Source organism: Ochotona curzoniae, unplaced genomic scaffold (genome assembly GCF_017591425.1).
Source record: "Ochotona curzoniae isolate NIBS_2020 unplaced genomic scaffold, NIBS_Ocur_1.0 contig_523, whole genome shotgun sequence".
NCBI classification, from domain to species: Eukaryota; Metazoa; Chordata; class Mammalia; order Lagomorpha; family Ochotonidae; genus Ochotona; species Ochotona curzoniae.
The window spans coordinates 12,245,254-12,381,780 of NW_024466459.1; the positions used below are offsets into that span (position 1 = coordinate 12,245,254).

The 136,527-nt window shown below is 56.9% G+C and overlaps 7 protein-coding genes, 1 long non-coding RNA gene and 1 other non-coding gene across 18 annotated transcripts in view; 5 read left to right on the forward strand and 4 right to left on the reverse strand.

Annotated features, from left to right (window-relative positions):
- Positions 1-13,682: 13,682 nt before the first annotated feature.
- LOC121162398 (leucine-rich repeat-containing protein 37B-like) lies at positions 13,683-34,986 on the reverse strand. The gene is given in 14 exon segments (XM_040989383.1): positions 13,683-13,823; positions 14,161-14,398; positions 14,400-14,504; positions 15,710-15,806; positions 18,367-18,485; positions 24,948-25,022; positions 25,581-25,652; positions 26,749-26,829; positions 27,346-27,417; positions 29,750-29,817; positions 30,986-31,158; positions 33,313-33,504; positions 34,397-34,438; positions 34,551-34,986. Coding segments are annotated over 14 exon segments (1,902 nt in total). The 3' UTR covers positions 13,683-13,691.
- LOC121162685 lies at positions 32,838-33,028 on the forward strand. Its single transcript, XR_005884825.1, has one exon. It is a non-coding gene; the product is annotated as a U2 spliceosomal RNA (small nuclear RNA).
- A 12,505-nt stretch (positions 34,987-47,491) lies between the features above and the next one.
- On the forward strand, positions 47,492-63,192 carry LOC121162679. Its single transcript, XR_005884822.1, has 3 exons — positions 47,492-47,506; positions 49,837-49,853; positions 63,116-63,192. It is a non-coding gene; the product is annotated as an uncharacterized LOC121162679 (long non-coding RNA).
- HEXD (hexosaminidase D) lies at positions 52,141-62,836 on the forward strand. 3 transcript variants are annotated; one of them, XM_040989893.1, is made up of 12 exons: positions 52,142-52,379; positions 53,482-53,591; positions 54,252-54,339; positions 56,926-57,090; positions 58,187-58,370; positions 58,878-58,949; positions 59,685-59,880; positions 60,702-60,784; positions 61,397-61,475; positions 61,545-61,646; positions 61,780-61,869; positions 62,530-62,836. In XM_040989893.1, the coding sequence occupies exons 2-12, from the start codon at positions 53,539-53,541 to the stop codon at positions 62,792-62,794; spliced, it is 1,377 nt and encodes a 458-aa protein (XP_040845827.1). In that variant the 5' UTR covers positions 52,142-52,379; positions 53,482-53,538; the 3' UTR covers positions 62,795-62,836. The 3 variants fall into 3 exon arrangements, with proteins under 3 accessions (XP_040845828.1, XP_040845827.1, XP_040845826.1); XM_040989892.1 differs by having other exon boundaries at positions 52,143-52,663; XM_040989894.1 differs by lacking the exon at positions 56,926-57,090 and having other exon boundaries at positions 52,141-52,663.
- On the reverse strand, positions 63,160-65,809 carry LOC121162678 (cytochrome b-245 chaperone 1). Of its 2 annotated transcripts, none has more exons than XM_040989910.1 (7): positions 65,740-65,809; positions 65,112-65,224; positions 64,641-64,682; positions 64,496-64,569; positions 64,139-64,235; positions 63,663-63,807; positions 63,160-63,497 (listed from the first exon to the last, which is right to left on the reverse strand). In XM_040989910.1, exons 2-7 carry the CDS (start codon positions 65,194-65,196, stop codon positions 63,374-63,376), a joined length of 567 nt encoding a protein of 188 aa, XP_040845844.1. In that variant the 5' UTR covers positions 65,197-65,224; positions 65,740-65,809; the 3' UTR covers positions 63,160-63,373. The 2 variants fall into 2 exon arrangements, with proteins under 2 accessions (XP_040845844.1, XP_040845845.1); XM_040989911.1 differs by having other exon boundaries at positions 65,112-65,215; positions 65,740-65,806.
- A 2,171-nt stretch (positions 65,810-67,980) lies between these two features.
- NARF (nuclear prelamin A recognition factor) lies at positions 67,981-82,208 on the forward strand. 3 transcript variants are annotated; one of them, XM_040989896.1, is made up of 11 exons: positions 67,981-68,106; positions 68,331-68,411; positions 69,546-69,689; positions 71,195-71,327; positions 73,789-73,923; positions 76,866-76,984; positions 77,790-77,919; positions 79,843-79,906; positions 80,169-80,306; positions 80,396-80,553; positions 81,628-82,208. In XM_040989896.1, exons 1-11 carry the CDS (start codon positions 68,080-68,082, stop codon positions 81,867-81,869), a joined length of 1,371 nt encoding a protein of 456 aa, XP_040845830.1. In that variant the 5' UTR covers positions 67,981-68,079; the 3' UTR covers positions 81,870-82,208. The 3 variants fall into 3 exon arrangements, with proteins under 3 accessions (XP_040845830.1, XP_040845831.1, XP_040845832.1); XM_040989897.1 differs by having other exon boundaries at positions 71,198-71,327; XM_040989898.1 differs by lacking the exon at positions 69,546-69,689.
- A 7,583-nt stretch (positions 82,209-89,791) lies between these two features.
- Positions 89,792-109,626, forward strand: FOXK2 (forkhead box K2). 3 transcript variants are annotated; one of them, XM_040989889.1, is made up of 9 exons: positions 89,792-90,354; positions 98,985-99,179; positions 102,460-102,607; positions 103,202-103,348; positions 106,129-106,322; positions 106,601-106,776; positions 107,107-107,382; positions 107,507-107,716; positions 108,748-109,626. In XM_040989889.1, the coding sequence occupies exons 1-9, from the start codon at positions 89,948-89,950 to the stop codon at positions 108,930-108,932; spliced, it is 1,938 nt and encodes a 645-aa protein (XP_040845823.1). In that variant the 5' UTR covers positions 89,792-89,947; the 3' UTR covers positions 108,933-109,626. The 3 variants fall into 3 exon arrangements, with proteins under 3 accessions (XP_040845823.1, XP_040845824.1, XP_040845825.1); XM_040989890.1 differs by having other exon boundaries at positions 89,806-90,354; positions 108,751-109,626; XM_040989891.1 differs by lacking the exon at positions 107,507-107,716 and having other exon boundaries at positions 89,806-90,354; positions 108,751-109,626.
- Positions 109,627-114,218: 4,592 nt separating this feature from the next.
- On the reverse strand, positions 114,219-132,915 carry WDR45B (WD repeat domain 45B). 2 transcript variants are annotated; one of them, XM_040989899.1, is made up of 10 exons: positions 132,797-132,915; positions 128,467-128,541; positions 125,577-125,678; positions 120,959-121,046; positions 120,135-120,229; positions 118,031-118,221; positions 116,689-116,774; positions 115,705-115,806; positions 115,332-115,453; positions 114,219-115,225 (listed from the first exon to the last, which is right to left on the reverse strand). In XM_040989899.1, exons 1-10 carry the CDS (start codon positions 132,861-132,863, stop codon positions 115,119-115,121), a joined length of 1,035 nt encoding a protein of 344 aa, XP_040845833.1. In that variant the 5' UTR covers positions 132,864-132,915; the 3' UTR covers positions 114,219-115,118. The 2 variants fall into 2 exon arrangements, with proteins under 2 accessions (XP_040845833.1, XP_040845834.1); XM_040989900.1 differs by lacking the exon at positions 132,797-132,915 and adding an exon at positions 127,496-127,562 and having other exon boundaries at positions 128,467-128,531.
- A 3,367-nt stretch (positions 132,916-136,282) lies between these two features.
- RAB40B (RAB40B, member RAS oncogene family) overlaps positions 136,283-136,527 on the reverse strand; it is a 19,318-nt gene continuing 19,073 nt past the window's right edge. For both annotated transcript variants that reach the window (XM_040989907.1, XM_040989909.1), the window contains one exon: positions 136,283-136,527. This exon is cut by the window's right edge and continues 195 nt beyond it. In XM_040989907.1, coding sequence (XP_040845841.1) covers positions 136,457-136,527 — 71 coding nt within the window. In that variant the 3' untranslated portion in view covers positions 136,283-136,456.

The following is a 136,527-nucleotide window of genomic DNA, read 5'->3' on the forward strand; positions in this document are numbered from 1 at the left end:
GCCTACCCCCAGTTCCCATGACGGGGTTCCTCACCCAAGAAGCATGGAGCATGCCAGTGCAGGGGACTCAGTGTGCTCTGAGCAAGCCAATTCCAGTGCATTCGGCCACTGCCGGCAAAAATGTAGGCACAGGGTCCGGCACGATAGCCTAGTGATTAAATCCTTGACTTAATATATATATATCTTTGCTTTGCACTTGCCAAGATTGCACATGGGCGCCGGTTCTAATCCCGGCAGCTCCGCTTCCCATCCAGCTCCCTGCTTGTGGCCTGGGAAAGCAGTGGACGACGGCCCAAGACCTCGGGAGCAGGAGTCTTCGGATCAGCACAGCTCCGGCTGCTGCGGCCACCTGGGGAGTGATCCATCAATTTAAGACCTTTCTCTGTCTCTCCTCTCTGTAAATCTGACTTTCCAATAAAAATAATAAATTTCTTAAATTTTTATTGGAAAGTTAGAGAGTGGAGAGACAGAGAGGAAGGTCTTCTGTCCGATGATTGACTCCCCAAGTGACCACAGTGGACGGACCTGAACTGATTTGAAGCCAGGAGCCAGAAACTTCTTCCAGGTCTCCCATGTGAGTGTAGGGTCCCAAGCAGGGAGCTGGATGAGAAGCGGGGCTGCTTGGATTAGAACCGGTGCCCATATGGGATGCTGGTGCATTCAAGCTGAGGATTTTAGCTGCTAGGCTACCGTGCCAGGCCCCAAAATTAAGAAATCTTTTTAAAAAGTGACAACACTGACAGGAATGCCAACCCCAACAGTCATGCTCCAAAGAGCTGTGGGCAGAGGCCCTCCCTGCAAGGACGGGCAAGGGCAGCAGTCTGCTGAACCTCTCAGCCCACGCTCTCCTGTGACCTTCAGCTTCCACTGAGCAGGCCACCAGGCGGCACAGCCAGCAGGGCGCCTGGAAGCCGCCTGAGGGCTGGAGCAGCTGGGACTGAAGTGGAACACGTATGGCACCACAGGAGGGTGAGCTTGTTAAGCCTCCATGCTGACCACAAGCCCCAAATATAATCTTGAAGATTTAATTTTATTGGGTCCGGCTCCAGCTTTGACCTGGGGGGACGCACTCTGAGGGGCAGGTGCACCCCTCACCAGGTCCCCGCCTCCGTGTTGCGATACAACCAGGACAGTCCCCAGGACCCACAAGAGGCGACAGAAGCAACACACACACAGAGACGGCCTAGGGGAGGGTCCCTGCCGACGGGCACAGGACGCTGGCCCCCTGCCCACCCCTTCCTCCAACACACACGCCAAGCCCAGATTCAATTACCAGGTGGAGATTGTGTTCAAGGGAAATCAGAGATGGCGAGCGGCCGCTTTCAGCCGCCCCATAAGGACGCGCCCACGGACAGGGGACGGAGTCGGGGCCAGGCCACTCCAAGCTCTTGGCTGGGACTCCGGCTTCCAGGCCTTTCTGGCATTTTCCAGAACTGCCTCTCGGCTTTTCTAGCCCCCACCAGTCACCTTCCATGTAAGGTGGGGAAGCCAGGGACAGAACAGGGCCACCTGAGCAGGGGCTGCCCTCCTGGGCGAGGGCTGTGGCACAGGCAGCCCCTCAGGGTCACAACTAAGGGAGGCGGTGTTGCAGGAATTTTGACTCCGAGTATGGCAGCAACCTCAAATTCTTGTCTCGCAGGAAAGAAGAATTTTCATGCGGACACAGTTTAGTTTTAAAGCAAGATTTATTAGAAAAGTTGAGAAGAGAAGACTCCCGTCCTAGCGACGGGAGGGGGTTTGAGATAGAAAAGACCCTTACCTCCTGCCATAGTGGCAGGAGGAAAAGGACCTCAGTGCTCTGCCATAGTGGCAGGAAAATAAGAACCCTAGTCCTCTGCCATAGTGGCAGGAGAAGAATAAGCAAAAACCCTAGTCCTCTGCCATAGTGGCAGGGGGCAAAGAAGTAAAAACCCGTATTAATGGTGGGGAATGCACCTTTTAAAGGTTTCCCTCAAAGATGTTTCTCCATGAACAAAGAAAATTCCTGGTTTCCATGGTACCTGGCCTTGGGACAAAAGGCCACAGAGGTGCCAGACATAGGACATTCCAGGCCTTGGGCAGATGTGTATTACTTCTTCCTGCTCTCCTTTCAATGATAAAGAGATCGGCCTGAGACCCTCCCACAATGGCCGGAGGTAATGGCCGATACTTCTGGTGGGGAATTGATATGCTAATAGCACCCCTGTCCCTGGGAGAGTGAGTTCAAGACATGGTGGGGAAATTCTCTTTTACTCAGGGACCCAGAATACCCTAACTGCCTACTACCCACTCTAACTCCTCTCTCATTCCGCCCCCCAGAAGAAGTGACCCTAACTGCTGTTAGGGGACTGGGACGACGACCGCTCTGGCTGCTTCCTGCTGACATGGGACGAAGTTCAAAGGCAGCAGTTGGGTATTCCTCTGGGGGTCGGTCTAAGGGTCCCCAGTGGAACGTAGAAGTCATCAGAGACGCCTGGCAGAAGTCATCAGAGGTGCCTGGCAGGTTGTTTTGGCTCTGGATGTTCCTTCTTGTTGAAGTCTAGATGACAAAACAAAGACAATTATTATCTCTCCCAGCCTAGTACGTAATGGGATAGGTGGAAACATCAGTTTGAATACTTGAGATTTAGAACTTAGATGAGAAACATTTTGTCGAACATTGGACTTGAGCAGTGTTTAAGGCTATGAACTAGATTTATCAGTTTGAAATAATTCTTTTTAAGCTCAAGTTTTGAAACAATTAGACTCAACGAACATTATAGAACACATGAAGCTTTCTGAGCTACATGAAATTGCTATCTAAGTCCATTAGAAGGCACAGAACCAATGAAAGTTAACATGTGGCTTTAGGACTTGAACCCGTATAGGGCATGTAAACATTAAGTTTCCATGGAGTTACAATTTCGTCTAGCATTGATGATTCTGAATTAAGATTCAAACTTACTTGACTTTTGAAAATACTACAGTTGCTTTGTATACAAATGGTGGATTTTTAAAATAACAATTGTACTTTACCAGTTGCTGGAAACCCTAAGAGTGTCAGAAGACATTGAGCCTAGAACATAAAGCACAGCGCTGAAAACATTTCATTACAAGACTTATCTGGATCATAGCGTAGATGGCAAAAGATTTAACTAGTTGTGAGTTACAATGGCCTAGCAGTTTATAGCATTCTAGTAAGAATTCACAAAACTCCACACATTAGGGCAAAGGCAATGAACTAGTCCTGTAGTTGTAACAAGCCATACATTGACAGTTGGAGAACAGAAGAGTCTTAAATATATGAACAGAGAACTCCAATAATTTAGTAGATGAGGAAGACATGAACCCTGCCTCAGAATGGTGAGGGTGTTCTACCTAGTGATGTCTAGTACAAGCTGAAGAGCGATGGCAAACATGCCCTGTCAGGAGCCTGGTCAGCGATACAGGCTGACAGTTACAAGCTAACTTTTCCCTAGGAAAGCTTCTTTTCTGAGCTTCTAGATTAGTCTGTTCTGTCACCTAAGCTAATTTGGGGCTCCTGAGAGACCCTGATGGTCACTGTAAGAGAGGGAAGAAGCCCAAGCTAGCTAGGACAGAGAAGGCAGTGTCCAAATGGAAACTTACAGTTTTCCCGTCCACTGTGAGAACCACCCGGGGCTCCTGAGTGCTGTTCCAAGGTGTCACCAAAGTCCGTGGATGGCCTTGAGCCTGTGCAGGTTCCCAGGCTGCTTCCGTCCCATGTAGGAGATCCAATGGGAGATGACTGACCTGAAGTACTTGGCCTTCAAGGACAGTCAGATCTCCAATGACCTCCTTGTCAGTTGGGACATGGCCCTGGGTGGCCTTTCTGAAGAAGTGTCCGTTGCTTCTGCAATGAAGAGCACTTGGGAGGCCTCCGGGGGTCTCACTGTAACCAGGAGCACACACCTCTCTCGTCCTGCTTTGCCATGGGATCCCCTCCTGGTCTGAGGTAAAAGACCATGGTGACCCCTTTAAGAGGATATCAGAGAACTTTCAGGTCCCATTTGTCTAAAGTCCTATCCTAATGTCCTGGGCAGTTAAGAATCTGTTATCTATATCACCTATTCTTCTCTACATAGAATCTAGTGGAATATACTTAAAGTCATTCCTCAAGCAGTTTAAGAAGCTGGGGGATTTCTCTGTGGCTCTTAATCTCAGATTTGTTTAAATCAAAATAAAATTCAGCTTAGCAATTCTCATTTATGAACATTTGTCCATAGTCAATTGAAATAGACTACATAGCTTGCCACGTATACCAGATAACATACATTATAAAGCAAAACTTTTGTAACAGCTTTTGAAAACTCTCTTTAAGTGTTTTAAAGTTACCACATCTTGCTCTTAGTAACACTAGTTGAAGGTGCTTTTAGTTGGAACCTGTAGCTTACTGCTTAGCTTTAGTTCTATCTGCAATGGATGCAATAGTATCTGTTGGAACTAGAAGATGAAGCATTCATTGTCAGAATTATAATAACAAATATAAACATCTATTTACACAGCACACTGTGGAACCACCTGTAGGACTTATACACACATGTACTGTTTAGGCCTTGTTCATTAGGATAACAGCTATAAACAATAAAGCAATAAGATTATTAGACTTTAGTGATGTTTTCACATTTGTACCAATAGCAGTCTGTTATGTTAATATTTCATTATACTGGAACTAGCTAGCAGATTTAGTCAGCAATACAATGAAAATAACTTGAAGAGAACTTAAAAAAGTTGCTTTGGCAAAGAATCAGATTTCAATTCCATTGCACCAAAGATGAACATTAAGAAGATGTTGTACACAATATTCAATCATACCATACATCCTTTAAGAACTTGCTGTCTTCCTGTAAGACAAAATCTCACAAACGATGCTTTTTGCAAATTAAAACATAAATAATTGACAATGCAAGAATACAAATAATTCCACAATGTGATACAGCTGCACAATTAAAAGACAGTTTGACCATAAACATAACCACATGCATTAGTAACTTTTGGACCTTTATCAAGAATCTTTGTAATTATGCAAATATTCATTCACTTTAATAGAACATACAAGCTCACACGCAGAATCTGCTCCTCCTTATAGCAAGCACCACTCTAGGTGTAAACACTGTAGGCCAGATCTGATCAGAGCTGGGATGGCACTATTAAATCAGTAGATGGTTAAACTTCAAGACCAAGCATCAGCAAAAGCAGCAGAAAACATTGCAAAAACACTGAGAACTCATCGCTGAAGCCAGTTGCAATGACACAGAAAAACTTTGATTGAAACATGAACACAGCAGTAACAGTGAGATACACCATGAAGCAAAAGGCACATAGAATGAAATACTAGCAGTCAGGGTCAGAGGAAACTGCAAAGGGAAGGAATCTCTCAGGCTACAAAGAGTTAATGAATTTTAAGTTCTCCCTGGGGGTGCAGGAGTCTGGGGTCTGGCCCATTGTTAACTAGCAATATTCCCGTTGGTTCCCGAGATCAGTGACCAAGGAGAGACAAAATGAACTTCTACCTCCTGTTAGATCTCTAACAGTTAAGCCTAAAATGAAACAATTAAAGCTAAAAGACAGAACAGGGAAGGCTCAAGGTAAAAACCAGTTGTGTGCTCCACGTGGCGGTGGAGCCAGCACAGCACAGCAGCATAGTTATGCAAAGAGACCCATCCAGACTAACTCTCTCCACTCTAAAGCTCAAAACTGGCAGCTAAGGCTTGGGTGCAGAAAAAGATCAGGCCCTTTTCTTTATATTCTGGGGATCAAAGGAATCCTAATGCTTGAGGATAAACCCCCAGGGGGGTTGTGGTGGATGGCTTGCTTCCCATCTGAAGAGAGGATAAGAAAACAGAAGCGTCCCTCAGTTTCTATCTCTCCTGAGTTTAAGACGTCTCTTAAAACTCCTATTGCTAGCCCGTGGCGTCCAGGTGTACTCTGAAGACCACAGAAGTAGGGAGGGAGGTGGGAGTGAAGTCAGTACACTTGACTCACGTCGCTTGACCTCCCACGCCTTATGGGATGCGTCTCAGTTAGAACAGCATGTGCCAGGAGTGAAAAATCCGCTCCTGTTTCCTGCGCCATGCTAGACCTAGGCCTCTGCCTGGTGCAATACTCTGATGTCCTGGAGAACATATAAGTCAGAAGCAGCATGTGCCAAAAATATCCCCTGCACCCTGCTGCGTCTGGGACTTCTGCCGGACAAAATATGTTCTCCTTTTGAAATTCATTCTAACCTTGAGCGAACAAGCCTGACCTCAAACTTCAGCCTGATTCTATAAGCCTGTGTAACAATGTCCTTAACTAGAGCTGGAGGAATACCTGTGTTGATTCTGATTTTCTGCTCACATTAGCGACTACACTGGTTAAGAGCTGACCTGGAGGAACTGTCTCTGCTGACTGCCTTGTGAAGGAATTAGAGCACTTTTCTCCATATCTCCGTTGCTTGGATCTCATCTATAAGATGGCCTAGAAACTGCCTGCCTTTTCCTTTTCCCCATTACAGACCAGCTGATATTTAGCACATACTGACCAGTAAAAGAAAACCCAAAAACTGAATCCATAGAGAATGAGGGGACTTAGTGAGAAAAAGCTTTTGGAGAAGATATCAGAAAAGGTAACGGAGGACTCGTCAGTGCCTGAGGCTGTGAATTGAGGCACGCAGCCCAGGGCTCGTGGCCTCGCTGTGGTGACGGCTGAGTCCCCACAGAAGGAAGAGTGCAGATTTCAGCCCGACACCCTGACGGGCTGTCGGAGTCCGGGGTACAGTCCAGAAGCCTTTCGAAAAGCATCAGGGAGTGGCCCTGACCAGAATTTCTGAGGCGCCCTAGGACTTCTCCCAGTCTCACGCGACGGGCTTAGTCCGCGAAAGGAAACTGAGTTTGGACAAAACCGACATTCCTGGAGCCGAGGAGAGAGAAGAGAAAGGTAGAACCCCCACTTCCGTAGACTGAGCACCCAGGTGCCTTTCCCAGGAGAAGCGCTTCACGGTCCTCTGCTCACTGGAGGCCTAGGGTGAGGCTGACGGGCTTTCAGGGAACGCCAGAGAGTGCCCTGACCAGATCCCCTACTCGCCCAAGCCTTCTCCCACATCCTCCACGAGAGGCCAGTCTGCCAGAGCATTGTTTCACGGCGCCTTGCCCACTGGGCTTTTTGGGGACTGAGGTCAGCCGACGGGCTTTCAGGGAACGTCAGGGGGTGCCCTGACCAGATCCCCTACTCGTCCAGGCCTAACCCCAACGTCCTTCCTTTGGCGCCGATCCACAGAAGCGAGAGGAGCCGTTTCCCAGTGCCTTGCCCACCGGGCATTTCTGGGAACCAGGGTCAGCCGATGGGCTTTCGGAGAACACCAGAGAGTGCCCTGGTCAGATCCCCTATTTACCCAGGCTTTCCCTGTCGTTCTTGCGGCACTGATCTACGGGAAGTGGGAAGCAAGGAGAGATCAGAAAAGTGTCCCAGCTCCAGGGGATCAATTTAGCCAAACTCAGCAAGCCTCGCCCCTGAGTCTTAAGACCGGCAGCCGCGCTAGACGCATTTAACTGGCTGACAGGGACCCGGTGTTTCTTTTTCCGAGAGTTACTAATTGTGGAGAGCTAGTGTCTCCGAAAAACAGGAAAGAGAGTCCGCTTTGCTCACCGTCCGACGAGATGGATGTCTGGAGGCTGGCTGGAGATGAACTCAAGTCTCGCTGGTAGAATCCGAGTCACACGGCACCAAAAACTGTTGCAGGAATTTTGACTCCGAGTATGGCAGCAACCTCAAATTCTTGTCTCGCAGGAAAGAAGAATTTTCATGCGGACACAGTTTAGTTTTAAAGCAAGATTTATTAGAAAAGTTGAGAAGAGAAGACTCCCGTCCTAGCGACGGGAGGGGGTTTGAGATAGAAAAGACCCTTACCTCCTGCCATAGTGGCAGGAGGAAAAGGACCTCAGTGCTCTGCCATAGTGGCAGGAAAATAAGAACCCTAGTCCTCTGCCATAGTGGCAGGAGAAGAATAAGCAAAAACCCTAGTCCTCTGCCATAGTGGCAGGGGGCAAAGAAGTAAAAACCCGTATTAATGGTGGGGAATGCACCTTTTAAAGGTTTCCCTCAAAGATGTTTCTCCATGAACAAAGAAAATTCCTGGTTTCCATGGTACCTGGCCTTGGGACAAAAGGCCACAGAGGTGCCAGACCTAGGACATTCCAGGCCTTAGGCAGATGTGTATTACTTCTTCCTGCTCTCCTTTCAATGATAAAGAGATCGGCCTGAGACCCTCCCACAATGGCCGGAGGTAATGGCCGATACTTCTGGTGGGGAATTGATATGCTAATAGCACCCCTGTCCCTGGGAGAGTGAGTTCAAGACATGGTGGGGAAATTCTCTTTTACTCAGGGACCCAGAATACCCTAACTGCCTACTACCCACTCTAACTCCTCTCTCAGCGGCACACCGGGGACAGGAGCGAGCCAGCAGCTTGGAGACGTGGCGCTCCAGCACCAGGCCCTCCACTGGCAGCAGAAGTGTGGTTTGTGGGTCCAGGGAGGGGACTTTTCCCTCTCCCCACACGCCTCTGCCCTTCACTTAATTTGGCATGCAGGATTATGTGTTAATCTGAAGTTCAAATAGAACTTCCCTTTGCTAAGCCGGGTGAGACCCCCAGTAGTCCCCCCTCCCACACACCCCCATACCCTCTTCCCTGAGCAATCCACAGTCCCTGCGCCAGGAACACATGGGTTCCCAGCCCAGGCTTCCAATGGGGTGGTGCTGTGCTGGTGTTGAGCTCTGCCGGCCCACCAGGGACCCAGGCTCCACGCATGCACACCGGCCCGTTTCCTTCTCTGCCCACCCAAGATCCAAGCATGTTCAGTTTCCCTAGCCCGGTCCACCAGCATGCCACCCCAGCACGCTAACTAGGGTTCTTTGCCGGAGTCCAGCTCCAGCTGAGTTCGGAGCTCGAGAAGGGTGCGTGAAGTAGGCGTAGAAAGAAGAAAAAAGAGACGGACCACTACAGTTCCAACATCATTGTGGACTACACGAGAAAGCTGTCCGCTTTATTTATACAGAAGCAGTACACAGTCTTTTTTTAGGGCATTTTGACGTAGCTTCGGGGGGGGCACAATTTACAACAGCTTGAGAGGTGAGTGAGGGAGGACCCCACATTCTTTGCTCATCTCGGCTTGCCAGCCCCTACTTACTTCCCTCAAGTCTCGGTCCCATCCTTGGCGCTGCCTGTGACAACCAGACCCATACCTTGAATTACGCATGGGAAAAGGGCTGAGGCCTTGGTTTATGGGGATTGGGGTATTGGCACCAAAGGTCATTAGGTCTGTAGGCCCACACAGTTTGCTAACTAAGCAAGAGTTACAACGACGGAAAGAACTGCAATTAGCAACGAGCCATGTTTACTCCATTTAGGTTTCTGCTCTACAATGGGCAAGTAAATGTTTCCAAAGATAACTCTACAGATAGTTTCACCTTAAGACAGGACGTTATCCATTCTGATGTTGCAGCCAACATTTTCTCAGTAGATGACACGTCTTATTCAGTAATACATTCCTACTACAATTCTTATTCTATAACTTATCCATCACTTAATGAGAGAAATACATCAAAAGAGAAAAAATATAAAAATCTAAGACAAAAGTTTCAAACATTAAATCCCTCTACAACTGCAGGTTCTACAACCTCATAAATGATCAAACAATAATCAAAAGTATACATGATGTTAGTAAAGTCACCCTATTTCCTCTAGTTAAAAATCATGAAGGCAGCCAAAGCAACTACATTTACTATGTTCTAAAGAGTTGAGAGTTGCAAGGACAGGCTAACCTTTAAGGTCACAGTAGCTATATTTTTGCCATAGCAGGATAGCCTTTAGGGTCACAGTAATTATAACAGGATAACCTTTAGCGTCCCAGTAACAGGATAGCTTTTAGGGTCCCAGTAGCTATATTTTTTGGCATAGCAATTTCAACCCATACTCCCATCACTTCCATTAGTTTGTGAAACTCTTATCAGGCCATTTCCCAGAAAGCATGCTAACTGTTTGGGCCAGATTGCAGGGCAATGGGTAGGCACACAATAAGGTGTCTGGAAACAGCATGGGCTTAATTGTACTCCTGTGCGCAGTTAAAGGCCCACTCACCAAGACATTATCAGTAACATTAACTTTTAAGCTCATGTTGGTTGTAAAAGCCATCTCACAGGGGCAAACTATGCCTAATAGATTGCAAGATTCTTAGTGGAGTGGTTGAGTGTCCATGCAAACGGGGTGAGACTGCGTCAAGATAGTCAGAGAGAAATCTGCCGGGCCCTGCCAAACAGCTGGAAGCTCCCCCGGGCCCTGCCAAGCAGGGGAGCTGTTCTCTTCACACCTTCATGTCATTCACACCTACTGCACGGACCCCAGCAGCTCCTCCCTCCACGTTCTATACCCCGAGCCCCTGCCTGGGGTCAAGTACATGCAGAAATCCTCAGGCTCACTCTGTTTTTCTGGGCACGAGTCCCAGTTCCTGCATTCACCTGCTGCCACCACCCCCAGGCTCCCTGAAATCCCACACCCCGAGGCCCCCAGCCTACCAGTGCTGGCAGAAGCCAGGTGCTCTACCACAGGTAACTTCTACTTACTGCTAAAGCTTCCCTAAGGTGTGGCCATCCGCATGAATTTTCTCATCCTTTACAGGTTCGGCTCCTCTTTATAACCTACACTCTCGTTAAAATGAACACCCCCAGGGATGCAGTGGGAGCCGGCATGGGGAGAGTTGATGTCCTTGTGACTTACTGATGCGACACAACTGTCCAGGATGGACCTGGCCATGCTGGTGTTTAGTAAATAGCAGTGGTCCCTGTCTTTCCATCTGTGTGGCTACCAAGGTTACTGAGCTGGATGGCAGCCCTTTCTCCCTGCATCCTAGAGTGGAGGAGCAGAATGGTTAGGGAACCTGGGAGTCTGACAGCCCTGGGTTAAGTCCTCCCTTGTGGATGTGTGGCCTAGGGCGGGTCACCTCTGTTCCTTGGGCTCTGTTCCCTTCTCTATGAAATGATGTCTAAAGACCAAACAGAAAACTCTAGTCCATGGAGTCCTGGGATAGATACAAGACAGAAATGCCTGTTCCAGGGCCAGGCCCCAAGTAAGCAAATCAGAGATGGTGGTCCCCATAGCCACCCACTGCCACCACTGCTTAGTCTTGTGTTTCACACTCAGGAATGTTTGCTGGCTCACTGAAGTCAGCAGGCGAGAACAATGTGTTTTTCCTTCTCAGCAAGGAACGTTGTGAGGTAACTTGGGCCAGCATGCAGAGAAAGCCAGACCAGAGAACTTTCCCACTGACTTGTAAGGACAGGTGCCCCTTCCGACAGCATGAGACACATTCACATTTGAGGTTGTGGGCTTGGGGAAAAGGCAGGACAGGTCGCCACAGGGCACGAGGCTTCAACATCCAAATATCCAGGCAACCTGAAAGACCTCAGAGGGGTGTGTGGCAGGTCCTCTGTGGTAAAGGACTGGTTCTTGATAAGCCAGGGGAGAAGGCACTGGAATGCCTGGTATTTGACATGTTCATGTCCTAGAACCTGACTGCTGGGGGTGTGTGGTGGGACCCCTGTTCGTCCTGTGCCCATGGTGCCGCCAGGGGAGGATTCTCTCCCTCGGAGGCTTCTAGACACAGACCAGTCTTTCTTGCCTGTGGCCTTGTGATTTTTATAAAACTTAGACTTTTGTTTCTTATCATCTTGGCTGGGATGGCTTATGAATATCACACACACGAGTATTAGAAGGGAAGTGTTTTATAAATGGAGGCAGCCCCAGCAAAAGGGCTCACTCGGTGAGCACCTCCTCGAGGGCTTCACTTTCTCCTTCGGCAGTCGACTCAGCGGCCGCCCTCTCGCCCGGGCCTTCGCTCGTGCTGTGGGGAACAGAGCAGGCCACTTTTCCTCTCTGCCCGCCCCGTTTGTCCCGTTAGGTAACGTGGGGAAGGCAGTCTGTCATTCACCTTGCGCCTCTCACTAAAACGAAAATTGCTTCCTTGTCGGAAGTTTCATTATGTAACTTTTGAACCAATTGTTTCTGGCTCATTACCCGGCGGGGTTTGTGCTCAGCCCTCAGCCAGTGCAGCCACCTCACCAAGAAGCCCACCTAGGAAAATGCAGTAGGTTCAGCACCCCTAGGAATGGGGGGGGAGGGAATGCATATTTTGCCCCTCCTCCCGCCACTCCTTCCCTCCTACTGAGCCATGTGTGAGCCGTATGTGGGTATGGATAAACCATGGCTGGGCTGAAACATCCGACAGCAAGAACCAGCTTGGGTTGAAGGCCAGTCAGGAAAAGCCACAGTTCCTGCTATGACAGGAGGTGGACTGAGTAGGGTTGGCTCATGGACCCACTGGTAAGCGTGAAACCTGGCATTGGGAGAGGTTCTGATGGAGGAGCCTGGGCAACTCCTCTGGCAGGACACAGACCCGGCAGGTAAGCGCAAGAAATATGATAGGAAACAGCCCAGAACAGGCCATGGAAAGTTACCCACTGGCATACAATTGGCAGGGGTTGGGGAAGACCAGGCTGAATCTGTTCACATCATCCACTGGCAAATCCAAGCACCAGTGTGTGTCGAGCCAGGTTTGGTTGCAACAATGACTTAGTGCACAATATGGAATGCCAGGGTGAGGTTGCCCATACCGGAAGGGACCGCAGCACCCAACCAGCGTGAGAACAAGGAAAGAAATGGGCAGAGCTGGCAGGGGAATAAGGGAGGGTTCCTTTGCTGGACAGCTTCTCCCTCAGGAGAGCGTAGGCTGGGATGGGGGCAGACCAGATTAGGTAGGGCTACCACACTTGTGCGCCCCATGTGGACTAGATCAGGGAAAAGCCGGGCTGGGCTGATTATTCCTACTGGTGCAAACAAAATTAGAGTGGGCGAGGGTTGTTTGGGCTTAGCCACAGCATCAGCTGGAATCTGGGAGTGGGAGAGGCCTGGGAGGGAAATAGTGGGCTCATCCCTCTTGGGTTACCACTTCCATGGGAGAACATAAAACTAAGACAGCGGCTGGGGTAGAATGGGGTGTGGGACAGACTGGATTACTGCTACACATACTGGCAAACCAGGGTAGGGGGCGGGCCTGGTGGGGGTTAGTGTGGGTCGCTCCAACTAGGCTGCAGCTCCCACTGGTTTATGTGAGGGCCAAGTATGTGCTGGGCAGAATGAGGCTGGACTGCAACACCCATTGGTTCCAGTGGAAGTCGGGAGTGAAAACAGAACCAACCCAGCAATTACAACCACCAGCTGATTAGGGCGATGGACTGTGCCGGGCCCTGTACTTGCTAGCACATACAAGAAGTGTCTTTGGAGATCTTCCTAATCTAAATGCTGGACTCAGAACCCTAACGAAGAAAAGAGAGAAGACAGAACAGGTCAAAAAACCATCTCAGCTATGATGGACTATGTCAATCAGTGGATTTTTTCAAAGACCTCATAGTGCTTGGAGTGGCAAGATTGGCAGCGATTCATAACTGTTGCAATATCAAAACCACCTAAGCAAGAATCTCAGAACATGCCCTACATCCGGGACCTGGGGAGGGTGGGAAATTGGGTGGGCCTTCTCCCTTAATGCCCCCCCTTTAAACATGAAGGAAACAATAGGGAAAAAATAGTAGTCTTATCCACTTTCCTGTAGCCCTTGAACCTTCTTACCCTAACTATGTAAAGATTGTCAAAATAAATAAATAAAAAAGAAAAGAAAAAGGATGTTCTAGAAACTTAAGTGAATCGTTGTCCTTACCCCAACGAGACAGGCTCCCGTTATTAAGATCACCACTGCCACAGTGACAGATATTGCCATGATGAGTGTTTTGTTAAGGCTGTATCTTGGGACTTCTTTGAGCTAAAAGAGCAATGAAGAGAGTTCAAATAAAGAGAGCATGAACACTTAACTATTCCAGCCCGTATTCTTCCAGGTGAGTGGCTTGTAGGATCTTCAAGACCACATAAGATCCAATGTTACACGATCTGATTATCACACGGGTACTCTACAGTTCATCTAGCTTGTCAGGTCTGCTTCATTCTCTAAAGGAGCAAAGTGGGAAATTGCCACCTTGGCCGAAGTTACGTGCCCAATGCAAGATATGGACTGGGAGCCCCTGCTCTTCCTCCTTGGGGCTTTAATGACACTTCCTGAGCGACAGGAAAGGGCAGCTCTCTGGTCTCGTGGCCGTCCTCACCTCACTTGGCTCGATCATTCCTGCATCAGTCTGGCCTCCTGGGCTCTCGCTGATGTCGTCCTCTTCTTCCCAGCGGTCTGTGTCCCATTCTGCCTTGGCCGTCACTTGTTGCCGCTCACTGAGGAGCTTCATGAGGAAGCTCGTTCTGGAGATGAGCTTGGCACAGGACAGCTGCACCTGGGGGTCCGCACAGTCCATCTGCAGAGTCCTGATAACTACTAAAATGAAGTTTCTTAACATTATTGGGGATGAGGGACCAAAGCTGCTGGTTCAGTTGCCTTTCCAATTGGTCCCCCGGGGATGACTGCAAGGGGTAAGTAATGCCTGTGGGCATGGAGGGGATGGATGCCCCTGCCCATGTTAGGGTTCCCCCATTACATTTGCTCAGTGACCACTACTGAGTTGGGGGCAATCTCGGGGGAACCAGCGGCCAATGGATGCCCCTGGACTGCGCTGGCAGGGGGAGATTCTTCTGGCACAGCCATGCTGTCTTTCAAAGTGTTTCCTAAGTCATTTCCTGCAGCAAGGCTGGCTTCAAGAATGTCTTCTGGAGGAGGAACTGGAAGAGCCATCGCTTCTGGAGAAGGAAAATCCTGAGAACTCGGGTCTCCAGAAGAGGGAGAAGGCTCTCGGGCAGGGGAATCAATGAGACTCTGTAGGGCAAGGAACGCAGGCCTCTTTACAGAGTTCCATGTGTGGATGGAATTCTTCCTTCTCAACTTCAGTCTCCGTTTGGCTTTGGGGGTTTTGAACACTGGAGCAAGATCAATGTTATTGAAATGGCAATCTGTGTTTGGTTCTGCTGTCTCTGCCTTTTTTGCTCACATTTTTGCTATAAATATGTCAATTAGCCTTTTCTCTGGCTCAGGGAGAGACTTTGCACGGGCCGCAGCAGATGGCCTGCCCGCGATGTACTTCTTCAGGAAAGAGGGAGGCTCTCTGTGAGTGGGGGCCCTGGGTAGAAGGAGTTGGCCCCCAGGTGCCAGGGCCTCTGGGCCACATGAAGCTCCTGCGCTCCCCAGCCGGCCTTGCACGGTGCCCTCCACCAGGGGGCGCGCGTTCTCTCTCCTCCCGATTGTCTCCCGCTGCTGCCTTTTCCTCAGGCCCTTTGGCCCCCGGCTGATGTGCTGTGATCCGGTACTTTCTAACTTCCTTAGGAAGAATAGTCGTTTTGCTTTCAGATCTAACGGAGGCTGCATCAGCACGACAGCTTTTTTGGTGTTTTTAACCTCATCATCCCTTTTTTGTTCAATTGCAGAGTGTATCAAATTTTCCAGAAAGTGGATCTTTCTCATTTTACGTTGGTTAGGTTTTAAGGAGAAGTCTTTTGGATTGTTTTTCAAGTGATCCACAGATCTATCTTCTTCTTGTGGACTGGAAAAGAGCAATTTAATGAAGGGTAGTAACACTGACGCTACGTCTTCTAGATCGCTGGCTGAGAAATAACGCAGCATGTAATTTAGTGAACTGATAACAACACCTTTTGCATTCAAGTCTAGCTGCTCATTCATAGAGTCTATCAAGCTTATGTTTCTCTGAATTGTCCATGTCTGAATCAATAACTAATTCCGTGCTACTGTTCCTCTTCCGGGCCTGCAGTATCTTCAGGAATTCCGCTTTGGGATTCCCCGTCGTTGGTTCTGGTTCTGTCAGAAAGGACGAGAATGCTTTCGTTACCAGGAAACTGAGTGTCAGTGTACAGACATACATCCCCAGCAGTTTAGGCTCGGAGTCACCAAGATTTGGTTGCCACATAGGAAGAAAAATTAACCCAAGCTTAAGTCTATGAAATGGCAGCAACAGAAAGGAAGGAAAAAGTGATTTTTAAAAAGAGTGTCATCAGAAGAGTCCTGAGTATGAAAAAGCAGTCACTGTTTAGGGTTGTTCCTTGTCTCCCCAGTGGCCAACTGCCCAGCACCCAGTCCGAGCCCACGGCTGGGAGACGGTCTCCATGCAGCTGGCCCCTGTGGAAGGGCCTGCCTCAGACACATCCTGCACCGTCCTGCCTCAGACACCAGGGGGCACAAGGCTTCCTCTGGCTCCCTCTCCAGCGACCTTGCCTTCTTGCTGCTGTCAACAGGTGACCATGGCCAGACACATTCACACGAGGGGAGTGAAGGCACAGATGCTAAAACAGGGGCCTACTCCTCCTCTGGATGTGTCCTTTTCCACCGAGGCAACAGTTACTTGGTCCCTGCTCAATGTTTCCTAGCCCTTACCACAGAAGGTTCCTCATACAGAAAACTACCACATCCACCCTGGTTCTTTAAATATGGCCAGGGGTCTGGGATGTAGGTGGAGTGGTCTGTGGGTTGCTAGGTGGTACGTATGCACAGATTGTTCTGTGAGCTCTCTGCGGTGGTAGCAGTGTCTGGGCAAATGTTGCTCAATGCTTTAAAATGTAAAAGGGAAAGAGGCTGGAGCCCTGGTGTGGTAGCCTAGTGGCTAAATTCCTCAGCCAGTATGCGCCAGGATCCCGTATGGGCACCAGCTCGTATCCCAGGTATTCCACTTCTCATTTAGCTCCCTGCTTGTTGCCTGGGAATGTAGTCAAGGATAGCCCAAACCCTTGGGACCCTGTACCCAGGTGGGAGACTAGAAGAAACTCATGGCTCCTGGCTTCAGATCAACTCAGTTCTGGCCATGGCTTCCACTTGGGGAGCAATCCAGTGGATAGAAGTTTTTCTCTCTTTCTCCCTTTCTCATTGTAAATCTGAGTTTCCAATAAAAATAAATCTTTTTTTTTTAAAAGATTTTATTTTTATTATTTTTTTTATTGGAAAGGCGGATATACAAAGAGGAGAGACAGAGAGGAAGATCTTCCATCCGATGATTCACTCCCCAAGTGAGCTCAACGGCCGATGCTATGCCGGTCCGAAGCCAGGAGCCTCTTCCGGGTCTCCCACGCGGGTGCAGGGTCCCAAAGCTTTGGGCCGTCCTCGACTGCTTTCCCAGGCCACAGGCAGGGAGCTGGAAGGGAAGCGGGGCTGCCGGGATTAGAACCGGCGCCCATATGGGATCCTGGGCATGCAAGGCGAGGACCTTAACCACTTGCGCCACCGCGCCGGGCCCAATAAATCTTTTTTTTTTTAAAAAAAAGGAAAGAAGCTGCTTTTGTAGATGCCTGTTTTTGCTTTCATTTCTAGTATTTCCAGCTTGACTTGGGGAAGCCTTCAAGCTTCCAAGTGCAGGAAGGTCAAGTGTGCTGTTGTGTGGCGGGGCTTCTCTCCCAGACCCTGCTGTGAAACCGAGAGGAGGAGGTGAGCGTCATGAGAAAGACGGAACATGAGTGCGTGCAGAGTCCACGGCGGACAGAAGACCGGGTGTCTGGCTTCGCCCCTTCATGCCTCCGTCTTGTTCCTGCTCTCTGAGTCCATTAAACTGTTTGTTCTGCGCCCTCTTGGAGAGAAGGGGTTAATAGGTGGAAAAGACAAACAACACTGTTTGTCATCCAGTAGTGTGCTAAGTCCTGGACCCTGACAGAGATGTGCATCCAAGCTCTGGGGAGAATGGACCCTGACAGAGATGTGGAACAGAGCAGTCCTGTCTGGAATCCCAACACTAGTGGGACTTCAGGTTAGTCGGTGGAGTTTAGTTACTTGGCGGGACTTCACATACCCGGAAAACCACAGCAAAGTCCCTGGGTGACTGCCCGATGAGAAGCCTGAGCCTCGGAGCAGGTTCAGCATTGGCTGTCTACTGGTGGATGGCATTCCGCTCCATCAGAGGAGCCAGGCAGCCACGCCTGTCTCGGACCACAAACTCCCAGGCTCAGAATCAAGTAGTGGCACTTGTGTTCTTTTCCACAATTGCAAAACAAAGCCAACAACAATGTTGTACACCTGTTCTCCAGGGCAGAGGCACCGGAGGCCTGCTGTGTATAAAAGCAGGCTACACACTGTGGTGCAGTGCACAAATGAGTGCTCATGGAGGCAAAGCACCAAGCTGAGGGCACAGTGCACCGTGTGGCCCTCAGCGCTAATTCCTTCCCTTCCATTTCTTTCCTGCGATTCTTTATGCACAAGGAACAGTCAGAGCATCAAATTTCCTGTCAGTCACTGGGGGCCGGATGTTCATTGAGAGAGTAGTTCAGAAACTGAGAGTTTTAATCTGAATGAATGAACTAAAATAGTTACATAATAACTTTAAGCATTTATCCCTAATTTACAAATAAGAAATTAAAATCACCAGGCATCTCAGACTCACCACAAGATCGAGTGTTTGTCAGACATTCATTGCGACAGTGCAGTTTGACTGTCTTGCAGACAGCCTCAATGTCCTTTTTAAATTGGCAGAGGCAGCAGGCCATGGGGTTCGGTAAGATCCTGTTAAAAGGAAACACAGAAAATTCAGCTAATAATTAAGGGATTACCTGAGTAGGTCAAGAGGCAGGCCAAGGCTGTGAAAAAGGTAATCTTGAGATGTGGCATCAGGCTATGTGGCTGGGAACCTGATGACCAAGTGCTGCTCTTAAATGTTGCAAATATGGGAAGGATGCAGAGGTGCCCAACAGAAAGGTAAGCAAGGCAGGGGGTGTGGTGTGCTCGGGATAAAGGTGACAGGGGCTGGAAGCGAGTGCCACTGGTCAGTACTGTCACTCAGGAGTATCTCCTCCCAGCTCACAAGTCTCACTCTGGGATAATGTCAGACTTGTGAGAAGGAGTCAGAGCCCCCAGCCTTGGGAGTGCCTTTCTCATCTGCTGTTCGAAGGATCTAATATTAGAAATTACTCTAGCTGCAGAAAAGACTGACTCTAGCAAGAAAGATACAGAGTAAAAGGATCTCTCAGTCAATGCTGGGGTTTACAGTTTGCCAGGGGTGGGCATTTGGCCTAATGGTGAATATGTTGCTTAGCAACCCACATTCCATGCACCTGGGTTTGAATCCTGTCTCCCCTTCCTCCAGTGAACACCCTGGGAGGTGTCAGGTAAAGCGTAATAAATACTCAGAAGTAGAATAGCTGGAACATATGGTAGGTCTTAAAGTTCTTTATGACACTCTGAAACTAATTTGATTAAAAGCTTTTCTTGAGATGTATTTTAAAAAATTATTTGAAAGGTAGAGAGAAAAACAGACAGAAATGTTCCATGAGCTGGTTCACTCCAAATATCTACCTCAGTCAGGGCTGGCCAGGCTGACGTCGGGAGCCCAGAACTCAACTTGGGTCTCCCCCATAGGAGGCAAGAACCCAAGAACTTGGGCCATCAGCTATTGCCTCCCCGGGTGCACATTAGCAGGAAGCCAGAGTTGGAAATGAATCCGGCACTTGAATCCAATCACTTTGATGCGAGTATGCGTGTCCTGGTGGTGGCTTACTGCTGCTCTCGTAACAGCTTCATTTGGGATAGCCAAAAATGGAAAGAACCCAAGTGTCCGGCTGCAGATGAGTGGATAAATGATACTGAGTTCACATAAGGAGATGTTGTTCCACTAGAAAAAGAAATGAGTTATTTCAACAGACAACAGTGGAGTCTTAATCATATTACATAAATAAAGATGATGAGAAAGAGTGCATAGTGTATAAGTCCATTCATATAAAATTATAGAAAATGCATATGATAGTAACAGAAAGATGCTGAGACTTACACAGGCACCGGGGAGAGCAAGAGTGATGGAACAGAAGGATTCCAGAGATACAAGGACCTGTTGATGTGGTAGACATCCGGAGTTGGGTGATGACTTCATTGTATATACATATATCTATACCTTTTTATGGTCTCAGTTATGCTTTCATCTCTGGCATTATTGTGAAACTGTCTGAAGGAAGAAGGAAGGGAAGGCGGGAAGAAGAGAATAAGGAAGGGAAGAAGACAGGCTACTCCAAATCCATGAGACAGGTATACGGGCAACCATTATATTCTGTCAAGTTTGAATTTGTAAAAATATTTACTTGAGTGTGTGGAGAGACAGGGACAGAATTAAGCAGAGGAGAGAGCAGAATTCAAGGAAAAGATGTCCGAAGCTCCCTGGAGTCGGAGAAACCGAGGCAACTTTCACACAGGCAAGAGAGAACCTGGAAGAACTCTCAGGATGGCAACCTGCCGCTTGAGCTTGTGGAGACGGATACCAGGATACCATCCGGGACAGGCAAGGACTCAGTAAAAACCTGGTGAGTCATGAACCGACGCAGGGAAGACACCAGCAGGAGCCTTAGCCTGCCCATAAGAGACAGAGGGAGTCAGGAGGACTCTCAGAGCAGGACACTGGTGGGATTAAAAAAATGGCCCAACGAGGAAGCTATAGGCACAGATATGAGCAGCCTCTCCCAGAGGAGGGAACGGCATTGGGGAAAGGCTAGTTGAAGTGAAGGGTGCAGGTCGGAGACACAGTCGGCAAGGCCTGAGACCACCCCCACCCAAGGTTTCTCAGACTTGGGCCACCCAGAGGGATGCCAGAATCCCCCAACACAGAGATGTGGGAGCCCCCAGGGTCAGAGGTTTCTCTCAGTGACCCAGCAGTGTAAGAGCAGACTCCAAAAGTGCATGAGGGTAGGTCAGTGCCAATACCCAGCAGACCGCAGGAGAACCCAGCGGTGCAGGTACAAATTCCAGGGCAAACCAAAGCCACATAACCCCGAGCCGGCGCTTGCCCATTGGAGATGAGGGAAGGCGTGGTGCACCCCAGAGTGTGGAGATCCCAGCCACTGATTGCACACTGTGTAGCAGAGGCCGGGTCATTTCCACTCTGGGCAACTGCACAGCGGGCAGAGGCTGTGAAGGCGCTTGGCAGCAGGGGCTTGCACACAGAACTGGAATTTGCAGGCTTTCTGTTGCAAAGCTCCACACCCTGCTTGAAGCTGGGAAACGCAAATGAGGAGAGTGAAAGCACTGGTCGCCCACAAGGTGGCAGCAGCTGACAAACATCCTAGTTACCTGGCTGCCTGAGAGGCCTCACAACCCACAGGACAGCTGACAGATACGGTGCTCCCAGAAACCCCCAAAGCACACCAGAGCTAAAATCTCAAAATGACAAGAAAGCACAAAACAGTGGGAAGAAGTACCAGAAAAACTATTCAAATGAAAGAGTCAGCACTCCCCCCAAAAATAACCTGTCTCAGAGTTGCAAGACAAAGACATTGAGGAACTACCTGAAAAGGAACATTAAAAAATGAACATGAAACTCTTCATAGACAATGAGAAGTGTGGGGAAGAGCTCAAAGAGTTCTCACAGAAATTAAACGGGTCCAAAATGAAATTTCAGAACTGAAAAATATGGCAGCAAACTTGACAACAGATTCAGTGCTGCAGAGGAAAGAATTTCAGAACAGAAGGTAACCAAAATGAGAATACACAACAGAGAAGAAAATGAAAACCTGGGAATAAACTTAACAAAGGATGTGGAAGATCTCCGTGAGGAAAACTACAAAACGTTAAGAGACTTCAAAACAGTGGAGAAAAATATGTTCCTGGATGGGCAAAGTCAACATCATCAAAATGTCCACACTCCCAAAAGCAAAATATGCATTCAACACAATTCCAATCAAAATACCAATAACATTCTTCACAGAGCTGGAAAAGATGATACAAAGGTTCATTTGGAAACACAAAAAAAACACGAATAGCCCGAACCATCCTGAAGAATAAGAGCCTAGCGGGAGGGATCACATCCCAGATCTTTGGACATTATTATAGGGTGGTAGTTATCAAAACAGCCTGGTACTGGCACAGAAACAGAGTGGTAGTTCAATGGAGCAGAATAGAAAATCCAGAAGGGAAGCCACACATGCACAACTATCTAATCTTCAACAAGAAACCAGAAAACAGGGCCCGGCGTGGTGGCGCAAGTGGTAAAGGTCCTCACCTTGCACGCCCGGGATCCCATATGGGCGCCGGTTCTATCCCGGCAGCCCCGCTTCCCTTCCAGCTCCTTGCTTGTGGCTCGGGAAAGCAGTCGAGGACGGCCCAAAGCTTTGGGAACCTGCACCCGCGTGAGAGACCTGGAAGAGGCTCCTGGCTTCGGATCGGCATAGTATCGGCCCGTTGAGCTCACTTGGGGAGTGAATCATTGGACGGAAGATCTTCCTCTCTGTCTCTCCTCTCTGTATATCCGCCTTTCCAATGAAAAAATAATAAAAATAAATTGTAAAAAAAAAAAAAAAAGAAACCAGAAAACAATCTGGGAAAAAGGCAGGTCTCTTCAATAGATGCTGTTGGGACAACTGGGAATACTCTGCAAGACCCACACCTTTCACCACACACGAAGATCAAACCTAAATGGATAAAATCTAAATCTACACCCAGAAACCATCAAACTTTTGGAAGAAAAAGTTGGAAATACTCTACAAGATATAGGTGTATGTACTGACTTCCTAGAAAAATCATCAAAAGCAAAGGAAGCCAAGACCAAAATAAACAAATGGGACCTACATTAAGCTAAGATGCTTCTGCACAGCAAAGGAAACAGTCAACAAAGTAAAACGGCAACCAACAGAGTGGGAGAAGATCTCTGCACGTTACACAGCAGACAAAGGGCTACTTTCCTGAATATACAAAGAACTCCAGAACAATAATGCAAACCAACCAGTCAAGAAACGGGCAGGGGGAAATGGGCAGACCTTTACAAAGGAACAAATTCAAATGGCTAACAGACACATGAAGAAATGCTCAAGCTCTCTGGCAATAGGGGAAATTCCAATTAAAAACAACACTGAGGTTCCACTTAACACCGGAAAGAATTGCCCGCATGCAGAAAACTACCAACACCACCTGCTGGCAAGGTTGCGGAGAAAAAGGAACCCTACTTCCACTGCTGGTGGGAATGCAGGCTGGTGCAGCCACTGTGGAAGTCAGTATGGAGAACACTCAGGCAATTAAAAATCCACCTACCATATGACCCAGCAATACCACTACTACTAGGAATATATCCAAAAGACTTGTTACATGAGAAAGCAACACACACGCCAATGTTCACTGCAGCACAAGCTACTATTGCAAGAACATGGAAACAACCTAAACGCCCACTAACAGTGGACTGGATAAAAAACTGTGGTTCATCTACACTATGCAGTACTACTTGGGTATTAAAAAAATGAAATAAAATATTTTGTGGACAAATGGGCCAAACTAGAGACCATTATGCTAAGGGAAATGAGTCAATCCCAAAAGGTCAGGTATCATATATTTGCTCTAATATAGTATGATGTCAAATCTAGGGATATTATATGTGAATCTTACTCTATGTCACTTCATACTTACCTGTACCTTGTGTAATAGGATCTTCACTCAATCTTAGCCAAAAGGTGGAGAAGCGATTGTGTAATAAGATCTTGTGATGTAATCCATTAATCAAACATCCATAAGAGACTGATTATTTATAATTAAAAAAATACAGTGGTAAAATATTTACTTGACAAGTAGAGTGTTAGAGACAGACACACACATACCACAGGAGAGAGAGAGGAAGAGAGTTAATCTTCCATCCTCCGATGGGGCTGGGCCAGGCTGAAGCCAGGAGCCAGGAGCTCCATCTGAGTCTCCTACCCCCGGCTCTTTAGTCTTCTTCTGTTGCCTTCCCAATCACATTAGTAGAAAACTGGGTTAGAGCAGAGAAGCCAGGATTCAAACCAGCACTCCTAAGCTGCTGTGCCACAACCCTGGGCCCCCATGTAGGTATGAATTTTCTCACAACAAAATCTTGCAGCGAAAGATAGCCAAGCTGATTGTCTTATGAGTTAAGGCTTCCTGCAGGCAGTTTCAGGGAGAGAACAGCAGTCTCTAACTGCTGTGCCACACTGCCCACTCACTATAAAATAAATTGGAATGGAAACACACAGATTGCAACCAGAAGAGGAGCAATCACAACTCCCATAACCTGCTGGTGACAATGCAAATAGCACTGTCACTTTAGGAAACAGTTGAACAGTTTCTTAAGGAGGAAAAAATGCAGTTATAGTAGTTGCTGCAGCAATCCTAGCCTTGTGTTTATCCCCTAAGAAGGGAAAACATGTTTACACAAAGGTCTGCCTAGGAGTGCTTTTAGCAGCTTTATTCATTATTGCAAAAATTGAGAAAGTCCAGATATGCAAACTGATGAGTGACTGAAACAAACTGGCCTATTCACACAACTGGGACATTGCTCAGCAACAGCACTGCTGGAGCCAACGGCAGGGCAAAGCGTGATCTCACACAGATTGTGCTCAAACAAGCCCAACACTAAAGCCTACTACATACACTGCATGACTTACAAGACGCTGATGAGGGCCTATCACAACGGCTCAATTGCCTGATTCACCTCCTCCAAGCACCAGTTGCTCTAAGGCAGCCATCTCATGTCCTGGCGGCTCCACTTCCCATCCACCTCCCTGTTACAGCCTGAGAAGACAGCAGAGGATGGCACAAAGTCTTGGGATCCTGCACCCACATGGGAGACTCAGAAGAAGCTCCTGGCTCTTGTCTTCAGATCGGCTCAGTTCTGATCATTGCAGCCACTTCAGGAGTGAACCATTGAATAGATTTTTGTCTCTCCCTCTCTGTATATCTGCTATTAAATAAAAATAAATCTTTCTAACATAAAAAAAAAAACCAACTCAGCAATGTTGAAAAGGCAAAAGCAACAGGTGTCTGGGTTGGAAAGGGTTGACTGCAAAGGGTCCAGAGGGCCCATTTTGGCATGTCAGAGGCAATCTAGTAGGAATTTAGTGATGATTTTATAACGACACAATGATGAAATTTATCACACTGCATACTTAAAAGTTTTATTATGTGCAAATTGTCCCTGAATAAGTCTGATGTAAGAAAGCAATTAAATCTTCAAAATGACAAAAGCATAAGCCTAAGAGAACAACTTACAGTTTTTCCAGTTTGAGAGTCTTCATGAGGATGCTCTCAACCGTGCTGATTGACACCTGTGTTCTTCCGAGGTCTCTGAGAAAGCCCAACAGTCATGATGTGAACCCCGAGAGAAAGATGATTTCAAGGAGCAAAATCGAATAAAATTGAAATGAAACAAAAAACTAAGATACTTTAAAAAGTAAAAAGAGTTAAGAGCATGCAGTTGCATTAACTTTTGGCTACTCTATAAAACAAGACAGCTTAAGGGTTTGTCAGGGCAGATCCTTCCAGGAAGTTCTCATTGAAGAAATTCAAGTACTCTGCACTGTCAAGTCAGTGACCTTGGCACTGAAGGACAGAACCTGCACCGTTTGGTTTGTTGCCATTATCTTCCTTTTCATTTGCCTATTTCACCCCTTGGTTACTTGATATCTTTTCACCTGCTTTGTGTTTCTACATGTGTCTGAATATGCTCAACAACACTGTCTGCTGGGGCTCTTACACATTGTACATCTTTCCTTAATCCAGGAGCCCAGCTCAACTTAAAACTGCAACTTTTAGCCTCAATGCAAAATACTTAAATTTTGATCAAAGTAAAAACAAGGAGTATAAGTCACCCCATGATTCATGAGGTTTATTTTTCATACTTACAGATATTTTAATGCTGGCAAATTAAAAAGATAGGGATCTTCGACAGTTGTCAATGGATTCTGATCAAGATTTCTGACGATGGGATAAAAATTATACACTTCTTCTCTATGTACAAACATGTGCAAAAGTTTATATACATATACATATATATATGACAGAGAATTTGTAAATTAAAAAAAAAACAACAATTTTATGGGTCTGCCCAGTGGCCTGGTAACTGAAGTCCTTGGCTTGATCATGCTGGGATCCCATACGGACACTGGTTCTAATCCTGGCAGCCCCGCTTCCCATCCGGCTCCATGCTTGTGGCCTGAGAGGGCAGTGAAGGATGGCCCAAGGCTTGGGACCCTGCACCACATGAATGGAGGGAGGGAGGAGGCCATACAGCCAGGATCTGCAACAACTGTTGGTCCACTCACTCCCAGCACATCTTAAACCCCTCCCTCGAATGCAAATAGAACTGTGGAATCATGAGCCACAGGTCAGGCTTGGAAGAAAATCTCCATCTCGAATCTCAATTCCCCAGGCCGTGGACCATCACAGAATTGTTAAGCAGGGAGGGAATAAAACTGCAACATTTCATTCAAATGTGCCCAGGATGTAACGAAATCAGGCTAGAGCAGAGCTTTCCTGTTACTTTCCACAGCTTAAAATAAACACCGCCTTTGCTACTTCAAAAGTTCCCTTGCCCACAGATGGTTTACAACTTCACTTGTCAAAACACACCACGAGCTGGGTGACTGTGTTGGATCTTCAGTTGTTCTTTCTGCTTTATCATTTAGAAGAAAGTGACCCTGAGAAAGCACCAGCACCTCGGCTCCCCAGACTGAGCAGCAATCCCAGTTAAATCCCGGCTGGAATCTCAAGGAGCACTGGGAATCCGAGCAGCACTGTGGGGACTCTGGCAGCAGTGCTAACTGGATAGTATTTGCTTGCTATGCTCTCTTGCCCAAGGCCAAGATCAGCACTAGGAAAAGCAGAGCACGTCAGCTGTCACACAAAGTCCTGAGCCTCAATGCACCTTGGTGTCCTCATTTGAAAAAAAAAAAGAGTGGAACTTAAGCCGTACTTTGCAGAGTTTGTTCATGACTTACACTCAGCTAAAGATAACTATATACATTTTACATATACACAGCTCTTTAATATATTTATCTTGTATTTCACTTACACGACATGCAAAAAATGCATTCCATGCCATGCCTGAAATGTGCCAAAACTCACTTCTGTGAGTAAATTGCAACCAAGATTTCTGTGAAAAGACACAAATTAAGAAGAAAGTTACTCTTTTAGAACCTTCACCTTTCAGCAGTGATCCTAATTTGTACAGATGAAACATCGCCTCCACACACTCAAGGCTTCCCAGTTGGAAGACTCTGGCTTCTGACTTCACACTTTCACATTTACACAGGCGGTGCATTAGGTACACCAAACCACACGCGACAAATACTTGTGCTCAGCGATTTTCATTTCCTCTCCCCAAAACAAGGCTTCACAACTTGAGCACCTTAGACGTTTGGGCTGGGTGATTCTTCATTGTGGAGGTCTGTGCTGCACATGGCAGTTGTTCTAGAACAACTCACGGCAGGTGCTTTCGCAGCACCCTGACTTTGGCCCAAAATATCTCTGGAGACTAGAAAGATTTGCTACATAATTCTAGCTAACTTTCTACAAGTAGAATTATAATGATATTGCAAAATATAATTGACTACCAAGGGGGGTTACGATTAAGACTTACTGTAATTCCAAAGATGACATTATAACTTACATAGACATCAAAAAGGGGAATGATTCAAATGTACGTCTTTCAATAAACTGTATTTTATTACAAGATAAATCCCTAGGAAAAGAAAAAAAATGTCTATTAGATCTCATGAGTAGGAATGAACAGAATTTGTATTTCTTAATGTTGAATATGCAGTTTTTGTCTAAACTTTGGGCATCTGTTTGAACATTCCAGAGCTCCTAATCAGACTTATAACCTCTCCTAACAGTCTCACTGTCTGGGTTTTTATAAATAAAATATGCAGCATGGCTATAGCTCTTGATAAGACTCTGAAGGGAAAATTTCCTGGCAGCAAGAGATACGATCAGATGACCTTTGGTAGTCTCATCAAATTCAAGATAATGAGATCAAAGTTTGCATCTCTATTTGTAATTTCTAATATTCAGACGAATATTCTACTTTTATACCTTCCTGGTGTGGTTCTCTTTTTGGAACTAGTTCAGTTCCAGAATAAATCAGAGAACCTTTCAAATCATTTGAAGGGAAGTTACTCCTCAGATGAATTCATCATTTTGAATCAATTCAGAATTATATTATCCTTAGTAGGAATTCTTTTCTGATTTCACGTCATCTTGACATTGCATAAAAGCAGATTTGTTTCAGTTGCACAGTGGCAGCAGAACAGAAAACAACATGGAACTGGATTCTTGTTGGAAAACACTCACTTGTGACCAGTTACATGGATCCCAGCTTGCCTCACTTTTCACCCGCATGGCTGCCAACTGCCCGCTGTGGCTGTCTCCATCTCTAGTCTCTCTTCTGGAACTCTCCAGAAGTGGTTCTCAAACACTGGCTTCAACTAGGCACTGAAGATGCAAATTCTCGGCCCGGATCTAGAACTCAATCAGGAACTCGGCAGGGCTGGGGTGGTAGAGACAGAACCTAGTTCTGCAAGCCCCTGGGTGACGTGGATGCAGGCTCGGCTTTGCTTCAGAGCGCTGCCAGGAACACGTAGCTCTCCTGGCTGGTGACTTTTGCATGACAGTCAAAGCCCTGGAGGCTTTCCTCCGTGGACTCCACAGGTACTCACGGCATTCCTCAGACACTCTCCTGTGTTTTGCCCTTCTCTCACTTTCCTTCTGCGGTCTGAGGGTATCGCCCCACACTGTCCTCCCAATGATGCCCAGTGGCTCTACACAGTGTCCTTCCAATGATGCCCTGTTTAACCAATATCACTCTCGCGACAGCCCCCTGATCCAACTTGGAGTCTCTTTTCCCTGTTCTGTTCTCCAGAAACAATGTGCACATCATGTCTGTGCCCTTTTCTTTTCCACATTGTTACCCTTGCCTCTCCCCTTCCTTCAAAGCATAAACACCTTGAAAGCACGGACTTGGCCTTGCTCATGCGCACTGCTTACCATGTTTCCACCTGGCTCATGGAAACAAAGCACACTCAGATACTTAGGAAATAAAGGAATAGCTAAGGAGTGAGTGAACGGAAGGAGGAACTAGTTTTTTTTTCTTTTAATTTTTTTTTTTCTAAATCACTAGTGTTTAAGGAATGTGGTTGCATTACTCCACTGACCCTCTGCAGTGTGTTGTCATCGACCTGTTTGTTGGATCATGTTTGATTTCTGTGCGTGTTTCCCCTGCAAGCGATCTTGCAGCTCCTAGGAGGGTAGGAAGCCTGCCTTACACATTTTAGAGCCTCAAACTAGACTAAGTGCTTAGCATTCTCTTTCAGTTATGAAAAATGATGGCATTTTAAAAAAGGATGACAATATAGATGCCGACAGAGAATAACTAGCTTGCAAAGGACTTCCCACTAAAGGCAAGGAAGGGCCTGTTGTACTGGACAGTTATTATCTCTTCTGTTTTTCTCCAGATCAGGTCTATAAGGTTTGGGAGTCCAGAAGAAAAAGATGGAAGCAATTGTCCCCTTCAGGCCTAGAGAGCTTGGTCATTCAAAGGATTATTGTTAGTGTCAGATAAGGCTGTTTCTACCCACTGTCCTTCAGCTGTATAAATTGGAAAGAAGAATCTATTTCCTAAGAGTAGCAATAATCGGCCTAATAAAGATGCATGGCATTCGGAGCCCATTGTGGTATAGTAGGTAAAACAGCCCTGCCATGCCAACATCCCAGTTGGGCCCTGGTTTGAGTTCACTGCTCCACTTTCCATCTACATTCCTGCTCTGTGCCTGGAAAGGCAGTGGAAGATGGCCAAATCCTTGGCATTCCTCCCCCTGGCCAACCCCTCCAAATACCCAGCTATTACGCTTGAAGAATTCAAAATGAATAGTATGGATTCAATGCATGAGACCCTATACATACTTACAGAATTGTTATTTTAATACTAGAAGAAACTTCAGAGATTATTGAAACACCTTATTCATTTGATAGAAAACAACTAAAATCTCAGAAATAAATGTGCTTAACTAACTTACAAGTGCTGCAGGGATAGCAGGCCTTCAAATGAATCCTTATGTAATTCAAATAATTTTCGCTGAGAATCCTGGATCAAAATGAAGAATAACAACAAATTTTATTCAGGAATAACTCTGTTATTTCCTCAGGAACCCTCAGTAGGGTGTCACTTAAATGCAAGTTAGACCTCTCTCCCTTTCTCTGTAACTCTGGGTTTCAAGTAAAACAATTACATCTTTTTTTTAAAAAAAAAAAAAAAAAAAGGCCCACATATTGCACTAGTTTTCCTGTATCTAAATTATGTACAGAAAAATATAAGGTCTGGAGCAATGTACATCACAGTCACAGCAGCTTACTTCAGGGATGGAATGTTACACTACAAGAAGATTTTTACTGTATCAGTTTTTAGTCTCTTAAGAACATAATCATGGAGCCCAGCATGAAAGCTCAATGGTTAAATCCTCACCTTGTAAGAGCTGGGATCCAATGTGGGCACCAGTGCACGTCCCGGCTGCTCCACTTTCCATCCAACTCCCTACCTGAGGGCCTGGAAGAGCAGTAGAAGATGGCCTAAAGCCTTAGGACCCTGAACCCATAAGAGAGAGCCAGAAGAGGCTCTTGGCTCCTGGCTTTGAAACCCCTGTAGCTGAATTCAAGGTTGTTCATTTAATATCTTTCATTGCTTTGTAAGTCAGTTCTTTGCAGCCAAACTGTCTACTAACCCTTGCTGATTCCAATGGTCACGGGTAACAGGTCAGGCAGTCAGGATGCTGGCATCCCATACATATGGATACCGGTTTGATTACCAGCTTCTCCATTTCCTGTCCAGCTCCCCACTAATGTGCCTGGGAATACAGTGGAAAATGGCTCAAGTGCTTGGGCCCCTGAACCCACACAGGAGACCCAGGAGAAGCTCTTGCTCCTTACCTTTGGCCTGGCTCAGCCCCAGCCATTGTGGCAATATGAGGAGTAAAGCAGCAGAAGTAAGATCACTTTTTCTAGACCTCTCTTCTTGCTGTAATTCTGCCTTTCCAGTAAATCTAATTTTTTTTTTAAGAGAAGGAGAAGGAAAGGTGACAAGAAAAATGTCACAATAGGAAGTCAGGAAATACAGGTTGAGTCAGGAAGAAGGCCCAGCAAGGTATTGAGCAAAAGGTTACTGTGACAGACAAGATCTAGAGAACTCTGAGGAAGGGTAGTTCTTACAAGATGGTGAAGGTGTCATCGTGGGCACTGAAGGATCCTGGCACAGGCACTTGGTGGAGCTTCTGCTGCAGCTGACTGGCACATGACAGCGTCTCCTTTTTGCAGGTACAGAGCTCGCAGATGTCCGTGCTGTTGGGGGTGCTTTCTTTTGGCTCAATGAAAGTCGTTAGCCGGGTAGCATATTCAGCAGCATTGACTTCAGGATATGAAGCTTGAAATTGCCCTGGAGGTGGAGCTGTAGTCTTCAGGATTTTAGAAGGGTCAACTTCTGGAGCAGGGACTGGAGCTTTGATACACTCCAACTCTGAAGGCTGACTCGTGACTCGGGAATCTGAAGGCTGACCCACGACACGGCACAACACGGGTGATGTTGCTATAGTTACAAAATCACTAGTTGGCTCTGGTGGCCAAGTTAAGAGTAACTGGAATAGTTGTAGGCTTGACCTCTGTAGATAAATTGAGAGGATTGCCTGTGACTTGCTGAGTCTGGCTCCGGTCTGTATATGTAGGTGGCACCTCAGAATGCCTTGGAGGTGCTGCTGCTGTAGTCTCCAGGGCTGTAGACTGTTCAGTCAGTGTGGTGGGTGCTGGGGTTCTGAGAATTTCTGTCTCCAGAGCTTGAACTGTGACACTGACCGGCACTATATGCTGAGTTGGAGCTACAACCTCCAATGGAGGCTCTGGAGGCTGAGCTGAGGTCTCCTGCAGGGCTGGAGATGATTCAGCCTCCGCAATTCTGGATTGAAAAGCCACTCAATATCAAATGCCTGAACTGTGACTTCAGTCAGGTTTGGATGCTGCGTCTGAACCAGCTCTGCCTGTGGAAGTGTCACCTCAGGGACAGCTGGAGGTGGTGTTTTGGCATTCCTTGGGGGCTGTAGAATGTTCGACCTCCACAGCAGGACTCGGGTTTAGATGCTGAGTCAGAATTGTATCTGGACTCATTCCTGTAGGTTCTTTCAGGGCAGTTGCATGCTCAGCCTCTGCAGTGGGTTCTGGACCATTGGTAGGTGGTAGGTTCAAGGTCTGATCTGTGACACTGGGTGTCACTGGAGGTTGAGGTGGAGTTGGCATTGGAACAGCCACCTCTTGCAGCACTGGAGGTTGAGCTCCCACCTCTGTAGATGGCTCTGTAAGCTGCACAGGGGTCTCCTGAGTGGTTGGAGCCTGGTCAACCTCTGTATTGAGTTCTGGAATTGGGGTATTTCCCAGGTCCCAGTGTGCAACTGTGAATTTGGGCAGGGCTGCATGGTTAGTCTGGACCTGGTCTGGATGTGAAATCTCTCTCTCGGAGTCTAGAGGTGTTGTGATCTTCAGGGCTGTAGAATGTTCAGCCTCCACACTGGGTCCTGGAGTTATGGTCAGCTCCAACTTCAAAGGCTGAAATGTTGCGATACTGGGTGACATTTGATACGGAGCCTGCTCCTGAACTGGTTTGGGGACTGTTGCCTCCTTATGCCCTTGTAATGTAGGTAAAATTTTTGAGGTGGCTCTGGAGGTTGGGTTAGGGGCTCCTCTGCCTTCGATGAAAGGCCATCCTCCACAGTAGGAGGTGGAGTCAGGTGATATATTTGGGGTTGGGTTTTGGAACCCACAGTCATTTCTGAATGCTGAGCTGAGACTTTCAGCCATGGTGGCGATGGAAGGGTGACGTGAAAGGTCTATAGGGGTTTATTTGGAGATTTCCATCCTGTAGGGATAGGCTCTATCTCCTTAGGGGAAGCTGCAGTCTCATCCATGGTCTCTGGCTCAACTGCAGAAGGTAAGGCTAGGTAAGGCTCAACCTCTGAAGGGGAAGTTGAGGTGACTTCAAGATGTACCGGTGTCTCTATAGTTGTGGGAAATGTTAAGTGGTCCCCTCTGGACAGGACTGCAAGGTCAAGCAATGAAAGTGTTGTTGAGGTCGCTTCTCGGCCTTTTGGCTAAGATCAAGTGTAGTACCTGTTCTTATCAGTTCAATATCTGATACATCCTCTATCTGAGGACAATATATTAAATGGATTTTTGGAGCCTGGAGTTGGAACAGGAGCTTGCTCCGTCCACTCGGCGCATCGACCTGGTATTGCAGAAAGTGTCGTTGAGGTGTCTGGCAGGGGCTCAAGAGCTCCTTGTGCTTGAGCACCCACAATGGGCTTTTGAGAAAAGACCTGTTTATCAATTTCGTCAGCTTGATCAGCTACAGGAGACTCATCCTTTGCAGGGGTGGTTGGTGGTGGCTGAGCTGTGACTATCTGATGGTCCATCGGGGGCTCCCCCAGCTCAGTGTTCCCCAAGGCCTGAGCTGAAGCTTCCTGTCATCTTGAAGTTACACCCTCGGTCATGGTCTCTGCAGGGTTAACAGACACACTGTTAACATCTGGCAATGTTCAAAACTGACCTTCGTGGGCACCTTCATGAGGAACTGTCGCCTCATGAGACTCTGCAGGTGGAGATTTCACTTCTTCGGTCTCCGACACCGGAGCTGGGGCTTCCTGCTGGGCTGGAGACAGTCTGATTTCCTCAGATGAGGGCTCCTCTTCCTGAGGTACCACCTCCGGCGAAGGCATAGACCCAACCTCTTCAATAGCTTCTGGAGGCGCAGCTGGGGCCTCAGGCTGAGCTTAAGCATTGTGCTTTATTGGCAAGCCATCTTCTGCATTTGCTTGCATTGTGATGGTATTCTGCAAATGTGCAGGTTTAGCAGCCATACTGGGCAAGTCCGTGTGTTGTTGCCAGTGGTGGCGAGCTGAAGGTACGAATATTTCGTCCTGGTGCTCTGGAGGCTGAACTGTGTCTTCTTCAGGCAGGCTTTTAGAAGGTTCACCAGGTCCAGTGGACTCGGATGGCTGAGCAAACTGTTCCTGCTGGCCTGGAGAGGGTTCTGCCACCACTGAAGGGTCAGCTCCTGAGTTAGCTGCTTCAGCTGGGTGGGAGGAGATGTGACCTCCACAGAAGGACTTTGTGTCTGAGCTGGGGTCACCTGGTGGCCTGGAAGAGATTCTGTTCCCAGAGAGGGGCCTGGAGCAGGAGGAATGGGGCCACTTGCTGGCCTAGAGAAGGTTCCACCTCCACTGAAGGCTCAGCATACTATGCAGCTTCCTCTTGATTACCCACAGAAGGGCCTGGAGTCTGAGCTGGAGCCTCTTGTGAGATTGAGGGAGGGGATTCCTCTTCCAAGATCCCTGCAGGCTGAACTGGGGCCTGCAGCTGGCCCAGGGTACTTTGAGCTTCATCTACTGGCTGTATCGTGATCGAAAGTGTAGGTCTCCCTGTGATGCTGGACAAGGTTGAAGGCAGCGGTGGACGTGGAACATGGATCTCATTATTTATGAGCTGCTAAACCTCCACTGAAGGCTCTGCACCCGGAGCCTGCTCCTCCTGCTTGCTGGCAGAAGGCTCTGAACACACAGAAGCACCTGGACTGCGAGATGAGGCCATCTGTTGGCCTAGGGAAGGCTCCCCCTCCACTGAAGGCTCTGTACCCGGAGCCTGCTCCTCCCGCTTGCTGGCAGAAGGCTCAATATCTACAGGAGGGCCAGGAGTCTGAGCTGGAGCCTCTTTGTGGGCTTGAGGGAGTGGATTCTTCTTCCAAGATCCCCGCATCCTGAACTGGGGCCTGCAGCTGGCCCTGAGTACCTTGAATTTCATCTGCTTGTATCGTGATCGAAAGTGTCACATCTATAGGTATCTCTGTGATGCTGGACAAGGTTGAAGGCAGCAGTGGACCTGGAACATTGATTTCGCTCTGCACAAGCTGTCGGACAGCTTCCTCAGCAGCAGAGATCTGAATTGGAGACCCCTGCAGCACTGGAGAAGGTGTAGTCTCCTTGAGAGCCTGTGGAACCTGGGCCAGGCCTTCTTTCTGGAGCAAAGAGAGCTGGCCCTGCTCAAGAGTCTCGGGGCTTTGAGGAATGTCCTCCGGCTGCAGCTCAGATGGTTCTGCTGCATCAAAGGGCTCCAGGAGCTCACCTGGATGCTCCTCCACTTTGAAGTCATCTAGAATATTCGTAGACCCCAGGTTGTCAAAGCCACTGGGGTCTGTATGGGGTGTCAGTTGTACTGAGCAACTCATCTGGTCGATCCATGGACTGGGTAGACCAGGCCTCAGGAGTCAGCTGGACCAAGTCCTGGTCCCACTCCTGAGGAGGAGTTGCCTGTACTGACCCCAAAACCAGTATAAGCCATAGGCTCATGTTGGTGGTGGGCAGGAAGGGGTCTGGGTTTTTTGTAAGCAGTAGATCAAACTACCAAGGGAAGTGCAATCCACCTTGTTCAAAGGTGCAAAGCAATATGGGAGTCCCTTGGCACCTGTTGCTTAGCAACCTTGCCTTCTGCCCCGCCCTTTACTTATGACATCTTCATTACACAGCCTTTGCTGGTCTCTGCTGCTCTGAACTTGGGCGCCTTTTTCTCACAGTCACTGCTGCCCTTCTCCTGCAGGAAAGACAGCTGTTCCCACCACATCCCTCTATCCCCATGGCAAGGCGGGCTGAGGATCACAAGCCCAAGTGGCCCTAGGACACTAGCAGACCATTTAGTGGGGGAAGGGAGGCAGAGCTTCCCAAGGAAGTCACAAGGCCCGGCTTCTTGGAGTATTCAGAATGGCTAGTCGGAATCTGGTAGCCAGAACTCTGCCTCCTCTTGAGTTGAAATCCAAGAGATGCTCTTTCTCTCACCAGAGCCAGCTAGGAAAGGGGCAGAATGCTTCTTGTGGCTACTTACTTAAGTGTGTCCACTTCCTCTAGAGCCTCAGTATCCTTTCTGTCCACGTTTGATCATTCACTCACTCCATTTCGTAGGAATTACCATGAAATCAGGGACGACTCCCAAGATTTTTGTAGGAGGGATTTGGGATGAATAGGCAATGTAGAGGAGAGAGTTTAAATGATTCACCCTTTAAATTGGCTTAGGAGCACTTGCCCCATGGCACCCTGAAAAAGTACTGCTTTTCAGAGAAGACACCTGCGGTGTTAAATCAGCAAGTTTAAGAAGTTTCTTAAAATTCTGGGGGATGAGGACCCACTGACTTCTTCCAGAGCCTTCCTACACTGTTCATTGTCTGGCACAGCCCCTAGCACAGAACCTCCAGAGTGAGGGCTTCATCTTCCTCCCAGTGCCAAGCATGTGGTTTGGCACATGCTGATTTCTAAATTGTTTTCTCTTTGAAACTTAAAATACTATTTATTTGGGAGGAAGAGAGAGCTCTCACTCATTGGCTCAGTTTCCACAAGCCCACTGTGACTGACACAAGGCCCGCTAAGCCGGGAGCCACAAACTCAACCCAGGTCTTCCGTGTAGGTGGTAGAAACCCAACTACCCAACTTCTCACTTCCACCTCCAAGGGTCTACATTAGCAAGCAGCTAGATTCAGGAGCAGAGCTGGGCATTGAAACCAGGCACTTGAACATGGGAAGTGGGCATCTCAGCCAGCATTTTAACTGCTGGGGTAAATGCCCCACCCTCACAGTTCTATTTGTTTTCAATTTGTTCTTTTTTTTTTTTTTGAGAGAGAGATAAACACAGAGGGAAACAGATCAAGAGCTCCATCCAGTCTTTCTGAGTTCTAATTCCTTCCCCCCACCCCCTTTTTCAAAATAATAATCTATAGGCCCGGGGCAATTGTCTAGTGGGTAAAGTTCCTGCCTTGCATATAAAAGCATCTCATTTAGGCAATGCTTTGTGTCCCGGCTGCTTCACTTCCCATCCAGCTCCCAGCCTGTGGCCTGGGAAAGCACTGGAGGACGGCCCAAAGCCCTGGGACCCTGGAAGAGGCTCACGGCTCCTGGCTTCAGATTGGCTTAGCTCCAGCCATCGAGGCCGCCCGGGGAGTGATCCAGTAGATGAAGATCATTCTCTGCGTCTCTCCTTCTCTCTGTAGATCTGAATTTCCAATAAAAATCAATAAAATCTTAAAAACAAAATAAATAGCCTATAAACATAAACAAGTATATATGAAAAAATTTTAATATGATCCATAGAGGCTATTAAAGGCTATGTCTTTCTGACTTTGTTTTACATTTTCTCCGTGAGAAATGCCATTTTAATGACATTGAACATCTTCTCATGTGTTTATTTGGTCCTTTCTGTTCAAATCTTTTGCTCAGTTTTGAGATCATTCTGACCTGCTGAGTGTTGATATGATTAGTTTCAGAAATAAAAATTACTTCCTTGCTTGAAGACAAGGTCCTCCGAGCTTCCTCTCCTGTAACAATCCCAGCGTCCTGTTACTGAACGCCCTGGGAGGCCGCAGGTGAGGATCCAGCACTGGGCTTCCTGCCATCCCTGCCCGACACCTCCACTGAGTTTCGGACCCCTAGTTTGACTTGGCCCAGACCTGGCTGTTGAGGCGTTTGGTGAATGAATGAACCAGTGAGTGGAAGGTGTCTCCCTCTTGCTCTGTGTATGACTATCTTATCTCTCAAACAAAATACAAGTGAATGAAAAAATTTTAATGTAAAATAAATGCTGAAATACTAGTGGGGGCACAAAAGAGATAAACATGATAAGAAAAATGTACGTCCCTTTCAGTGCCAGTGAATATGTATATATTTAATATGTAACTAGTTCTTTCATTCTTTGTAGCTTTTTTGTGGCCTGCCCCATTGTGAACATGCATGGGATTGATCACAGTCTTACCCAGACAGTAAAACCGCAGGTCAAGTCAGAGAGATTCTCAAGTACTTGTTTTACGTCTTCTCTAACTTCATCTGAATTTCATCTTTTATTTTTATTTTTTTTTTTGTTTTTTTTTTTTAAAGATTTATTTTTATTATTTTTTCATTGGAAAGGCGGATATACAGAGAAGAGAGACAGAGAGGAAGATCTTCCGTCCGATGATTCACTCCCCAAGTGAGCACAACGGGCTGATACTATGCCGATCTGAAGCCAGGAGCCTCTTCCGGGTCTCCCACGCGGGTGCAGGTTCCCAAAGCTTTGGGCCGTCCTCGACTGCTTTCCCAGGCCACAGGCAGGGAGCTGGAAGGGAAGCGGGGCTGCCGGGATTAGAACCGGTGCCCATATGGGATCCCGGGCGTGCAAGGTGAGGACCTTTAACCACTTGCGCCACCGCGCCGGGCCCTGAATTTCATCTTTTATAAGAGGGAACGTTGACCTTCTCCATTTATTAAATGTTTCTACAGGAGCAACAGTGAAAGACATTTTATATGATTAATTACATTTCACAAATATTGATCCAATTCAGAAGTATGACATACAAACTCATTGTATCACCTGCTTTTGGGGGAATTAGGTTTAAGACCATCTGAGTCTAGGATCATTAAATTGTTGATATTGGGGCCCGGCGCTGTGGCGCAGTGGTTAAGGTTCTCGCCTTGCATGCCCGGGATCCCAAATGGACGCCGGTTCTAATCCCGGCAGCTCCACTTCCCATCCAGCTCCCTGCTTGTGGCCTGGGAAAGCAGTCAAGGACGGCCCAAAGCCTTGGGACCCTGCACCCGTGTGGGAGACCCGGAAGAGGTTCCTGGCTCCTGGCATCAGCCGTTGCGCTCACTTGGGGAGTGAATCATCGGATGGAAGATCTTCCTCTGTCTCACCTCTCTATATATCCACCTTTTCAATAAAAATTTAAAAAAAAAATAATAATTTAAAACATGTTGATATTGAAGAAACTTCTGCGAAAAAACACAGAACAAAGGCAGGTAGTGGTACTATGAGCTGAGTACAACAGGACACCCACGTCCCCTGTCAGTGTCTGGGATCCATCCCAACAGCACATCCACCCAAGACTGGTAACTTGCCATTTTGAAAATAGTTTCCACAATATCAAGTAAAAATGGCATTTACGTGTGATGGAAGGGGAAAAGGAAAGGAGAAAGGAAATGTGTGCAGCAGGGAGAGAAGATGATGAACTCTTATCTAAAGTTCTGAAATCATCAGGATAACTAAGCAGACTAGGCATGACTCAGGAGAAATCTTGACAGGAAAACATAACTTCATAATTTAATGATCTGGGCCCTGCGTGATAGCATAATGGTTAAGGTCCTCACCTTGCACGCCCGGGATCCCATATGGGTGCAGGTTCTAATCCCAGCAGCTCCACTTCCCATCCAGCTCCCTGCCTGTGGCCTGGGAAAGCAGTCGAGGACGGCCCAGAGCCTTGGGACCTTGCACCTGCGTGGGAGACTAGGAAGAGCTCCTGGCTCCTGATTGGTTCAGCTCCAGCCGTGGCGGTCACTTGGGAAGTGAATCATCGGAAGAAAGATCCTCTCTGCACATCTGCCTTTCCAATAAAATAAATAAATCTTTATAATTTAATGATCTGAATATCAGAAAGTCGGCAGCTTAACTAGTTACTGCTTCCCCTAAAATGCAGGCTTACCTGAGGAGGGGCAAAACTGCACTCACCTCTAAAAAAGAACAAGGTGCTGAGGGGGATAAAGAACTAAATACTGGGCCCGGCGCGGTGGCACAGTGGTTGGGGTCCTTGCCTTGCATGCCCGGGATCCCACATGGGCGCCGGTTCTAATCCCAGCAGCCCCGCTTCCCACCCAGCTCCCTGCTTGTGGCCCGGGAGGGCAGTCGAGGACGGCCCAAAGCTTTGGGACCCTGCCTGGGGGAGGCTCCTGGCTTCGGATCGGCATAGCATCGACCGTTCGACCTTTGCGCTCACTTGGGGAGTGAATCATTGGACGGAGGATCTTCCTGTCTCTCCTCTCTGTATATCCGCCTTTCCAATTAAAAAAAAAATCTTAAAAAAAAATATATATATAAAAAAAGAACTAAAGTACTATCATTTAAAAACTAATAATAAATTAAAAAATCAAACTCCTTGGAGTTGGTTTGTTCCTGCTATGCCTTTGCATTCTGGCTCCAAACACTTGGGACTTGTCATTTCTTTTCCTCCCCGCCCATCAGATTTGGGGGAGTGAGGGTGGGGGGACGTGGGGTGCGAGGACCCTGGACCAAGTCTGTGGTGGGCTTCAAGGCCCCTCCTTCGAATCCCCACCTCCAAGACAGGGGCTGAAGAGAAAGGGGGAGAGCCCGAGTTCACCCTTCCCCACCTCGGACCCGAGTCCCCAACCTACTCGGCCCCTTCCCGCAGCGGGGAGGCCCTCCGGCCCGAGGCCCGGGCTGGCGAGGGGTGGACGGGGCAGTGGGCTCCAGGCCAGCGGGGAGGCCCTCCGGCCCGAGGCCCCACAACCCGCGGCCCGGACCGGCGGCGAGGCGCGGGCCGGGGGCGCCCAGCACCCCCACACGCATCCCCGCTCCCCCAGCCGCGTCCAGGGCCCTCACGGAGCCCGCTCCCCTCGACTGCCCGACCCCGGCCGGGCAGGCTCCTCACAGGCTCCCGGTGGTAGCCGCCTTCCCTTCCCTACCAGCACCCCGACCTCCTCGTGCCCCCCACGCCCGCGGCACCAGTGCCAACGGCGGCTCCCCAACGGCTCGACCAAGCCTACAGTGAGGGCGGGGAAATATCCGCCCTCCTCTGCCTCTCATTGGCTCTTCCGGGACTCCTCGTGGACGCCATTGGCTGAGGGAGGGTGTCCGTCTGGGCGATGGGGCGGGACATAGGGGGAGAGGGATGCTGGTGCTTCGGCGTCTCTGTCTCTCCATCTCGCTGTCTCTGTCTCGGTCTGGGCCCTTGGACGTGAGACCCCTGAAACAAGAGGACTGGCCGGGGCCCTGAGACGGGGAGAGGTGGCACTACGATTGGGAATGCCAGCAGTGCTTCTCACCAGTAGGCCAAGAACTTCCTCTTCCGGGTCTCCCACGTGGGTGCAGGGTCCCAAGGCTTGGGCCGTCCTCCACTGCTTCCTCAGGCTTCCAGCAGGGAGCTGGATGGGAAGTGGAGCTGCCGGGATTAGAACGGCGCCCATATGGGATCCTGGGCGTGCAAGGCGAGGTCTTAAGCCACTAGGCCCCCACACGGGGCCCAATACATGTGATTTTTATTAGTGTATTAAATAATCTGGCATACCTGGGCCCAGACCTGGATGGAGTTCATGATCCCAAGATCCACTCTTCGCCCAGTTCTCTCTCTCAAAGAATATCTTAAAACAGAGACACAATGGAGTAGTGCTAAGCTTTTGAAGCTGGTAGCTATGAGCACTAGCACTGTGGCTAGTCCAAGCTGAGATGGGCCGTAAGTATGCAGTCAGCACACACCAGGTTCCAGAGGCACAACATGAAAACATTTACAATGGTTCATTAGGGCTTGGCAGCGTGGCCTAGCAGCTAAGGTCCTCACCTTGAACGCGCCCGGGATCCCATATGGGCACCGGTTCTTATCCCCGGCAGCCCTGCTTCCCTTCCAGCTCCCTGCCTGTGGCCCGGGAAAGCAGTCGAGGACGGCCCAAAGCTTTGGGACCCTGCACCCGCGTGGGAGACCCAGAAGAGGCTCCTGGCTTCGGATCGGCATAGCATCGGCTGTTGCGCTCACTTGGGGAGTGAATCATTGGACGGAGGGTCTTCCTTTCTGTCTCTCCTCTCTGTATATCTGACTTTCCAGTAAACAAATAAATCTTTTTAAAAAATGGTTCATTAGCATTTTTATTGATTACATGTTGATCACATATTTTGGGTACTTTGAATATACCTGTACAGAAATGTAGAACCACCTCATCCAAGGTCAGTTTCTTCAGGACATAGCCCATCAGATGTAGTGCACACACCATGGTCTCAGGACCTCAGCTCAGGACAACTTCACAGGACCTAGTAGGACATACATTGCAGGGTTTTTAAATTTTTTTCAGGTTTCTACAGAGCAGCAGCAAAGGGGGCTGTTCCTTGCTGTCAAACTACATCAGCATCCAGGCGTAGGAGACAGTCATTTAATGACACCCTGGAGATCCCAGCGTGGGGAAGAGTATTCCAAGGGTGTCACTGGCGCGATTTGGATCGTTCTGAGAAGTCACTGGTTTCATCGTCCTAGGGTTGAGAAAATCCAAGATCTGTTGCATCCACAAACCCAGAAGCATGCTGCAAAGCTTGGCCAGGAGAATCTTCCACGTTGTTCTGCTTTCCATCCTGTGCTGAAGCTGTTGATGTCCACTGCTGGTCTAGATGAACTGGCTGTCATGTTCTTTATGCACATCTGGACATGTCCACTGCACAGGCATTAGCAATTGAGAAAGCCCAATCTTGATACACGTACTCCAAGGCTGGACCACACATCCCGTGATTTTCGCTGTGGCTGGGGTCTGAGTGTAGCAGACTAGTACCAGAGCAGCCCAAGGAACCTCACCCGGGGCGACCTTGGATTTGACTCTTGTGCGTACCAGACAGTACAGGGTCAGGTTCAGTTTGTCATCCGCAGCAGCCAATACACATACTGGTAGATGCAGCTGCCTGGTCAGTTCCCTCCCAGCTCCATCCCTTATGCGAATCAGTGGTTGCTGTGGCCCAGCCTATCCAGCCCACCGCAGAACCATCCCTCACATGCACTAGTGAGTACCATGGCCTAGTAAGGAAGACACCTAATAATCCTCACCAGGCCCTTCAAGCCCTGGATTTTGGGTGCCAACCTCTGCTGCAGCCTAGTCTTGCCCAGCCCAGCACCCATCCAGTTTTTCTGCACACCTGTGGGTGCTGGGGCTTACCTCAGCCCAATTCACTCTCAGACCCAACATTCACATATGCTGACAGGTGCCGCCACCTTGTCCAGCCTGACCCCCCCACAGCTCTAGCTCTTGTGCTCACCAGCAATAGGTAGGACCCAGCAAGGGAGTGCCTACAGCTCCTTTGCCAGGCATTTTCCCAGTCCCATAACTTGTGCTTGCCAGGAGCTACTGCAGTCCAATCTCACATGGCTAGCACCCAGTCCCGGTACTTGCCAGCTGGTATTATGGCCCAGCACATCTGGCCCACACCTATTCTGTTTCTCATGCCTGACAGTAGGTACAGCAATTTGACCCAGCATGGTCTGCTCCCAGGCTGGCCTGCCCCATTCCCAACTCTAACACTCATAGTGAAAACAGTAGCCCAGTAAAGGAGTCCCTAAGATTCCCCTAGCAGTCTCATTCCAAGCCCTGGGTCTTGTGTGTACCAGTAGGTGCTGTGGCCCAATCTAAGATGACCCATGCCTGGTCTTGGTATTCAGAAACAGGTATTATAGCCTGGCTCTTCCTGGTCTGCCTCCATTCCCAGTTCTTGCTGGCAGGTGCAGCAGCCTAGCTCAGCCTGCCCACCTCCATGTGAATTTGCAGTATTGCAGTCCAACCCAGCCTGCCAAACACCCTGTTCAGACTCCCACTTATGCCAGAGTGTGCTGTGGAATGATCCAGCCCAGCCCGCACCCAGTGTGGCCCACCCCCAAACCCATCTTACACATGTGTCAACAGGTGCTACATTCCAGCCTGGTCTAGATGCTCACAGCCCTGGCTGGTGCTGTGCCTAGCAGGACAGTTCCCCAAGTTCCCCTACCAGGCCTGGTTCCAGCAATGGCTCTTGTGTGTACCTATGGGTGCTGCTACTCAGACTGACATAGACAGCCCACAGCTGGCACCCACCAGCAGGTACTACAGCTTAGCCTGACTGGCACAAACCCATTCCAGCTAACACCAATGGGTCCTACAGCCTAGGCCAGCCTGAACCTCTGCCAGGTCCAGTTCTCATGTGATGTGGTAGATGCTGTGACCTAGCTTGGCCTGTTTCACACCCATTTGGGCTCTCATGACCACTGGGGGGTGCTAGAAACTAGCCCAGCCTGGCCCACTCCCAACCCAGCCCATACACATGCTGATGGGCGCTGCAGTCTTTCCCAGCATGGTCCTCCTACAGCTTTCACAATCACTTAGTGGGACTGCAGCCTGGAGTTTCTCTACCATGCCTGTTCCCAGCCCTAGATCTTGCGCATGCTGGTGAGTGCCATCAATCCAGCCTGACATGGCCCACCTGCAGTCTCAGCTCTTATTGGCAGGTGTTGCAGCCTAGCCCAGTTGGGCAAGGCCCACACCTTGGCCTGGCACACCCCCAGCCTTGGCTGTTATGCTCCCCAGCAGGAGCTGGGGCTTAGTAGGAAGTTCCCCAAGTTCCCCTACCAGGTCTGCTTCCAACCTCAAATATCATATATGCCAGTGGGGTCAGTGGCCCTGTTTTGCATGGTGTGTTGCCAGGCTTGGTCCTTGCATGTGTCGGTGGGTGCTGTATCCTGGCACCACCCAGCCTTATCCTGGCTTCAGTTCCCAAGAGTATCAGGTGGGTTCATGTTAGGTGAGTTCTGTGGTCCAGCCTGGGTCAGCCCATCACCATCCCCAGCTCTCTGCATAAACCAGCAAGTGTTGCAGTTCCACAGAGGAATGCCTACAATTCCCCTACAGAATGTGACCTCAGATCCAGTTTTCTCACATTCTGATTGTACCGTCTATCACTCTCAAATGGATTTAGCACAAAATGTCCCAAATAGTGACCACAGTCAGTGAGGGCAGTGCAGGCAGCCAGCAAGGGCAGTGTTCTGGATACTTAACTTACAGGCTTTAGCCAAGTAGAAATCTTGGGCCTGAGGAGGGTGAGGGATGTCAGGGGAGCTGCCAGGTGCAAATGCCAAGAGGGCACCAGGGCAGTTGGGGTATAGGTTAATTTCAGAACCAAGTGCCCCTCACCTTGGTCTAGGGTCCTGTGTTTCCTCACTTCTGTCTCTAATGTGCAGAAAGGTTGTGGCCCCAGGCCTACCTTCCATGTATAAAACTGGCTCTTGGAGTTGGGGCTGGGAATGGCATTTAATAATGCCTCTCCCACAAGTGAGATCCTACCACTACTTGGATTAAATCCACAGTTAAAAGCATGTGGGTGTCCAGTATACTTAACGGTTGAGCACTATGGCTTTAAAATAAGGACATGGAGACACATTATTCACTTCAAGTTGCCAGTTACTGTGACTAAAAAGAGTATTTCACCCAAATTGGCTCAGCAAAAGCATTGGTGGTTTGGCGCGGGATGCCTTGCCCCAGATTGAGCAAACAATATACTTATGTGCTTTGCGCACAGCCGCCATCTCCTGGTGCTGTGGGGACCCCTTGAAGTAATCTTGTCTGCTCTTCAGGAGTCTCTCGGCCTTCTTTCCCAGGCCTTCAACCTTGCCGAAGAGATCTACAGGCTTGTCTCTCTTCTCATCTCACACTGCAGGTATTTGTGAAGCCACATAGCAGCCCAGGTCCTGAGAGGGGCTGGGAGATGGGTGAGAAGGAAATGCACACCCAAGGGCACATCTGGGTACAGATCTCAGCTCCACGAGGCACAGCCCTCACAGCATCTGGGGGTGGCTGCTTGACACAGTGTGTGGAGCTTCAGGAAGTCAGTCCTTATTGCCCAACTGATCACATGCGGAAACGAAGGAACTGTCTATAATGCATTCAGTAATAGTGCTGAGCCATCCCCGAGGGCAGGGCTGGATGCTGGGCCCCGGGGGAAGAATGTGGGAGCGGTGAGGAGTAGAAGATGGGGTCTTACCCTGTCAGCATTCCAGTTGAACTATCAAAACCTAAGAAAGAACTGGGTTTGAGACAGACACTGCCTTTGTAGGCAGCACCTCAAAAAGAGACCCTGGGATAGATAGGATTGTTGGCTCCAGTTCTCTGCCCCTGTATGATCCACACACTGCCCTGATCTCATTGTGGGTGGACCATCCTCTGCTGCCCGCTGGCTTTGGGCTTGCCCATGTAGCCAGTGTTGGCTCATGGAATGAAGAAGCAATTAAAGGGGTCCAGAGTGCCTAGTGCCTGAAGTCCTCACCTTGCAAGCACTGGAATCCCATATGGGTGCCAGTTCATATCCCAAAGGCCCCACTTCCCATCCAGTTTCCTGCTTGTGGCCTGAGAAAACATTGGAGGATGGCCCAAAGCCTTGGGACCCTGCACCCATGTGGGAGACCTGGAAGAGGCTCCAGGCTCCTGGCTTCGGATTGGTGCAGCTCTGGCTGTTGTGGCTACTTGGGGAGTGAATCAACAGACAGAAGATCTTCTTCTCTGTGTATCTGACTTTCCAATAAAAACAAATCTTTAAAACGGCAATGAAAGTTGCTGGTTCTGCCACTAGTCTTAAAGAGGTCTTGTGAGTTTCTGATCCCTTGTGCTCTTCCACCTTCTCTGTGGGTAGCAGCTGGCTCTTCAGCCTGGACCCAGAGTGGACACTCTAGGACCAGCCCCTGCCCTGTCCTTGCCAGTGTGCAGACCTGTAGGAAAAGCAGAGCCAATCTTAGTTGCAGAGCCTTCTGGTATGATGATACCATCCACCTGCAGACCTGTGGAAATCCTGATTGTAATCCACTCTATGTGTTAGTATGGTGGATTACATAGCATTCTTGTGGCCACAGCTAACTTTGCTGAGGTGATAAGCTCAGGGAGCTCCAACAGAGGCTCAATACAATAGCAGGTTAAGTTAAAAAGCCGTTTATTGGGCTCTTGTGTAATCTGGTTAGGAAATCCAGGGTTAGTTTGATGGCTCCGTTGTCACAGGTAACTTTGTTTCTTTCAGTGATTTTTATTTGCTCCATTAGTTTAATATTAATTTTATTTTTGATGATTACATAATTGAGAAGGGTGCATGTCCATATGCACCACTGATTAGGATGGGAAGGGGTCAAGGAATAGTAGGTAGATGAGACCACTGCTTCCAGTTTTGTTTTCCTTCTGTATTGGGGAAGAAAGGAGAAAACGTGGGGAAGCCACCACACCCAGCATCCTAACCGAATTAGTACCAGGTAAGGGGGCATAGCCAATGTCATCCCAGGGTCCTGAATGTGGAGCATGCTCCAAGGGCATTGCTCGAGTGGTTTTGATAGTTCTGAAATGCTTGCTGATTCCATTGCTCCAAGGATGAGAAATCCTTTCAAGGTCCACTGGCTGACATACTCCATCTCAGAATTTTCATTCACCCATATACTTCCTGGCAAACCTTGGCGGGGAGAGTTGTCCAATTTGTTCTGCCCTCCATCCTCTGCTGTGGTACTAGATGTCCTCTGCAGGCCCCAGTGAATTTCCACATCCTCCATGTACATCTGGGCATGCCGTCGCTGCTCCATCTTCAGCAGCTTAAGGTCAATTCTGATACATGCAGCCCATGATCAGGCCACAAATCCTGTGTTTTTTCCCCCATGATTGGTGTTCTCAGTCCAGTGGTCCAGTTGGGGGTTCCCAGAGAAACCTCACCAGAAGTGACCTCAGACATGACTTATGTGAAGCCAGTGTGGGGTCTGGCTCAGTCCATCACCCACATCAGCCTACACGCACACTGGTGGTTGCAGTTGTTGGGTCAGTTCTGTCCCCAGACCCATCTCTTACACAAACCAATGGATAGTGTGGCCCAGCCCAACCCTACCCACAACACATTAGGCACTCATGCATACCAGTGGCAATAGCAACCCTGTCAGAGTGACTTCCAATTACCCCCACCAGGCCACCCCCCAGCTATGGTTCCAGTGTAGGCAAGATACGCAACAGACTGGTCCAGTCTGTCCCAAATACTATTTGGCTTTTCTAGATACCCGTGGGGTGCTGAAGGCTAGCTCAGCCTAAACAACCCCACTACCCAGCCCACAGCTATGCTGGTGGGTGCTACTGCCTGTCCAACCAGGTCCACCCCCAGCCCTAATTCTCATTCTTACTGGTGGGAGCTGCAGCATATCAGAGAGGTGCCCAGTTTCCCTACTAGGCCAATTCCAAACCCCGATCTTATACTTTCCAGGTGGTTCTGTGGTCTAGCTGGACGAGACTTGCCCCTAGTTCCAGCACTTGCCAGCTGATACCTTGGTGAAGCCTGACCAGCTTGCACTTACTCTGGCTCATAAATGCACCAGTGGCTATGTTCACTTAGCCCAACCTGGCTCACATGAACGCCAATGGGTGTTGTAACCCTGCCTATCCTGTTCTGCCCCTGCTGGTCCTAGGTCTCGTGCTTAGCAGCAGTAACACTGGCCCAGCAGAGGAGGCCCCACTGGCCCCCCTGCCAAGTATATCCCCTCAAGTGTTACTTGTGCTGGTGGGTCCTGCAGCCCAGTATAGCATACCTGGCCTCAGGTTGGCATTTGCCAGTGGATGTTGCAGCCTGGCCCAACCTGGACAACACCCAGTCCTGGCCCTAACGTGAACTGGTTGGTGGTGCAGTCCAACCATGCTTGTCCTGCACCCTGTCCTGGTTTTCACATTTGCCAGTGGGTGCTATGAATTGGCCCAGCCTGGCCCAACTCCAGACTTGACCCACATGAATGCCAGCGGGTACTGTAACCTGGTCTGGGATGGGCTGATCTCTGCCTTGGCTCACCTGCAAGGATTAAATCCTGACAGGATTTCCCTGAGTTCCTCTATCAGGTCAATTCCCAGTGGTAGATCTCACGTACACTGGTGGGTCCTTGGCCCAATCTGACTGGGCCCACCTCCTATCCTGGCAGAAACAGTGGCCTTGCCCAAACAGCCCACAGTCAATCTGGCTCTTACTGTTGGATGCTACAGCCCAAGCCCATATGGTCCACCCCAAGATCCAATCAATCTGGCACAACCCAGACCCAAGCTACACCCATGCTGAGGTATACTATAGTTATGTCCAGGACAGTTCACCACCCCCTCCCAGTTCTCGTGCTTACCATAGGGGAGGGCTGGGGGAGGGCTGGGGGAGGGCTGGGGGAGAGCTGGGGAAGGGCTGGGGGAGAGCTGGGGGAGGGCTGGGGGAGGGCTGGGGGAGGGCTGGGGGAGGAGGGCTGGGGGAGGGCTGGGGGGGGCTGGGGGAGAGCTGGGGAAGGGCTGGGGGAGGGCTGGGGGAGGGCTGGGGGAGAGCTGGGGAAGGGCTGGGGGAGAGCTGGGGGAGGGCTGGGGGAGGAGGGCTGGGGGAGGGCTGGGGGAGGAGGGCTGGGGGAGGGCTGGGGGAGGGCTGGGGGAGAGCTGGGGAAGGGCTGGGGGAGGGCTGGGGGAAGGTTGGGGGAGGGCTGGGGGAGGGCTGATTCCCGTCAAGGCTGCAGAAACAGCTGTTCTCATCCTGCTTGTCTTCTCTATTTTTTTCCTAACCTGTTTTTTTTTTTTTGAAAGATTTACTCTGTTTTTATTAGAATGGCAGATTTGCAAAGAGGACAAAGAGAGAAAAGATTCTTACATGTCTCCCACGCGGGTGCAGGGTCCCAAGGCTTTGGGCCGTCCTCCACTGCCTTCCCAGGCCACAAGCAGGAAGCTGGATGGGAGGTGGGGCTTCCGGAATTAGCACCGGTGCCCATATGGGATCCCGGGCGTGCAAGGCGAGGACTTTAGCCACTAAACCATCGTGCTGGGCGCATCTTCTCTCCTCTTGTCAAGCCTCTCAGAGCTTTAACTGGAAGAGCCTTCACTGAAGAGAAGTCTCTTCGCTGGTTGAGAAGGAAGCAAGAAAGGGACAGCATCTTTCTCGCCCACGGTCTCACGGCTAGCGTCAGAGGAGGGCTCCTTCCCGGCTGGGGCTTCTCCCTGGCTGTGAGGGCTCGGGGCTGCGAGCCACCTCCCCATCAGAAAGCAGCACATGTGTGCCACACAGGCACAGCTGCGGGACAACGCACTCCTTTGTGTAATGCCTGCATTCGGAAACATCGTCTTGTGTGGCATGCTAGCCTGGTCCTGTAACCGCTGTCACCACCCCCTCTCCCATCAGGGACAGCTGCAGTGTGCGGCTTGGAGAGCAGGGTACCTCTGCGGTCGGGACTCAGGCCCTGCCTGAGGTCACTCAGTTTACAGGGATCAAGGACTGTGCAAACAGAGCGACTTCTCCCGCAGCCCAGGCGGAGGGGAGCTGCTGTCAACTACCCCAGGAGGGTGTGCACAGGGCACTTGGCGAACGCAGTGGCTGGGGCTGACAACCTCACGCAATGCGATGGTCAGAGTTGGTCCTTAGCCACTGGGGCACTTCCGGGCAGACACGGGGTGCTCCCAGAAGCCCAGATCCCAGGTCTGTGGTGATTGTGGGGCGAGGCCCCATTCTGTCCCAGGAACACCAGGGCCGCACATCGGGCGAGGCATGCAGGACGGCTCTGTCTTGGCCGTGTGTTTTCCGCAGAAACTTTGGCAAAGATTCGCCCGGGAAGTGCACAAACAACAAGCAGGTAAAGCCTAGGAGATGTGGGGTGCCTGGAGAGGAGGGGTGGGGATCGGGGCGAGACTATTCCCCCTGCTTTCCTAGGTGGGCTTCCCCTGATGGAGCTGGCCACGCTGGCTAAGGGGCAGGCGCAGACCCAGCAGCACTGCACGCCAGGAAGAGTTGGCCCGGACACTCCACGACGAGACTTCTGATGAGGAGGAAATTTTCAGCAATTGGGCAAGGTAAAAGGAGGGCTGCCTTCCTCGCCTTACCTAATGGGAGCAGACGGGGCGAGCGGATGGACAGCTGGCCTGCTCTGCTCCCCACAGCATGCGTGAAGGCCCAGGCGGGATGGCACCCGTGGAGTCGGCCACCGAAGCAGAAAGTGAAGCCCCCGAGGACACCGAGTGAGCCCTCGTGCTGTGGCGGCCGCGGTTACACTCTGACCTGCCTGTGACACTTCTTATGAAAATACTTATTTTCTCATGTTCACGTGTGTGGTATTCAGAAGGAGCCCCAGCCAAGGTGGGAAGAACTGAAACCCTGAGCTTTATACACACCCTCAGGGCCACAGCAAGGAAGGCTGGCCTCTCGAGGCCCCTGGCAGAAAATCCTCCCATGGGGCACCGGGGGCACACGACCGGGGGCACACGACCAGAGGCCCCACCGCGTGCCCCTACAGTCAGCCAGTGGGAAACTTCTCTGGTCTGGCTTTCTCTGCATGCTGGTCTAAATTACCTCCCAGAGTTCCTTACTGAGAAGGAAAAGCATATTTTTCTCTGCCTGCTGCCCTCCGTGAGCCAATCCTGAGTGCGAGATGGCCACACCGCAGGGACGGCGGGGGACGGTGGGCGGCCGCAGAGCCCCCGCTCCTGGCTTGCCCGGAGACAGGCCATTTTCAGGCTGGTGTACATCCCGGGACTATGGAGCAGGGTTTTCTGGTTGCCTCTCAGATACCATTTCATAGAGATGGAAATGGCTGCAGCAGCGGAAGGCCGCCCAGGCCCACGCATCCAGAACGAGCGAGGGCTTCACCCAGGGCTGTGAGGCTGCCAGCGCTCCTCACCCTTCCGCTGCCCACTCTAGGACGCAGGGAGGAGTCCAATCAGGGCTGCCTTCGGGGTCCGGAACTGTGATCATCACATGGACAGGAAAACGGGCCACGGTGTTGAGCAGCAGCAGGGCCAGGTCCCATCCTGGACATCTGGGTCACAGCACGTCAGCTGCCACTCCATCCCTGGGGTGCGCCTTTTAATGGGGTGTAGGATATATAAAGAGCTGAAGGCTAAGAAAACTCATGTGGAGGGTCACGTCCTGAGGAAGACGGCAGGTGCCTGGGCCAGAGCGCCTCCCGTCAAGGCTTCAAGACCCCCCTCCGCCCAAGGCACGGGCAGAGGTCTCAGGGCGTGGGCTTGCCCTCAGGCGGGTGGGGGTGAGCTTGCTGGTGCCCTGGGTTGGGGAACTGCGAATGGGCTCGGACCGTGGGTGGGAGAAGAAGTAGGGTCCCAGGCCAGCACATGTGTGTGTGGGGGACCTGGGTCCCTGGGGGGCTGGCGAAGTTCCACACCAGCAGGCCATCCCACTGGAAGACTGGGCTGGGGACCCATGCACACCTGGGAGGGGGGCGTGGGGATGTGTGCGAGGGAAGACGCTGAGAGAGTTTATTGCAAATGAGGAATGGCTTCTGGGGCACTTCCACCAATAAGACTTCTGTGCTTGCAAGTAAACAAGGGAGCAGAAGACCTTTCTGGGTCAGACCAGGAGCCATGGGTGACCCCGTCCTGGTCCCCAGGAGCCGCTGGAGGCGGGATGACGTCAGAGGCCCCCCTCCGCCCAGCAATGGTGTCCCTACTGCGGAAAGGTGGCGGGTTCGGACCCGGGCTCTCCCCTTCCGCCTGACCTGCTTCTCGAAGGCGCGGATTGACTGGAGGGTCCCTGAGGGCGGGGCCTGGGGAGGGGGCGGGGCCGGTGGGTGGGGTCTGCAGATGGATGTTGCCGGCGAAGGGTGGGGTCTGCTGAGGGCGGTGTCTGCCGGGGGCGTGGCCGTCGGAGGGCGTGACCTGCATTCTCCAGGGGGCGGGGCCTGGCACAAAAGGGAGACCGGATCGCCCCGCCTCCCCGTGAGGCCCAGCCGGGTGTTCGAGGACCGTGGAGGGAGCGCCGTTCTACAGCCAGGGCCCGCGGGGAGGGGCTCGCAAGGCCCCGCCCACCCGCAGGGGTGCCCCGCCCACCCGCAGGGGTGCCCCGCCCCTCGGCGCGGCCCTCACGTGCCGTAGGCGCGGCTCTAGGCTAAGGGGCCTTCGGGCGAGGCGTCGGGAAGCCGAGAGCGTGCGGAAACCGCCGAACGCACCTGGAAATCGCGTAGCGCTCACGGAAATCGCCGAGCGTTAACGGAAACTGCCGAGTGTTCACGGAAACTGCTGAGCGCACGCAGAAGCGGCCGAGCCCTTTCCTCGCCGGCCCCCGAGACTGCCGGCAGACGTGAGCAGTCGACGGCCGAGCGGGACGGGTCTTTCCTCCCGGTCCCTCCCCGTCCCGTCCCTCCTCCGGCCTCCATCTCCTCAGCCCGGACCCGGGAGGATTCTGTAGCGTGCGGGTTCCGGGCTGCAGCAGGGCAGGCCGGGCTGCGGGCTGAGGCGGCGGGCGAGGTGGGCACCCGGAGGACGCCAGGAAGCTTGGACATGGCGGGCCCCCCGGCGTTTAAGATGAGGCTGGTCCACGTGGACCTCAAAGGCGCCCCACCCAAGGTCTCGTACCTGGCGCAGGTGAGGAAGGGCTGGGGCTCCAGGGGACACTGGGAAGGACTGAGAGCCCCACCCCTCCATGGCCTGGCCCCCCGTGCAGCGGGAGAGGCACCTCTGCACCCTCGTCACCCACCGGGCAGCCACGGGAGCCCTCTGCACCCTGGTCAGCCATGGGAGCCCTCCGCACCCTGGTCACCCACCAAGCAGCCACGGGAGCCCTCTGCACCCTGGTCAACCATGGGAGCCCTCCGCACCCTGGTCACCCACCGGGCAGCCACGGGAGCCCTCTGCACCCTGGTCAGCCATGGGAGCCCTCCGCACCCTCGTCACCCACCAAGCAGCCACGGGAGCCCTCTGCACCCTGGTCAGCCATGGGAGCCCTCCGCACCCTGGTCACCCACCGGGCAGCCACGGGAGCCCTCTGCACCCTGGTCAGCCATGGGAGCCCTCCGCACCCTGGTCACCCACCGGGCAGCCACGGGAGCCCTCTGCACCCTGGTCAGCCATGGGAGCCCTCCGCACCCTGGTCACCCACCGGGCAGCCACGGGAGCCCTCTGCACCCTGGTCAGCCATGGGAGCCCTCCGCACCCTGGTCACCCACCGGGCAGCCACGGGAGCCCTCTGCACCCTGGTCAGTCATGGGAGCCCTCCGCACCCTGGTCACCCACCGGGCAGCCATGGGAGCCCTCTACATCCTGGCCACCCAACAGGACAGCTACAGGGAGCCCTCTGTGGAGACCCCTCTGCACCCTGGTCACCCACCGGGCCTGCTTGGGCCTGGGAAAGCTGACCAGGGCAACTTGTGTCTGCCCACTGAGGTTCCAACTCTGCCCTCCAGGTGTTCCCCCTGTTCCACACACTCGGGGCTAACGGCCTCCTCCTGGAATATGAAGACATGTTCCCGTATGATGGCCCCCTGCGGCTGCTGAGGGCCACCCACGCCTACAGGTCTGCCCACAGGGTCCCAGGCATCCTAGGGTGGGAAGTGTGGTGGGGCGGCTGGACAAGAGCAAAACTGGTGGGAGCACGGGGCTAACCTCAGAGGCCCCAGAATTGGTCCAGAGAATCCAATTCCTTGGGGGCGAGGCGGTGGGTGCCTGCAGCTAAGCAGATGGGAGGATGTTAAGCCTTGGGCAGTAGCAGATTCAATTAAAGCCACAATGCCACGTGCCTACAAATTAGCAAACTTCAAAAAGAGAAAACCTGTGGCGAGCCCGTGCACGCCTGCTGCTGGGCCGGGGTGTCCACAGACCTGGGCCAGCAGGCGGGAGAGCGGTCCTGCTCCTCTGTGCCTCTCGGCTTCTGCCGTGAGAATGTCCCTGGTGACCGGTTCTCCAGGTCTGCAGCACAGCCCTGCTGAGATGAGCTGTGGGGAAGACGGGGGAAGGTCCTTCCAGGCCACGACCTCACACGGCCCAGCGCTGGCCTGGCAGTCCGGCCTGCAATTCTGCCAGACGACATCACCATGGAGTGTCTGGCTAGGGCGTGTGACGGGCACCACCTGCTGCCCTCTTGAGGCCTGTGGGTCCTCGTGGAGCTGGTCCTCCAGGGCTGTGGGAGCGGCTGTGCTGACTACGGCCTGAGCATCTTGCTGCCTTGTGTCCCCAGCCCCGCCGAAGTCCAGGAGATCCTGCAGCTGGCTGCGCAGAGCGAGCTGGAGGTTGTGCCCCTGGTGCAGACGTTCGGACACATGGAGGTGAGTGGTCCCTGCAGAGGCTGCCAGTGCCGGATGCCTTTGAAGATCATTCCACAGACACCTGCGTGTCTGTATCACAGAAGGGAGACACACAGCGCCAGCGTCTCCTGGGTTTACGGTTGGGTTTGTCACCAGCCCCCACCGCTCCTGTGGCACCAGGACCCCATTTCCACTCGAAGCCAGCCTTGCCCTCAAGGCCCCCAGAGGCTCTCCTGCAGGTGGAGCTGTTCACGGCCTCTGCCACACTCGTGGGTGGGTTCTGAACCCACTCAGCGTGCCTGGCTCCAAATAGAGCATCTTGTGAGAATTAGCCCCGGGTCCCAGTCCTTGCTGGCCGGGCCCTCAGTTACACTCCTGTCCTCAGGCCTGAATCCCGCCCCTTGCTCTGCCGTCCCCAGCTCCTGGCCTCCGTCCCTCGGGCTTGCCTCCCGCCCGGCTCTGCCTTCTTGCTGTCCCCAGCTCCTGGGCTGCTGCTGGCCGGGCCCTCTGTCACTCCCTTGCTCTGCAGGTCCCTGTCCCCACTGCCACTTCCCCTTGCTGTCTGCACGTTGCTGACTCCCAGCTCGTGTGCCCAGCCTGCTGATGTCTCCTTAGGTCCCCTGCCTACTTGGCATGACCACCATCCTCCTAGGCCGGCCCCTCACCGCCTGGCTGGCTGGGACGCCCTCTAGCGGCTCCCTGGCTCAGCAGACCAGAGCACCACTCTACCCTCCTCTTGCTGCACCCCTGCCTGCCAGGGCTCACACCACTTTGAGATTACAAAAAATGGTCAGAAACTGGGGTGCCTAAAGCAGCACCCCAAGATGCCCAAACCAGAGGTGTCTGCACCGAGCGGTTTGTTGCCTGTGTGGCCTCCCCGTTTTGCCTTTTCCCAGCCTGGGGTTGGCCGTGGGGTGTGCTAGCTAGGCTTTAGCTCTGTCTACTCACAGCCCGGGAGGATTTCTGCTTCTGTCCCTCGTGAGGTTTCATGCAGATGAGGCCATTTGGGCGTGCCACTTAGCCAGGTGTTAATCTTGTCACTTCTGGCACAGCTGTGTGGCCTCTTGAGGTGACTGGCTGCCCTCTGGGCAGTGGTGCTTTGTGCCTTCTTGAGGAGCCACGTGGCCACACTTGTAAGCCTTCTTTTTCTTTTATGGAAAGGCAGATTTACAGAGAGAAGCAGAGACAGAAAGATCTTACATCTGCTGGTTTACTCCCCAAGTGGCCACAATGGCCGGAGCTGAGCTGGAGCTAAGCCCATCCAAAGCCAGGAGTCAGGAGCGTCTTCCGGGTCTCCCACGTGGGTGCAGTGTTCCAAGGCTTTAGGCCGTCCTCGACTGCTTTCCCAGGCCACAGGCAGGGAGCTGGATGGGAAGCAGAGCACCCAGGCCATGAACCAGCACCCATATGAGATCCTGGCACATGGAGATGGAGGGTTAGCATGTTGAGTGATTCTGCTCAGACAAAATTGCCGTCTTCAGTGGAATCTGACCCCTAGTTCTTTTGAAAGCATGCAGAGTACCCTGGGCACGCTCAGGGTGGGTGACGGCTGGCAGGCTCCCCCGGGGCATGCTCAGGGTGGGTGATGGCCGACGGGCTCCAGGGGCACACTCAGGGTGGGTGACGGGCTCCCCTGGGGCATCTCGGGGTGGGTGACGGCCGACAGGCTCCCCAGGCATGCTCAGGGCGGGTGATGGCCTACGGGCTCTAGGGGCACACTCAGGGTGGGTGACGGCCGGCGGGCTGTCCTGTGGCATGCTCAGGGTGGGTGATGGCCGACGGGCTCCAGGGACACACTCAGGGTGGGTGACTGCCGACGGGCTCCAGGGGCACACTCAGGGTGGGTGACTGCCGACGGGCTCCCCAGGCATCTCAGGGTGGGTGACTGCCGGCAGGCTCCCCAGGCATCTCAGGGTGGGTGACTGCCGGCGGGCTCCCCCAGGCATTTCAGGGTGGGTGATGGCCGACGGGCTCTCCTGGGGCTGGCTCCCGCTCCAGTGTGTTTGTGTCTATCTCTTGGTTGAAAGCTGGCATCTCAACAGCAGGCCGGAGGTTTTTCTCCCCTGTGGTGGTGCTGGGGAGGGTTTCCCAGCAGATTCCCCGGGAGCAGCACTGGGCTCCCAGCCATGAGTACACTGCCGCCACCCCTGTGTCTCCCTGGTCAGCAGGGCTTAGGGCTTCCCAAGCCTGCACCCCTTTGAGTGGACCTGGACAGCCCTCCAGCTGTCTTTCCGGGGACCTGCAGGGGCCAGCAGGGGTTTTCTGCAGCTGCTGCTTTGGGGACATGGCCCCCAAGGGTCTGGCTCTCACAGGGAGGGGCTGGTAGGGCAGGCTGCAGGCTGCAGCCCTACAAGGGCCACCCTCACTCAGTCGCCCTGTTTCTGCTGGCTCTGGGAGAGTGGCTAGAAGGTCCCAAGGCAGCCAGGGACAGGTCCCGGATAGGTCTGGCCCGTCAGGAGCCCTGGGACAGAGCTTGGCCTGTCTTGGCTGGCGGCAGAGCAGAGGGATCCTGCCCAGGGCCCTTGGGTTCGGGTGGAGGAGGCAGGTCCAGCCGCCCTGTCCCCACCCATCCCCACATCAGTGAGCCTGCCCACCCTGTCTCCACAGTTTGTACTGAAGCACGCGATGTTCGCACACCTCCGGGAAGTGCCAGCCTTCCCCAACACGCTGAACCCCCATGAGCCACAGGCCCTGGCACTGGTAGGAGCCATGATCGACCAGGTGCTGGCGCTGCACCCTGGTGCCCGGTGGCTGCACATTGGGTGCGATGAGGTGGGTGCCATTTGCCACACCTCTCCTCTTACACGTGATCCCAGTGAATACAAACAGGGCTCGTGGCAGGCTGGTCTAGCCGATATCTTGGGAGGGGGTGTGTCTTGGTGGCCAGGAGCTATGCTATCCCTGGCAAAGACAGGTTTGTGCCTTAGACCCAGTACTGGAGGTGGGTGTGTGCCCAGCACTGGAGGTGGGTGTGTCAGCAGCACTGGAGGTGGGTGTGTGCTCAGCACTGGAGCTGGGTGTGTGCCCAGCACTGGAGGTAAGTGTGTGCTCAGCACTGGAGGTGGGTTCGTGCTCAGCACTGGAGGTGGGTGTGTCAGCAGCACTGGAGCTGGGTGTGTGCCCAGCACTGGAGGTGGTGTGTGCCCAGCACTGGAGATGCGTGTGTGCCCAGCACTGGAGGTGGGTGTGTCAGCAGCACTGGAGGTGGTGTGTGCCCAGCACTGGAGGTGGTGTGTGCCCAGCACTGGAGCTGGGTGTGTCACCAGCACTGGAGATGGGTGTGTGCTCAGCACTGGAGCTGGGTGTGTCAGAGCAGCACTGGAGGTGGGTTTCTTGTGGTGTCACAGCCGGAGGAGAGCAGGTTGGGAGTCAAGGACATTGGAGGTCTGGGATGGGATAATGAGCTCTGTGCTTGAGGCAAACACGTCAGTGTCCATGGGTGCCCACTCAGGGAAATGTGTGTGTGTGTGTGTGTGTGTGTACATGTCTGGGGAGACACAGGCAGCATGAGGAGAGTATTTGTCTCAGCCCGGGGCATGCACCATGTGCAGAATTCACAACCCTTGCTTTGTGCATGCACAAACCCTGTGCCCCTCCAACCCTGTGCCCCTCCAACCCTGTGAGCCCCCACAGGGGGCTCCTCTCGGCCCCCTTAGTACTTCCCCTGCTTGCAGTCACAGCCCGTGGCCCTGCTGCCGGCTTCTGTGCGCACACGCCCCTCTGCTGGGGTACGTTTCAGGTGGTGCCATGCTGAGGGGGCACCTCAGAGCTGTGACCTCAGCTCAGCCTGCAGAGGCTGCCCAGGCCCTGTGCCCCCCCAAGGCACACATGGGGCGCTCACAGCCAGCCCCTGCCGTCTCTTCCTCAGGTCTATTACCTGGGTGAAGGGGAGGCCTCGAGACGCTGGCTGCAACAGGAGCCTAACAACAGGGCAGCGCTGTGCCTGACCCACATGAAGGCTGTGGCCGGCCACGTGCTAACCCGGCATCCTGGCGTGACACCCCTGGTGTGGGATGACATGCTGCGGGACATGGCACAGGAGCAGCTCGCAGGTCAGCCTCGGGGGTGGGGGGGTGTGCGGTGGGACCCCTCCTCAGTAGCCCCAAGACTGTAGAGCTCTATACACAGACCCGCTCAGACCACCTTGTGGGGGTCCTGCATCTGAAACCGACAGTCGATGTGGGACCCTACAGGGGGGCCCAGAGCTGAGGGCTGACACCCCCTCGCTGCACCCAAGCCCTGAGACCCCACAGAGCTGAGTCCAGCCCGGCCACTGTTGTCCTGGTTCCCCACAGCCTGGGACAGCCACTGCCCAATCAAGGCGCCACTTAGCAGCGTATGCACATGGGCTGGTGGCCCTGCACGAGAGCCCCAGGCCAGGAGTCGCCACTCCCAAATCCACCTGTGGTCTTGGGGCCTGCCGAAATGGGGCGCCCTGCTGGGTCTGGGTCACACCCACTGGGTCAAGGGTGAGGATTCATACCCATTTGAAGAGGGCAAGCCCAGGCGCTGTGACGATGTGCACAGGCGTCTGCCTCACGCTCAGCCTTGCTCTGCAGCGTCGGGGTTGCCGCAGCTCGTGGAGCTGGTGCTCTGGGACTACAGTGCTGACCTGGATGTGCATGGCAAGGGTCAGTACTGAGGGGCAGGGGGTAGCGGGGAGCAGCACTGAGGGGCGGGGAGCAGCCGGGGGCAGCTCTGAGGGGCAGGGAGCAGCAGGGGGGCAACACCGAGGGGTGGGGGACAGTGGGAGGCACCAAGGGGCAGGGGCAGCAGGAGGCAGCATCGAGGGCCTGGGTTTATGTCCTGATCGACTGTGTGCCAGGTTAGGCCCTGCCCACCCAGACACCATCCCCACCCTGCCACAGCCCCTGTCATGGGTACCATCCCTGCCCTGCCACAGCCCCACTGCAAGCACCGCCTACACTGCCACAGCCCCCACCGTGGGCACCCTCCACACCCCACACAGCCCCCACCGTGGGCCCCGTCCACACTGCCACAGCCCCCACCGTGGGCACCCTCCACACCCCGCCCAGCCCCCACCGTGGGCACCGTCCACACTGCCACAGCCCCCACCGTGGGCACCGTCCACACCCCGCACAGCCCCCACCATGGGCACAGTCCACACCCCGCACAGCCCCCACCGTGGTCCCCGTTCCTGCCCCGCCACAGCCCTGCCCAGCTCAGGGTAACCACAGGCTCATCCAAGACCCTTTGCAGAGTGCTCCCCCTCCTGGTTCTGGCAGGCTTTCCTTGTGGGCCCATGACTGGGTTGCCCAGCCATCATGGCTGCTCCCATGTGTGATGCTAAGTGGATGTGTGTGGCCTAAGGGTTACTGCCCACCACCTGCCTGCTTTCTCTTCAGTCCTCCTCATGGAGAAGTTCCAGGCCTGCGGCTTCCGGCGCCTCTGGGCCGCCAGCGCCTTCAAGGGGGCCACGGGGGCCAGCCAGGCCCTGCCGCCCGTGGAGTACCATCTCCACAACCATGCCCAGTGGCTGCAGGTGGCGGGCCAGGGGCCCACAGACGCTCTACAGGGCATTGTCCTGACCGGCTGGCAGAGGTGAGCTGTCGGGTAACAAAGGGGGGCAGCCTGGGCCTCACCCGCTTGCCAAGGGGAGAAGCCTTTCGGGTGTCCAAAGCAGGGGTGCCAGTCCTGGGGCCTCCAGCCGCCTGTGTGCTCCGGGGCAACAGCTGGCTCTGCTGCTTCTAGATGGCTCACGGTCCCTTTGTACGCCTCAGGCCGCACTAAACTAGGAGCATCTTGCAGAGTACAGCCTGTCCTGTGTTGAGGGGAGTGGCCCAGGTGCAGGTGGAGTCCCCCAGGACCTCAGCCCAGCCAAGCCTGCCAGGCCTGTGGGCGCGTCACCACTCATGAGTACAGAGAAAGCCACGCTCTGGCAGGTGGAGGTGCCCTGCCCTGTGCTGCCCAGCGCCACCCAGCACCAAGCGCCCTCAGCCCTCATTTACCATCTACACTTCCCTGAGCTCACACCTTGTGCCTGGGAGGCAAGGGTGATGGTGGGGGAACCGGAACATGACCCCCAGGGTGGCCAGCGAGCCTTCTTCAAAGGCAAGTGGGACCAAGCCGCATCATCTCCAGCAGGGTGAGGGCCAGCAACCCTCCAGGGTGACCGCAGGGTGAGGGCCAGTGTCGCCCCCCCAGGGTGACTGCGGGGTGAGGGCCAGGTCGAGCTGCTAGTGGACCCGGGCAGGTCCCCCGATATCCCCTGTCACAGCCCCTCACCACACTGTACCACCAGACTTCCCACTCTGCTGCCCCCACTGCGTGCTGCCCTGCGACACCAAGCCTGGTAGGGGAGGGAGCAGCGTGCCCTCAGGCCAGCCGGCCGTGGGCAGTGAGTGCATCTCCCGTGGTTGCAGGTACGACCACTTCTCCGTGCTGTGTGAGCTGCTGCCCGTGGGCATCCCATCCCTGGCCGCCTGTCTGCAGTCGCTCCTGCATGGTATGTCTCAGCAGTGGTCCATCTGTGACCCCTGCCCACCCCTCAGGGCAGGTGGGAGCCAGGCATCTGGGCAGCAGGACCGCCCACCTGGGACCCAAGCGAAGTAGGTAGTGTGGGCCACGGGCACCTTGACGCCATGCGTGCAGGAGGCGGATGAGCCACTGTTGAGCCCTCAGTGTCGGTGTCATGGAGAGCACTGGCCTTGCTCTGGCAGCGTGGCCCTTGCCCAGTGGGCAGCCCAGTGGGAATGGGGCACCTGTGCCAGTCTGCCCTACCAGCAGGGGGCCGGGTACTTGGCTGGCTGCTGGGCTCCAGCCCCGCCACTCCCAGGGCTGTGTGAGGCCCCATGGGGGCAGGTGTTCGCTCCTCAGCTCTGCCTCCAGCTTCCTGTTAACACTGACTGTGGGAGGCAGCGTGAGTGGCTCACGTACCTGGGTTCCCACAGCTCATGTTGGAGACCAGGACGGAGTCTCCAGCTCGTGTGGCCATCAGAAGAGTGAACTGCCAGTGGAGCTCTGTGTCTCAAAAAGAGAACGGACACACACCCCTTGAGGGAGGGGAGGGTCGCGTGCAGCTGTGCCAGGCCCCCACTGTCTGCCTGGTTGCTTTCAGGAGGGTTCAGCGACGACGTTAAAACCAAAGTGGAGAAGCTGCTCGGGCTCTCGAGCCTGGACGTGGCAGATGCCGTGAGGTAATGGCCTGACCTCCCCGCCGACGGGCCCTCCCAGGGACCCCAGTTCTCAGTATGCCTCTCTGGCAGCAAGGGGCCCAGCTCCTTCCCTGGCAGCAACATCCTGGCCCTCGTCACCCAAGTCAGCCTCCACCTGCGTGGCTCTGTGGACGCACTGCTGGAGAGAAACAGGTGGGTAGGTGGGCAGCTGAGCCTGTTGGCCTCCTCCTCCTCTGGACTCCCCAGGGCAGAGGTGACAGAACAGGCCCCAGCAGGCCCCGACTACTGCACATGAGCCGTCAGCCGTCTGTGGATGTGCCCCCAGGTATGTGACAGGCTGGTTCAGCCCCTACCATCGCCGGCACAAGCTCATCCACCCAGCCATCGTTCAGTACATCCAGCCCGAGGCGATCAGGTAACCCCCAGACCCTCCACGTGGCACAGTCCATGGAGACATCACCCAGGGTGACCCCCAAGCCCTCATCGTGGTACCGTCCATGGTGACATCACCCAGGGTGACCCCCAGACCCTCCACGTGGCACAGTCCATGGTGACATCACCCAGGGTGACCCCCAGACCCTCCACGTGGTACAGTCCATGGAGACATCACCCAGGGTGACCCCCAGACCCTCATCGTGGTACCGTCCATGGTGACATCACCCAGGGTGACCCCCAAGCCCTCATCGTGGTACTGTCCATGGAGACATCACCCAGGGTGACCCCCAAGCCCTCATCGTGGTACCGTCCATGGTGACATCACCCAGGGTGACCCCCAGACCCTCCACGTGGCACCATCCACAGTAGCATCACCCAGGATGATACCCCCATGGTACTGTCCATGGTGACCTTGACCAGGGACCACGAATGCCAACCTGTGCAGAGTCGGCCAACTGTCCAGCCGAGTCCTTCCCACCTCGCAGGCTGTGAGTTGAATGTGTGCTGGCCCATGCATCACATTCACAGGAAGTTGGCAAGGCCACAGTGTAGTTTGAGCCACTGTGGGGCTCTGGTGTGTGCTCCGGGAACAGCCGCAGGAGCCTCACTGCGCAGGCTCAGGCTGCCTCCTCGTCCCCAGCCTCCTGGGCAGGTGGAGCGCCCTGGCACGGGAGCTGGAGGCCGCCCTGCAGTGCTGCTTCTACCCGGATGCCGTGGAGGAGTGGCTGGAGGAGAACGTGGCCCCCAGCACGCAGCAGCTACAGGCGCTGCTGCGGGACCTCAGTGAGGCGGCTGGTGGCACCTGCTGGGACCCAGCTCAGGACCCTGAGGTTGGAGGGACCTGGCAGCCGCTCCCTGCGGAGCCCCCAGACGCACAGGACAGATGCCCAAGGACCCAGCTGTGATATACAGAGTTTTATTTTGCAATAAAGTCAGAGCTGCACCTGCTTGCTAGTCCAGCCTCCCTCCGCCCTCATACAGGAGAGCGCTGTGCCCACCTCCCCATTGCCCCCAGGAGGAGGGGCCTGGACGGGCACTGTGCCCCTGCTGCCCTCCCATGCATGCCTACACTCAGTTCCTGCCTAGGAGCCCCTGGTGTTTATATGTGTGTGTGTTTCTCTCTAGGTACCCCATTTTTAGGGAAGTCACCCCTTTCCAGGGGCTCCAGGTGTCTGCCCGTCAGCCCAGCACACAGGACAGCCCTGAAGAGCCCCTGGCCCCAGGAGAGGCCCAGCTGGCTACAATGATGTCACCCCAGGGTAACCCCCAGACAGGAGCCACAGGTGGGGCTGCCCAGACCCGCTGTGCCGCCCACCCCTTAGGCCCCCTGGCTCCCACCAGCCCCTCTCCCTGCCCTACTCCCTGGGCAAGGCCCAGGCTGTGGCTTTGTTCAGTCAAGCATCAGGACTGGTTGAGGCAGCTCCGAAGTCCGGTGGCATGCCCCGAGGTAAAGCAGAGAGGGGCTGTGCAGCTGCTGGTGGGTGTCAGCTCTGCCCGGGGCCGTCGGCCTCGCTGTCGCTGCTCTCGGAGTTGGACAACTCAGAGGGGCTCTCTAGGCGGTGCAGCTCCAGGAAGCCGGTGATGAGCTTGGCCACGGCTTCCACGTCACTGGGAGGCCAGCATCAGCAAGTAGTGGTCAGGGGCTGCCCAGGTGGCTCCGTCCCGCCCACCACACCTCATGTCCTGGTGCCCGCTGTACCAGACCCCAGCCCCGTCCTGGTCCCCGAGGGCCCTGCTGCTGCCACAGCCCCCCACCCCAGACTGCGCCCTCACCTGCGGTGGCCCATGATGGCGCTCTGGGTGAGCGGGTGGGAGAAGCCCGTGACGAACCGCAGCACCACCGAGTAGCCCTTCCCGAAGTACCGGACCTTCTCCTCCTCCACGTTCACGTCCCGGATGTCCTTCAGCAGGACCACCACTGGGGAGGACAGGTCACGGGCCATACCGCCCCTGGGCCCTGTGCAGGAACTGGCCCGGCCCTGCCCAGTCCGGCCCCTCCTGCCTTCACATTTTTCCCCCCGACCCAGAAGCACCTTCCTGGCCCCACCACCAGCCACTGAGCTGCGACTCCCCAGCCATCACCGTGACCGCTCGGGGACAAAGGCGGCTGTGGGACCTTGTGCCGAGCCGCTACCGGGCCCCGAAGAACTTCCGCCTAGGGCTTCCTCTGGCCACGCAGGCCCCGGCTCCACGGCCCGTCCCGCAGAGCCCAGGGTGCCGAGGGTGAGCCCCTGTCCCGCAGCCCTTACCTTGACCGTGGCCTGCTCGGAGCAGAGTCAGCAGCTTCCTGTAGAGGCTGAAGGTTTTCAAGATGACCTTCCCAGTGCTCTTGTCGAAGATGGCTTCCTGGGGGCCACGGGGGGGGCTGAACGCATGCCCACGTGTGTGCAGCACACATGCGCACACACACAAGCACCCAGAGGAGCCCGCCAGCCCGGGCAGTGCCCCTTCTAGAACCGCTGGGTGCGGGGGTCACCTGCCCCTCCGTAAAGAACTTCAGTAGAAGCTAGTCACGAGGCACTCCCTGGAGGGGGACCCCTCAGAAGGGGAGCCCAGGGCAGGCCATCTGGAATGTTCCCTCCTGCCCCCACCCTGCCCAGCCTCACCTCCCAGTCCTCCAGGTTCTGCACGGCCACTAGCAGGCAGCCCGACACGTAGAAGAGCTTCCAGCCCAGGCTGTCTGTGGAGAGGAGGCACCGGTGAGGGGCAGGCCCGGAAAGGCAGCGGGCCATGGGGGGGAGGTGCCCTTACCTGCACTGTAGTAAGCCGCGGCCAGGCCGATGGAGAGGATCCCTGCGGAGAGCGGGAGGCCTGTCCTGACGGGATGGCACAGCACGCACTGCGCACCCCCAGGGCTGTCAGAACCACGTGTGGTGACCCCAGCGGCACGTGGGGAGGGACCACAACCCCATAGCCAGGTCATTGGGCAAGACAGGCCCCCAGGACCCTCCCCTGGGCACGGCCAACAGAGTGGGCGAGACCCCCAGGACTCCTCCCCTGGGCAGGGCCAACAGAGAGTGGCCACGACAGGGTGCCTGCATCAGGCGGCATGCAGGACTCTCCCCAGAGCAGTGAGGGACAGGAGTGCAGGAGGAACCAGATGCCCCATGCCCCAACTGCCCAGTGCAGGGTCCATGCCTCAAGGTACATGCTGGAGGGTACTCAGGCAGGGCCCCAGCCCCGCGGGCAGCACTTTGTCTGGCTCAGCCACCTCAGCCTTACCGACCAGCAGCGACCAGGAGCGCAGGCCCGGGGCCCTCTTGAGGTGGAGGCGAGAGCGGGTGCGGGTCTCCACCTGCATGTACATCCCCGGAGCGTGCGCGAGGCTGGAGCGGCTGGAAGAAAAACATAGCACCCCACATCAAGCTGGGTGGGCCCTCCATGCACCCTGGCGGTCACTCTCTGGGGTGCCCCTCACCCCTGGCACCGTGCCCCCCACCCCGTCATCATGCACCCCGGCCTGTGAGCCTCCTGTACCCCCACCCCATCACCATGCACCCCCACTTGTCAGACTCCAGAGTGCCCCATGCCCGTGTCAGCCTCCTGTGCCCCCACCCCCGGCACCGCGCACCCGCACCTGTCAGCCTCCAGGGGTGCTCCCTCCCCCCCAAGATGCCCCAGGTGACCCGCCCAGCCTGGACGCTGCTGCACCCCTCCCCACCCCGGAAGGACCAGAACCCGACCAAGATGGGAAGTGAGAGTGGCGGCGGCGGGCTGGGCCTGGGGGCAGGGATGGGAGTCGGCCGGTGCCCGCCGCGCTCAGGGCGCCCTGCTACGCCTCGGGCCGCCCCAACTTGTGCAAGCTCGGCCCTGGTGCCCGGCTCGGCCGCAGCCGGGGGTGAGCGCCCACCTGAGGGGGAAGCTGCTGGACGCGCCCGCCGCCCCGCCGCCTGCCGCGATCCCGGGGCGCGAACCCGCCGGGCGACGGGGCGGAGCGCGCGGACTTCCGGGTGCGGGGCGGGGCGCACAGACTTCCGGGCGCGGGGCGGGGCGCGGGGCGTGCACGGAGTCCCCCGTGAGGCGTGGGAGGCCTTGGCGGGGGCCGCTCCCGGGGCGTCTGTGAATTGGAGGTGCATCTGGAAGCTGAGGGAGCCCCTGTGGGCGGAAGGGCTTGGCGGGGACCCCTCCTGCAGCTGGGGCGTCTGTGATTTTGGGGTGCATCTGGAAGCTGAGGGGTGTCACTTTCTGGGTTGTTACTGCAGCAGGTATACCTGCTCACAGACCCAGGCAGGAGAGCCGCACTTGCTCACAGACACATGGGGGCCACTCGCGGCCTTGCCGCCATGCAGCTCTCACATGCAGCGGGAGAGGTGCGCGTGAGCGTTTCCAGTCCAGCTGCTGCTCGCGGTCCAGCGTGGCCCGGGAGGAAACAGCGGGTGCCCACCAGACCTGCTCGGGGCTCGGGGCTCCTGGCACGGGTCAGGCTCAGCTCCCACCAGACCTGCTCGGGGCTCGGGGCTCCTGGCACGGGTCAGGCTCAGCTCCCACCAGACCTGCTCGGGGCTCGGGGCTCCTGGCACGGGTCAGGCTCAGCTCCCACCAGACCTGCTCGGGGCTCCTGGCTCCTGGCACGGGTCAGGCTCAGCTCCGACCTTTGCGGCCACTTGGGGAGTGGACCAGTGGACAGAAGATCTTCCTCTCTGTCTCTCCTCTCTGTAGATATGACTTCTCAATAGGAATAAGTAAATTAAAAAAAAAAAAGAAGGCGAGTCCTGCGGGAGGGTCTTTGAGCTGGCAAGTCCGGGCCATGCAGCGCCAGCCCACGGCACAGCGGCAATGCTGCTCAGCCTGGTGGGGAAGCCCAGCCCGGGCCGGCCCTGCAGACTGAGCAAGGCTGGGAAGTTCTCATGGCGGAAGCGTTCCCGCTGAGCTGGAAAAGGTGCCGCTGACGGTGCCCGGTGCCCGAGGCGAGTGCTGGGTGTACAGGCCACTCAGACACAAAGACCTCGGGGGCTGCAGCCTGGGGTCTTGCTGCTGTGGGCACGAGCCGACCCTCGGGCCAGTCTCCACGGCTCTGCCAGGGCATCAGCAGGGAGCTGGACCAAAAGCGAGCAGGCACCCGCACCGGCTCATGCCTGCCTTTTACCTGCCAGGCCCAACGTCTGCTCTGAGTTTACTTTCAACAGAAAAAAACTTAAACATCCCAACCAATTTCAATATGGTCTGGCAGGACATACCACTCTGATTTAAACTCACAGTGAAAACTACAAGAAAATTTGGGAAATGTGCTCGCTGGATATTCCATGAGATATTGCAATTATGTTTTTAAAACGCCACGTACTGTGCCTGGTGCGATGGTTCACTCCGTGGCTAAATCCTCGCCTTGCAGACACCAGGATTGCACGGGGCGTGAGTTCAGTTCCCAGCTGCTCCACTTCCCGCCCAGCTCCCTGCGTGCCCTGGGAAGGCAGTGCAGCAGGACCCAAGGCCTCAGCACCCTGTACCTGATGCAGACCCGGCTCCCTGACCCTCAGGCTGACCCCCAGGCTAACCCAGCAGACCCCGTACTGACCCTCAGGCTGACCCAGTGGACCCCGCGCTGACCCAGCAGACCCCACGCTGACCCTCAGGCTGACCCCGTGCTGACCCAGCTGACCCCTCAGGCCCCGCGGCCTCGAGCTGTCCGGCACGAGCACGTGCCCACGGGGCGATCGCAGCGCACGCGCACTGTCGCCGGCCGGCTACGTGACGCGCTGCCTGACGGCCATGGCGGCGGGGAGGGGCGGGGAGGCGCGAACGCGGCGGGAGGTCCGTGCCCGGTACGGGGGCCCGCGCGCCCAGGAGCGGGCACCCCGCCCGTGCCCGGCCACCGCCGCCCGCCCGTCCGCCCCGGGCGGTGTCACCTTGGCCGCCCGGTGCTGAGCAGCAGCCCCGCGGGAAGAGGCCGGCGTGCGCTCCGGGGCGGGCCCGCCTCCCTCATTGGCCGAGAGCGGGCCGCGCGGGGCGGGGCCTGGGCGCTCTGCGCGCTCCTACTGGCCCAGCGTGCGGCTCGGCCCGTCTGGGCGCTCTCATTGGCTGGACGCCGTAGGGGGCGGGCCCGCCGGGCGAGCACCACAAAGGGCTCGGTGTCCTGTCGGGCGGCCGCAGGCGCACCCCGAGGGCCAGTCCTGCTCGCAGCTCGGCCCGAGGTCCGGTCCCGCGTCCGGGCGCTCCCCTCGCCCAAGGCCCGGCCCTGTCACGCCCGCTCCAGATGAAGTGCGAGCACTGCACGCGCAAGGTGGGCGGCAGGCCCCGGGGTGGCGTCCCTCCCGGCTGTCCCCCGGACCCTGAGGGGAGTGGAGGGCGCGAACCCCCGACTGTGAGGGGGGAGAAGGGAGGACTCGAACCCCTGACCCTGACGGGAGTGGAGGGCTCGAACCCCTGACCCTGAGGAATGAGCGGAGCGCAGGGCTGGGCTGCGGGGTGCGGGAATGATGGCTCTTTGCTCTTGGCCATTCCTAGGAATGTAGCAAAAAGTCTAAAACGGAAGACCCGGAGAATGTGAGCGCGGCAAGCCCGGGCCCCGCGCGGCCGGCGGGGGAGGTGAGTGGGGGAGCCCGAGGCCTGCCAGCTGCCCTGCGCCATGCCGGGCGGGTGTCACCTTGGGCCGCCCAGCGCCCTGTGCGGGCGAGATAGCGGGGCAGGGACACGGGTGGGGCCGGGTGACAGGTGCACGGCCAGGCACGGGGCAGGGCTCCGAGTGAGGTGTGGATGGCCCACGCGGGGAGGGTGGACAGGTGTGCGGTGCCCGGGTGGTCGGGGCTCAGAGTGGGGTGTGGATAACCCACGCGGGGAGGGTGGGCAGGTGTGTGGCTGGAAGCAGCTGCCCCTTGCCCAGGCTGGTTGCAGTGGGAGGCTGGGAAGACCCGTTGGGCAAGGGGAACGCTTCCGGCGCGTTTTGGGGCTGGAAACATGTTGTAAAGCTGGGGGCAGAGCTGGCTGGGGTGGAGGTCACAGGTGGACGGGCAGAGGCTCCTGAGAAACGTGGGAGGCCTGCAGGGGTGCTCAGCCCCAGCAGACCCGGGCTGAGGGCCTGTGGGGTGCAGCTCCCGTCCGGGGTGGCTCTGGAGGGACAGGGCACCCACCCTGGCTCCTGCCCAGTTTCCCAGAGAGCACCACTGTCGGTCACGGAGCCTTAGGCCTTGACTCCCGTGAGCTGCAAGTTCACCCACAGCCAACCCCAAGTGTGTTCCCAGGAGGGATGCGCTGGGAAGCCCTACAAGGTGGCCAGTGGTGTGTGTGGCAGGTGCCAGGCTCCCAGGCAAGGGCCTCTTGGAGCGAGGCTTCCCGGAGGACGAGGACATGCTGTGACAGGGACAGGATGTCCCAGGGCCAGGTGGACCTCCCGGCAGAGCAGAGTGGGGGCTGCTTTACGATGGGCGACGTCTCCCGAAGAGCAGCCCGGCAGGGGGCCAGGACTGTGGGCCTCCCCAGGACCGTGGGGCTGCTGGCTGCCCTGGGGTGTGCAGACCTGGAGGAGTGGTGCGAGACCCGGCGGCGGGCCGGGGCAGGCGGCAGGTGCAGCCCCAGTGCTGTGTGTGGCAGCCGTGCACTGGAGCCCTCTGCCTAGTGGAGCAGGCGCTGCTCCCCTCTGGCCCCACCGTGGTCGTGGGGGCACCAGCTTGTGCAGCTGCCCTCCCCGAAGGAGCCAGGATAACACCTCACTGTTCTTTGCAGAAGGGAGAATTCCACAGACTGGCTGACGCCAAGATTTTCTTGAGTGACTGCCTGGCATGCGACAGCTGTGTGACTGCGGAGGAGGGGGTCCAGCTCTCCCAGCAGAACGCCGCAGACTTCCTGCGGGTGGTGAACCTGAACAAGGTATGGTGTCTGGGCATGTAAGGCAAGGAGGTTGCTGCACGGGCCTCCCTGTGTCCCTCCGTCCCCAGTCACACTCCTGCCTGGCTCCCGGGCAGTGGCGGTGGTGACCAGCACATGCAGCGTGCTCCTGTGGCCTGGGCGGAACCTCTGCCAGGGAAGTCAGGTGTCTAACCCCAAGCACCCGTCCTGGATGCCTGGGATGCCCTTGGGATGGCCCTGGAGCAGGCGAGGCAGAGGGTGTGGTCTTTAAAGGGATCTGTTAATTTACTTGAAGGGCAGAGGTAGAATAGAGACCGAGTTCTTCCATCCACTGGCTCCCTGGCAGGAACCGGGAGCTGTCCATCTGAGGGGCCTGCGTTTCGGGCAGTGCTACGATGCCGGCCTGTGAAATGTGTGTCCACCGTGTCCTCTGATGGACACGCACGCTGCTGTTACTTTCAAAAACATTTTACAGATTCATTTTTCTCTTTTAAAGGAAGAGTTAGAGAGATGGATCTTCCGTTTACTAATAGCCGCATTAGCCAGGGCCAGGCCAGTCCAAAGCCAGGAGCCAGAAATTCTGTCCAGGTCTCCCCTGTAGGTGGTCGGAGCCCCAGGACTTAGACCGTCATCTGTGTCCCAGGTGCTCTGCTGTGGTGCCCGTGTCCGTCGTAGTGGCCTAAGCCACACAGCTGCAAGGCTGCCCCGTGTGTCATACTGTGAACCAAGGGCCGCCCCGTGTGTCATACATGTGAACCAAGGGCTGCCCCGTGTGTCATACATGTGAACTAAGGGTCACCCCGTGTGTCATACATGTGAACTAAGGGCCGCCCCGTGTGTCATACTGTGAACTAAGGGCTGCCCCGTGTGCCATACTGTGAACCAAGGGCTGCCCTGTGTGTCATACATGTGAACCAAGGGCTGCCCCGTGTGTCAAACATGTGAAGTAAGGCTGACTGTGTGTCACACGTATGAGCCGTGACGTTTCTTCCCCTCTTCCTCGTGCTTGCTGGTGTTTGTCCTTTCGCTCTCTGTGTGGGATAGGGAGTCTGGGTGCTGAGCCTGGGTGAGCCTGGGTGCTGTGCCTGGGTGAGCCTGGGTGCTGAGCCTGAGTGGGCCTGCATACTGAGCCTAGGTGAACCTGCGTGGGCCTGGGTGCTGAGCCTGGGTGAGCCTGGGTACTGTGTCTGGGTGGGCCTGGGTGCTGTGCCTGGGTGAGCCTGGGTGCTGAGCCTAGGTGAATCTGGGTGCTATGCCTGGCTGGGCCTGGGTACTGTGCCTGGTTGGGCCTGGGTGGGCCTGGCTGGGCCTGGATGGGCCTGGATGAGCCTGGGTGCTGGGTCTGGGTGAGCCTGGATGCTGAGCCTAGGTGAACCTGGGTGCTGTGCCTGGGTAGGCCTTGATACTGTGCCTGACTGGGCCTGGGTGCTGGGCCTGGCTGGGCCTGGGTGCTGTGCCTGGCTGGGCCTGGGCGGGCCTGGGTGCTGGGTGAGCCGCCCACAGTGACAGCAGTGTGTCTCTCCTAGAAGTGTGACGTGTCGAAGCATAAGGTGCTGGCGGTGTCCGTGTGCCCTCAGTCTTTGCCTTTCTTTGCTGCCAAGTTCAACCTCAGTGTACAGGACGCATCCAGAAGGCTCTGCGGCTTCCTCAAAAGTCTCGGTGCGTGAACCTCTTGATCTCTGTGGATCGCCAACTTGAGCTTCTAGTCCCTGACGTTCAGGTCTCAGGGCAGGAGCCTTGGGAAGCTTGCAGAGTCTCAGGGGACAGAAAGGTCCTTCCTACAGGCCGTGGAGCTCTCCTGGGCTCAGTGCGGGTGGTGTCGCCAGCTCTGCTGCAGGCACACAGGTGCTCGCTGGCACAGGGGCTGGCCCCTGGGACGCCTCGGGCAGCTCCCTGCAGGCCACCAGGGCAGGGCAGAGGAGCAGGGCACTCCCAGGGCAGCCTCGTGTTGCCGCCAGCAGCCGCCCTCAGACGCAGGCGTCTGGCTTCTGGAGAGGAAGCAGGCTGAAGGCTGACCCTGAGAGAGCAGGGAGCTGCTGGCACGCATTAGGCCTGGCTCTGAGTCCTGCTTCTCCCCTTGGGAGCCAGTGGTCTGCAGCTCCGCCTTGGGGCTGCGCTGCTCGGCACGAACTCGTCCGTCGCTCAGTCATGCTGGCCTGGTGGTTAAGGTGCCTATTGGCACAGCTGGTGCAGTCCTGGCTGTGGCAGCTGGCTCCAGCTTCCGGTCAGTGGGTCCCTGGGAGGCAGGGCAACTGTGGGGGAGCTGGGCTGACCCCCGGCTGCTGCTCCCGAGGTGAGGGAGCTGGGCCGACCCCGGCTGCTGCCCCGGATGGCCTGCTCCAGGCGATGGGAGAGTTGGCTGTCAGAACCATCATACAGCTCTCTGAGTGTCTGTTAAACGGAGCAAGTGTGGCAGCCTGGAGCCAGGGACCAGGGTGGCTGGAGGCTGTAGTGTCGCCCCAGTCTGCTGTGGACCGTGACGTCTGCTTTGTGTACCTGTGGGTTCAACTCCGCAGACCGGAGCTCTCCAGCTGTTCCTGTGGCGTGGTGTCATGTCTCGAGCCCCAGGGCCGGTTCTGAGTGTGCGAGGCTAGCTTCGTGAGCGATGCGCAGGTGCCAGGCTGTTCACGCAGGCCACGGAAGCATGTGGAGGTATTAGCGTCCTGGAACTAGGCCCCCTGGGCGCCAGGAATAGCAATGTGTATTCCCAAGGCATGTTTGTGGTGCGACTGACTGTTTAAAGATTTGCAACAGCTATGGATTTTAAGGGTATTTGCTTAATTCATTATACTTACTGAACGGACATTATTTCATTTCAGGTTTATTTGCCAATATTAAGAAGATTACATTTGGGGGCTGGTGCTGTGGCATAGTGGGTTAGGCTGCTGCGTGCAGTGCCGGTGTCCTCTCTAGGACACCCAGCTGGGTGAGCCTGGGTGCTGTGCCTGGGTTCCCACCCAGCTCCCTGCTAACATGTCTGGGGAGGCAGCAGAGCCTGCACCCACGTGGCAGGTGGTGTTCTTGGCTCCTGGCGCTGGCTTGGCCGAGCATTAGTTATTTCAGGGGTTTGTGGGAGATCCTCTTGTGAGGGAGAGACGGGGTGGGAGGCAAGGAGAGAGGTGTCACTTTCCCCCTCTCCACTCTGTCCCTTGGTCTGCCTTTCGAATAGATGGAAGTCATTAAACTTTTTATTATTATTATTGAAGCCATGGTAAAGGGGCTGCCCAGCTGTCTGCTGCGCTCAACACGTCAACGCCGCCAGGACCCCACGTTGCATTTCCCTGCTGCGGTGCCTTACGGAAGCCCTTGCAGCAGGCTGCTCTCATCTCTGCTCCTTTCAAAGAAAAATGAGAAAATATTAATTTGGTACAAAATTGTTGATACTAAACATTCCATGAACTTTTTTGAAGACCCCTTATAATCATGGGCTTAAAATATTTTGCACCAGAATAAAGTTAACTTTTAATTCCAGTTTCCATTATTTTTGAACCCTCAGTAGTATAGAGTTGTCTAGTTGATTGGTTGGTCTTGTTTGTTTGTTTTTTTAATTTATCGACACAATTATAGAGATAATGAGAGAGACAAAGAGGAGCGCTTGTCTGCTAGTTCACCCCCAGATGGCCGATGGCCGGGCCAGGCCGGGAGCATCTTCCAGGTCTCCCACAGGGTGGCCAGCCCCGACACGTGGACGGTCCCCCTCTGCTTCCCAGTGCGCTGGCATGCGTGTGGGAAGCAGTTCATCGTGCCACAACACCAGCTCCAAGGAGCGTCGCTCTCCTGGTGAGTTCACGGCCATCACCGGGCTCAGCCGAAGCCAGGAGTTAGGGTCTTCCTTGTGGGCGCAGGCCCAGGCGCTGGCGCTGTCCCCAGCTGCTGTCCCCAGCACATTGGCAAGGACCTGAACCAGAAATGGAGCAGCTGAAATTGGAACTGGCGCTCTTGTGGGATGTCTGCATTGCAGATGGCAGCCTAACCCACTGCACCACGGTGACTGTCTCTTAGCTTCTAGAGGAGGGACGGTACTGGGCACGGGGCCGCTGGGCAAGCCTGTCTCCCCTGCAGGGGTGAGGAGGGAAGGTACCAGGCACGGGGCCACTGAGCGAGCCTGCCTTCCCTGCAGGGGTGCACTACGTGTTCGACACGGCCATAGCTGCGGACTTGAGCATCCTGGAGAGCCAGAAGGAGTTTGTGCGTCGGTACCAGCAGCACAGCCAGGACGGATGTGCCCTGCCCATGCTGACCTCTGCCTGTCCCGGTGAGCGCCTGCTGCGTGTCGGTGGGGCGAGGGGGGTGTGGGTGACCCAGCTGCCTTGGCCCGAGCTCAGCCTGCCTCTGTAACGGCTCTGAGTGAACAGTCACTTTCTTAAGGAAAGCCCACCTTCTCTTGAAAGCATGATATATCTCAGCTAAGTGCTGGGACGCTTCAACCAGACCGCAGTGTGATGCGTGGGACAGGTGTTGGCCCAGTGCTCCTCCCTCTGTGTGTCGCAGTGCTCCTCCATCTGTGTGTCGCCTCGGGCCCAGGGGGCGGCCAGGGTCCTGTGCCCCTGGGGGGCTCCCAGCCCACACCCCCAGCATTCTTCAGTTTGTCCTATTATAGGAGACGTTCCGTTTTTCCACCCTGGCAAGATGGCAAGTTGAGAGTAGGAGAGCATTAGCAGAGGCACGTGAGGGAAGCAGGGACGGCCGCCTGGCTTAGGCCAGTAGTAAGCTACAGAAGTTCTGGGATTTTGAAATTTTCCCGCATTATTTATGTTAGCACTTGTCATCATTCCGTCGTGGAGGCAGGGTTCAGGATCAGCATGTGGATGCCAGCTGCTGAGCACCCATCCAGAGAAAATGGTTCAAGGAGCTGGCTTATCTGCTAACAGCCCTGGCCTGGTATTAGTGCTCGAGGAGGGGGGAACCGGGGCAGGAGAGGGTGCCACCTCCATGGCTGCCCACGCTCTGCTGGCAGGTGGGGGGGGGGCTGTGGCAGAAGAGGGTGCCACCTCCATGGCTGCCCGCGCTCTGCTGGCAGGTGGGGGGGACCGTGGCAGGAGAGGGTGCCACCTCCATGGCTGCCCGCGCTCTGCTGGCAGGTGGGGCTCCCAGGGTTGTAGTTTGCTGCTATGCATGTCCTGCAGCTGTGAGGCTGGCCTGCTGCCTGCTGGCCTCATCTACCCACTGCAGGTGCCCCTTGCCCTGCCACTGTGCTCAAGGCCCACAGAGCTGTTGTCCCGGTGCACCACAGCGATTGGCCGGTGTGCCCCAGGTGTGCCCTGGTGTGCCCCAGGAAACGGGATGAGGTCGTCCCAGTGCACTGCAGCGAGTGGCTGGTGTGCCTTGCTGTGCCCCAGTGTGCCCAGGTATGCCCCGGTGTGCCCCAGGAAGCAGGATGAGGGTTAGCGGGAGGCATAAGGACCCAGCTCAGACGCTGTGTTTTAAGGCATGTTTTATTTTCAAAAGGAGTAACTGTGCCTGTGGCCAGGGCTCTGGAATGACGGAATTGGGATGAGGGCCCATTGCTGTGGCCAGAGGAATCGATTCTTCCATCTAAGAGGCCTGACTCCCTGTATTCCCTAGGAGACCTTGCCTGCTGGGAGTAGCAGGGAGGGGTGCTAGTCCCCGAGCCTCTGCAGTGGCCCGAGAGCCAGGATGCTCTTGAGTGCATAAGTGTGTGTGTGAGTGTCAGCAGGCTTTGTCAGAACTGCCTCCTTTCCTCCACACCCCACTGACCGCAGCAGAGGAGGTGAGAGCCATGGCAGCAGTGATGGCCAGTGAGGGAGCCGTGGGAGACACAGGGAGTGACAAGGAAGGAGCCCGTGGGAGACATGCAGGCGTCAGGTGGCCACAGCCGGGCCCAGTGTCAGGAAGGTGTGGGAAGCTCCGTGAGGCAGCACTGTGGGTAAAGCTGCTGCCTGGAATGCCGGCACCCCATGTGGGCTCTGCTTCTGATGCGACTCCCTGCTCAGGTGCAAGGGAAGGGTGGAGGGGATGGCTCCTGCCAGCTCTGTCCCTTGTGGCCATCTGGGGAGTGAACCAGCAGAAGGGAAATTGCTCTCTCTGTCTCACTCTCTGTAACTCCGTCTTTCAAATAAATAACTGAAGAAAATTTCATGAGAAAATGGAATTAAAAGATAAACTTTTCCAAAACAAATTGAGGGCCCAGCATGATAGCTTAGTGGTTAAAGTCCTTGCCTTGCATGCGCCGGGATCCCATTTGGGCACTGGTTCTAATCCCGGCGGCCCAGCTTCCCATCCAGCTCCCTGCCCGTGGCCTGGGAAAGCAGTCGAGGACGGCCCAAAGCATTGGGACCCTGCACCCGCATGGGAGACCTGGAGGAAGCTCCTGGCTCCTGGCCTTGGATTGGCACAGTTCCAGCCATTGTGGCCACTTGGGGAGTGAATCATCGGATGGGAGGTCTTCTCTGTCTCCTCCTTTCTGTATATACGCCTTTCCCATAAAAGTAAAATAAATCTTAAGAAAAAACAAACAGAGACTTGGGTAATTTGTGCATAATGTGCGTCTTCGGGAAGTTGCGAAGGCCCCGTGTGCCTGTGAGTCAGTGGCTGCAGGCTGTGGCGCTGGGCGCAGGCTCCTTTCTCTTTACCCTTCCCTTTTTTATTTTCCTTGTATTGGAAAGTCAGATTTATGGAGAGGAGGAGACAGGAAGATCTTCCATCCACTGATTCACTCCCCAAGTGGCCACAACAGCCGGAGCTGAGCTGATCTGAAGCCAGGAGCCAGGAGCCTCCTCCAGGACTCCCATGAGGGTGCAGGGTCCCAAAGCTTTGCCTCCTCCAGGACTCCCATGAGGGTGCAGGGTCCCAAAGCTTTGGGCCGTCCTCGACTGCTTTCCCAGGCCACGAGCAGGGAGCTGGATGGGAAGTGGAGCCATCAGGATTAGAACCGGCATCCATATGGGATCCCAGCGGATGCAAGGGGAGGCTTTAGCCAGTAGGCCATCTTGCTGGGCGCTCTCTCTGCCCTCTGTGGGGGCTGTGGCCCCGTGCCTTCTGTCCATTAAGTCCTCGGGGGGCCTGACAGGACCTCTCACCCAACCCCTGCCTGGCTCGTGAAGGAGACAATGCGGCGGACCCTGAGTGGACCTAAGCCTCCAGGTGCTAGCTGCCCTGTGGTCACAGGAGGGGCCAGGGCAGCGGGGAGCCCAGCTTCCGGTGTGCTCACCCTTGCCCGGGGCCTCCTCTCTCCAGGCTGGGTCCGGTACGCCGAGCGGGTGCTGGGCCACCCTGTCACACCCCACCTCTGCACTGCCAAGTCTCCCCAGCAGGTCATGGGTTCCCTGGTGAAGGACTACTTTGCCAGACAGAAGGTAAGGCCTGCAGGGCTGTGCAGGTGGCCCGGGAGAGGGTGGGGGAGGCCTCTCCAGGGTTATGCCCTGGCCTTCTAGAACATGGGTCTCATGTGACTCCTCAGCTGCTTCCCTGAGGCTCTGCACTCCGTGCGAGGGGACCAGGCCCATCGGGTCCAAGTGCCCCGCCTCAGCCCTCCTTGGCCCTTGCCAACTCCGGGGCTGCCTGCAGTGCCCACGCACGGCCCCTGTGCCTCCTGGGACAGCCCCGTCAGGCAGCCTGAGGCCGCCTCGTGTGCCTGGTCCCTTCAGCGGAAGGGCCGCTCCCTTGGTGCCAACTTGTCGGGCCTGTGCGCTCTGCTATCAGTGTCGGGGAGGTTTTAGCTGTCTGGAGTCTCTCGGACCTGCTAGCCTGCAGCCCTGCCCTCCTGCCGGTTCTGGTGAGGGACAGCTGGGCCTCAGAAACCCGGCCTGCGAGAGTGGCCACCAGGTGGGCTGCCAGCAGGCAAGGGGCCTTCCCACAGAGGATCTGCTGGCACCTGGCTTTGCTGCCAGTTCTGGCTCCACCGTTGGCCCACAGTCCATGTGGCAAGGCCCCAGGACAGAGATGGCCAAACCGCCTGGTAAGCGAGGGGCACACTGGGTGGCAGGCTCGGACAGCCCAGCTCTCCTGCTCGCTGCAGCCAGCTGCCCAGGCTGCTGGGCCTGTGGGTTCCTTGAATCCAGCTCCACTGGGGCAGACTTTGAGCGCCTCCTCTGGAGGGAAGCCAGGGCAGAGCCAGGGTGGACACTTGCCCTGGACACAGTGTTTCTCCCTTGCCCCTAGAACCTGTCTCCAGAGAAGATTTTCCACGTCATTGTGGCCCCCTGCTATGACAAGAAGCTGGAAGCGCTGCAAGAAGTTCCTCCTGCCGCCACGCCTGGTTGCCGCGGTGTGGACTGTGTGTTAACGTCAGGTGAGGAACGTGGGGCCAGGCAGTGCTGGTTCTCATCGCCCCTGGGGTCCCGTCGCCTGAAGCTGGGGGGCAGGGTTACATTAGGCCCCACTTCCAGTCAGCCTGCTCCCCTAGGTGGGGCAGCTCACGAGGTCCACGGCGTGGGGTCCTTACAGATGACAAGTGCACCCGGCACAGCCTGCGAGCCTGGACACTGCTGTGTGACATGGCTGAGCCCTGCATCCTGCTGGCACCGGGGCTCGGCAGAGCATAGGAGCCCGTTTAGAAGATGCCAGGGCCAGCCTACGGAGACTTCCGCTGGTTAACATCTGGCAGCTCCGCTGTAGTCTGAAAACAGGCCCTGCAGTACTTGGACTTGAAGGAGGCTGGAGAGAAGCCTGGAGGGCAGGGGCCTTTCATGAAGCTCAGGTCCCAGAATCTGACAGGGGGACCCTGTCAACAAGGTCTACGGGCCACAGAACAGGAGGAATGGGAAGAGGGCTTGGGGTCTAGCCGGGCAGCTAAGGACGCCCAGTCAGCGAGCGTTGTCATCCCCTGGCCGATCCCCAAGTGACTGCGACAGCTGGGCCTGGCCTAGGCCACAACCAGGTGGAACCACAAGAACTCCAACTGCTTGTCCTGCCGTGGGCAGCAAGAGCCTGAGCACTCGGGCCGTCTTCCACTGCCTCCCCTGGCACATCAGCGTGGAGTTAGGTCTAAGATGGGGTACCCAGGAACAAATGGGCACCACAGGGTGAGATGCTGGCTTTGCACGTGGTGGCTTAATGAGCTGTGCCACACTTGTGTTTTTTAAAGATTTATTTTTATTTTGGGGCTCAGTGCTATGGCTCACTGGCTTAATCCTCACCTTGCATGCACCAGGACCCCGTATGGGCACTGGTTCATGTCCCGGCTGCTCCACTTCCCATCCAGCTCCCTGCTGGTGGCCTAGGAAAACAGCAAAGGATGGCCAAGTCCTCGGGACCCTGCACCTGCATGGGAGACTGTCCCACAGCAATGGACTTGGTGCACAGAGCCAATAATAACATGCGTGGACTCTGATGGTGGCATCAGACTTTATACACTGAGGGTCCTATGGGATACGGGTGGAGGTATTGAGCTGATCAACAAACCATCAACTGTTTCCATACTTTCGTTTGGAACTCTTGTTTATTCCACCAAGTGTCCTCATACACATGCTGTCCAGTCAGGTATACTAAAGGCATCCATTCCGTTGTTCTCATGCAAAATTATCCAATCAACTGGAATCCTGTGCTCGCTGACCTTCCAGGGTCATAATGTCCTTCTGCAGGAGACCCGGAAGGCGCTCCTGGCTCCTGGCTTCAGATTGGCGCAGCTCTGGCCGTTGTGGCCACGTGGGGAGTGAACCAGCCAGTGGAAGAACTTTTTCTCCTTTTCTCTGTAAATCTGCTCTTTCTGATTAAACACACACACACACACACTACGCTGGCCCCAGGGCACTTTTTCTGCCAGCATTTTTCTGTCTATCCCCTGGCTGGAATCCCAGCTCCTCTTGCAGTCCAGTGTGGATGGCTCAAGCACGTGGGAGACCCCGAGGGATTTCTGGGGTCCTGTTGGACCTGGCCTAGCCCCAGCTGTTGGGGCATTTGGGGAGTGAACCCAAGGACTGAAGTTTCTCTTGCTCTCTCTCGCACTGCACTTCTCAGCCTCGGCTGGCTGGCTGCAGCGCTGTCCTCAGCCAGTGTGCACCTGCTCACCCGCCCACGAGAGCTGACGCACAGGAGTTCTTCCGGCAGCAGACACGTTGCTGGAGAGACCCTTTGCGTATCCCAGCTCAGGGCATAAAGAAGCACCCCCCGTTGTGCTCTGTCTCGCCCAACCCTTGCTTTGCCCAGCGGGCCCTGCTGTCCAGGCTTTGTAGCCACACGTTCCTTGCAGTGTCTCACACGTGTTTGTCTACAGGCGAGATTGCGCAGATAATGGAGCAAAGTGACCTCTCCGTGACGGATGCCGCAGTGGACACTCTGTAAGTGGCCTCTGGGCAGGGTCGGGGCACCTGCACCCGAGCCACCACTGTGACATGGCCATAGCACAGCTCCAGCTGGACACTGGGTGGGGAGGACAAGGTGCCCTGCAGAGGCCACCGGTGCGGGTCCCCTGGTGGCCATGAGCCCCAGGGACACATGTACCTCGGTGGCAGAAGAGAGCGGGGGTCTCAACAGGCCCTGTGCTGGGGAGCTGGGTTCCCTCCAGCACTCTGAAGGAGTTGTCTTTTTTCTGCTTGTGAGGTTTGGGCACTGTGAGGCGGAGGCCGTGAGGTGCCATGACGGAGCCGGCTCCGACGGGTACCTGGCACATGTCTTCAGACATGCAGCCAAGGAGCTGTTCGGTGAACACGTGGAGGAGGTCACCTACCGCGCCCTCAGGTGTGAGCACTGGGGGCAGGGCACCCAGGGAAGCCCCCGTTGGGTGGTCGGAGGGCTGGTGGCCCAGGTCCACTTTGTTCGTCTCCCAGAAACCGAGACTTCCGAGAGGTCACACTGGAGAGGAACGGGGAGGTGCTGCTGCGCTTCGCGGCCGCCTACGGCTTCAGAAACATCCAGAACATGGTCCTGAAGCTCCGGAAGGGCCGGTTCCCCTACCACTTTGTGGAGGTGCTGGCGTGTCCCCGAGGTGAGTGGGCACGGGCCTGCTGTGACACTGCCCTGGACGCGATGCCCCTGGCTCCACCAGTTCTCTCTGGCCCATCACACCTCTGTCACGTGAGGAGCAGTTGATGGCCCACTCCTGTGCTGCTGATGCAAGGACACCATCCACCTGCGAGCTGAGACGATGGGGTGGGACCAAGGCTGGAGTCCCCTATGGCGTGGGTGCCCGTCGTAGGCTGAGGTTGGGACAGGGCTTGCCGGTGAGCAGATGTGGGTGGTCAGAAAGGGGGAGCCCTGACCCACGGGGTCCTGGTCTGTGCCTGGGTGGTGATGGAGCTGGCTCGGTTGGGGGGCAGCTGGGGTCTTTGCTGCTCCAAGTGAGGGTGAAATGAGCAGCCCAGTGAGCGTGTCTGGTGTGTCGGGCCCCCAGCATCAGGTGGAGAGGAAGGGGACGAGGTCCCACCTTATCACCTGGTCCTGTGAGCTGAAGGGTCTTCCTGAGGAGGGGTGGCACCCAGGAGTGCAGGAAGCTAAGGCAGGGATACTTTGTGGGGCCGAGGAAGCCCCCACAGGGTGTGCCAGGGGTGTTGAGGGCAGGTCCCACATCGTCCTAATTCTTTAAGAAAACAAACAAGTTTGATTTACTTATATCAAGAGCAGAATACACAGAGGGGGCTTTAACATCCTCTGGTTCACTCCGCAAGTGGCTGCTACAGCTGGAGCTGAGCTGATCCGAAGCCAGGAGCCTGGAGCTTCTTCTGGGTATCTCTCGCGGGTGCAGGGTCCCAAGGCTTTGGGCCGTCCTCGACTGCTTTCCCAGGCCACCAGCAGAGAGCTGGATGGGAAGTGGAGCAGCCAGGATTCAGACAACTGCCCACAGGGGGTGCCAGCACTATAGGTGCTGGTATGACCCCAGTCCCTGCTTCTGAGCGAGTGCTCAGATGGCACCCACTGGCTCACACATGGCCAGCAGGGCCGGCTCCTTGCCGCAGCTGACAGGAGGAACTGGAAATGCTGTGTACGGGCCGCCAGAGGTCGGGTGGCTCGGGCCCCACCTGACGTGCTTCCTTCTGCAGCGGGGCTCCTGTGTGTCTTTCAGGGTGCTTGAACGGCCGAGGCCAAGCCTACAGCGAGGATGGCCAGGCGGACAAGGCCCTGCTGCGGCAGATGGAAGGCATGTCCCCGGGCCTCCCCGTGCGCCCCACAGAAGCCAGCAGGCCTATGCAGGCACTGTACCAGGAGTGGCTGGATGGGAGCGACTCCCCAAAGGCGCAGCAGACACTGCACACCTCCTTCCTGAGCCCCAGTGGCCACACGGATGGCCTGGACATCAAGTGGTGAAGAGGCCGCAGTACGGGGTGCTTGGACCACCCACAGAGCCCTGGTTCCAAGTCCTGCTACTGCTGCGTGTGGGCGTGCCCCGAGGCACACGGTGCTATCTGCAGAAATGCGTGGAGAGAAGGACTTCCCCAGTCCGGCTCCCTCGGATTCTACTCCGTGGCAGAGACCAAGAGCACGCTGGAGAGCCAGCCCCGGATCGGCCTGGGGCTGAGCAGGAAGGCAGGGCTGACATCTGCTGGCTGTGGACAGGGCAAGAGCAGACCCTGGCCCTACTCCTTGCCTGGTTTGGCACTTGGTCTTTCCCGCTTGCAGTTTGGGGGACAAAATCCTTAATTCTGGCAACTGTGCTCATGCTCCTCATGCTCACAGTCTCCGCCCCACTCCCTGGAGGCCTGCCAGGGTCACTCCATCACCCTGGAGGGGCATGTGGGAGGGGGCCTGGCACTGCCCTCGGCTGTGTGGCACAACTGCAGCCTGCAGTGCCATGCTGCAAGCTCCTGTGCAAGGAGCCAGTGCCCGCATGGCTGCAGAGCCGTGGCTGCGGTGACGACCCCGACCCCTGTGTGTGCTCCCATGGTCATCATGTTTGTGTGTGTGTGTGCACACACGCATGTGGTGTGCCTGTCCGGGCAGCAGGCGGGACAGTGTGCTGAAGGCACTGCTGTGTGGTTCTTATAACCTGAGGTGACCAGTAGTGGAATAAACAGTTGAGTGGGCAGGTGTGGAGAGTTGGAGGGGCCGCCACTGCCCAGGACGACCCGGGCACCTTGCCCGGGAGCCGCCCCCTGTTCCGGGGTTGACCACAAGCCCCTGTGGGCAAGAGCCCCGCCTGCGGTTCATTTTGAACCTTTGTTAGACATCGTCCATCTGCTGGTTCACTCTCCAAATGACCGCAGTAGCCAGAGCGGAGCCAATCAGGAGCTTCCTCCAGGTCTCCCCCGTGGGTGCAGGGTCCCAAGGCCTTGGCTATTCTCCACTGCTTTCCCAGGCCACAGGCAGGGAGCTGGATGGGAAGTGGAGCAGCTGGGACACGAACCAATGTTGCAAGTGCTGACTTAGCCCCTTGCCCACAGCACTGGCCTTCCCGGGTTTCTCCCTAATGGCGGGTGGAGTCAGAGGGGGCCAGCACTTGGGCCTGGTGACTCAGTGGGTGGACTTGCTGCTGAGGAGCAAGTGAGGAGGGTCACGGGGGGTCCTGCTCATGGCCGCCTCCGCCCTGGGTGCTGGGGCTGCCTGGACACTGCACATGTGTGTCAGTCTCCACCTGCCTGTAAGTTTGGACCACTTCAGCCAGTGTAGACAAGTGTCTAGCCCCCTGTGGGACACTGGGGTTGCAGAGAGCTAGGCTCTTAGCCGTGTGCCTGGGCATGTCCATTGAGGGACCTTCAGGTCCTAGCCCAGTGCTGGCTTTGAGGCTGGGACGGTGGGTGCTCACAGCAGGCGCACGCAGGTGCCGCCACATGGGCCTCCGGGCCCAGCAGCCATGCTGGTTGGCATGCAGGCACCAGGTGGGCTGTGCTCCTGTGTGTTGCTGTGGTGAAGGCACCCAGAGCGGATGAGCACAAGGACATGCGGAGGAGACACTGTAGCACCTGACACAGCAGCCAGCTCGTCCCTGCAGCTGGTTCTACACCCGTGAAGGGGTTGCATGGCTTATTTCCTGCCGTGGGTTAAGCTGCCCTTGGGGTGCGTGAATCCTGGCTGCTTGCCTATCGTCCAACTCTCCACTCGAGACCCCGCCAGAGCTGGCTGCTGTAGGCGTGTGGGGCAAGAACCAGCAGATGGAGGGTCTCCTTCCAGTTGAGAGAAGGAAGGTGGGAAGCTGCAGCTCCTGGTGCCCCGCTGGCCTCATTGCAGCAGGGTAGTGGAGGGCAGCCACAGGCACCTCGACCGTATGGGTGGAGCCCAGCGTGCTGGGAGACCCCATGGGCAAACAGATAACTAGGCACAACAGGTTCTACCGAGATTTGAACTCAGATCACTGGATTCAAAGTCCATAGCGCTAACCCTCACACCATAGAACCACACCTCCTGGTACTGTGTGAGGGCCTTCCCCAGGCCTTTAGCATAACTGCCAAAAACGGCGGGGAAGCTGGGAGTGAGGCCAAGAGAGGGCCCGAGGATGGGGCTGGGGAGTGACTGGTCAGGTAAAGGAGCACCTAGCAGAGGATGGTTTCGATCCATCAACCTCTGGGTTATGGACCAGCACACATCCGCTGCGCCACTCTGCTACTGGTCCTGTTGACCGGTATGCAGTGTCCCCAGCTACACAGATGACACGTCCATGACAGGGGCTGGCATCCAGCAACAAGCCAACTGGAAAGTTCCCTGAGGAGCAGAAAGTCCCTGGATGCGCGCTTCTTTCTGCCATCACGTCAAAACAGCTCGTGCCACCCGGTAGCCGGTGGGGGTTCACAAGGCAGGACGACACTTCTCGCGGGCCCCAGCAATCCCTCACGCCCTCCCGTGGCCCAGGGAACCCAAGTGTCAGGTCTTGCTCAGCTTTATAGTTTGAAAAAAATGCCCTGCCCTTTTCTGTATGTCTTAATTACTTGAAAGGCAGATACTCCATCCACTGGCCCCTTCACCAAGTCCTGGCAATGGACAGGGCAAGGCTGGGCGCCCAGCACTGGGTAGAGTTCCCACACCTGCTGCTTCCCACGCGTCGTCGGGGTGCTTGGGGGACAAAAGCAAGACTTGGCAGTGCCTGGGACGCTCGCGCCCCTGTGTGAGTCGTTCCTCCCAGAGCCCTGGAGGTACGGAGGGACCTCCAACACCCTTTGTGGGGCTGAAGCCAGAGGGCTCCAGGCAGTGTGGCTTGCACAATGGCCTTCCATGGGCTCCCCGTGATGGGACCCGGCTGCCCACTGCACGCGGGAAGAGACCCTCGGGGGGCTCCCCGTGTCTGGGACCCGGCCTGGTTGGGGTGCAGCTGCCCACTGCACACGGGAAGAGACCCTCGGGGGGCTCCCCGTGTCTGGGACTCAGCCTGGTTGCGATGCCCCTCCCGGGAATGGCTCCGTGCCCGGCGGGGCGGGCGGACTGTTCTGACGTCATGCGAGGCCCGGGCAGGTCCTGGCCCGAGGGCAGTGACGTCACGCGACCCCCGCCCCATGGCGAACGCAGCGGCAGCTGCGACTCCCGGACTCTTCCCGGGGTTTCGGGGTGCAGGACGAGGAGCCGGCCCCCTCACCTCCGGGCCCCGGCACGAGGGACAGTCACGTGGACGGCCTGTCACGTGCTCGCACGCTTCCGTCCCTCGCGCTCGCGCCTGCGCATTCCTCCGCCCGCCGGGAGGGCCTGGGCCTGCCATGCCGGGCGCCCAGTGGGGCGCGGCGTCCTGCGGGACACCTGGCAGTCCTCCGCCCGTCAGCGGCCAGGGCAGCAAAGCCCAGCCCTGGGGCATCCCCGCTGCCACTCAGCCAGCAGTGTGCGCAGGGCAGGCGAGGGCCGGCTGTCAGGGCACCGGGTGGGGTCCCTGCCTCGCTGGGGCGCGTGCCTCAGGCCCCCTGCAGGCCAGCCTGCTGCCCAGGTCCCCTCGATGGCCAGCGGGGGAGCGAACCAGCACAAGGACGAGCCCTTGCTCTCCCCGCTGCCTTAAACTGATGCAGTGAATGGGCGAATGCTGCCAGCTGGGCTTCGGGAAGGCCCGCGGCCCTGGCCCAGCCCGTCCACACTCAGCGTCCCCTTTGTCTCCATCACCTTCCTTCTGCTTTTTTTGCTTCCTGTTTGGGACAGTTCTGGTTCTCAGAATGCTACACCCCCGTCATCACTTCCACTGGCCACTCTTCCGTCATGATTTATCTGTTAGCGTCCACAGTGGTAAAATACTTTCAATGAAGCTCCCAGGATCCTATAATATGATGGCGTACCCTGTGTGAGGAGCCCCCGTGGTGTGAGCTGAGGTGACGTCACTGCCACACCCACACTCACCTGAGCTTGAGGAGCCCCGTGGTGTGAGCTGAGGTGACGTCACTGCCCACCCACAGACTCACCTGAGCGTGAGGAGCCCCGTGGTGGTGGTGTGAGCTGAGGTGACATCACTGCCACACCCACACTCACCTGAGCGTGAGGAGCCCCCGTGGTGTGAGCTGAGGTGACGTCACTGCCCACCCACAGACTCACCTGAGCGTGAGGAGCCCCGTGGTGTGAGCTGAGGTGACGTCACTGCCACACCCACACTCACCTGAGCTTGAGGAGCCCCGTGGTGTGAGCTGAGGTGACGTCACTGCCCACCCACAGACTCACCTGAGCGTGAGGAGCCCCATGGTGGTGGTGTGAGTTGAGGTGACGTCACTGCCCACTCACAGACTCACCTGAGCGTGAGGAGCCCCGTGGTGGTGGTGTGAGCTGAGGTAACATCACTGCCACACCCACACTCACCTGAGCTTGAGGAGCCCCGTGGTGTGAACTGAGGTGACGTCACTGCCCACTCACAGACTCACCCGAGCGTGAGGAGCTCCGTGGTGTGAGCTGAGGTGACATCACTGCCCACTCACAGACCCACCCGAGCGTGAGGAGCCCCGTGGTGGTGGTGTGAGCTGAGGTGACATCACTGCCACACCCACACTCACCTGAGCGTGAGGAGCCCCGTGGTGTGAGCTGAGGTGACGTCACTGCCCACTCACAGACTCACCTGAGCGTGAGGAGCCCCGTGGTGTGAGCTGAGGTGACGTCACTGCCCACTCACAGACTCACCTGAGCGTGAGGAGCCCCGTGGTGGTGGTGTGAGCTGAGGTGACATCACTGCCACACCCACACTCACCTGAGCGTGAGGAGCCCCGTGGTGTGAGCTGAGGTGACGTCACTGCCCACTCACAGACTCACCTGAGCGTGAGGAGCCCCGTGGTGTGAGCTGAGGTGACGTCACTGCCCACACCCACACTCACCTGAGCGTGAGGAGCCCCGTGGTGTGAGCTGAGGTGATGTCACTGCCCACTCACAGACTCACCTGAGCGTGAGGAGCCCCGTGGTGTGAGCTGAGGTGACGTCACTGCCCACACCCACACTCACCTGAGCGTGAGGAGCCCCGTGGTGGTGGTGTGAGCTGAGGTGACATCACTGCCACACACACAGACTCACCTGAGTGTGTGAAGGCTGTGGCAGTGGCATCCTCCCCCCCAGTCCCTCTGCTGTGTCATCGGCGATGGAATCGTTTCTTGTCCACTTCGAGGTGGAGCTCCTTGCTGGTGTGGGAAGCTGGGGGTGTGGGCATGTCCAGATGACTGCCCACCTGGCTGTGGGTGCTGGGACATGTGTACCCCCCATGGGCACAGGTTCTCTTAGGGGCCCTGCTAATAAGGGGTGATGTACAGGGTGGACTCTGATGGAGGTCACACGCAGGCGGGAACCGCAGTCTCCAACCCCTGTTCCGATGTTCCCCAGGAGCAGAGGGCGGGACCCTGGGAGGCGACTGAAGGACTGTCCCAGAAGGGGGGATAGTCTTGGACCCCTGCTGGGGTCCTATGAGAGGTGACATCGGGCCCAGCCTGCACGCGCCGCAGTCAGCAGGGTTCCTTCCCCGGTGCTGGGCACCCACGTGCCAGCTTGTGTGGAACATGTGAACTCGCCCCTCTCCTCAGAGGGGGCCGAAGCCACGGGCCGGGGCTCACCCCTCGCCTCGCAGGAGGTGGTGACCTGCAGCCACCCTCCCTCTCCACTAGGTCCCAGCTGGCCCAGACACAGTGTATCTCCCCTGTCCTAAAAGCACCCCAAGAACCCCAGCTTTGAACGCGGCTGACATGGTATCTACCCAGGGAGTAGGTACCACAGGGAGCTGCACCAGCTTCTCGAAGCGGGGAAGGCACACATCTCCCATTTCCTTCCACCACAGCCTGTGTGGACCCGGGAGCTGGAGACAGGTGGGCAGCTTGGGGCGCCCTGGGCACACGCTGACACAGATCCTGGCACTCACTGCAGGCTGCCGAGGCGGGAGCCGGGAAGGCCAGGACGACACCGGCATGTGAGCTGCGAGGGAGGACGCTCCCAGGTGTGAAAGGGGGAGTGCCATGAAGCCACAGTTCTTTTGGGGGTACATTTTTGGGAAATTCATGTGTGTATTCCCCGCCCATCCATAATATGTATTTTCATGAACTTTTGAAAGTCCTTTAAGGGACCAATTTTTTAAAATAAATTTGTTTTTATTGGAAAGAAAGTCTTATTTACAGAGAGAAGCAGAGATAGAAAGATCTTCCAATCCACTGGTTCACTCCTCAAGTGGTTGCAATGGAGTTGAGCCAATCTGAAGCCAGGAGCCAGGAGTCTCTTTCCAGGTCTCTCATGCAGGTGCAGAGTCCCAAGTCTCTGGGCCATTCTCCACTGCTTTCCCAGGACACAGACAGGGAGCTGGATGGGAAGTGGAGCAGCTGGGATACGAACCAGTGACTATATGAAATACCGGTGCATGCAAGGTGAGGACTGTAGCCACTAGGTTACCATGTCGGGCCCAATGTTTATTTATTAAAGATTTTATTTTTATTGGGAGAAGAAGAGAGACAGAAGATCTTCCATCCATTGATTCGTTCCCCCAGTGGCCACAGCAGCTGGAGTTGCATCAATACAAAGCCAGCAGCCCAGAGCCTCCTCTGGGTCTCCCACGCCGGTGCAGGGTCCCAAGGCCTTGGACCGTCCTCTACTGCTTTCCCAGGCAGGGAGCTGGATGGGAAGCGGAGCCACAGGAACACTAACTGGTGCCCATATAGGATCCTGACGCGTTCAAGGCGAGGAACCACGTTGGGCCCACCCAGTGTTTATTTTTAAAGATTTATTTATTTTTGTTTCAAAGGCAGGTTTACAGAGACGAGAAACGAAGATCCTGCACCCTCTGACTCACTCCCCAAATGGCTACAACAGGTGGAACCGAGTTGATCTGATCCAAAGCCAGGAGCCTCTTCCAGGTCTCCCACGCAGGTGCAGGGTCCCAAGGCTTGGTCCGTCCTCTGATTTCCCAGGCCACAGGCAGGGAGCTGGATGGCAAGCAGGGCCGCCTGGACACATGGGATCCCGGCACTGCAGGGGGGGTACTAGTCCGGTGCACCAGGCTCAGGCCCCAGGACTCCCGGCTGAGGTCCCTTTCGTGGGACGGGACGTGGGCATCCCTGTCCAGCTCAGGGCCCCCACAGGCGCCGCCTCCAGTTCAGCACGTCCCTACGCACCTGGACACCACCCCAGCTAACAGCCGCCGAGTCCGCTTGCCACGGGCAGCTCACACACGTGCTCTACTCCGTGGGTCGCCGTTCGTGTGTCAGTGCACGGCCCGCGCGTGGACTCTCCAGCAGCCTGCCCCGTCGGGACCAGCCACGCTAGAGGCGCTGCAGGGTCCGCGCGGGCGTCTCCGGCCAGCGGTGCAAACCTCTCTGTTCGGGGCGAAGCCCTGATTTTCACCTGTTAGCCCTGTACATGCCCAACGTGAGCGACGCTGCAACCGCCGGCATTTCCCGAGCTCAGCTTGCAGGCGGCCGGTGCGTTGCACCCTCAAGGCTGTGCGCTCCAGCTTCGGGCCCGTGCGCTCCAGCCGTGGGGGCCCGCGGGGCCGTGCGCTCCAGCCGCGAGGCCGTGCGCTCCAGCCGCGGGGCCCTGCGCTCCAGCTGCGAGCCTGTGCGCTCCAGCCGCGGGGCCGTGCGCTTCAGCCCCGAGCGCCCGCGGGGCCGTGCGCTCCGCCCGGCCCCTGACCTTGGGCCGCGCCTCCGCGCCCCGGGCCGCCCGCCCCGCAGAAGCCCGGTCCCGCGCGCGGCTGCCGGGCGTCCGGCCCGGGTTTTCGGCGCCGCCGCGGCCCGGCGTGCGTCGGGGCGTCGCCGCCGGACGCGCCGGCCGCTCGGCGCGGCGTGGCTCGCCATAGGCCGGCCGCGGTAGCCCCACTGCCGTGCGCCGCGCCCATTGGCCTGCGCGGCCGCCCGTCGGCGCGGGGCGGGCCCGCAGCGCGGCCGCGCGTGCTCCCGCCCCGCGCGCGGCTCTCTCGCCGGCCGGCGGCCTCGGGCGGCCCCTCCTCGGCTCGGAGCGCGGCGGCGGCCACCGCGCCTGGGCCTCGGCCCCGCGCCTCCCGCGCCCGCGCGCAGCGGCCCGGCGGGCCCACGCAGCCCATGGCGGCGGCCGCGGCGGCGCTCTCGGGCGCGGGCCCCCCACCCGCGGGCGGCGGGGCCGGGGGCGGCGGGTCCCCGCCGGGCGGCTGGGCCGTGGCGCGGCTGGAGGGCCGCGAGTTCGAGTACCTGATGAAGAAGCGCTCGGTGACCATCGGGCGCAACTCGTCGCAGGGCTCGGTGGACGTGAGCATGGGCCACTCGAGCTTCATCTCCCGGCGCCACCTGGAGATCTTCACGCCCCCGGGCGGCGGCGGCCATGGCGGGGCCGCCTCGGAGCCGCCCGCGCAGCCCAGGCCCGACGGGGGCGCGGGAGGCGACTTCTACCTGCGCTGCCTCGGCAAGAACGGCGTGTTCGTGGACGGCGTGTTCCAGAGGCGCGGGGCGCCGCCGCTGCAGCTGCCGCGCGTGTGAGTGGCCGGTGCGGGGCCCGGCAGGTGCAGCGGCGCGGGGCGCGGGTTCGGGGCTTCCTTTTGTTCACGCGTGTTGGGGCTGCGAGCGTGCCGAGCCTGCGCCGCCCCGACATGGGAAACTTGGAGCGCGGCGGCCCCCGGGCCGCCCGTCTCGGGGGACCTGGTGCGCTCTGCTCAAGTTTGGAAGCGGGCAGCCGACTGGTGCGTGGGGGCGGTTCCGGCGAGCGCTCGCGGGGGCAGCAGGGCTGGGGGTCCTCGGCCCCGCACGCCCTTTGTCCGCACCCCGGAGCTGTGGGGAGTGCTGTGGCAGAGCGCCCGGGGGTCTGCACGCGCATGCGCGAGCGCCCCTGCCCAGGCCGGGACCGCGCCCCCCGAAGCCCCCTGCAGCCTCGGCTGTCGGGGTCCCAGGGCTGAGGCGGCCGGAGAGCGCTGGGCCCCTGCGCTCCACTCTGCCGTTTGCTTCCCAGCCGTGCGTGCAGCCTCCGGGTCTCCTAGTTAGGGTTGGGGTCTGCATTTACGGGGCGGCTGTTGGAAGACCCTTGGCACGCTGCGAGACAAAGATACCCTGGTCTTGGTCTTGGCTTTCATATTTTCTGTAACTAGTGAGTTTTCAAGGTGTTAAATGTGTGATTTGGATATCAGAGAGGCCTCCTGTCCACTCACTCCTAAATCGCACGTGCCTGTTGACGCCAGAACCTGGGCCCTGCTTCCCACAGGGTGGCTGGCAGGAGCCAGGTGCTCGAGCCATCAGCTGTCACCTGCGGGCCCAGAAGGGTCCAGGACAGACCCCGACTGTGGAGTGGCAGGTGCTGGCCTCACTGTGCAGGACGCCCTCCCCCGAGTGCTTTAACGTGCACTGCCAGGGCCTTTCCTGCAGTGAGCCGGACAGGTGTGCGCAGCAGTGCGGTGGGTCTGAGCATCTCAGCGAGTGTGCTTTTCCAGGCCAGCCAAAGATGGAGACGAGCTGATGTCCTCCTGAGAGCCTTGGGAAGCGCAGGGACGGGGTGCCTGAAATAGATCTGTGGCTGCAAGGGCCTGGCGGAGGGTGGGCAGGATAGGTAGGAGGCTTGCCTGAGCCTGGTAGAAAGTCACCGTCCTCTCTGTGTGTGCTCTGGGGAGTGGGTCCTCTGAGGGTGCAGTGGGGAGTGGGTCCTCTGAGGGTGCAGTGGGGAGTGGATCCTCTGAGGGAGCCGTGGAGCAGTGGATCCTCTGAGGGATATCATAGGGAGTGGATCCTCTGAGGGGTACCATGGGGAGTGGATCCTCTGAGGGAGCCGTGGGGAGTGGATCCTCTGAGGGAGCCGTGGAGCAGTGGATCCTCTGAGGGATATCATAGGGAGTGGATCCTCTGAGGGGTGCCACGGGGAGTGGATCCTCTGAGGGTGCCGGGGCGATTGGATCCTCTGAAGAGGGCAGAGGGGAGTGGATTCTGCTCTGAGATGTGCTGTGTGGGAGTGGATCCCCTGAGAGAGCCGTGGAGCAGTGGATCCTCTGAGGTGTATCATGGGGAGTGGATCCTCTGAGGGAGCCCTGGGGCAGTGGATCCTCTGAGGGAGCCCTGGGGCAGTGGATCCTCTGAGGGGTGCCATGGGGAGTGGATCCTCTGAGGGAGCCCTGGGGAGTGGATCCTCTGAGGGAGCCCTGGGGCAGTGGATCCTCTGAGGGAGCCCTGGGGAGTGGATCCTCTGAGGGAGCCCTGGGGCAGTGGATCCTCTGAGGGAGCCCTGGGGAGTGGATCCTCTGAGGGAGCCCTGGGGCAGTGGATCCTCTGAGGGAGCCCTGGGGCAGTGGATCCTCTGAGGGAGCCTTGGGGAGTGGATCCTCTGAGGGAGCCCTGGGGCAGTGGATCCTCTGAGGGAGCCTTGGGGAGTGGATCCTCTGAGGGAGCCCTGGGGCAGTGGATCCTCTGAGGGAGCCTTGGGGAGTGGATCCTCTGAGGGAGCCCTGGGGCAGTGGATCCTCTGAGGGAGCCGTGGGGCAGTGGATCCTGAGGGTGCAGTGGGGGTGGATCCCCTGAGCGTCTTGCTTTGTCAATGAAACATTGTAGGAAAATGGTCAGTTTAAGTATATTTTCTTGTCATGATTGAAAACTCATTTGAGAAAGGAGTCAAGTCTACGACACATTTTTTGTAGTAAGATCGTAGAGTAGTCCGGTGTACCTGAGAGCACCCTGCTCTTCCGTGTTTGGGAAGGGCAGCCCCTGTCCCCGGGCCCACGTCTGCCTGCCTTTGGTTCTGCTGTTGGAGCCCTGCAGTCCCGGGGAAGATGCTGGCCGACTCGGAGAGGCCTGCTGCCGGTGGCCAGGCAGTGGCCCTGCGTTCCAGGCACTGAGAGGAGGGAGCTGCAGATGGCCCGAGAGTGGGGGCCAAGGGCCGGAGCAGGGGACGCCACAGCGACCTGGGAGACTGGGTGTGGGGCTGGAAGGAAGCAGGGCCGGCAGGATGGTGGTTAGAGCTCCGGGGAGGACGCCTGGGTGAGCCAGTAGGAGGCCCGGCCCCGCCTGGTCGCCTGCTTGTCTCCTGGGGCGACGGGGGCCTGGCCAGAGCCCTGCATCAACTCTGCCGTGTTGCCTTTTTGACATTTCCTGTTCTGTGGGGCCGGTAGGCCACTCAGTAGGTCAGTCCTTCTCCTTCAACTACCAGTATCCTATGTGGGCACCGGCCTGTGTCCCAGCTGTTCCACTTCCCATCCAGCTCTCTGGCCTGGGAGAGCAGTCGAGGACGGCCTAAAGTCTTGGGCCTCTGCACCCACATAGGAGACCTGGAAGAGGCTCCTGGCTCCTGGCTTTGGATTGGCTCAGCTCTGGCCATTGTGGCCACTTGGGGAGTGAACCAGCAGATGGAACATCTTCCTCTGCCTGTCCTTTTTGTAAATTTGCCTTCACAATGAAACTGAATAAGCCTTTTTTTTTTAAAGATTTATTTATTTTTATGGGAAAGGCGGATATACAGAGAGGAGGAGAGACAGAGAGGAAAATCTTCCGTCCGATGATTCACTTCCCAAGTGAGCGCAACGGCCGATGCTATGCCGACCCGAAGCCAGGAGCCAGAAACGTCCTCCAGGTCTCCCACACGGGTGCAGGGTCCCAAGGATCTGGGCCGTCCTCTACTGCTTTCCCGGGCCACCAGCAGGGAGCTGGATGGGAAGTAGAGCTGCTGGGATTAGAACCTGCGCCCATATGGAATCCCAGTGCGTTCAAGGCGAGGACTTCAGCTGCTAGGCCATGCCACTGGGCCCTGTTTTTTTGCTTTTTTTTTTTTTTTAATTTATGAGCTTCGGGACCTGCCTGCTGGGCCATTCTCCAAATGCCTGCAGTAGGGTTTTTTTTTTTTTTTTTTTTTAAGATTTATTTATTTTTATTGAAAAGGCAGATCAGACTCACAGAGAGGAGAGTGAGAGCAGATCGCTGTAGGTTCACTCCCCAAGTGGCTGCCACGGGTGGAGCTGAGCTGATCCCAACCAGAAGGCCCGAGGCCCTGGGCCGTCCTCCCCTTCCACAAGCAGGAAGAGCCAGACGCAAACCAGTGCCCACTGGGATCCCAGTGCGTGCAAGGCGAGTTGCTGAGCCGTCACTGTGTCCTGCAGTGGTCTTGCTGGGTTGGTGCCCGACGCTGGGAGCTGGGAGTGTCTCCTGCATGCGTGGCTGGAGCCTGCCCCGTCAGGTTTGGGGGCGTGGGGGCAGGAGCCCTGCACGTGGTTGGTGTGCCTGCTGCTGGTCGTCCAGGAGCCCGAGGCCTTCCCTGCCTCCGCCCCTCGGCCTCGGACATCGGATGGCATGTCTTGGTTCAGACAGGCATCTCGGCACCCCGCTGCAGGGCCTGGCGCCCGGGGCTGTGCGCCCCTTGGCACCCCGCTGCAGGGCCTGGCGCCCGGGGCTGTGCGCCCCTTGGCACCCCGCTGCAGGGCCCGGCACTGGGCTTTGTGCTCCGCTGATTTTTGTTACTGGTACTTTTTCTCTCGGGCTGAGCGTGGACTCTCAGGTCAGCTGGAGTCTGCGAGCGGGGTCCCTGTGTGCACACTTGGTCAAGTGGCTCGTTTCCCTCTGGGCTCGGCCACTGGACCCGGCCAGGGCAGGAACTGACGTGGGAGGGCTGCTCGGGCTCTGGATGCCCCAAAGGGGCTGTGTTGAGCTGCATCCCAGCTCCTTCCCTCCTGCCTGCCAGTGAGCTGGTCCTGGAATTAGTTCCTGCCTCCTGACTTGGGGTGCTTGGAGCAGATGAGTAGCTGGAGGGGCAGAAGAGATATTACGAATTGTGTGAGTGATGGGGCTGCGGGACCCCTGTGCCATGGGAGCAGGGACAGCACAGGGGGCTTCTTGCCCGCCTTGGGGCGCCCTCTGAGCCAGCCCTGGGTGGGCCTTGCAGTGTCCGCACTCAGGCCTGTGGGCTGGCTGAGTCTGGCTAGCCACTGATGCCTGCGCAGGCTTTTTTTTTTTTTTTCTAAATATTTGTTTATTTACTTATTTTATTTTTATTAGAAAGTCAGCTATGCAGAGAAGAGGAGAGACAGAGAGAGGAAGATTTTCCGTCCACTGGTTCACTCTCCAAGTGGCCATTAAGCCTCTTCTGGGTTTCCCACGCGGGCGCAGGGTCCCAAGGCCTGGGCCGTCCTTGACTGCCCCCCCACCCAGGCCACAAACGGAGCTGGATGGGATTGGGGCTACTGGGGTTAGAACCAGTGCCCATATGGAATCCTGGCGCATGCAAGGCAAGGACTTTAGCTACTAGGCTACTGTGCCAGACCCTTAATATTTATTTCATTTCTAACGAAAATGAAGATTTACAGAGAGAAATTTGTTTGCTTCAGAACTGTGCCAATCTGAAGCCAGGAGCCAGAAGCCTCTTCCAGGTCTCCCACGCGGGTGCAGGGTCTCAAGGATTTGGGCCGTCCCCAACTGCTTTCCCAGGTCACAAGCCGGGAGCTGTATGGGAAGTGGAGCAGCTGGGACAGGAACTAGTACCCATATGGGATGCCAAAGCTTGAAGGGGTAGAGTTGGCCAGTTGAACTGTGTTTCATATACGTGTTTGTGGTGTGTGTGTTGGGGTTGTATAGGTAATTGTGGGTTAGGGCTAGGTGTGTGTGTTGGGGTGTCTGGTGTCTGTGGGTTAGGGCTAGGTGTGTGTTGGGGTGTCTGTGTGGTGTCTGGGTTAGGGCTAGGTGTGTGTGTTGGGTGTCTGTGGTGTCTAGGTTAGGGCTAGGTGTGTGTGTTGGGGTGTCTGGGTTAGGGCTAGGTGTGTGTGTTGGGGTGTCTGTGGTGTCTGTGGGTTAGGGCTAGGTGTGTGTGTTGGGGTGTCTGTGGTGTCTGGGTTAGGGCTAGGTGTGTGTGTTGGGGTGTCTGGGTTAGGGCTAGGTGTGTGTGTTGGGGTGTCTGTCTGGTGTCTGTGGGTTAGGGCTAGGTGTGTGTGTTGGGGTGTCTGTGGTGTCTGGGTTAGGGCTAGGTGTGTGTGTTGGGGTGTCTGGTGTCTGTGAGTTAGGGCTAGGTGTGTGTGTTGGGGTGTCTGGTGTCTGTGAGTTAGGGCTAGGTGTGTGTGTTGGGGTGTCTGGTGTCTGGGTTAGGGCTAGGTGTGTGTGTTGGGGTGTCTGTGTGGTGTCTGGGTTAGGGCTAGGTGTGTGTGTTGGGGTGTCTGTGGTGTCTGGGTTAGGGCTAGGTGTGTGTGTTGGGGTGTCTGTGTGGTGTCTGGGTTAGGGCTAGGTGTGTATGTTGGGGTGTCTGTGGTGTCTGTGGGTTAGGGCTAGGTGTGTATGTTGGGGTGTCTGTGGTGTCTGTGGGTTAGGGCTAGGTGTGTATGTTGGGGTGTCTGTGGTGTCTGTGGGTTAGGGCTAGGTGTGTATGTTGGGGTGTCTGTGGGTTAGGGCTAGGTGTGTATGTTGGGGTGTCTGTGGTGTCTGTGGGTTAGGGCTAGGTGTGTATGTTGGGGTGTCTGTGTGGTGTCTGTGGGTTAGGGCTAGGTGTGTATGTTGGGGTGTCTGTGTGGTGTCTGGGTTAGGGCTGGGTGTGTGTTGTGGTGTCTGTGTGGTGTCTGTGGGTTAGGGCTAGGTATGTGTTGGGGTGTCTGTGTGGTATCTGTGGGTTAGGGCTAGGTGTGTGTTGGGGTGTCTGTGGGGTGTGCTTGTGTGTGATGCCGGGTCACCTGCCTCCTCCTTGTGCCTGTATAAACAGCAGGAAGCTGGAGTTAGCAGTCAGAGCTGGCTGCCACACAGGGTGAGAGCAGCAAAAACACCCCTCTGTCCACAGGGTCACCTCCGGGAGTCTGGGATCTGTCCAGGTCTCCCCGTGGGTGCAGGAAGCCCGGTTCTCGCACTGTCGTCTGCTTGGTCCACATTCCCTCGGGGAGTGCCTTCCTGGGTGGTCGCAAATCGTTAGGATTCCGTGCTGTCGATGTCCCTGTGAGAATCTATGACAGGGCCCGGCGCAGTGGCACAGTGGTTAAGGTCCTCGCCTTGCACGCCCAGGATCCCATATGGGCGCTGGTTCTAATCCCGGCAGCCCCGCTCCCTTCCAGCTCCCTGCCTGTGGCCCGGGAAAGCAGTCGAGGACGGCCCAAAGCTTTGGGACCTGCACCCGCGTGGGAGACCCGGAAGAGGCTCCTGGCTTCGGATCGGCATAGCATCGGCCCGTTGCGCTCACTTGGGGAGTGAATCATCGGACGGAAGATCTTCCTCTCTGTCTCTCCTCTCTGTATATCCGCCTTTCCAATAAAAAAATAATAAAAACAAATCTTAAAAAAAAAAAAAGAGAGAATCTATGACGGCCTCTCCCCGTCGCTCCTCAGCCCTCAGAGCTGTGGCTCCGTCCTCTGCCCTCTGTCTGGGGACCCCACCGTGGGCCCTGGCAGAGGCTCTGAGCGCTGTGCTGGGCCTAGGGCGTGAGCCCTCCCTACTGCTTGCTGGGGTCTGCAGGTGTCCCCGCGCCCACCGCTGTGGGCATGGCGGCTTGGCCTGGCTGGGCTGACACTGCCCCCGGAGGCACAGGCCTGGTCTCCTGGAAGGTGTGGGTGGTGCAGCGGGGAGACCTGGGTGTAGGGCCCAGTCCGGGCCTGACTGCTGTCGGCATTTGGGGAGTGAATAAAAGTAAAGAACTTCTTAGAAGCTTGCCTTCCAGGGAGCCCGAGGCTGACCAGTGTTTTTCTGCCAGGGTCCCCCCCGGGAGGCAGAGGCTCCAGCATGCCTGCTCTTCCTGCCGTTTAGGGAATGAAGCAGCAGGTGGGGCTCAGCTGCCTCGCTGCATCTCAAATAATTTATAAACAAGAGTTTGTTCTCTTTCAAACACTGAGGCCTCACAGGCAGCAATGGTGGGGTTGAGCGTGCAGCTTCCGCGGGGCAGGTGTGTGCGGGGGGGGGTTTGGTTTGCAGGCAGGTGCACAGGTCGGGGCTGGGTCCGTGGGGCAGGTATGTGCAGGTGGGGGCCGGGTCCCGGGACCCTGCCTGGCTCCTGCTTCGGTGCTTGTCAGTACACTGGCTCATCTCCTGAATGTCCACAGCCTCTGGGGCTGGCCAGGCTCCAGCATCCCCGGTCCCCCAAGTCTAGGGGCTAGGTACCAAGTGGGTGCTCCCTGGTGGGGTCTTGCTGTACCTGCAGGAAGGGCCTGGGACTTGAACTCGGGCAGTTTGAGGCAGGATCAGGGCACCTCCGTCAGCCCTTGATTCCTGGCCCTTGGTGCCTACAGGATCAGGGTGCCTTTGTCAGCCTTGGCGCCCCCACAGGATCAGGGTGCCTCCATTGGCACCCGGCCCTTGGCTGGTTTCTGGTACCAGAGGAGCTTGCTTGAAGGAGTTGCTCCAGCCCAGTGAGTCCCACGTCAGGACAGCTGTGGCTTGCGGGCTGGCCATGGCCGCTGCAGTGGCTCAGTGGACCTAGGAGGCCCTTCCTCAGCTTCTTGGTCATGAGTGACCTCGCCGAAGTGCCTGTTGGGGGCTGCAGTCGCGGGACCCCCGGGTCGACTCTGAGGTGGGATGAGACATGCAAGCCCATTGCATCGTGTGAAGAAACGGGATGGGGCAAGTGTTCCCGGGGGTTGGGGAGACTGTCTCCAAAGTTGTCCTGTCTTGGAGCAGAAGAGGGGGTTCCCTAGTCACCTCTCCGGGTTCACCTGGAGGGGAGCAGCGCATTTGGGGCCTATCCAAGTCTTTTCCTGGCAGGGAAAGGCCGATGGTAGCTCCGGTTTTTGCTTTAGAGTCACGAGGCCTTGCATGAGCAGTTCTGCTCAGGCAGCTCAGCGAGTGGGGAGTGGGTGCAGGGGCCGGCCCGAGAACCTGCGGCAGCGTGGGGAGTGGGTGGTGGGTGCAGGAGGCCGGCCCGAGGACCTGTGGCAGCGTGGGGAGTGGGTGCAGGGGGCCGGCCCGAGGACCTGCGGTGGAGTGGGGAGTGGGTGGTGGGTGCAGGGGAGCGGCCCGAGGACCTGCGGCAGCGTGGGGAGTGGGTGGTGGGTGCAGGAGGCCGGCCCGAGGACCTGTGGCAGCGTGGGGAGTGGGTGGTGGGTACAGGGGGCCGGCCCAAGGACCTGCGGCAGCGTGGGGAGTGGGTGGTGGGTGCAGGGGGCCGGCCCGAGGACCTGCGGCAGCGTGGGGAGTGGGTGGTGGGTGCAGGGGCCAGGCACCGTGGGGCTGACCGTGCTGTCCCTTGCAGGTGCACGTTCAGGTTTCCGAGCACAAACATCAAGATTACATTCACTGCCCTGTCCAGCGAGAGGAGGGAGAAGCAGGAGGCCCCCGAGTCGCCGGTGAAGCCCGTGCAGCCGCACATCTCGCCCCTGACCATCAACATTCCAGACACCATGGCCCACCTCATCAGCCCCCTGCCGTCACCCACGGGGACCATCAGGTACGGCGGTGGGCGGGAGAGGGTTCTGGGAAGACAGGATTTGTCACGGGGCTTCAGTCTGAGGCAGGTTCCACATGTGCTTCGTGTGTTCTGCATGTTCTGAAAGCCTGTTCTGTGACTAGCCGCGCTGCACGGTCAGCTGCATCCTCCCCATGGTCCCCAGAGGCTGCGGGAAGCTGAGGGTGGCGGGAACCTGCAGCCTTGCGTGGCCTCGCGTCCCCGCTCCACCACTGGGTCCCCAGAGGCCTCGGGGGTGGCTGAGGGCCCTGCGGGGTGGGCTCAGGAAGCTGGCAGGACCCAAGTCGTCCTGTCTGAGGTAGAATGGAGGGCTCTGCGAGGTGCTGGCCTCGGGCGGGCACACATGTCTGCCGGTGTGCCCTGGGCAGCGCACTCAGCTTGTGTCTCTCTCGTGTGTCTCACACGCCAGCTTTGGCAGCAGACCCAGGGATGGAGGCAGGCCCAGAGGGAGCCTGTTCCGGTGCTCGTGGGTGGGGCCCTGACAGTTAGGAGGCTGTGGTCCCGGGGAACTCCGCCATTGGGTGGGCCCTGACAGCCACCATTGCAGAATTGGCATGTCCTTCTCCGAGTGGCTGCCTTCGCCACTGGGCACGGCAGTGATGGGGGGCGTCTGGGCAAAGACAGGCTGTGTCCTGTGCTCTGAGGTCCAGGAACGTCCAGGCGGCACCTCCGGGAGCCGGGGTCCAGCACCCAGGCCTAGGCAGTGATTAGAAGCCTGCAGAACGGGAGGCCGCATTTTGAGTTTGCATCTGATAAGAGGTTAATATTCAGACTGTTAGAAGAATTTAATAACTACAGAAAAAAAAACTTGATGAAGAAATATGGGGGGAGGGTGGATGTTTGCACTGGAGCACCCATATCCCATGCCGCAGTGCCCAGATTGAGCCCTGGCCTGCTGCTCTGAGGCCCCTTGGGGAGGCAGAGGCCACCCCCGTCCCAGTCCGCCTCATGGCCTGTCTCCTCACCTTTCCTCTTCCTCATTCCATCTCTCCTTCTTGCCTAATCCCAGGTACACAGGCCGAGGACAGAGCATGCTCAGTACTTACACCCGATGCTGCTCGGGCCCAGGGGACAGAGTGCGCTGTGGTCCTTGCACTGCATGTTTCTGAGGACAAGCCCTGTATGAGACAAACAGGCCAGGACTGTAGGCTCCCCATAACCTGAGGACCCAGAGGGGCCGGGTGCATGTGGTAGCTGGTGGAGGGGCAGAGGGCAGACGGACGGGAGGGACGTGGGGACGGCTGTGCTGCGTGTGCTCGGGCAGCCTTCTTGCTGGCTCCTCGTGTCTGCTCTGCTTTCTGCTGGCCAGCCTGGGAAGGTGGCGTTCATGGTCCAGGAGTTTTCCTGGCACGACCTTGACCTGGAGGGAGCTGTGGGCTCCTGGTGCAGCCCTGGTGTTGTGGGCGTTCAGGCAGCAGGCTGTGCCTCAGCCTGCCACTGGTTTCCTGAGCAGAGCGCTGGGTGGGGGTGCAGGAGATCAGGTGCCCTGCGAGGGGCCAGGAAGGAGAGGGCGCCCCTCCCACGAGCTTGGGAAGGGGGCCACGCCAGCCTGCTCCGTGTGAATCCCCCCTTGGGGCTCCGGAGGCGGTAGTTTAACCTCCTGTGTGTAGGCCTTGCATGTCTGGCTTTGGAAATTTGTTTTGTTTAATGGCCGCGCCCCTGAGCCAGGACACGTAGCCGGAGCCCAGGCTGTATCCCCTGCATTGTCCCCATTGTCTGGGAGCTTGCTGGCCGTTTTCGGTCCTGAGCAGGGCGGCTCCCCCTCCCTGGGTGTGGTCCTCTCCCCTGTCCACAGGGCCGGTGTGGCACCAGCATACACGCCTTGGGCTCAGGTCCCTGCGTGCTAGAGGCCTTCCTTGGTGTCCTGACCTCCCGGGCGTACTGCGCCTGGCCAGGCTCATGAAGCACTGCCCGGGGCCCCAGCCTCAGGCTGGTGGTCTGCTGCTCCGGCCAGCGGGGCCGGTGACGTGGACACGGAGAGGGTCTGGGGATGAAGCACCGACAGGAGACCCGTGATGGTGGAAGTCTCTGCCAGGTCTCCCTTTATCGCTCCTTCACCTCTCCTTATATACTCTTCCCCCCACACCCTCGTTTAGCAGGATATTGGATACAGATGAGTCCAGTTAGTCTAGGTGTGTTTAGCTACAAGCCTAGTTCCTGTTCCTACCCAGCTGAATGAATGCTGATAAACTCCTTAGCCCACAACAGTCTGCCTCTCCAGCCCCTGCTGCGGTGCCCCCGCCCCAGCCCATCCACCCCCAGACCCAGCCTTATCTGTAATTGATTACATGGGATAATGCTGCCGCCCTGCTGCCCGAGTCACATGAGGGCACGCTGCAGTCTGGAGGCTGCCCAGCTGGGGTGCTGCTGGTTGGCTCGGGCCCTCTGATCCGCTGTGTACCCTTCACTGGGCTTTGCCCTTCGGGGGCACTGGCCTGGGAGGGGCACAGGCAGGTGGCCCACTGGCCTTTCCAAACCACCGTTCAGCCCTCCTCAGGTCAGCCTGGGGGCCTATGTCCTGTCTTGGAAGAATCAGACCTTGTGGCACGTAAGACTATGCCACCACTTGTCCTGGCCGTTTCTCCTCTGATCCAGCCTCCTGCTGACACCAGGGAAGGCAGAGGGCAGGCCAAGTGCCCGGGCCCCGCACCCACCTGCGCCCACGTGGAGTCTGGGTGAAGCTCAGGCTCCTGGCTCTGGCCTGGTCCCTCCCAGCCACTGTGCTCATTTGGGGAGTGAACCAGCCGATGGGGGAGCCCAGGGCCTCTGTGGGGGGTGCCTGGCCGTGAGCGCCGAGCACCCCCTCAGTTCTGCTCTTTTCTCAGGTCACTGTTATTAGATGTTTTGGTGATGATTTTTTTTGTGTGCATTAATTTTATTGGAAAGATACATTTTACAGAGAAGGAGACACAGAGAAACATCTTGCGTCCACTGGTTCACTCCCCAAATGGTCGCAGCAGCCGGAGCTGAGCTGATCCGGAGCCAGGATCCTCTTCTGGGTCTCCCACGCGGGTGCAGGGTCCCAGGGCTTTGCGCCGTCCTCCACTGCTTTCCCAGGCCACAGGCAGGGAGCTGGATGGGAAGCGGGGCTGCTGGGATTAGAACCGGTGCCCATGTGGTGCTGGCTGATTAGCTTGCGCAGCCACAGCTCAGCCCCGCCTTCCTGGGTTTTAACGTGTTGGTGCCATTCTGTGGCCCATCAGGTGCCCCTATTCTCTAAAGGGAGAGGGCCGAGACTGACCAGGCGCCCCTCTCTCCACAGTGCTGCCAACTCCTGCCCATCCAGCCCCCGGGGAGCAGGGTCTTCAGGGTACAAAATGGGCCGTGTGATGCCCTCTGACCTCAGTCTGATGGCCGACAGCTCGCAGCCGGAGAACGAGAAGGAAGCTTCTGGTGGAGACAGCCCCAAGGTAAATGCTGCCCGGGCTCTTCGGGGGCATCGGTGTGCCCGCTGCCACGGGGCCTGTGTGCTCCAAGGGCTGCTCGGCCTTGCGGGGCGTCTGCGTGCCCATGGCCACATGGAAGCTTCTGGAACATGACCAGCACTGGCCCTGGGTGTTTGAAAAAAAAGCTTATTATTATTACTATTGTTATTATTATTACTATTATACCTCAGAGCTTTTATTCGCTGGGTAATGTTAGAGTAAATCCATTTTCAGTTACCTGGGAACATGCGGTGACAAAGGCTTTGCCTCACGCCTCGGCCTGCGTGAACCTGTGTCACCCCAGCTCCCGCTGGCCCCCGTCTGCCGTCGGCAAGGGCTGTCCTTCCAGGGGGACTCACGCGAGGGGGCTTCTGCCTCCGCTCGGGCCTTGCGGGGTGTGAACCGTCACGACTGACGGACTCGGGGCTGGGCGGACAGGCCTGCGGAGTGGCAGCGCCCACTGCCCGAGCCTTGCCGTGGCTTCCTCACGCTGAGTCCCCCAGCTTCTCTGGCTCGCCTCGGGCCCCAGTGCTGCACGGCCAGGAGTGTGTAACAGCCCGCCACTTCTTGTCACTGCAGGACGACTCGAAGCCCCCATACTCCTATGCACAGCTCATCGTCCAGGCCATCACCCTGGCCCCCGACAAGCAGCTCACCCTGAACGGGATCTACATGCACATCACCAAGAATTACCCATACTACAGGACCGCGGACAAGGGCTGGCAGGTGAGCCTGGAGGCACGGTGGGCCTCCTGTGGGGCACCATGGCGGGCAGCCCCTTGCCCTGGGTTAATTGGAGGGGAGGCAGTGCAGGAGTGGCTGAGTGGAGGGGCAGAGCTCAGATGGCAGGAGCTGTTGGTGCAGCCTGGGGTCCCGCAGTCAGCGAGTGCACCCCAGAGGAGAGCAAGCTGCGTGTCACGCAGACACCATGTGTCCCGACCTGGAGCCCAGAGACCCAGCTCGGCTGCCGCCTCCATCACCCTGGGCACAGGCTGGCTCACCAGGGAGCCTGGGATGGGCAGACAGGATGTGCTGGAGGAGGCCGTGCTGGGCCGTGCGAGTGTGGGCCGCCTGAGGCGCTGCATGCGTTTGCTGGCACCTGCTTCGGCTGCTGCAGGGCAGGGCGAGAAGGGCAGGTTGTTCTGAGCCATTGCTCCACAGGCTTCCCCGGGATAGATGAGGCACCCCAGCAGGGTAGGGGCACCTGGCAGCGGAGCCGTTACCAGCACGGCTGCCCCATGAGTCCCAAAGGGACTGACCTCCCAGACAGAGGCGTCCCACCCCATGCTGCCTCTTAGTCCAAGGGGCCTCAGCCAGGGCAGACGCCGCAGCGCCGTGGCTGAGCCGCCCCCTGGCATGGCAGGCTGAGTCCCAGCACTGCAGGCCCAGGCCCCTGCGGAGCACACCCCCTCGCTGACCAGGCGTGCCCCTGGGCTGTTCCTGTAGCTGCCCTCTGCCCCTTCCTGAGGGGACTAAGAGTGAGGGTGAGAGTGAGCCTGACTCTCCATCCTCTGGCTCACTCCCCAGGTGGCCCACCTACTTCCTCTCTCCAGCCCTCCCCCGCTGCTGCTCTGCCTCCCAGTTTGGGGTGGGCCCTGGCTGAAGCAGGCAGCTCCCTGGAGGACCATGGGAGCAGAGCCCGCGGGCCAAGCTGTCCTCACTGCTTTCCAGGCACGTTCACAGGGAGCTGGGCCAGATGTGCAGCAGCCAGGTCTCAAACCCGCTCCCCCAGGGAAGCCAGTACCACCGGGGGTGACTTAACCCACCGGGCCCAGTGTGGGCCTGAAGCATGAGGTCTTCCTTTCGTGTGGCCTAGCAAGTCACAGTTCAACCCTCAGTGCCTGGGTAGTACTGAGGAGAGGGGTCAGGGCCCGCTGGCTGGTGCAGGGCTGTGAGGAGAGGGGTCAGGGCCCACTGGCTGGTGCAGGGCTGCGAGGAGAGGGGTCAGGGCCCACTGGCTGGTGCAGGGCTGCGAGGAGAGGGGTCGGGGCCCACTGGCTGGTGCAGGGCTGCGAGGAGAGGGGTCAGGGCCCGCTGGCTGGTGCAGGACTGCGAGGAGAGGGGTCGGGGCCCACTGGCTGGTGCAGGGCTGCAAGGAGAGGGGTCAGGGCCCGCTGGCTGGTGCAGGGCTGCGAGGAGAGGGGTCGGGGCCCGCTGGCTGGTGCAGGGCTGTGAGGAGAGGGGTCAGGGCCCGCTGGCTGGTACAGAGCTGCAAGGAGAGGGGTCAGGGCCCGCTGGCTGGTGCAGGGCTGCGAGGAGAGGGGTCAGGGCCCGCTGGCTGGTGCAGGGCTGTGAGGAGAGGGGTCAGGGCCCGCTGGCTGGTGCAGGGCTGTGAGGAGAGGGGTCAGGGCCCGCTGGCTGGTGCAGGGCTGTGAGGAGAGGGGTCAGGGCCCGCTGGCTGGTACAGAGCTGCAAGGAGAGGACAACTTCCTGACTGCCTTAGTCATGTCCTACAAGTAGGGTGGCGGGACAGGGCTGAGGCTCGGGCCCCTGGCTGCTCTGAGCTGCAGGAACCCCTGGCATCCGGGTGGACACCTCGCGGGGTTTGGGGGCTCCCAGTGGTGCCCCGCGCCTCCCGCAGTGGACTGTCCTGTCCCGGAGTGCTTAGCCGTGCGGGTTTGAGTTCAGCTCTTTGCAGACGGGCCTGTTGGAGTCACAGGAGACAGACGTGTAACTGGACTGCCCGCGGTGCCCGTGGGTCCCTCCTGCCACGGTCAGAGGCTGTTTGGCGTTGGCTGCAGGGTGGCGTCGCCTGGTGGGACGTCTGTGGGCCGTGCGGCGCCCTGACGGTGGAGGAGTTCGGGCAGTGCGACAGGAGTCCAGGAGTAGTTGGGGACGCCCCAGTGTTGACGCCGTGAGGGAGGGCTCGCCCCAGCAGCACGTGCGCTAAAACTGGAATGAAGGCATGCGGCGTGCTTAGGGTGGGACGGGCAGGCACGTAGGGGGCCTTGCCGAGGATTCAAACTGGCGAGGGCCTTTTTTTTTTTTCTTAAAAGATTTATTTTAGTTTTTATTGGAATGTCAGATATAGAGGGAAAAGGAGAGACAGAGAGGAAGAGCTCTCTGCTGGTTTACTCCCCAAGCGACTGCAACAGCCAGAGCTGAGCCGATGCGAAGCCTCTTCCAGGGGGGAGGTGATCCAGGAGCTGATCGGGAGCTCTTCCGGGTCTCCCACGCGGGTGCAGGGTCCCAAGGCTTTGGGCCGTCCTCGACTGCTTTCCCAGGCCACAGGCAGGGAGCTGGATGGGAAGTGGAGCTGCCGGGATTAGAACTGGTGCCCATATGGGATCCCGGCGGATGCAAAGGGAGGATTTAGCCACTAGGCGATGGCGTCGGGCCCCAGGCCAGGGTCCTAACCACGACAATGCTCTCCTTCCACTCCCCCAGACACGTCCCCGGGGCTGAGTCCCGGGCCCGTCCAGCAGCGTGCGCGCTGCCGGACGCCGGGCTGCAGGGCGCGTGCTGCCAGGGAGACTGTGCGCATTCTGCTGCTTCCTGTTCCGTAGAACTCGATCCGCCACAACCTCTCCCTGAATCGCTACTTCATCAAAGTGCCGCGGTCCCAGGAGGAGCCGGGCAAGGGCTCCTTCTGGCGGATCGACCCCGCCTCGGAGAGCAAGCTGACCGAGCAGGCCTTCCGCAAGCGGCGGCCGCGCGGCGTGCCTTGCTTCCGGACCCCTCTGGGGCCGCTTTCCTCTAGGTAAGGGGTGGGCGCGGCGCCCCCCGGGCCGGCTGCTCACCTGGGTGACACCGGCCGCTTGTGCTTCCGGAAGCTTCCTGGCACCGGGGTGGGTTCTGTCTCGGGCCCCTGAGCGCTCTGTCCTGTGCAGGACTCAGGCGGCCTGGCTCAGAGGTGTCGGCCTGCCTGCTGGCCGCCCGCGTGCACGGGGTGGGGACGTGGTGCGCTGGCATGAGCTGGGGAGCAGCGTGTGCCTGGGGCAAGACCCCCTAACCAGCCGGTGTCTTCCTGGTGACCAGGAGCGCCCCAGCCTCCCCCAACCACACAGGAGTGCTGTCTGCTCACTCGAGCGGTGCCCAGACCCCCGAGAGCCTGTCCCGGGAGGGCTCGCCGGCCCCCCTGGAGCCTGAGCCCAGCACCGCCCAGCCCAAGCTCGCCGTCATCCAGGAGGCACGGTTCGCCCAGAGCGCGCCAGGTGAGACCACACAGCAAGGAAGTGACACGCCAGGCGGGCACAGCCCAGGACCCTGTGGTACCCACTGGGGAGTGGTTGTGCCCTGGGCTCGCATGGGTCAGCGTGGGTTAGCCGTGGTGGTTCTTCCTTGGAATTGGCGCCGTGTGCTCGGAGACCATTGCCCACCGACTGTGGCAGTCCCGGGCGGGCAGCAGCCACATGTGGTTCCTGGGTCGCATCCCCAACCAGGAGCCCGGTGGGCGCAGCCGTGCCACGTGTTGAGCAGGTGCCTGTCCGGGGGTGTCTGGGCGCCGCGGCGGGCACCTCAGACTTGCTCCCATCCCTCCCCAGGCTCCCCTCTGTCCAGCCAGCCGGTCCTAATCGCCGTGCAACGGCAGCTGCCCCCGGCAGTGAAGCCGGTCACCTACGCCGTGGCCGCCCCGGGGACCAGCTCCCCGGCCCAGCCGCCCGTGGTGCAGACGGTGCACGTGGTCCACCAGATCCCCGCGGTGGCTGTCACCAGCGTGGCCGCGCTGGCCCCCGGGCAGGCCGTGGTCCCACAGACGGCCGTGCTGGCCTCCCCGAAGGCAGAGCCACAGGAGAACGGAGACCACCGGGAAGTGAAAGGTAGGCCGGGCCCTGGCGGCTGCTGGCAGCCCACCCCTCGGCGTCTTTCTGGTCTTGGGGGGCTGTCGGAGCGTGGGTCCCGGCGGCTGGCGCCATTTCTGTGTCCCTCGTGCTTGCGTTGCAGTCAAGGTGGAGCCTCTCCCCGCCATGAGTCACGCCGCGCTGGGCTCTGCCGGCCGGATCCTCCCAACGCCGCAGGCCACCCCTGTCCAGACCGTCACCATCGTCCAGCAGGCCCCTCTCGGACAACACCAGCTGCCCGTAAAGACTGTCACGCAGAACGGGACCCATGTGGTGCCCGTCCCCGCGGCGCTCCATGGCCAGGTGAACAATGGTGAGTGGGCTTCCTTGTTGGCGCGTCACTCTGCCGGGCTGGGCACGGCCTGGGTGTCCAGTGTGAGCAGGGACACGCACCCCAGCTCTGGTTCTGGAGGGCTCGGCTGGCCATCGCCTGGTCACCCCGCTTCCCGTGAGTGAGCAAGCATCGCTCTCCCCACCCCAGCTGCGGCCGGCCATGGGGTGCTGCAGCCAGGACCTGGAGCTGGGTGGCACCCCTGGCTACTCCCGGGTGCCCGTCACGGGGGCTGAGAATGTCCCGGTGAGGGCAGCTGGCAGTGTCCTGCCCACTCAAGGACATGTCTGGCTGCCACACGCCTGCCTCGGGCCTCCCGCCCGCTGCCCTCACTCGCAGGTCCCAGTGCTGCTGGCCGCAGCTGCGGGGCCCTTTTGCTACATCTGTCATTCAGCAAGCGGACACATCTGCCCGGGCCCACGAAGGTGACTTTCCTGGTCAGCAACGGGTGGGCCGTGCCCAGCAGGAGGACGAGGGGCAGCTCCGAGCCGAGCGCCTCTCTGGGCTGGCCAGAGCTCTGCCGAGCTGCCCCGGGGTCCCTGGGGTGGCCCCGGCTGTCCTCACCCTGCCGGGCCCTGCAGAGTTAAGAGACGGAAATCAGCCTCCCACCCGCTGGTTCAGGCAAAGCCAGGAGCCTCTTCCGCGTCTCCCACGTGGGTTCAGGGTCCACGGACCTGGGCCCCAGGCAGGGAGCCGACACAGAGCAGCCGGGACTTGTTCATACTTGGGTGGCGCCCGTGACTGCTCACACGGCCCCAGTCCAGGCCCCTGGGGCCACTGCGCTCCCCCGGGGGGCGACGGGAGCCCCTCTGCTCACAGCCTGCCCCGGGCCGGGTCCCCGCAGTCCTGGCTACTGCCCCCCTGGTGCGAGTGCTCAGCCTCAGTCAGGTGCCCCAGGCGGCTCTCGCCTTGTCACTGGCCGTGGGACTCCGGGCCGGGTCAGGAGGTCGTGGGGCCGCTGTGGGCTCCCGTGGGCTCCCGTGGGCACTGACGCTGTCCCTCGCTTCTTCCAGCAGCGGCGGCGAGCCCATTGCACATGCTGGCCACCCACGCCTCAGCCTCCGCGTCCCTGCCCACCAAGCGGCCGAACGGCGACCAGGCGGAGCAGCCCGAGCTGAAGCGGCTCAAGACCGAGGACGGGGCGGGGGGCCTCGTGGTGGCCCTGAGTGTGGACGCCCCCCCTGCAGGGGGCCAGTGAGCGGCAGCATCCTCCCCACACGTCAACTCTGGTGCCAAACGGGGACGTGGCTCTCCCCGGCGCGCAAGCGCATCTCCTCAGCGGGAAGGGCCCCGCGCCCACCGCAGCACTGAACACAGCCGGGGGCCTTGCTGCACCTGCAGCCCGCGGGCCGGCGAGCCGCAGCGCTCCCGCCGCGGGCTCTGACATTTCACATCACTCCATCTCCTGGAAGCCTCGCGTGGACTCCACGCACAAGGGCAGCGTCGTTTTGTTTTCTCCTGTTGTTAGCTTCCTGCCGTTGGAATGATTCTGTGTCCTGTGGGAGCGGGCCAGGCAGGTGGGCTCCCTGGCGGGGAGCAGGGCAGCTGTGCCCCCGGAGGGTGGGTGTGGGCGAGGGGAGGCCGAGGGGGCCGAGCAGCGAACGGGGGCTTTAGCCTTAGTGGGAGCTTTTAAATGTCATCACCATAACGTTATTTATTGAAATGTAGTTATTTTGGTATTTAAATTTTTTTTTTAAGAGAGGAAAAAAAAAAAACCTGTATTTTCCTGGTGGAATGAACAGCTCAGAATGGTATATTTAGGCAATTTTTAAGCATTTATTATTTACATAAAGACCAAATATGACCGATCTGTTCTAAGTATTGTGTGTCCACCCACAGTGTGGCTGTCACGATGTTACCGCACACGATGCATATTAAAACCCTGAAATACTGCACAGGAGCCGGATTTCTGCCCAGCCGGGAGCGAGGTGACGTGTCTCGCTGTCGGGTACACGTCGGGTCCACGTCGGGTCCACAGGGCTGCGGCGTGGCGAGCAGGGAGACTGACACAGGCAGCGCTAGGCACGGGCGGGGCTGGGGCACCTCTGGGATCCAGGTTCAAGACCCACCTCAGGTTCCTGCCCAGCCTCGTGCTCACAGGGATCCACTGTGCAGACCGCGGGGTGGGGGAGCCACCGCACCCCATTCCTTCCCATCTCCGAGGCCTCTGCTGTGGCCTAGCCCCTGCCCTGGACTGGGGTCTCCCCGGGGGCGCTTGAGCCTTGCCATGGCCGGGGCCGCGTTGCTTGCGCCAGCGGGCGATCTGGTCCAGAGCCCGGGGGCAGCTGGGGTTCTGACATCTCATACTGTGTTTCTTAGCAGTTTTAATTGAGCGCAGAGCATCACCGTCGTCTTGGTGACTTTGACAACGTGCCAGGCGTCCCTCTGAGGCGCCAAAAGGGACGAGGCGTCCGGCCCAGCGAGGGCCTGTGCTCCGAGACCTCCAGCCTCTGCCTCAAATGGCTTCCTCGGGCTCTCGCGCATGGTGCAGGGTCCCCAGGCCACAGGCGGGGAGCTGGGTGGGAGGCAGGGCCCACATGGGATCCCAGCATCTTCGATGCCACAGCACTGGTCCCAGAAACAGGAAACTTCATTCCCGGGGTGGGGGGGAACGCTGCTTAGACCAACATGATGTCAGTAGAGGCCACACTGCCGAACCCGAGCTGCGCTCACCCAGCGTTGGGAGAGGTGATCCAGCTGCCGGCGCGCGGTCCTCGCTGCCAAGCTGCAGGTCCAACGGACGCCGACGTCCTGCAGCGGGCGTGCCTGTGGAGCTCAGCTCCCGGTTACCGTGCACGCCGTTTCCATTTGTAATATATTTTTGTGAGAATCTTTGGGATCAAAGTTTCAGTTGCAAAATAAATACATTTTCCACCTTTCACATAGTTCTCTGAAAATAAAACTTGTGACCAGTAAACATACTTGTTTGGAAATTACACTTTTTTTAAAGATTTATTTTTATTGTAAAGATTTATTTTTATTATTTTTTGATTGGAAAGGCGGATATACAGAGAGGAGAGACAGAGAGGAAGATCTTCCGTCCGATGATTCACTCCCCAAGTGAGCGCAACGGGCCGATACTTTGCCGATCCGAAGCCAGGAGCCTCTTCTGGGTCTCCCACGCGGGTGCAGGTTCCCAAAGCTTTGGGCCGTCCTCGACTGCTTTCCCAGGCCACAGGCAGGGAGCTGGAAGGGAAGCGGGGCTGCCGGGATTAGAACCGGCGCCCATATGGGATCCCGGGCGTGCTAGGCGAGGACCTTAACCACTTGCGCCACCGCGCCGGGCCCAGATTTATTTTTATTGTAAAGTCAGATATACAGAAAGGAAGATCTTCCATCCATCCAATGATTCGCTCCCCAGGTGACCACAACAGCCAGTGCTGCGCCAATCCAAAGCCAGGAACCAGGAACCTCTTCTGGGTCTCCCACGTAGGTGCAGGGTCCCAAGGCTTTGGGCCGTCCTCGACTGCATTCCCAGGCCACTAGCAGGGAGCTGGATGGGAAGTGGAGCTGCCGGGATTAGAACCAGCGCTCAGAAGGGATCCTGGCACGTTCAAGGTGAGGATTTTAGCCGCTGGGCCCAGAAATTACACATTTCAAACTCACTGACTAGTTCAGAGTCTTGGGAGCTTGGCGATGGGCTGAGAGGGCCGGCAGAATTCCCGTGGCGCCTCAGCATTGAAGGCCCATGGAAGAGGTCTAATATCTGTTTCCACCTTCCACTAGGAAACAAATCCAAAGCAAGCAATCAAAATTGGGGGGAAAAAAATCAGTGAACTACTAGCCTGGTTGGAGAAGCGGGTGTGACCCTGCAGCCAGCAGCACGGGGTCTCACAGCATGACACGGCCATGCTGCTGCCCAGGTGGACACATCATCTACCCACTGGCTCTGCCATCGGCCCTGCGCTGGGTATGACCTCTCTGTCCACGTCTGCCTGGCAAAATCCCACTGAGCAGCTAGATGTTGGATTTTGGACAGCAGGCAGTTTTAAAAATGCCCAAATCCACAAAATCCCTGGGCCGAACGTGAGACACAAGACCTGCACGTTACAGGTTCGTCTCCTGTGGCAACACCAACACCACAAACGGGCTTCAGACCACGTGGCTGGACGTTCCCAAGTCAGCCAGCGTGGGCACCTCTCCCGGCCACGCCCCTGCCACAGGGAGCCAGCAGAGTCCACGCCGTGACAGAAGCACAGGACATTCAGCTGAGACCTGCGTGGAGCCCAGATGTGCAGGAGAGGTGCCCGAGAGTGCCCGACTGCGCTCCCTGGAGGAGGTGGCCTCGGCAGCACTCGCGGGCAGCGTCAGGAGCTGCAGCCTGGTGAACCAGTCCCTGCTCACTGCTTCTTTCCACGCAAATGCTTCCTGTCAGGGCAATGGCTGCTGCATACCCTCCCGGAAATTCTAATCCAACTCCCTGCCTTTCTGTCACTCCAGTTAATTTACAAGGAAAAACGCTAAGAAAGCTCACAGCTGCGTGCAAAGGCTAAACTTGGCCACGGTCCTGTGCCGTCAGCCACGAGCCCGTGGACGCAGGGCACCAAAACACGGGCTCTGCCATCTAACCCGCCACAGTGGGAGGCTGGGAAGCCGTGCCCAGGGCTGAGCGTGCAGGCTGACCCGAGAAAGCCATTTCTGCCGCCAATGACTGAAAACCGCCAAGGTGAGCGCTGCTTCAGGCTCGGCCATCGGAGGTCAGCGGGCTTTAAGGCTCATCCGTGGAGCGAGGACAACGGCTCAGCTGACTGACCCACGTCAACTGCCAAGATCCCATGTAGGCGCCGATTCTAATCCCGGAAGCCCTGCTTCCCATCCAGCTCCCTGCCTGTGGCCTAAGAAAGCAGTGGAGGACGGCCTAAAGCCTTGGGACCCTGCACCCGCGTGGGAGACCCGGAAGAGCTCCCGATCAGCTCAGCTCCGGCTGTTGTGCCACTTGGGGAGTGAACCAGCAGATAGATGCAAGATTTCTCTCCTGTCTAAATTTCTTTCCAGTAAGAATCTTTTTTAAAAGTTCATTTTATTCGAAAGGCAAAGCAACCCAGACAGAAGTTCATCCTTCCGTTTGTGGCGATAGTTACATCCGCTTAGCCAAACACACTGGCTGCCACCCGGGGGCGGGGGTTTCCGCACCCAGCTGCTCACCGCTGCAGCTCCTGGCTGCTGCAGGCATGGCGGGCAATGAACCAGTAACTGGACAGCTCTCCCTCCATCTCAAATAAACCTTTAAAACAAAAACACCACATCCAGCTACCAACCCTATCAGAAATGCATGATGGGAGCCGGATGTTGGAGCTGGAGCACGGAGTGAGGCCAGGTGTCAGGTGCTAACAGGCACCTCCACAGGCAGAGCTGAGATACAAACATCCTACGGCTCCACAGCTGGACTCACGTGCGCGCGTGTGCCCTGGTGAAGAGCATGCCGGCCAGCAGGCACTCCCACCTCAGCCTCCCCCCCCGAGAACCAGCGGGTTCTGCCTGCCCAAAATTATTTGGAAAACTGAGCTGTTTAAGTCTGGGCTGTTACAGTGGTCTGTCTTTTCCTCTCCATTCCTCTTTCTCGGGGCGTGTTTTCTGAACGTAACTATTTTCCAACCTGAAAACTCAGGTGGACGGTTCCACATGTTGTAGTCAGATGCTTCTTACAGAAAGAGGCAGGATGAGGTAAGAGTTAGGGTTAGCCCTGGCGCACAGAGGAAATGGAGGTGCTCTGACTGCAGACTGCAGAGAGCCAGGGCCGGGAGGAGGGCGCTGGGGCTGAGAAGGGTGCAGGTGGGCTGGGGCAGCTCGGCCACAGCCAGGACCTCTGGGAAGGGAAGCTAGAGCTTCCAGCGGGGGGTAGGCAGGAGACCCCGAGACCTACCTGGAAGACGAGCACGCTGCGGCTGGGCAAGCCCCAAGGAGGTGGCCAGAGTGGTGACACTGCCAGCCATCCCGGTCCACCGGAACCACTGTGTTGCGCACTCTTCATGCTGAAGCAGCAGCAGCCAGCATGGGCCAAGCCGAGGCGGTGGCGAGGTCCTGAACCCTCCACGGGCCTGGTTTGGGGCTTTCCTCGGATGACACGCAGGGCACGCTCAGCAATCCTGGGAGGAAAATGGTGGCCAGAGCAGAGGGGCAGGGCCTGGAGCCGCAGGCCAGGACGCTGGCCACCAGAAGCACGCAGCCAGCCAGGAAACGGACTGCTTCCCACGCTCTGTGCATGCCTGGGCCCCCTCACCTGCACCTGTCAGGTGCCGGCCCAGGCCAAGACACTGAAACAAGATTCCACGGAGGTGGAAACTGCAAAGTTGTCAGCTCTGCAGACAGGAAGGTGTCTCCCACTGGCCTCTGCTCGGCGAGCCCTAACTGGCCTGTGTGCCCAGGCACACCACCTGCTCCTCCTGCCCGCAGGCTAGCCCCGGCAGACAGGCACGGGACAGGGCGCTCCCCAAGCCTACAGTGAGACAAGGACTTCTGGGTCCATAATGCACGTACCACGGACAACAAAATTAGTCACTTTTATTGAAAAGAAACAGTACAAATAAGTGTGCAAAATTAAATGTCATGATTAAATACACATAAAAGCAGCATGCATACTTTACACCAAAATCCACAACAGTTAGCAGATTACAAGACAGTCAAGGGGCTGCACAGGCTTTAAATGTTTGCAACCTGGAACCAAAACCGGAATTCAAGAAAATTAAATATTGACGATGTGGAGCCCGTAACCTACTTTAGTTACCAAGTGTTTTAAAAAGGCATGTGCCATTCACCCCCAGAACTTCAGGGCAACTTCTCCTGGGGGACGACGAGGGCATGGACGGCAGACGGCCGACGTGCTCCGGGGTGCTCCTCTCCCCACACTCGGGAGTTCACGCAGGGCACCGGAGGCCCAGTCGCTGTGCCCCACAGCCCAGGACTGGCAGCTGTGTGACACAAAGGCGCTCGACTGGGGTGGGGAGACTGGAGGTCACCAGGTTCCCCTAGCCCCCAGAAAGACAACGGGGGCGGGGGGAGGGCGGCCGAGACCTCACCCGGGGGCCATCTGTCGGGCCTCCTTCCCGGAGCAAGCTGTGCGAGCTCTCCCTTGACTGCTCGGAGCTCTAAGTCACGTGAGCTGGTGGTGGCCCACGTGCCCCCGCTTACTCAGCAAAGACAGCGGGTTCTAATGCAGACAAGCCTCCCGGCTGCTGTGCCCGAGCCTGAGCTGCGCAGCTCACAGCTGTGCCGCAGGGAGCTGCCAAGGATGGCCCGGGCTGCCTCCGCAGAGAAAAGCAGAAGGCTTTGAGAGCAAGGGCCCGGGTGGTCCCTCCAGCCCCACCCCGACGAGGCCCACAGGGCGCTGGCCACTAGCCCCGGGAGCCCGTGGGGAGGGAAGCACGGACCACTCGCTAGTGGCCAGTCACAGCTTGTCATCGGTCATCTCCAGGAACTGCGCGTACACGTCACGGACGCACTCCCCTTTGGGGTTGAACAGGAACTTGTAGTAGCTGCCGTCTGCGCAGATCGCTGGGACACAAGGACGCCGCGTCAGACAGCCGCCCGCCTCCTCAGGGCCACCCCTCTGCACTGGCCTCCGGGCGGCAGGGGAGGACGTCCAGGCAGGGGCACTCACCAATGACCGCGTTGGGCTCCGTTCCAAAGGCACAAATGCACGGAGAGCCTGAGGGGACCTGGAACTTGGAGAAACTCCACTTGGAACTGAAGTACTTTGGAAGGAAACTGGCAGATGCCAAACTGCAAGCACAGAAAGAACTCGTGGCTCAGCCCGACCCAGGTGCTCGAGGGCAGCCCTGCCTGGACGGTTTTCGGAAAGCATCCACTCTCCGCTCACGTCTCTCCACCTGCCCACCCCTGCAGAGCTGACCAGGGGCAGGAAGCGCCACCGCGTTGGCATCGCTGTGCATCAGTTATCAAACCCCAAGAGAGATGAAATGGGGCAGCGAGCTCCCGCAGCTCCGGGCTCCCATCCCCGCCCGCACACCCACCTCGACTGCTTATTCCTCTTCGGATCTTCGGCTGCAAACACGTGTACAGTGCCGTGGTCGCTAGACACACAGATGAGCGAGGCATCCTGATTGAAGTTAATGCTGCGAAGAAACCAGGGGGCAAGTGGGTGCTGGCAGGAACTGCGAGCTGCAAACCTTACCCTGCACAGAGCCGGGGGCCGGAGCCACAGGCATACCACAGCGTGCCGGCACTGCTCTGGGTGGGGTCCCACACATATCACCCTCAACACGCAGCTCAGAGCTGGCCGTCCCGAGCCGAACCCCTTGGCCACAGGAAGCCTGGCCCTGTGTGGACTGTCACGAGCCCTCAGCACAGGAACACAGCCACAGCAGCAGTGAGGGGTCGTGCCCAGGCAGGGCCAGAGGACAGCAGCACACACTGTGCAGGGCAGCCACTCTCCACTAACAGGCCGCAGACTGCAGACATGCCAACCAGTCTTGAGCTGAAAGACACCATGCAGAGGGCTTGGCGCGGCAACCTAGTGGCTAAAGTCCTCACTTTGCATGTGCCAGGATCCCATATGGGTGCCAGTTCGCATCCCGGCTGCTCCATTTCCCTTCCAGCTCCCTACTAGCAGTCTGGGAAAGCAGCAGAGGATGGCCCAAAGTCTTGGGACCCTGCACCCACATGGGAGACCTGGAAGCAGTTTCTGGTTCCTGGTTTTGGATCGGCTCAGCTCCAGCCATTGCGGCCACCTGGGGAGTGAACCAGCAGACGGAAGATTTTTCTGTCTCTCCTTCTCTCTGCATATTTGCCTTCCCAATAAAAATAAATCTAAAAACAAAACAAAAAACCAAACCCAAACAAGCATGTAGACTAAGGCCGGTGACAGAGCAAAACCGGCCAGTGGCAACGGGCATCACGTCAGCATGGCGACCTGCAGTTACTTCCTCACGCATTTCCACAAACAGGGGAGCAGTGAGGCAGCGTGCTGTCCCCCGTGCCCCTGCCCCCATCCTTACCAGTAAATGTTGGCTGCCTGGGACCCTCTCCGGAGCTCCTGCACCAGCTGTCCCGATGAAGTGTCAAATATCCTGATGAGGGTCCCCTGGGAGAAGAGCCAAGAGCTTCATTACCAACCTGAGATGTCTTCAATCCATCATCTGGAAGCCCCTTCGCTGCTCCCCGAGGAGACGAGTCCTTCCTGTGGCTCACCCTTCTGTCAGGGCGTCCTGGGCCACCACAGAGCCAAAGCCCGACAGTGAGACGATCCCAGGCCGGCCACGTCAGCCAAGTGCGCCAGCCAGACTCGGCATCCCCAGGGCTCAGGGAGGAACTTTACAGAGAAGGCGGATTTGGACAGCGTTTGCAGAGAGCTGGCCGACAGCACCCGTCCCTCCCTAAGCAGGCCGGGGCAGCAGCACCTCTCCACAGGGGATGGCCCAGGGGCTCGGCCCACAGCTGGTGGTACCGGCTCCTGGAAGCCTGCTCCGTGGGAGTGGAGAATGCCAGTCACTTCCTGAAGAGACGAATGGCGCTCGGCCGGGCCCTGGGCCCTGAGGGACTGAGACGGGGGCACAGCTGCCACAGCCATCCAGCGCTGTTTCTAATGGATGGCCAGTGCTTGCCTACCCATACAGAGGCTGGAGCCCATCCATACAAACCAGTCTAAGACTCAGTGTGATCCAATTTACACAGGTCAAGCTGGGAGGCACTGCCTGGATTTCAGTGAACTGATAACTGTACACTTACAAATCAGATTCTGGTTTTGGTTTTAAGAAAAAAAAACTCAGGGCCTGGCACAGTAGCCTAGTGGCTAAAGTCCTCATCTTACACATGCCATCCCATATAGGTGCCACTTCTAATCCTAGGAGGCACTGCTTCCCATCCAGCTCCCTGCTTGTGCCTGGGAAAGCAGTCGAGGACGGCCCAAAGCCTTGGGACCCTGGACCAGCATGGGAGACTAGGAAGAGGCTCCTGGCCCCAGATGGGCTCAGCTCTGTTGAGACCACTTGGGGAATGAACTGGGGGACAAGAGCTCTTTCTGTCTCTCCTCTCTGTAAATATGACTTCCCAATAAAAATAAATCTTTAAATAAATTTTTAAGAATATTTCACATTAGGCAAACTAGATGGCGATATGACCAAAATTCAGTGAGGAACTGTGGGCAGGCCAGAAAGAGTTCTGAGCTGTCACCTGCTGCCTAACGGATGTACACTGCTCGTCACACACATCACATCATCCCTGCTGTCCTGTGATTTAACTGCATGGCATTTGACAACATCTGTTCGCACACAACTCAACGAAGGCTGGTGGCTTGGCAGCCCCTCTGCGCCCAGGCCCTGCGGCCGAGGCTGCACGCACCTTCTCCGAGGCGGTGGCGATCCTCGTGCCCTGCAGGTTGAGCGCGATGCAGCTGAGGACACCCTCGTGTGCGGGGATGTCCACGGGTGGCTTCTCGGTGCTGGCCAGGTCCACCAGCTGGACGTGACCCGTGTGTGTCCCCGGAAAGGCCAGGAGTGAGTTGTTGCTATTGGGGCACAGGACACACAGGCCTAGCCGGAGACAGAATGAGAGCTGACGCCAAACTTCTCCCTCATGCCCAGCACCCTCAGCCATCCTGAGGCTTCCTTGGTGGCATCAGGCTGCAGACCAACCTAAGACACCAAACCCACAGGCCGCGCTTCCCCAGCGTCATCTGCGGACGTGTCAGCAACCGCCGTGCAGAATGGAGAACGCACGGCCACACCTGCACCGTTAACAGCAGCACAGAAATACAAATAGCAAAAGAAACCCAAAGTACACAGTCTATTGATGCATGAGGCCTACCCGTGAGATTAGCGCTATGTGACGGCCAAAAGTCCTGACAGGCAGGCCTGGGAGACCCCACATGCCCACACCGGCCCACCCTGCCCACACCAGCCCACACTGTCCACACCAGCCCACACCAGCCCACACTGTCCACACCAGCCCACACCAGCCCACCCTGCCCACACCAGCCCACACCAGCCCACCCTGCCCACACCAGCCCACACTGTCCATACCAGTCCACACCAGCCCACCCTGCCCACACCAGCCCACACTGTCCACACCAGTCCACACCAGCCCACACTGTCCACACCAGCCCACACCAGCCCACACTGTCCACACCAGCCCACCCTGCCCACACCAGCCCACACTGTCCACACCAGCCCACACTGCCCACACCGTCCACACCAGTCCACACTACCCACACCAACCCACACCAGCCCACACTGCCCACACCAGCCCACACTGTCCACACCAGTCCACACTACCCACACCAGCCCACACCAGCCCAACGACACCCAGCCTCTCCAAACAGATGACACCAAATGAATGCAAACATAGGCCCTGAGCAGGAGAGGGGCAGGCAGAGTGAATGAGCTGAGCACGAGGGAGAACTGAGCCCGGAGCTGCAGGCCACGGCTCAGACACCCACCATCCAGCATCCCTGGCACCCAGAGGAGCTCCCTGAGCAAACAGCTGGAATCTCGCCAATGTCAGAGCCACCAAGAAATCCAAACCATAATCCTGGGTCTCTGACAAACACCGGCTACAAAAACAAACTTAAAATGGATCACAAGAGATCTCACTCTATTAGAACATAAAGGCACCTCCGATATGCAAATGTCACAGGCTGAAAACATGCAGCAGAATGTGCCTGTCGCGGTGGAACTCTGTCAGCAAGGGGAAGGGGGGCACCTGCAGAGCCTCCCAGCGAGGACTGGGGAACGGCCCCAGGCAGCCGGGAAGGACGCCCATACCCACACTCCGGCCAGCGACTCCCACGCCACAGCACTGCCCCGCAGCGCACCTGCCTGTCACACGTGTCTCTGCGGGACAGAGCCAATCAGCCCCACTCGGCCCCAGCAGGTGAAATCCAGGTTTATTCACAGTAGCCAGGAAAGTGACAGATGCACAACTGCGGCCAACCCAATGACAGAGCATCATTCAGCATTCAAAACGAGCACAACCCTTCCCCATGCACAATGTGGGGAGTTCCATACTTCTAAGAAAGGCCAGCTGGGAGGCCCGGGGGCAGGGGACTGCTTGGCTATCTGAGGTGACCGACTATTCCGTGCCTTCTTACCAACCCATCACAGGATATTGCTCTGCTTTATATAAACCTCCCCAAGCGAGGGGGGAACCTAACATTTTCAAAAGACAGAAAGCCGATACACCACCGACAGTCAGCACAAAGCAATTCCCCAGTCCAGAGGCAGGGACTCCACCAAGCCCAGAGCTCCGTCCCCAAGTGGAAACGGCTGAGAGCAACATGCAATTGTGGATTCTTGGGTTTACGTCCAACTTTTGCCTGGCTAACGACCTGGAACTTTGGAACCAGGATCCAAGCTGCAGCAGAGAGGAGACCCCGTGCCCCCGAGTGTGTGAGCGGCTCAGCTCTGGCCCCCACCTGCACCCCGTGCCGTCAACCGCCCCGGCTTACCTTTAGGGTTGTAGCATGTCTCAAAGACATGCAGCTGATGGGGATTGTGAGTGAACGTGAACACCTTGATCATCGAATCCAGAACCACGACGATTCTGCAAAGGGAAGGTCAGACAGCTGGCTTTTGAGGAAAGCTCTGCTCAAAGCGCCCCGTCAGGGAGAAGCCCTTGCCCACAGTCCCCGTGGGTCACATAGGCCCAGTGAGCCCAGTGAGTTCCCCGGTCCGGGGCCGACCCCAGAACTGTCTGAGCTTCAGAGATGCTGCCACAAGCAGGAGAACCTCAGCCTTCACCCTCTTTCCTGGCCCACACGGTGTGGGATTCAGAGTGTCCCTGGGGAGCAGAGACGAAGGGCTGCACTGACATGCTGGGCCTTCTGGCTTCTCCCAGCTGAGCAACACAAACTGCGAGCACACCACATTAAATCCAAAAGAATGGAGCCCCAGGGAGCTCGATTCTCCTTCACCCTCCGGTGTGGGCACAGTACTGCCCCTGCCAGGGAGGCCTGAGGCTAGGGGCCAGTCCCCTCTGCATCCGCTGCGTCAGAAGTGACAGCCAGCAGCATCCTTCTGTCTTGAATGTTCACTTACTTTGTCCGAAAGGCACAGAGATTCCCCGTCTGGTGGTGAGGTAATTAACTGCCCCAACAGCCAGGGTTGGGGACCACGTCAGGAGTCAGGACCCTCCGGCGGCAACGCCAGCAGGACAGGCAGCTGGCAGGCTGGCGTGCGGGTGCAGGCCTGTCAGCCGCCAGGCCGGAAGCCTGCTCCAACTCGCGCTGGAATCTGCATCGTGGTCATCTGTGCAAACGGCTGCCCAACCTACCGATCCCGCCGCAACTTGACCGCCTTCACTTCGGTGGAAAATTCTATCTCAATCACAGTCTTCTTCTTCAGGTCGTCCCAGATCATCACTGTAATAAACAGGCCACAGTGCAGGGTCACAGCTGCTGCACCTGCACACGTGACACGGGGTCCCTCCCACCATGCCCCAACCTGCACCTGCACACGTGACACGGGGTCCCTCCCACCGTGCCCCAACCTGCACCTGGATGGATGAGAGACGGGGTCCCTCCCATCACACCCCAACCTGCACCTGCACACGTGACACGGGGTCCCTCCCACCGTGCCCCAACCTGTACCTGCACATGTGAGACACGGGGTCCCTCCCACCGTGCCCCAACCTGCACTTGCACATGTGAGACACGGGGTCCCTCCCACCGTGCCCCAACCTGCACCTGCACATGTGACACGGGGTCCCTCCCACCGTGCCCCAACCTGCACCTGCACATGTGACACGGGGTCCCTCCCACCGTGCCCCAACCTGCACCTGGATGGATGAGAGACGGGGTCCCTCCCATCACACCCCAACCCTGCACCTGAGAGACCTCTGGCATGATCATTTGGTGGGGCTGTGCCAAGAATCACTCAGACCAACCCTACAGCACTCACAGTGGGTCTCCAAGGAAGCAGAGCCCAGGCTTCAGAAAACCAACAGGCTTCCTGTCTTCCCTGCTGAAAAAAGGCACCGTGTGCAGGTGACCTGCAGAAAAGGCTGGTTACACACAGGGCCCAAGGGCATAACTACCGCATACCATGGGGTCTGTCTGAATGGACTAAGTGACCTTAAACTTCAAATTAAAGGTAATGTGGTACTGCACGTGCAGCAACCAAACTGCACTGCAGCACTGCACCGGGGCCAGCTAAGAGCCACACCCACTCAAAACCAGCCAGTTTTATATTCATTCCGTGAAAACATCACCTAGCAAGGATGACGTGGTCTCGGAAAGCTCGGAATGGCCACAGCACAGCCCCTCCCCTGCCAACAGTCACCCTCCAGACAACAGCAGGTATGCAAGAACTAACACACTCAGGCACAACTCCCCTGACCAGGCAGCAACATCCTCACGCAGGGGCACAGACCCACCCCAACCCGGTGCTCTACTCCACGCGGACCCCACGAGTAGACATCAGAGTGCCCAGGCTCACACGGACCCCACGGGCAGACACGCGTGTCCCGACAGCCCAGGCTCAACGGACCCCACACACAGACACGCGTGTCCCGACAGCCCAGGCTCACATGGACCCCACACACAGACACGCGTGTCCCGACAGCCCAGGCTCACACAGACCCCACACACAGAGTCATGTATATCCCGACAGCCCAGGCGCACACGGACCCCACACACAGACACACGTGTCCCGACAGCCCAGGCTCACATGGACCCCACACACAGACATGTGTGTCCCGACAGCCCAGGCGCACACGGACCCTACACACAGACACGCGTGTCCCGACAGCCCAGGCTCACACGGACCCTACACACAGACATGTGTGTACTGACAGCCCAGGCTCACACAGACCCCACAAAGAGACAAGCGTGTCCCGACAGCCCAGGCTCACGTGGACCCCACACACAGACGTGTGTCCCAATAGCCCAGAGCAGAAGGGTGCCCAGGTGCCTTGCCCAGCGTCTTGAGCTCAGCCACAGCTCCTGCCCAGCGTCTTGAGCTCAGCCACAGCTCCTTGCCCAGCGTCTTGAGCTCAGCCACAGCTCCTTGCCCAGCGTCTTGAGCTCAGCCACAGCTCCTTGCCCAGCGTCTTGAGCTCAGCCACAGCTCCTTGCCCAGCGTCTTGAGCTCAGCCACAGCTCCTGCCCAGTGTCTTGAGCTCAGCCACAGCTCCTTGCCCAGCGTCTTGAGCTCAGCCACAGCTCCTTGCCCAGCGTCTTGAGCTCAGCCACAGCTCCTTGCCCAGCGTCTTGAGCTCAGCCACAGCTCCTTGCCCAGCGTCTTGAGCTCAGCCACAGCTCCTTGCCCAGCGTCTTGAGCTCAGCCACAGCTCCTGCCCAGCGTCTTGAGCTCAGCCACAGCTCCTGCCCTGGATGTCCATGTTTTGTGCATACATCAGCAAGACAGGTGGAGTTCCACACAGAACGGAGCTTCCTAACCAAATGCAGATGTCCCTGTCTTCTCGGGCCTTCAATGAGCCCCAGCTGAAGGTGCCAGTTTATGCCGCACCAGCTCCTTCAGCCTTGTGGTAGCGTGCTGTTCTTACGTTTTATTTGTTTGTATTTTCTCTCTCCGGCACCTAGCACTGCTCCCCTCGTGCCCACCCCAGCCAGGGCTGGGCCTGGAGCCCCGTCCGTGTCCCTCGCCTTAGGATGATCACCGCTGCCCCCAGCCCCCAGGATGCACACCGGCGGCAAGCACGATGGGAATTAGAAGGGACTTGATCCCAGGGACTCCAGTGCGGGACGCAGAGCCCACACGAGCACCACAAAGCCCATCCCAACTTTCCACAAACCACAGATACTAATCATTTCTACACCAACATCATACAGCTTCCCTTGTAATTAAAATATTAAGAGAAAATTTTGGTAATTTATATTATCAAGATATATTTTTGATCTTAAAACACTAATCAGACCAAGTTCTATTTTAAAATTGCCTTCAGTAATAAATAAAACTAAGTCAGTTGGGCCCAGCATCATGGCCTAGCAGCTAAAGTCCTCATCTTACACGCGCCGGGATCCCATATGGACCCCGGCTCTAATCCTGACAGCTCCTCTTCCCATCCAGCTCCCTGCCTGTGGCCTGAGAAGGCAGTCAAGGACAGCCCAAAGCCTTGGGACCCTGCACCCGCGTGGGAGACCTGGAGGAGCCTCCTGACTCTGGTTTCACTCAGTTCCAGATGTTGCGGCTACTTGGGGAATGAATCAACGGATGGAAAATCTTTCTCTGTTTCTCCTCCTCTCTGTGTATCTGACTTTGCAATAAAAATAAGTCTTAAAAAAAAAAAAAAGCAAAGCTAAGTCAGTAATGAGCACTTCCACATACTTTAAGTACCAGACCCAGATGAGTCACCGGTAAACGCTAGACACACTGCGTGAGGTCACACACGAGTGAGGTCACTGTGCCGAGGGGGCGAGCCGCTGCCTGGGACGCCTACACCATGGATCACAAATGCTGGTTCAGGAGCCGGCGTGATGGCTCAAGTGGCTAATGCCCTACTGCAAGCACTGGCATCCCATATGGGCACGGGTTCATGTCCCATCTGCTCTCTTCCCACCCAGCTCCTGCTGTGGCCTGCAGTGGAGGGCAGCCGCTTCACCTACGTGGGAGGCCTGGATGAAGCTCCTAGCTTCAGTAACCTGCTCCAGCCATGGCGCCCATCTGGGGAGCAAGCCAGCAGACAGCCCTTTGTCTCTCCTCTCTGTAAATCTGTATTTGCAATGAAAATACATAAAATTAAAAAAAAAAAGATTTTTAATGGAAAGTCAGATTTTACAGAGAAGGAGAGAGGAAGATCTTCCATCCACTGGTTCACTCTCCAAGTGGCCTCAACTGCTGGAACTGCGCCGATCTGAAGCCAGGAGCCAGGAACTTCTTCCAGGTTTCCCACACGGGTGCAGGGTCCCAAGGCTTTGGGCCGTCCTTGACTGCTTTCCCAGGCCACAAGCAGGGAGCTGGATGGGAAGAGGAGCTGTCAGGATTAGAACTGGCGCCCAACTGGGATCCAGGTGTGTGCAAGGCGAGGACTTCAGTCACTAGGCTACTGCGCAGGGCCCCAAATACATAAACCTTAAATAAATAAAAGCCTGGTCCAGTTTCCTGCCAACACTCCTTGTGGCTCGCTCAGCCTCAGCCTTGCCCACCACTCTGGTACCTCTTCCCGTGAGGGCCACCTTTTAGCACTTTCTCTCGGTGTAGCAAAGTACCCGAGGAGTGTTGAGGGACTGCGTCTGGCGAGGGCCCTCGTGGCAGCATACAGGATACAAGGCATCGTACCCCGAGCACCGTGTGTGCCCCAGAGCCCCGACGCCAGCTCAGGGGGCACCGTGTGTGCCCCAGAGCCCCGACGCCAGCTCAGGGGGCACCAGGAGCCACTCCCTTCCCAGGCTGGAGTCCCATGACACAGCTGGACTCAGGCTTCCAGCACGTGAACTCCTCTAAGCCCCCAGCCCCCCACCGCCTCAACACTCCCCTCTAACAAGCCACTTCAATCCCTTCTTCTACAAGAACTTCCAGTTCTGCCCTGTGCGTTGCTTCAGGACTGGAACTTCCCACAGCACAGCCCCTGGGGCTCTCAGTCGTGTCGCTAAGCTGCACGCTAAGCTGCTGTCCAGGCTAAAGGCCCTGACCTGGGCCTTTCTCGACCCTCAGCCAGCAGCTACTTCACGGTCTCTGCAGCCCCCTCGGCACACACCTGCTCTTCACCCAACAAGCTGGGGGCACGAGGTCACCAGGAAGACGTCACCACCACGGCCGTGGCCGCCCGTCTCCGTACCGCTGGCCTCTGAAGGCACTGGGGCCGTGCTGACGGCCCAGGGGAATGCGGAGCCCACTCGCTCTCTGCCAGGGCCACCAGGGAGCCCCGCGCGACCAGGACAAGCTGAGGGTGCGGCAGCTCAGAGCCAGGGCCTGCAGCGATGACCACCCACCTTTGTTGGGTGGATACTTTGGCTTCTTCCCGCCACCAACAAGGGCTAGATAGTTGCAGCGAAACAACATTTCAACATGACCAACTCCTCCTTCCAGGAACTCTGAAAAGACAGTATAAAACACAATTTTTAAAGGGACATATTTTACAGTAAAGGAAGTCAAAATATGGAATATTTAGCATTTCATTTCTGTCAGCAATTCAAGTCCTCAGAAATGAGGTGACTGGCTGAAAAGGCGGGACGTGTAGGGCTCGGGACTGTCACCTGCTCTCAGTGCTCACGCTGCGGACGTGGACGGCCCAAAGATACCAGCTTAGCAAAGTGCATCAAGGACCCCGGGCCATACTGAAGACGCAACCGGAGAGCTGAACACTGCTGGAGCCACATGAATCCTCTGCCTGTGACGCGGGCATCCCCTGTACGCACTGCTTTGTGTCCCGGCAGCCCCGCTTCCCATCCAGTGGCCTGGGAAGGCACAGGAGGATGGCCCAGAGCCTGGGGACCCGGCACCCGTGTGGGAGACCCTGAAGAGGCTTCTGGCTCCTGATGGGCTCAGCTCTGGCAGTCACGGTCATTTGGGGAGGAAACTAATGGATGGAAAATTCTGTTTCGTCTCTCTCCCTCCCACCTTCCTCTCTGTAACTCTTTCAAGTAGAATAAATGAATCTTTTTTTTTTTTTTTAAAGAATAAAGCAGGGCCCAGCACCGTGGTGGCGCAGTGATTAAGGTCCTCGCCTTGCACGCCCAGGATCCCATATGGGCGCCGGTTCTAATTCCGGCAGTCCCGCTTCCCATCCAGCTCCCTGCCTGTGGCCTGGGAAAGCAGTTGAGGACGGCCCAAAGCTTTGGGACCCTGCACCCGCGTGGGAGACCCGGAAGAGGCTCCTGGCTTCGGACTGGCATAGCATCGGCCGTTGCGCTCACTTGGGGAGTGAATCATCGGATGGAAGATCTTCCTCTCTGTCTCTCCTCTCTGTATATCCGCCTTTCCAATAAAAAAATAATAAAAATAAATCTTAAAAAAAAAAGAATAAAGCAAACTATCCAGTCTCAGAAGGCATACCAGAAGCTCTTTCATCATTTTAAGCACGTTTCTCCCACTGACATCTGAAAGGCTCAAAACGCCAGGAAAGCCATATGCCACATGCAAAACAATGAGCTGCATTTGTATCCTATGCCATACACAAAGCCAACTGCAAGTAAGTCACAGTGCAGACAAAAGGAACCCCAAACTTAACAATCTTCGTGCACCAAAAGGCATGTAACAGAACAAAGGCAAACTACAATTTGGAGGTATGTACCTTGCCACGCGGAGAACGGGCAGTGCCTCTCCACATGAAGACACACGCACAATGGCTCAGCACACGGGGACACACGCACAATGGCTCAGCACACGGGGACACGCACAATGGCTCACCACGCGGGGACACGCACAATGGCTCAGCACATGGGACACGCACAATGGCTCAGCACATGGGGACACGCGTAATGGCTCAGCACGCGGGGACACGCGCAATGGCTCAGCACACGGGGACACGCGCAATGGCTCAGCACGCGGGGACACGCGCAATGGCTCAGCACGCGGGGACACGCGCAATGGCTCAGCACGCGGGGACACACACAATGGCTCAGTACGCGGGGACACGCACAATGGCTCAGCACACGGGGACACACACAATGGCTCAGCACGCGGGGACACGCGCAATGGCTCAGCCCATGGGACACACGCAATGGCTCAGCACATGGAGACCAGGCAAAGCCTCGCCACGCGGGGACACGCGCAATGGCTCAGCACACAGAGCGCCAACAGCCTGCTGTGAGAAGCCGGGCAGCAGCCCCGGGAGCCCTGCAGGACAGAGCCTACTTTTCCGGAACTTGACAGTTTCAGATGCTTCTTGTCTATCTTTATAAGAACTTACAAATGTAGGGAAGGCAGTTCAGCAGGAAGTACTTGTTACTACACTGCCCGATGTCTGCTCCGGAAACCTGCCCAATCACATAGCAGCTCCTTCAGCAGCAAATCAGAACTCCAGTCTGCACAATGTGGACCCAGTCTTTCTAGAATAAATCAGCGTGAGGGAGCCCAGCAGGCAACTCCGGATTCAGAGCGCTCCTCACGGCGGACACCCCACATCAGAGCCCACTTGAAAAAGGGTTCTGCTGCCCTAATTCCCCCAAAAAACCCTGAACAGGATACACGACTTGCTAAAAAAGGTCATAAATAAAATAAATAAATATGGAAAGGGCCCGCTTAGTGCAGCCCCAGGACACTCCAGATGCAACTCCACCCGACACAACCAGCAGTTCTAGAATGACTTTACCAGGTGCTAACCAGAGCCACGCAGAACACGCTGTGCCGGCTCCAGGAGTCTACCTGCTGATGAGACAGCGAGACAATCCCAAAGGTAGAAACTCAACACAAAGATTCTACCCCTGGAATTTCACTTGTTCTCTGAAATATAGGAAAAAACCCTATGACCATTTGATATGCCATTAGAATTCTTGCTTCCAGCTTCTGAAAACTTGCATCTCTGTGACTACACTGAACTGTGTTGTCACCGCTCTCTGCTCTGTGCCAATACTGAACCCGCCATGGGGCTTTCTCCACTTCCAGCTGCAAGCAATGCCAGGACTGGAGACACTAGTGACACCCCACGAGCCTGCCACCCACCCCCTTTCACCTCCCAGGGACATGCAAGATGCCTGTGGACTTCTGGAAGACAGCCTGCGTCCCCCAGCCTCGCCCCAACCTGCAAGGTAGAATTTGATGCTCTGCAAGCTGAAGTGTCTCACCCCATCACGACTCATGACCCTACTTTTCTAAAGAACATTTCTAAATTCTATAAAGCTTAAAAACTGTGACTTGCAAGTGGAACGGCCCATTCCTTACCTTGCTTCTCCTTTTCCTTCAGTGGATCTGTGTTATACACGCGGAATCCATTTTCCATCCCACAAGCAAAGCACCCTAGAGCAGGAACAGCAAAGAGACGTTAATCACCAGCGCGCACTGCAGCTTGAGCTGCCCCAACCACAGCACACTGCAGTCCCGGTCAGAACCACGGCTGGCTCGGTGGGCCGAGCCTCCCTGTGCCCCCCTGTGTCCCCTCCTGGACCTGCCAGCTCAGCACATGCTTGTCCAGTGGGTAGCAGAAGATCCCTGGGGCCTGGGAACCCCAAGCTGCACTTGGGGAATAAACCACAGCTGTCTACACACACACTTCTCTCAGCCTTTCAAACGGGGGTTGGGGGGAGACACGGAGACTGAGCGAGAGGCAGGTGACCATCTGCTGCTTTATTCCAAATGGCCAAACCAGCCAGGACAAAGCTTGGTCCAGCTCCCATGTGGGTGCAGGTTCAAGTCCTTGGGCCACCTCCTGCCATCTTTGCAAGCACATTAGCAGGGAACTGGACCAGAAGTGACCAAGCAGGACTCAAGCTGGCCTTCACACAGCACGCTGGGGCACCCCACAGGACAAGGCTGGGCTCGTCAGGCACAGGGACCCCACCCCAGCTCTCCACATTAGGACATGGTGACAGTAAGGTCAGGTCTTCTGAAACACTTCTGTATCCATAATCTGGGGTTCTTTGAAGTCCTTAAAATGAAGTGGAGATGAGACCTTGCTTCTCACAGCTCAGGAAGTAAGCTGACTGCTCCAAACTGTTTTCTGTCAATAGAATAGGAAGGACCAGTTTACCTGGTTCTGTGGTGGGATGTTCCTGACTGGATGCTCACACTGGGGCCCCTGCCACTCCAGCTGACTGAAAGCTCACTGCTTAAGAACCCGGCCGGCCACGGTGGCCTAGCAGCTTAACTACTGTCTTGCATATGCCAAGATCCCATATGGGCAACAGTTCTAATCCCAGCGCCGCCGCTTCCCATCCAGCTCCCTGCTTGTGACCTGGGAAAGGAGTCAAGGACGACCCAGGGCCTTGGGGCCCTGCACCCGCCTGGAGACCGGAGAGATCCCGGCTCCAGATTAGTGCAGCTCCGGCCACTGTGGTCACTTGGGGAGTAAGTCATCAGACAGAAGATCTTCCTCTGTATCTGACTTTCCAATAAAAATAAATAAATCTTTTAAATAAAAAAAAGAACCCCTGGTCTGAATATGGCTGATCAGGCTGCTCCTGCTTCCACGTGTGGTGGAACTGGATGACCCTCTGCCACTTGGCACCAGCCACTCAGTAAAGACTCCTGAGCTGCGTTTTTCTTTTTTTAATTTATTTTTATTGTAAAGTCAGATTTACAGAGAAGAGGAGAGACAGTGAGCAGGATCTTCCATCCAATGATTCACTCTCCAAGTGACCGCAACAGCTGGAGCTGAGCCAATCCAAAGCCAGGAGCCATTTTCAGGTCTCCCACGCGGGTGCAGGTCCCAAGGCTCTGGGTCGTCCTTTACTCCTTTCCCAGGCCACAAGCAAGGAGCTGGATGGGAAGTAGAGCAGCTGGGATTAGAACTGGGGTCCATACGGGATCCCAGCATGCTCAAGGTGAGGACTTTAGGTGCTAGGCCAGCACGCTGGGACCAGAAAGCTGTATCTTTACCCAAACCGCAGAGCCCGAGGTTCCAGAACCTGCGACAGGCGCCCACCTCCAAGGAGCTGGAAACCACACTGGGCAGGTTCTTAAACGCCCATCACCAGCCAAGCCCCCACTTCGCTGCTGTGATCAGGGGGTCCAGATGAAGATCCGGTCTTTTCCTTGGAATGCAGGAGATGAACTTTCCCTTCTCAGCTGGTAAATCCTTCCCCGGGTTTCGGCCTAAACCTGTCTTGTCTGTTTCCAGCAGATGGTTCACATTCCCAGAGGCACATACATAAACCCTTATACATCTGGAAAAAGGCAAACAGCCAGGGAGAAGGACCGTGCAAAGCGTGGACACGTGAAGTGCCCAGCTGGTCCTGCACACAAAACCCATTGGAACACCACATGACACTCCTAGGAAGCTCAAATGGAGAGCAACAGGGAAAGGCACTGCCCTGTCCTCCATGGCCAGGTCGGGCCAGTAGACACACGTGCACAAGCGGCCAGTGTGCTCACAAAGGCAGCTTCCAGCCTAGTGGGCAATTCGTACCTGAGACACTGGCACCCCTATGGGTGCTGGTTCTGTTCCCATCAGACTCCCTGCTGCAGCCTGGGAAGCCAGCTAAGGATGGCCCAAGTCCTCGGGCCGCTGCACCCATGGGGGACACGTGGAAGGAGCTCCTGGCTTCCATGGCCACCTGGAGAGTGACCCACACACACAGAGGCCTTGCTCCCTCTCTCCTTCTGGAGCTGCTGTGGGTGAGGGAACTGCCGGCCCCTGCACAGCCTCCATGGGAACAAGGAGGATCCAAAATGAAGCACAGAAGCAGGTAACACACGGTCGGGGTCAGGAGCCTAATGGGGAATCTTGGGGACCAGCAAGAATATTGTGTTTCTTAGCAGGGGGCCACAGCTGTGCTCAGGGCAGAAAGCTCAGGAGGCTGAACACCTGGGACACACACTCTCACACATGAACACTGTGAACACCCGGAACACACGCTTTCACACATGAACACTGTGAAGGGACACACGCTCTCTCACATGAACACTGTGAACACCTGCGACACACGCTCTCTCACATGAACACTGTGAACACCTGGGACACACACTCTCACACATGAACACTGTGAACACCTGGGACACACACTCTCACACATGAACACTGTGAACACCTGGGACACACGCTCACACATGAACACTGTGAACACCCGGGACGCACGCTCTCTCCCATGAACACTGTGAACACCCGGGACACACGAACACTGAACACCTGGGCTTACACTCTCACATGAAGGATGGGCAAGATCACCCTGTCTTGGACCTCTTTTTTCCCCAATAAAGAAACCCCAGCCCTTGCACGCCTCAAGGAGCGGGCAGTGCCAGTAATGCCTTGCCAGCGGCCACACTCACAGGGCCCCCGTCCAGTGGCCCCAACTGCTGCCCTGGAATGGAGGCCTCAACAGCGCCCTACAGCTCATCTTTGAGAGCCAAGCAAGCACCTTCAGTCTTTTAAAACTAGAAAAACAGCCCTTGAAAAGACTGACTGGAAAAAGAGCAAGTACTACCTCTTCTATGAGCTGGCTCACTCCCCCAGATGCCGGCCACCTGGGCAGCAGCCTCGGCTGCCCTGCCCTGCCCTGCCCCAGCTGGGTCTCCTGCACACTCCAAAGCTGCAACCTCAACACTGGCAGGGCCAGGCCCGTCCACCTAGGCAGCAGCCTCACCTGACCCCCACACAGCCGGGCTCAGGATGCTGTCCAGGCCCGCAGTCTGCCCTGCCCTGTCCAGCTGGGCCTCACGCACACCCCAAGGCTGCAAACTCAACACTGGCAGAGCCAGGCCCGGCCACCTGCCTCCTGCGGGAAGGGCCCAGCGCACACCCGCCCGGGGCCAAAGGAACGTAGACCTTCGCTCCACCAACCACAGACGGGACGGCAGGGCGAGTGTAGGGACAGCAGGGCAGGGCCTCTCCCGGGGTCCAGGGATCCCGGGGGTCAGGAGAGGGGTCCCGAAGGACAGCAGGGCAGGCCGCTCCCAGAGTCCAGGGGGGTCAGGGTCCCGGAGGACAGCAGGGCAAGCTGCTCCCGGGGTCCAGGGGTCCCGTGGGGGGCCAGGGTCGGGTTCCCGGAGGACAGCATGGCAGAGCCTCTCCTGGCATTGGGGTCCCGGGGTGTCGGGGTCCCAGGGTCCAGGTCTGCTCCCGGGGGCGGGGAGTCAGGGAGTCCCAGTCCCAGGGGGTCGGGGTCAGGGTCAGGGTTGGGATCCCGGGGGTTCAGGGTCCAGGTCCAGGTCCAGGTCCAGGGGGGTCGGGGAGTCCCTGTCCCAGGGAGTCAGGGTCCAGGTCCAGGGGGGTCACGGTTGGGGTGTCGGGGTATCGGGGTCCCGGAGGAGAGCAGGGCAGGCCGCTCCCGGGGTCGGGGAGTAGGGGGTCCCGGTCCCGGGGTGTCAGGGTCGGGGTTCCGGGGTCCAGGTCCCAGAGGCGAGTGTAGGGACAGCAGGGCAGGGCCTCTCCCGGGGTCCATGGGTCCCGGGGGTCAGGAGAGGGGTCCCAAAGGACAGCAGGGCAGGCCGCTCCCGGTGTCCGGGGAGCCAGGGTCCCGGGGGGTCGGTGTCGGGGTTCGGGAGGACAGCAGGGCAGGCCGCTCCCGGGGTTGGAGGCCCGGGGTCCCGGTATCCCGCGGGCTTGGCCGCCCCTCACCGTGGTCCTGATTGAAGCCTGCGTACAGTAGCCCGTTCCCGTGCGGGTTGCACGGCAGCAGGTTCATGGCGCCGTCCGCCCTCAGCGCTGCATCCCGCTCCGCCACCGGGGACGGCGCCCTGGCCGCCGCGGCCGGAAGTGCTGCGTGCGCGCGCGAGCGTCGGCGTAGGGAGCCTGCGGAGCGCCGAATGCATCCAACCGCAGCGGGGAAGAGGGGGCCGGAGCTCTGAGCTTATCCGGGCGGGGGCGGAGCCTAAAGGGGCGGGGCCCTGGACAGCGTGTCTATGGGACAAGAGGAAGGCCCTTGGAGGGCGTGGTCGTGAGTGGGCGGGGAGGGCCCTTGGAGGGCGTGGTCATTGTGTTGGTGGGCGTGGCCACACGGAGGGCGGAGCCTCGCGTCACTTGGGCCCGCCCTGAGGAAGGGCACGGAAACTAAAGAATCGTTCTGGTTCCCGCACCCCGGGCCTCCGTCCCTCCCCGTTTCCGCACCCCGGGCCCCCATCCTTCCTGTTCCCGCACCCCGGCCCTCTGTCCTTCCTGTTCCCGCACCCTGGGCCTCCATCCTTCCTGTTCCTGCACCCCCGGCCTCCATCCTTCCTGTTCCCGCACCCCCGGCCCCCATCCTTCCTGTTCCCGCACCCCGGCCCTCTGTCCTTCCTGTTCCTGCACCTGGTCTCCGTCCTTCCTGTTCCCGCACCCCGGGAAACCCCCCCCTCCGTCCTTCCCGCACCCTGTCCTTCTTGTGTCCGCAACCGGTCTCTAACGCTTCACCCCCCTGCCCTCCCTTCAGACCTGCTGCATCCTAAGCTGGGGCTTGTGGGATGGGGCGTCTCAGGCAGAGGCTTGGCCCTCTGTGGCACCATGCTGGCTCTCGGTCTATTAATGATTTTACTTTTTATTTCATTTGAAAGGGACAGAGAGAGAGAAAATGAACTCTGATTGACTCCCGAGTGGCCGGGCACAGGTGGAGCCAGGACCCCACCGGACTCCAGCCACACCTGGTTGGGTCTGCTGTGTTTGTTGTTGCCATCACTACCAGCAGTGTCTCTGGGGAAGAAGGTGGCTCCCAGGTCTCTGAAGATGGGTTTGTCCCCTCGGAGGGCGGCAGAGGCAGTGCAGAACTCAGCCAGCCAGTCTGCCCTCCTGTGACTGCCCTCCAGGCCTCGTGGACATGTCTGTGGCCCAAATATCCACCTTCACCCCAGCAAGCACCAGAAATGAGTGGGAGACCTTGGGGTTGGAGTGTCTGCATGAGCCCCAGGAGCCAATCCTGCTCGCCCTAACCTGCGCAGGGCACTCTGGGCTTCCCAACAAGGGAGCAAGTCCATGCTATTTTCTTTTTTCTTTCTTTTCTTTTTTTGTTGCGGCCGGTGGGGGGAGTTATTTGTATTAGAAAGTCAGATAAACAGAGAGGAGGAGAGACAGAGAGGAAGGTCTTCCATCCACTGATTCACTCCCCAAGCCGCCGCAACAGCCGGAGCTGTGCTGATCCAAAGCCAGGAACCAGTGGATACAGGGTCCCAAGGCTTTGGGCAGTCCTCGACTGCTTTCCCAGGCCACAGGCAGGGAGTGGGAAGGGAAGTGGGGCTGCCGGGATACGAACCGGCGCCCATATGGATCCTGGCACATTCAGGCGAAGACTTTAGCTGCTGCACTATCGCACCAGGCCAAGGTGGAGGGTCTTGATTGGCGGATGTCATTAGAGCTAATTTAGACCTGCCCCTCAAATGCTGTGCCTCGTGTAGTGTCATCAAAGGTTACAGAGAGCTGGTGCTGTGGCACCATGTGGCAAGCAGCCACCTGCACTGTTGGCATTTCATATGGGAACTGAATTGGATCCCAGGTACTCTACTTCCAATCCAGCCCCACAGGAGACACCCCAAGAAGCTCCTGGCTACAGCCTGGCACAGTCCTGGCCATGGTGGAGTGGACCAACGATGGAAGATCTCTAAGATCTAACTAGGAAATGCAGCTAGCAGCCACCACAGCACAACATGCGCAGCTAAGCCAATGCTTTTCCATTCTAGTGTGTTTTGCCAGCAGTGCAGGCTGCAGGGGGTGCTGGATTTCCACTGGAGCTCAAGGCTGACACGTCCTACCACTCCAGAACCCCATTCTCAGGATGTGGACCGCCCCACCCACAAAGCCCTGAGGGGCCCTGGAATCTTTTATGGGTGGGGGCTGAGGTGGCTTGCATGCTGGGCCAGCAGCAGCCCTGCCCCTCTCCCCAAGGGGCTGCCATGCAAACATGATTGTGTGGCCTGGCCTGCCATGGCCACAGCAAGGTGCCACAGCGGTCAGCGGGCACCCCTCTGCTTACTCGGGTCCTGGTCATCAACGGGGTCCCTGCTCTGTATCTGTCTGGGAGAAGCTTGCCCACAGAGGTGCCATCCCCACAGCCATGGGCTCTGCTGAGAGCCCCTGCCCCACAGGTGGCTGGCTGGAGACCTCACAGCCTGGCTCAGCTTTGGGGACCTCGCTCCTCACCTCCAACCCCCCACCTGCAGAGAAAGCTCTTGCTCCAGAACCTAGGGACCCTGGACTTTCTACTCTATGGACCCTGAGCAGGGACCAGGGACATCTCAGTGTCTCAGAGTCTCTTCACGTGCAGCTTGAGGTATGCTGCTGGAGCCTGTGTGGGAAGCCCTGGCTCGCTCACTCGCTCTCTCACACACATAGAATGCCTGTAAGAAGCCCCGCTCTCGCTCACACGTGCGCATGCATGCCGAGCAGCATGCCTGGTGGGCACCATGCCTGGTGGCTTGGCAGAGCCCACTCTCTAGGATGACCTTCTGGGGTGCTTGGGGTTCAAGAGAATCAGACACGAGCATGCTGCCGCCAACTCTTTAATACCCCCTTTTGTCACTCAGCATTAACTCTGAGAAACAGGTTTCGCTCTCAGTGGGTAACACTTTGAGAACCAAGCCTCGATACTGCCGTGCTGTCCCCGAGTGCGAGGCCTACGCCAGCCGAGGCAGCAATGCCCCAGGAGGGCGGCACGTGCTCGCTGTGAGGTGTTTCTGTTGCAGCATCGTCTTCTCGCCGCGTCTCTCTGAATCCGCTTGCTCCCCGACTTCCTGCAGCCCTGAGGCTGAGCTCAGCACTAACCAAACCCATCTTGGCCATTTTTTTCCCCTTAGCTTCATCTTGAGGGAAAAAGCAGAGTCAGAAAAATATGCATATAAATCACTTATTGATCCCAAAATGTAGTAAAGAACATAGCAAAAAATGTTATCAAATGCATTCCACACCATGCCCCTGGAGGGGTCTCCGCCATGCCACGCTCCAGGCGCAGTCGCAGCATCAAACCGGTGCACAGACGTGAAAAAAGGCCCTCTTGTGCTGCCTGGAAATGGCTCCCCAACCCCACTTCCCTGGGGCCCCAGGTTTCTGCTAGGCACACACACCACCCCAGAGAAGCAGCTGTTTGTAGAGAGATGCTGAACGGCGCTGTGACGCAGTCAGGTTCAGAGGAAGGACCAGAGCTGTTTTTAGACACACGTTGAAGGCATGCACACCCCCACAGAAGCACCAGTCGGGCCGCAACGTGCCTCCTTGCCCACAAGGCACCCAGCACACTGCTCCGAGCAACTGTAAAGGCATTCCAGAAACTTCCACCTCTTCCTGGGAGATCCCAGCTCTGTGCTTTGGGTGCCATCCTCAAGAGATCTTGCAGCTGTTTCTCGGGCAGTTTTGGGGGGGGCTTTGTGGGGACCGCAGGCCCTTGCGGA

Excerpts from the sequence above, each read along its gene's own strand:
- HEXD (XM_040989892.1), top strand. The coding sequence starts at position 52,580 with ATGGCGGGCCCCCCGGCGTTTAAGATGAGGCTGGTCCACGTGGACCTC. Across the intron at positions 58,371-58,877 it reads GGCACAGGAGCAGCTCGCAG|CGTCGGGGTTGCCGCAGCTC; the intron begins GTCAGCCTCGGG and ends CTTGCTCTGCAG. Across the intron at positions 61,870-62,529 it reads ATCCAGCCCGAGGCGATCAG|CCTCCTGGGCAGGTGGAGCG; the intron begins GTAACCCCCAGA and ends CCTCGTCCCCAG.
- LOC121162678 (XM_040989910.1), bottom strand. The coding sequence starts at position 65,196 with ATGTACATGCAGGTGGAGACCCGCACCCGCTCTCGCCTCCACCTCAAG. Across the intron at positions 64,236-64,495 it reads AGAACCTGGAGGACTGGGAG|GAAGCCATCTTCGACAAGAG; the intron begins GTGAGGCTGGGC and ends CGTGGCCCCCAG. Across the intron at positions 63,498-63,662 it reads GCCATCATGGGCCACCGCAG|TGACGTGGAAGCCGTGGCCA; the intron begins GTGAGGGCGCAG and ends CTGGCCTCCCAG.
- NARF (XM_040989896.1), top strand. The coding sequence starts at position 68,080 with ATGAAGTGCGAGCACTGCACGCGCAAG. Across the intron at positions 68,412-69,545 it reads CCGCGCGGCCGGCGGGGGAG|AAGGGAGAATTCCACAGACT; the intron begins GTGAGTGGGGGA and ends TGTTCTTTGCAG. Across the intron at positions 79,907-80,168 it reads GATGCCGCAGTGGACACTCT|GTTTGGGCACTGTGAGGCGG; the intron begins GTAAGTGGCCTC and ends TCTGCTTGTGAG.
- FOXK2 (XM_040989889.1), top strand. The coding sequence starts at position 89,948 with ATGGCGGCGGCCGCGGCGGCGCTCTCGGGCGCGGGCCCCCCACCCGCG. Across the intron at positions 90,355-98,984 it reads CCGCTGCAGCTGCCGCGCGT|GTGCACGTTCAGGTTTCCGA; the intron begins GTGAGTGGCCGG and ends TGTCCCTTGCAG. Across the intron at positions 106,777-107,106 it reads GTTCGCCCAGAGCGCGCCAG|GCTCCCCTCTGTCCAGCCAG; the intron begins GTGAGACCACAC and ends ATCCCTCCCCAG.
- WDR45B (XM_040989899.1), bottom strand. The coding sequence starts at position 132,863 with ATGAACCTGCTGCCGTGCAACCCGCACGGGAACGGGCTACTGTACGCA. Across the intron at positions 128,542-132,796 it reads AGGCTTCAATCAGGACCACG|GGTGCTTTGCTTGTGGGATG; the intron begins GTGAGGGGCGGC and ends TTCCTGCTCTAG. Across the intron at positions 121,047-125,576 it reads AAAGTATCCACCCAACAAAG|TGATGATCTGGGACGACCTG; the intron begins GTGGGTGGTCAT and ends TGTTTATTACAG.